The sequence below is a fragment of the Grampus griseus genome, assembly GCF_964374135.1.
Source record: "Grampus griseus genome assembly, chromosome: X".
In the NCBI taxonomy this organism is placed as follows: Eukaryota; Metazoa; Chordata; class Mammalia; order Artiodactyla; family Delphinidae; genus Grampus; species Grampus griseus.
This window is the reverse complement of record NC_138999.1, coordinates 115,062,803-115,181,197: the sequence shown is the minus strand read 5'-3', so window position 1 is coordinate 115,181,197 and position 118,395 is coordinate 115,062,803. Positions and strand designations below refer to the sequence as shown.

Below are 118,395 nucleotides of genomic sequence, written 5' to 3'. Positions count from 1 at the left end.
AGTGAGGCTGCTCAGGATGGTAGAGTGGAAAGAAGGAAGGAACCTGGGTCTCTGATGACATCCCTGAGCCACTGAATTAACCAGCCCTGGAACCTCCTTTCATAAGACTTCTTGTTGTTTGAGATAATAAATGTCCCTTATTGTTTAAGTCACTTCTAACTGAATTTTGTTACTTCTGCCCCAAACATTCTACTTACTATGTCATTTTCCTAGATAACTCAGCCTATCTATACTTAAGGCAACTATGTACCTCCATATGTCTTATAATTATAATGAGGTGATATTTGGAACAAAATAAAAGCATATGCATAATGCTGTTACAGCAAGCTAAACCAATAAGCCTTGAAATTCCCATCATCAAATAAGTTAAAATGACTTCAGTTCTGCCAAACCCAATCCATTGTACAAGATGGTTTATTTTAAATATGCATGATATTAAGCTGAACCTTACGGGAATTAAGAGCCTAGAAATCCTAAGGAAAATTATGCATTTTAAAAAATGTCAGGTACATAGTTTCTCTACGTATGTACTATTACTAGCAGAAACACATTTATTGAGCATTTAGTATGTACCAGTGCTGTGCTGAGTGCTTTACACCGATTAATATAATCACAACAAACTTATGAGGCAGATACTATTACATTCCCATTTTACAGATGAGGAAATTAAGGCATAGAAAGGGTTATCTGCCCCCCCCCAATAATCAAGCTCATATGTATGGTGCCATTTATAGGTCCTTTCCTCTCAGTCATTATTTAACCCAATCCAGTCTGGCTTCTCATCCTACCCTTTTCTCCACTGAACTTCCAAGTTCATTAATAAGCTCCATTTTGGTAACTCAGAAGGACACCTTTCAGTCTTTATCATGTTTCACCACTTAACATGATACTCTCTTCTGAGCCTCCTCCCACCTCTCTGACCATTCCATTGTAGTCTTCTTTTGTGGGGTCTCTTCTGAGATTGATTTTTAAATCTGGTGATTTTTAAAGCTTTTTCCTATAGCCTCTTCTCTTCTCCTTGTATACTCTCTCCATAGGTCATTTCATTCATTCCCATAGCTTTAAATAATAATCTATTGATGAGTCCTAAATGTATCTCTAGCCCAGATCTCTATCCCGAGCTTCAAACTAGTATACATAACATCTCCACTTAAAGATCTGAGAACCTCAAACTTAACATGTCCAAAACTAAACTCATCTTCCCTTCTAAATCCACGCTTCTTCCAATGTTCCCTTCTTCTGTGGTACCACTATCCCATCAGTTGCCCAAGCCAGAGAGCTAGTAGTCATCTTTGCCTCCACTGTTTCCCCCTCTCCATCGAATTTATCACCAATTGATTCTACCTTTCAAGTATCTCACGCATCTGCCACCGTTCTCCATGCCCACCGCCATCACATTAGTCCAAGTTACTATCAGCTGTTTGCCAGGGTTACTGCAGTTGCCTATCTGAGCTTCTTGTATCTACTTTTGTCCTCTTCCAATCTATCAATACTTTCCCCCTCTGCAGCCAGGGTAATCTTTTAAAAATGCAAATTTGGGACTTCCCTGGTGGCACAGTTGTTAAGAATCCACCTGCCAATGCAGGGGACACGGGTTTGAGCCCTGGTCCAGGAAGATCCCACATGCCGCGGAGCAGCTAAGCCCACGTGCCACAAATACTGAGCCCGCGTGCCACAACTACTGAAGCCTGTGCGCCTAGAGCCCATGCTCTGCAACAAGAGAAGCCACCACAATGAGAAGCCCGCGCACCACAATGAAGAGTAGCCCCCGCTCGCCACAACTAGAGAAAGCCCATGCGAAGCAACGAAGACCCAACACAGCCAAAAATAAGTAAGTTAATTAATTAATTAACTTAAAAAACAAAAATGCAAATTTGATCAGGTCAATCACAGACTTAGAATTCTTTAACGGCTTTCCACTGACCTTAGGATAAAGGGCAGAATCTTTTTTTTTTTTTTTGGCCACACTGTGTGGCTTGTGGGATCTTAGTTTCCTGACCAGGGATTGAACCCGGGGCCCCGGCAGTGAAAGTGCCGAGTCCTAACTATTGGACCACCAGGGAATTCCCAAAGTGCAAAATCTTTAAAATGACTTGGAGAGCCCCACAAGATTTTGCACTAGTTTATATCTTCAACCTCACTTCTCACCGCTTCATCTTCCACTCTAGCTAGAATGTACTTCTTTCAAATTCTCTACACACTCTGTTCTCTACACACCACACTCTAGGCCTTCTAACATGCCATTTTTTTAACCTGGAATATTGTCTGTTCCTGTAACCAATATCCCAAACTAGCGAACACCTACACAGCAGTAAGATCTCAACTAGTATGTCATTTCCTCTCTAAATCCCTCAAACTAGGTTAGATCTCCCTGGCAAGTAGATCAGGGCTTAATACATAGAAGGTTCCTAAAAATATTTGTTGACTTGGCTGAGTAGAAAAGAAGACTGGATAGGTATGGAGGGCTTTTTATTTTTAACATCTTTATTGGAGTATAATTGCTTTACAATGGTGTGTTAGTTTCTGCTTTATAACAAAGTGAATCAGTTATACATATACATATGTTCCCATATCTCTTCCCTCTTGCATCTCCCTCCCTCCCACCCTCCCTATCCCACCCCTCTGGGTGGTCACAAAGCACTGAGCTGATCTTGTATAGAGGGCTTTGATAGACAAGCAAGTGCTCAGTAAATGTTGAATGAAGGAGTAAATGAGCGGGTGGGTAGAGGAAGAAAGATTTGTTTAATGAACAGTTCTATTTTTTTCCCAATATACTATTAGTACATCTGTGGGAATAATACTGAATATCATTTTATAAAGATGAAAATGTCCAGTTTTAAGATTAGGAGGCAATATTTTAAAATAGGTTCCAAGCTATAACATTTCATTAAAATATGTTCTATAGCTTCCATCATATTAAATCATATAAGAGAAATCTATGAATAACTGTATATCAACAATTTTCTCAGATAATCTAGACAAAATGGACAAATTTCTAAAAACACACAAATTACCAAACTAACTCAAGAGGAACTATAAAATCTCAAAAGACCTGTAAACAAGTAAAGAGATAGAATCTGTTTCCACAACCTCCCAATAAAGAAAAGTCTAGGGCCAGATGGCTTCCCTGGTGAATTCTACCAAACATTTAAAGAATCAACACCAATCCTAATAAAACTCTGCCAAAAATATAAGAGGAGGAACATTTCCTAACACATTCTATGAGATCAGCATTACCCTGGTACCAAAGCCAGCAAAGATACTACAAGAAAAGAAAACTACGGCCCAATATCCCTTATGAATACAGGTGGAAAACTCCTCAACAAAATAATAACAAACCAAATCTAATAGTACATTAAAAGGATTATACACCAAGACCAAGTGGGGTCTATCCCAGGAATTCAAAGGTGGCTCAACATAAGAAAATCAAAGTAGTAATTCATATTAACAGAATAGAGAGGAAAAAACAAATGATCATCTCAATAGATGCAGAAAAAGCATTTGAAACAATTCAACACCCTTTCATGATAAAAATACTCAGCAAGCAGGAGTGGAAAGGAATTTCCCTAACACGATGAAGTGCATTTACCCAAACCTATAGCTAATATCATACTCAATGATGAAAGACTGAAAGCTTTCCACTTATGATCAGGAACAAGACAAGGATGTGTGCTTTTTGAAACAAGAGAGAGGTGGTGGTTGAACAACATTGTGAAAGCACCAAATGCCCCTGAATTGTATACTTTAAAATAGTTAACTATGTGCTGTATGAATTTCACCTCAAAAAAATGATTCATAGAGTGAATCATTTATTCACTTTGGCTTACTGATGTACAAGCGTATTTCCTATGTTTACAGGATAATTTGTAGATGAGTTCTAATTTAGAGATTGCATTATAACACCATGAAAAACAAACTATATTTTCGATTCAAGATAAATGCGAGATAAAGTCCAACTATAAGCCTGAAAACTACCCTTAGGAGAGCCTGCAAGTTTTCCGCTCAAAATTAGAATGTTCTTTTAAAAATTGAAAGCCAGATGGTTTTATATATAAAAGCAAATCTCAATGTTAAATCCATGTGGGATTTAAAAGTTAATTCTGCTGCAGCTGCAGCAGCTGTACCAATCATAACTGCAGCCAATGTGTTTATTTTTCCTTCAGTAATGTTTAGAGCAATGTTTCTCAAAGTGGGAACTTGTTAGAGATGCAAATTCTCAGGCCCTGCCTGAGACCTCCTGAATCAGAAACTCTGGGGTTGAGGGCCAGTAGTCTGTTCTAACAAGTTTTCCAGGTGCACACTCAAGTTTGAGAACCACTGACTAAGACCAATAGTGCAAGTCTATAAGCATTTTCTTACCAGACAGTGCTGTGCCATACACGATGTACTGTTTCTTCGAGTTCTTAATGTGTCAGATTGGAACACCGGTGTATTGCCACTAAGAAGAAGAGGAAAACATTTGTCATTTAAAATCCATTACAAACATTTTTTAAAGAAATAAGATTTCAAATCCTTAAACAACAATGCCATTGATGTAAATGGCTTCTTTGTGGAGACAGCTGTGCAGATGTAGGAAGTAGAACACACACACACACACACACACACACAAAGTCTTGGTTGGCTGAACATAAACAACTGTCCATGTAAGGTAAGGAATTCTCAAGCATGCCACGTTACCTCTAATCATGCTACCAAGAATAAATATAATTTATTGTGGCCTTGGAGAGACATCATTTTCTGTGTAAACTTGTAACCAATTTAAATCTATGACTGAAGCTATTACGTGCTAGTACCAACTCCCTATCGACTCCCAAACTTTCACATGAATGAGAGGGATAGCCAGTAGCAGGGGTCGACAGAACTGAGATTTTCAGATATGTTTCATTTGGCCTACTCAGTGTTAAAAATGTTTTTGAATTAGTTGTGCACACTTGGAACAACTATGGAGATTTCACATAAAGAATCCAGATTGCAGATTTCTGGATTCTACTGAAAATTTGCAAGATTTTGCCACACTGGGCCACATTCCCCCATGGCAACAACGTACTGAAGCTGAGCAGCTGCTGCATGCTGAAGATGGTCCTTGTTTGCCCAGCTTTGAAGGTGCTCACCTGGCGGGCCGCAGCCTGATTTGAGGTTGGGACCCTGAAGAAGTCCTCTTTTCCTTTTTATGTTTTGTTTTTGTTATAACTTAAAAAATTATTTTATATTGGACTATAGTTGATTTACAATGTTGCGTTAGTTTCAGGTGTACAACAAAGTGATTCAGTTATACATATGTGTGTGTGTATATATATATTCTTTTTCAAATTCTTTTCCCATTTAGGTTATTACAGAATACTGAGCAGAGTTCCCTGTGCTTTACAGTAGTAGGTCTTTGTTGGTTACCTATTTTAAATATAGTCGTGTGTTGTTACAACGTTTTATTTGGAAACTGTTTAAGACAAGAAATTGCAAAAAGAATATAGAGAGTTCTCATGTACCTTTCATCCAGGTTTCCCCAGTGATAATAAGAAAACATCTTTAACATGTTCTTTTCTGCCACCTATATCCAATCAGGTGCCAGGTCTTTTAGGTTTTACCTCTGTGATCTCTCACGTCCATCTTATTCTTTCCAGGCTCCTTGCCAAAAACCAATTCAAAGCATTTTTACTTTTCCACTGACTCTGCAATAGTCTAATTGGTCGGCTCACCTCTGTTCTTTCCCTACTGCAATCAGCTTGCTCTCCTGCTCACAACTTTCAATGACTCTCTTCATCGCCTGCTGAATTCAGTTACATTCTTTCCTATAACTTTCAAAGCCTTCCACAATTTAGCTCCACAGACTTTTGGATTTCATAGACTGGGAAAATTTCAAAACAAAATCTTGGCACAAACATACAGTTGCTACCATTTTCTCTTGCCAAGTAAGATCATTCTTTAAAAATCTCACCAACTATCAACACCATCATTTCATTTATAAAAGGATATTTTGTTATTTAAAAAAAGCAGGGCTATTATTAAAAATAATAATAATAAAGCAAGACTAACAATCTGAGTAAAATACAGTCCTGCCCAGGAAAGTATGCTGTAACTTTTTAAAATCATGGATTGGTAAAATGTCCCCTAGGATCAGCACTGGTCAGCAGATGAACATTTGGGAGCCAGAGATCCAGACAGAGTTGACCAGCATTCTGGAATACACCTATGCTTTCCTACTTCCAAGCCTGTTCCGTGTCGTTGGAATGCTGTCCAGCTATCTGGCCCCCTTTCTTCCCGTCTGCATCCTGTCAATCTGTTAGGGCCCATCTTAAATACCACCTGTCCAAGAATCTTTCCTGTATCCCTCACCAATTCTGCTGTCACTTCTCACTCCCTTCTCTTAATTACCCTAGCACTTTCTTTCCCTAAGCACATGTCATTCTACCATACGTTGAAGTCTTTTGAGTATTTATTTTCCCTATTAAAAGCTTATTGAGAGGTTCCCTGGTGGCACAGTGGTTAAGAATCCGCCTGCTGATGCAGGGGACACGGGTTCGAGCCCTGGTCCGGAGAGATCCCACATACTGCAGAGCAACTAAACCCGCGAGCCACAACTACTGAGCCCACATGCCACTACTGAAGCCCACACACCTAGAGCCTGTGCTCCGCAACAAGAGAAGACACCGCAATGAGAAGCCCGCACACCGCAACGAAGAGTAGCCCCCGCTGGCCACAACTAGAGAAAGCCTGCACACAGCAACGAGGACCCAACACAGCCAAAAATAAATACATTAAAAAAAATCTTATTGAGCCTAGATATACATCTTTGCAGAATAGTAACTTGCATATAACAGGCAGTAACTCAATATTTTTTGAGAGGATATACGTACAGGTCTAATTTTTACTTCCTTTCCCAGTCATTTTCCCCTATGAGAACAGGAATATATTTTAGCAGTCACTGCTAGGAAGTTGGAGGGAAACTAATGGGTTACATATTTCCACGGTCTTTTGTGTGTGTGGGTAATTCTTTTTTTTTTAAATTTTTATTGGGGTATAGTTGATTTACAGTGTTGTGTTAGTTTCACATGTACAGCAAAGTGTATCAGTTATACGTATACATATACCCACTCTTTAGATTCTTTTCCCATATAGGCCATTACAGAGTATTGAGTAGAGTTCCCTGTGCTCTACAGTAGGTCCTTATTAGTTATCTATTTTATATATAGTGGTGTGTATATGTCAACCCCAATCTTCCAATTTATCTCCCCCCCCACCCGGGCTAATTCTTAAGGCTGACAATTATATTCTCCCCTAAATTTTCATCTGCCAATTTTATTTAATAAGACTATAACTGAAAAAAAATCATTGAGGCAGCATATATTTCAACTGATATGAGTCACTCAACATGAATTCATAAAATCCTAGGTGATATCTAGAATTAAGTGCTACTTACAATTTGGAAAAAGTGAAAGTAATATAACTAGATAATGTTTAAGTGATCAGTAAGCAGTAATATAACTAGATAATGTTTAAGTGATCAGTAAGCAGCTCTGTCTAAACTACAGTATATTTATGCCAGTTATATTCCCAAAGCAATCACTCTTCATGGCCACTATTCTTCTTCCAGGTTTGCACAAGTTTAATAAACCCAATAGTTGGCAAACTTTTTCTGTAAAGGGCCGGGCAGTAAATGTTTTGGGCTTGGTGGGCCATACAATCTTGTTGCAACTACTCAACTCTGCCAGTGTAGTGGGAAAGTGGCCCAAGGACAATAAGTAAACAAATGGGTGTGGCTGTGTTCCAATAAAACTTTATTTACAAAACCAATCAGCAGGCTCAATTTGGCCCCCAGGCAGTAGTTTACCTTTCAAACAAAACTGAGGCAGTAACAGTTTAAATGCAGGGTCAGGCTAGCAGTATTTAAAGGGGGAAGGCACTGGCAGAAATCCGCGAATTTAATGTCTAATTCTAATAAGGGCCAGAGAAGTAGAAGAAAAAAAATACTACCTTTAAATAAAGTCACTGACACCGGTATCGAAGTCAGCCAACTAGAGGGGCTAAAGAGTATAAAGAACCAAGAGGTTTAAAACTTTTGACATTGGTATTTTTATTAATACAAGATGAACACAAAACTATGCAGGAACTTCTTAAAAAATAGTGATACTTGTGGGCTTCCCTGGTGGCGCAGTGTTTGAGAGTCCGCCTGCCGATGCAGGGGACACAGGTTCGTGCCCCGGTCTGGGAAGATCCCACGTGCCGCGGAGCGGCTGGGCCCGTGAGCCATGGCCGCTGGGCCTGCGCGTCCGGAGCCTGTGCTCCGCAACGGGAGAGGCCACAACAGTGAGAGGCCCGCGTACAGAAAAAAAAAAAAAAAAAGTGATACTTGTAGTAAAGAGTTGACATTTAAAGAACAAATTCTGCAAATTCTGCTGCAAGAGAGACTGAAAGTCTTTATATACAGGAAACATCAAGCAAAATTGGAAAATTGCTTGAAACAAGTGCAACAATATTTAGTGAGCTGTGATAGAGGCCAGGCAATGAGTATTAGAGGCCCACCTTAAGGAAAGTGGAAAAGTGAGCAGTGGACATATGCAACTGCAAAGAACTGGGGGGAAATGAATTCAACTAAGGCTCAGTGTAATTCTACTCTAAATTTTTTCTTGTTGATTACATGACCTCGGGCATGTGATATACCATTCCTGTGCTACTTCTTTTTGACAGACAAGAGTCCCTGGACTTGGTCTGCTTTGTGGGTTAACTCCTACTAGATAAATATGCAACTGCCCCTAAACTTTCTGTACAAAATTCACTTCCTGCATCAGGATCTTAAGCCATGGAATTCAACACTGTAACCACGCTCTAAGATGATAAAAGCAAAAATTTCACATCCTTTGCAGAACAAAGCAAAGTATGAAGGGATAACTGGGATCACTCTTTGCTTCCAGGACTTTGAGGATCGGGAAAAGGGGCCTGGTCACCCACCTCCCCCCGCCCCAGCACTTAATATATTAAACAGGATCCACACGTTCCTTCAAATATATATCCTCTGTCATCTACGTATTCGCAAATTGTTCTTCATTTCATAAAGCCTTTCAATAAAATGAACATTCTCAAGTGTTTTCTTCTACTAGCAGAGTGTGTCCATAACAGCTCATTTATTCACACAACAGGATTTAGAGTAGAATCCTGAATTTATAGAATATTCTTGTTCTCAGTACAACATGCAGAGCTGCCTCCACCCTTTATTTTTCTATCTGCCTGTTTAAAAAGGTAATGTATTATTTTCTGGTCACTTAGTTTGCTTTTCATTTTGTTACAGCATATTCTCCCTTAACTCAAATAACCAGAAAGCTGCATCTGTTTAGTTAATCAACTTAGATATTGATTAGTAGTGGACAAAGCACTAGCCTAGGAGTTTGGAGACACAGCTTCCTAGTACTGGCTCTACTACTGACTGACATTTTGGAGATTCATGGGCCTGTTTCCCCATACATTAAACAAGGAAGATAGATCTGGTCTCTTGAGTTCCCTTGTAACAGTGAATGCATTTTTCAGACATTTTTACAATACTGAGAAAACCTTATGATACTGGGATGTGAGATCCAAGATCTCACTTTAAAATTCTATTTTAAGAAATAATAAGCTTAAGTCATGCCAGATCTTTGGATATGTGCAGGAAATACAGTTAACCATCAGTGAGTTAAATCTTTTATATCTTTTTTCATCAGCAGAGCTCTAAAGAGCCTTTTAGACATTTCCTCCCCCCAACTCCTCCTCGAAAATCCCCACACCATTTAAAAAGCACAAATATACTGCATATCAGTCTATGTGCTGTACGTATACCTGTGCTTTATACATACGAGAAAAAATTTTTCACCCACCAAGAACTAACTAGGGGCAATATTGGCCATTGAGAATGCAAAATTTAGGAGATCAATTTTCGGTGATACCTAAACTTTTTGTTCAATAAAAGCTAGGTGTAAAAAAGGCCCAAGCTTATTTGCTTGACAACTAGTTCCATTCCAACTGTGCTGAAGGTGAAGGTCAGAAGTGACAAAGCAGCGGAGAGAATGACAAAAATCAGTCATTACAGAAGATCTGGAGGCGAGGGTGGGGAGTGCACAGTTTCTTCAAGAGCGGGTAAGAGATGGGGTGAAGCTAGAAAAAGTCGTGCTCCAAACCAAATGGTTGCTGCTTTCCGGTCGCGATGAACTGTCAGAAGAGGACGTTCAGGTTCCTGTGTGAGCTCGCCCTCCGGTCAGCCCGCCCCACCTCCCCCCACCCCCAGACTGAGGGTGGGATCTTCCGGACACCAGGAACACCGGAGATACCCGCAGAACCTCGATGAATAAAGGGGTGGGAATGCTATTGGAAGTCACTTTTTTGCAGCTCTTGCCACCCTCCACCGCCCCCGCTTGCCTCCTCCAGTATCTCAGTCCTGCTCACCCAAGCCCACTGATCAAAGGGACGCTGTTGGATCTTCTCAGAGTGTTGTCTTCTGTGGTGGTTGAACTCGGCAGCACCTCCAAGCCTAGTTCCATTTTCTCCTGTGCCATGTCCGTGCCGAAGCTTAGTTTGGAGCTCTCAAGGTTTTCTGGCTCCCGTTCATATAAGCACAAGTCAAAGTGAGGAGCTGATGTAGGGAGAGAGGAAAAAGGGGGGAAAGAGAAGAAAGGAGGAAGCTCTTAGACGAGTGCGTGCTCACTTTTGCAGCCCTACCATCCCCAACACCGGTGGGCACAAAGTGGGGCAGGACTGGCTCCGACCCGCCTAACTCCCAAGCTCGGGGCACCAACACTGAGATCCTCCACCTCCAAGCCTGTAATGAAAATGAGGAATTTATCTTAATCCGTGAATCCTTCTCCTTTATTTCTCTCAGCCAAGGCAACCCCGGGTAAGCCTCTCCGGCCAAAACAAAATCTACAACCTGCAGCCCTGGATAATCATTTGGGCACCGCCCCTCCGCGCATGCGTTCTGGGTCCGGCCCGCTGACGCCTGTTTACCACGCAAGCAATGAGCATTATCGCAGGCGCCTGTGTCATTCTTGCTGGGGGCGCACAGGCAGTGAGGGAGCCGCCTTTCCCCCCCAAACCCGGTTCTCCCTTCGCTCTCCCTAGTGCAGACTCACCTTCGTTGTTCTTCCGCTCCTGTGTTAACCCTGGCGTGGTTTCGTTAACCATTATTTAGGAAAGAAAGAATGGAATAAGGTGTATGGGAGCGCCATCCTTTCTGCCTTAAGTCTAATACCCTGTTTTCTCGGTTTTGGTTAGCCCAGTGTCCCCTTATGACTGAGGCCAACAAGCTTGTAATCTCCCAGGACGAATTTTTCCATCCTGTTAAGACACCCTACACCTTTGCAATTAAAAAAACACTGAAGCCTGGGGGTGTGGGCGGGGACACTTTTAAGTGCTTAGAGACCACCCACTCCCAAAGGGTCCTGGTAAGGCGCTAACACAATTGAACCAATCGCACAAACAAATCATTGTTTTCCGTGTGTGTGTGTTTTACCATAATCATACAGTATATTTTTACAATGAATAAAACCTAGCTGCTCGAAGCTATTCATCTAAGAAAAAAATTGGGGGTAAAGCAGGGAGGCTTATTTTCTTAAAGCAAATATCTCAGAATTTAGTATACATCCCAGTGTTTCCATTTAACAATGCTATCATGGCTCGAAACATTCTAAGAACTGCTCTTTTAGAATTTTTCACCACCAGTTAATGAGCCACACTGAGTAGTGAAATCTTAACTCCATGCTAATAATTTTGAAAAACCACACATTTTAGGAACCATATAGAGAACTGGGAGAGAAGGCAAGTGAAACGAGTGAAATGGGAGTTATTAAAATAGTCATAAGGTGGTATAGCACTTTACAGTTTTAAAAAAATGTTTTCACATACTTATCTCAATTGGTTCAATCATTAACCTTGCTCAGCTAATCAGTGGTGAATTTAAAATAATGGGATTATCTTGAGACAGTTCATGACAAGTTCATGTATAACATGAAGTATCATAATCATTCTTCATTCATTCTGAGAATAGACTAAGAAAAGTGTAGTTATATTGGGCAGAATTAGGTTACCTAAACCCCAGACATGAGGACGATTTGGAGTCTCCATTCCTGATATAAGACAGGTTAACAATAGCTACCATTTGGGGGGCACTTATTATGTGCCAGGTACTGTCCTAAGCACTTGAAATATGTGATCGCATTTAATGCTTACAGTAACTCTGTGAGTTAGGCGCCATCACAATGCCCATTTTTCAAAGGAGGAAACCGAAGCCGGGAGGGGTTACTCAAATTACAACTACTAAGTGGCAAAGCCAAGATTCCTCTGCCCTTCTATTTAAGTGAAAAGACAGACCAGGCGCCTCTGGATATTTCTCTGGATACTATTTTTATACCCATAAGTACTCGACAAATACTTATTAGATTATTTTATGAATAAATACAGGTTTAAATAACCTGTCCTTCACAGCTATCCTGTAAAGTAAGTAAATCATTTCTATTTTATAGTTGATAAAATTCCAGAGAGATTAATGGCACATAACTAGGTAGCAGTAGAATCTGGGCTGGTACCAAGATTCCTGAAAGCCACTGCTGAAGTTCCCAGGGTAAGCTGGAAAGTTTATGAAAGATGGCAGCTAAAGCTTAGTAAAGTCAGGGTGACTGCAGAAGGCAATGGTTAAATACAGAACAGAGGGTCAAAACCAAACTGTTTGAATAAGAGATAAATATGGAGTACATCAGAGAACAGGTAGCTCTTACCTCCACTCTACTGCTTATTTTACTTTTCAAAGAGTTTATTACTATTCTTGGCAGGTAATAAGGTTTAATGGATATATTCTGAATGAATAGACTAATCAAATCTCATCATGTCTAAACATTACTGATATCTAAACACAGAGCTTGTGTTTCTAATCCAGCTGGCAGGAAAATATAGGCAATTTAAAGGAAACTATCTAAAAGTGGTTTTAAAACTCTATTATGGTCAGAACACATAAATATTGAGGATTAAAATGACGATTAGGCTTGGCAAGTTTTAATATGGTACAACTGAGTTGAAGAAGCAGGTAAAATTATTTTTGCAAAAGATGAATTTTTTTATTTTAAATTTCCTGGTTATTAAGTTTCCTGTATTTTCTAGGTATGTATGATTAACACAACACAGAGGCCATCTCTCTCCCAGGGTCATTCAAGTGGTGAGGATTAAATGAGTTAATATTTCTAAAGCTCTCAGAATACTGCCTAGCACACAGTAACTGCTACGCAGGTGTTCAATAAAATAAGTAATTCCAGGGCTTCTCTGGTGGAGCAGTGGTTGGGAGTCCGCCTGCCGATGCAGGGAACGCGGGTTCGTGCCCCGAACAAACGCGGGTTCGTGCCCGTCCGGGAGGATCCCTCATGCCGCCAGCGGCTGGGCCCGTGAGCCATGGCCGCTGGGGCCTGCGCGTCCGGAGCCTGTGCTCCGCAACGGGAGAGGCCGCAGAGGTCAGAGGGCCGCGTACCACAAAAAAAAAAAAAAAAAGTAATTCCAGGTCTCACACAAGAATTCTGGTTCTGCTACTTGTTCGTCAGGACTTTACCTAATATCATTGAAGCGAAAGGTGCTTGTATAATGGAGACGAGTGTTTCTCACTAACTATATGAACTCTCACTAGATTCACTTTATTTTTACCCCATTGCTTTTGTTTATTCACTTCCCTTTGCAACCCTAGTGCATCCAAATGGATGATCTGAAAAAGAAATCTGCCCCTCCAGACAGAGACCAACAAAGTCGAGGGATTTAAGAAACGAGCGAGGATCACATAAGTCAGAGCATACGAATTGGGAGCGAAAAAACGTGGAAACCACGTGTTTCTTTTTCCCATGAATACTGGCCCAAAATCCTCCACAAAGATGATGCTCCAGTATCTCCAAACGATTGGTCCTTTTCAAAATCGGGCGCCAGGGTCCCCGGGCCAATGCACTCAAAAAAGGCTCCGGGCTCCCTGGAAACGCTCCTCCCCTTTGGAGGAAGTTTGCCGGGCGGGGCTCCCACGCATGCTCCGTGCCCGCGGGCCCATTGGCGCGGCCGCTGGGCGCGTGCGCAGGACCCGATGGGTCCCCGGACGCGGAAGACCTGGCACGGCGGAGGTTCCCGCTTCTGAGGCGTGAGAGGCGGCAGGTTGTAGAATTTGGTCTTGGCCCCGAGGGGTTCCCCTGGGCCATTAGAACCCAAGACAGGAGAAGGAGGCACCGCGGCGGCGGCTGGTCGAACCCCCCACCTGTCCTCCAGGCAGGGAGGGGGGGCGAGGAGAGGAGAAGCACCGATCGCAGGGCTGAGGAGCCTCCGGACCGGGTCCCGGAGCATGGGGGACTGGACCGGGTCCCCGAGCATGGGGAGCTGGAGTCTCCGAGGCTGCCCGGCCGGGCCCTGCCCGACTGTCAGCTCCTCGGTGCTAGTGCTGCCCGGGCAGCTGGGGTGTCTGTAGCCCGGCCCCGCTTGAGGTCGTTGGCCAAAAGATAGCAGCATGAGTGCCGCCGCTGCCTAGTTTCCCCCCCGTCCTTCTCTGCTCCCTCCTTTCTCTCTCCTCTTCCCCATACTTCGTCCTTCTTCTTTCACTCCCCCCGCTCCTCTTTTCCCTCCACCCTACCCTCCTCCTTTCCCCCGTCTTCTTTTCCCCCTTCTGTCCTCCTCCTTTTACCCTCTTTGTCTTCCTGCTTTTCCATCTACCTTTTTCCCTCCCTCTTGCTCTTTTACCTCCTCCTTCCATCCCTCTCCTTACTCGTTCCTCTTCCTTTATCCTGTCACCGTCCACCACGACCTCTCCGTCCTCCTCCCCTCCCTCATCCTCATCCTCCTTCCCTCCTCCTCCTCTCCTGCTTTTCTCCGCCCCCGCCCCCAAGCCTCCGCCCCTTAGCCCCCGCCCCCAACTGCCAGTCCCCAGCAGCTCAGTCCTGCAGTGAGAGTCTTGGGAGTCCATAGCTAAGCACCAGGAGCTGAGCACTGTCCGCCGTGCCTGCCTGCAAGTCTCCGACATGGCTCAGGAGAAAATGGAGCTGGACTTGGAGTCTGACACATCTGATGGGGTCACCCTGAGGAGAGCCAACAGCGCTCCCCTGATCCAAGGGCTCAGGTGAGCACGGTTGGGGAGGATGGAGTGCAGGGTTCAGGGGCTCCTCGACCCCCTGCAAGCAGTCTTCCTTCCCTCAAGTGAGAGTTGGAGCTCATTTGGGTCCTCCATGCTGAGGGGGTGGGGACTTGTTTGCTTGACAGTAACTTGGGTCCCAAGGTGGAGTGAAAGTTTGACCCCAAACTTGGGGGCCCTCTCTACCTGGGGCTCTGTTGGCCCACTGTAAAAGAAACTACAAGAAGCTTCTGGCTCTTCTAACAAGTTGCTTGCCCTGCCTAATTTACACCACTGAATGTCAGACTGAAGACCCTGGAACTAGGATTGCAACTTGACACCTGCGTCTAAGAGTTGCTATTTCTAAGCTTAGTTTAGGAACCCTGGCATTAACACAGGTTTACTTCAATAAATCACAGTTTATCTAATAACTTGTAATTAAATGGCATATTCATGTCCTATTAAGTGATTGGGATTTGTCATAATGTTTTCAGATCCTAGAACTGCCTGAAACGCATTCTGGTCAATAAAAAAAGAAGGGTGGCATGTCAGTGAAAGCACAGGTTTTGGAAAATAATCGAAAGAATTGACCCTTGAATTTTAGCGTAAGGTCTTGTGTTTTCATGTGAATTAAGTCACCAGAGGGTCTATTTTAAGGTAGACTCTTGTGATAGTAAAGGTTAGGTTGGCAGACGTCTTGAGCCTATTACATTTCACTTTTTGTAAGTGGGCAATTCATCTTAGAGCCAATTCGTGAGACCCTGTAGAAATGGAATGACTCCAAAAAAAGGGGATGGGAGTAGAATTAGCCAAAAACACTAATCAGGCACAGTGAAGGCGAAGGAAGAGGTAATCCTTGTCTGTCAAACTGATTATAATATCTTTATTTTAGGGAAAAAGCAGATTCACCTTTTTTTTATATTTCAAAACTGAGGGAATGGTGGAGTGACTCTTTGCTTTTCTAATGCTGTCCTCAGCTCTACATTTATTTTTGACACTATAGGAATAAACTGGTCTTTTCTGGTTGTCTTTTTGAATCTCATAAGCAATTGCTGGGGACTGGGGTGAGCCTGTTGACCTGCATTTAGACTGTTGTAGAAATAACATGCTGGGTTTTTTTGAATCATGATTTAAGTAATTATTTGAAAGGTAGCATGATGCCACAGAAGAAGGAGTGAGGCGACCAGGCCTAGTCCCAGTTTTCTCCCTAACTGGCTGTGATCAGGAATGAGTCACTTAGCCTTGTTGAGTCTCTGTTTTCTCATTTAAAATTTCAGAGAGCTGGATTAGGTGATCTCCACGGTCCCTTGAAGCCCAATCCAGTTCAGCCCTGAAAATCCTTCTTGACCTCTTGTCCTGGGCATGGCACTCTGCTAGGGACTGCAGGGATGACCAAAACACCTCTACCAAGGGGTTTAAACCACATGCACACTTTCCTTTAATAAAAAAGTCGGTGTCTCAAGAAACATCTGATTTCCCATTGTGCTCCCACCCAATGCAAAGGAGGGAATGATCGCATTAGGTTTGTGGAATGAAGAGGGGCTTTGTGGAGGGTCTGGCATTTTCGATGGGTGTTGAAGGAGAGGAAGGGTTTGGACAGATGGTGGTGGGAGGGAAGGCATTTGAGGCAGAAGGGGCAACAGTAGCAAGATTGCAGGTGTGCTGATGTAGTTGGACAGCAGGGTTCCAAAGTAGAACACATGTTTAGGGCAATAGTGGGAGATGTGCTGATAGGGCTCCCACTGGACATCAGGGCTCCCCAGCCCTTCGCAAGTCACAGCACATGTAGAAAGCAGTAACAATTGCGGGTAGGTCCTCTGGGGTAAACAGATGAGGCTGCCAGTGTCTGGTGGTAACCGGTCTGGGGGCGTGAGTTCTGCCCAGAAGGAGCTGGAGACAACCAGTCTGGAGCTCCGCCCCATACCTCTCCTAGCCGGCCCCCAAGCCGGAGGAGATCAGTATCAGCCAACCTGTAATCCACAGCACACCACTCCGGAAGCTCTGAAGAGGAGGAGGACGGTGAGAAAGTGCTACATTGTATGAAATGAGGAGCCCTTGTCGATTTCACTGTTAACCAGAGAGCTGGCGTTAATACAGTCGAAGGATATCTTATATGAGAAGACATTAATCATTTTATCTTTTATTTTTCAGTGACCTTTCCCAGGTTTTTCAACCTTACATGTTTAGAACTCGGAGGAATAGTACAACCATCATGAGCCGTCACAGCTTGGTAAGTATAGGAGTAAGTATCATCAGTAGTTGGGATCGGGGGAAGCACTTGCAAATGTAGTTCTTTCTTGAGATGATGTGCTCTGCACCATTGCTTACAAAAGAAACAAATGATATTACCTGTCTTGTTTACTGCTTATGCTATGGCTATTTTTAGCTTTTGGTGCAAAAAGGAAACCTGGTTAGAATTTTTTCTTGGCTGTGGGACTAGGTATTTTTAAACATTGTTCCTTGTTTTTTGTCACTACTTGCATATGGTAGTGAGGTAAGTCAGGATTAACTTCTAATTATAACTGAGAACAGTGGTCTTTATTTGTCCTAGGATGCAAAAATCATGTATATGGTAGCAGAGTGTTTATTTTTGTTGGACAGTGCTATCCATTCAAAGTAAAGTCTATTTGAAAATGCTTGGATTTGTATTCCAGTAGAGGTGCTGATGGTGACTGGTCTATATAGCCAGAGCCATCAGGGAACAATTTTTTAGTTGGTTGGTTGTGTTGGGAGAAATTATGTTGAGGTTTTTACATAGTAGCCCTTCACATGTGGAGCCCACTTATCCGGTAATTGCAGTGCCCTGGAAGATATGAGATGTAAGCAAATAGACCTCTAAATGGCTGAACCAGATTTCCATAGACTGTGCACAAAGGTTCATCAGTTTATTTATAGGAGGGGCTCTCTGACCTCTGAATCATCTAATATTTATGCACAATTATAATAAGCTTCCAACCCAGTAGTGTGTGAGAAGCAGCAAATCAGAAGAGGTACATTTGGGTTAAAGGTTTATTAGCAGCAAGGGAGGAGAGGGGAAAACTGAAAAGCGGACAGAGGTTCTTACAAAATCAGCCCGTGGGTTGGTCTTAGGGCTGAGAGCCTGTTAATAGACCCTGAGGGTGTCACTGGCGTTGAACTGTAAAATAATTGATGTTCCTACAGATACCTGGGTCATTAACCTTTCCTTAAATTATAGTAATACCTACACTCATATGGTATTTTACATGTTACAAAGTACTTTCACACATTTAATTCTCATAGCAACCCCTGTGAAGTAGGCAGGGGAAAAGATGTTTTTCCCAGTTAAAAGAGGCAACAGCTAAGACTCAGCCGATCTAAGTAACTTGCTCCGAATCACACAGTTAGTAAGTGGCAGAGCTGGGATTAGAATAGAGATCTTCCAGTGCCATTCTGTTTGGTCAAATCTGTTTAAGAAATGGGGGTGGGGAATATAACACTTTTAAGAAAGATTTCCAGCTGAAGTGGCTACAGATACTTCAAGGGGGAAATGGTAGCTCTCTGGAGATTTCGTTTACTGCCCCTTCTTCCCTGAGCATACTAGAACATAGAACTACTCGTTTTTGCTGTATATGTGAAAAATGTTTCTATATGTTCTACAACGTGTTCTGATCTCAACAGCATAGCAAAGAAGGGAAAATGATTTTGCCCCTCTGAACTTCACTTGGCTCTTTTCTAAGATGTGAAGATTCTTATCAACTCTGGCGGGGTGCATCTCTCATTAATAGCCTTTCTTCTGGCTCTACTAAAATGCATGCAGACTGAAATGGAAAGGGCTGGGGGGGAGGAGGGCGGGGCTGAAGAAAGAGATGTGCAGAACTAGGACCTTCATTATTAACTGATTAGATAGAAAGGCAGGGAGAAGAGGACTGCAGTGACTGAGATTTTGTTTCTTGGTGACCAGGGGGAAAAGTGTTGCCTTTATTCTGGGTAGAGAAATAAGAGGAATTGGTCGTTTGAAGGGAAAAAAGATAACATTCTTTCCAGGCATGTGGGTTCAAGATGCCAGTGGCCCCGTGCTGTTCTCCAAAGCAATATTTAGAAATCTTCTCAGAAACAACAATCATCCTGCCTCACCCCCTTTCACTTTCAGCAGATGACCCTTCTCACTTCTCAGAGAAGGCAGACACCTCTCTTCCAGAACCGGCAGCTTTCTTCTCCTGGAAGCGTCTTTCCCTTCACATGGGGTGCTTCCTGCTAATGATTGGGAATTTGTCGGACTCCCCTGTGCCTTTGCTTAGTCTGTCGTCTCTGCTCTATCTTGTGTCCTCACAGTCTCTTCCTTGCTGGCTCTTTCCCTCCCACCTTCTTCTCCCGGCTCACACATCTCATATCTGGAAGACAAGCTTCTCTTCTTTTTCATACGTCTGTCTTTCCCTTTTTCCCTTCCCCTCTCCGAGCTTTTTCAAAGTTTAATCCACACTCAACTGCCTCTGACTCCTTGCCAACAATTCAGCCAGTTTATAATCTCACTACATCTACCACAACTCCATTTAAAAACCGTGCTGCTAAAGTCCCCAGTGTCAGGGGCCTCTGTTCTGGTCCCATTTAAGCCCTTTGCTCTAATTTCACACCATTAACTGGCGCCTCCTTGAGGTTCTTGGCTTTTTGCTCAGCCCATCCATTGCTCTTGTTGCTGGTACTGGACACAGCTCTGCTGTTCTCTGTCCCTCTTGAGGGTCTACTCTCCAGTTCTGTCTCAAATCGACAAGTTGTGGGTGATATAGATGTACCATCTAAGCTTGTGGCTTTCTCCACAGTCAGCTTCTGGCAATCCGTACTTTGGCTTTCCTGATTATTTCGTTGCCTTTGGGGTTTCTTCTGTTCCCTGACTGACATGTTCATGCTCTCTGCCACAGTATCCTGATGGAGTCTTTCCTGCCTTATTTACTTGCCTAGTAGCTTAGCATTTTTCAAATGACCTTATCAAGAGTTCACCAGCAAACATATATTACTTTCATAATGGAAAAAAATACTTTTGGAAAGGAATTTACTGGTAAAGTTTTTCTTGTTTCAAAGCCTAGGAGAGGAAGAAGTAAAAGAAAAGGGTGGGAAATGAAGGGATATCTTTTGAGGTAAAATCTTATTTTAGTGGATAACTTTAAAAAAATTTCACCAGAATTAGCTTTTGCCTAAAAACCTTAGAGCAGTTTATCATCACCATTTTATACTGCTCACTACATGAGTATTTTTAAAAGTTTGAATAGGATAGGGTCTCTTGTAGCAGGATAATTGTCATATTTGGTTTTATAGTATTACAGATTCATTTTCATTTCATCATGGAATAAATAGCAGTTGTTTACATTATGGCTATAGACTCTCCCCCTCGCCAACCAGCAACTGAGTAAGATGTTGATATAAATTGTACCTTACATTTCATGATCAGATTATGATGATTTTGAAGGAACATAATTTGGCCCCCAAGTCATTTCATCTTTGCGTTATTAAAAAATGATCTAAGGGAAAGCAACAGTTATCTTAAAAATGCACCTTGCCTCTACATTGATTTTTTTCTGAACTAGTAAGCTTTGTGGTGATAGCATTAGTGATCGAATTTTAGAATTGACTTAGATCACGCAAGTAAAATCTCCTTATTGCAGTTTTAAAGTGTTTTCGATAAACATTAATCATAGACAATATATTATATTGGGCTTATTTGCTTGTCTTCCTCTGTCAGTGCATTGGTAATAAAAATGAATAGAATCAGTGTTTTTGCTTTCCCTTCGTATAGAGTTCCTTATTTTAGATAAGTGGGGTAATGGCTATTTCTAAGACCTGGAGTCTTTTTTTACATAAACGTACACGGCTCTGCATTCATTTTGGGAAAAATGTTAAAGTCAGTGCCTGTCTAGCGACAGATGGTGCTTTGAGGTTGGACACCTGGTGTACTTTCTAAAGACTGAATGTACTCATGGGTCATTTCAAATAGGATAAAATGTTGAAACGTTAGTTGCTGAATGGCTCTCAGTTTACTTACCTTTGCCTGCTTAGGAGAGGAAGACTAAAGCATTGTTTTCCAACCAGGAAATGCACAATTACTTGCTTCTTGGCTTTTGCCAGAGATGAAGGTTTTCAAGGGTTAAAATTATAATCAGTCATAATTCTTGTAACCAAATTTCTTTATCAATTACATTGTGATCAAAAAAAAACCCTGAATGTACTGCCTCTCTAGTGCATTAATGTTCAGTGATTTAAAGAGCTCGATTTCTAAGAAGAATATGAAAAATTATCTAGGAAGAGGTTGTACACTGGCACTGACAGCAGGCCGCTGCTTTGTGATTCAGAAAATAGTAAATGTTTACTTCTTCTTTCCAGTTGCTGTCACCCTCACCTAATCGGATTCCTAGCAGCAGACTGCTTCAAATCAAAAGGGTAAATTTTACTTACTGGCTCAGATCTGTAATTTTCTGCATTTTACATTTTGATTTTATTTTCATTTTGCAGATTTAGATATTAAAAATGAGTCAGGCTGCCACTCTGGTTAGTTGTGGACAGGTTCAAATTCTTCTGAGTGGGCAGATAAAATACAGATGTGGCACAGTTGACAGTCTTAAAATGTCAGTCCCGGTGTACTGTGATGATGTCAAATGAGGCAGAAAAGTCCTTTTCATTTTCTTTGAAATAGAGAACTGTGTGGTTAAATTTTATGTTTTCAGCACATGTTTGCCTTTGCAGGAGGAAGGCATGGATATGATGAACAGAGAAACTGCACATGAAAGGTTAGTGCCTCACAAGAACAGGGTGTGGCCAAAGGTATGTCTTGTTTATGAGCACTAATGGCCATTCATTTTTGTCTGTTTTAGAGAAGTGCAAACTGCAATGCAGATAAGCCAATCATGGGATGAGAGCTTGAGCCTGGTAAAGTTTTCACATATCTGCTTGTTTTTTATTTTCTAGAACCCGCTGTATCGTTCATTGACTTCATTCATTTTTTTCATTTACCTCTTGCCCTCCTGTTTCCACATTTGAATTCAGTGTTTTTGATCTCTGCTTTCCCACCAGAATATGAGGTTGCAACTTTTTAGAGTCTATACATTTCTGCTCTAAAAATGTAGGCCTATTTGTGTAGTAAAGAAGAACTGTGATGTGTTGAGTTGTGAATTATGAGGAAATAACACTTTCTATTTACAGAGTGATAGTGATTTTGACAAGCCAGAGAAATTATATTCTCCTAAAAGGATTGACTTCACTCCGGTTTCTCCAGCACCATCACCCACCAGAGGATTTGGAAAGGTAGGTTCATTGACAAGATATTAACTCTCTTTCACACACTGACCTGTTTACTCTCTAAAATACACACACACGCACACACACACACACACACACACATCACCTCAATTTTGATGAATTCAATGACTGGAAGGAAAATTAATAAAAGTCTATAGTAGTAATTTGAAAAAAATCTATCAATCTATCCATCTGTCTATCTATCTATGTATTCTCTCATAAACATGTATGAGAGACAGATAGGTAAGCAATTCTGAGGATGCTGTTGTTGTCATTTTGATAAGAACCTTTTGAAAACTGGAGCACTAGAAGTATTTTAATATGTTTTTCCCTAGCAGTGTTTTTCACCATCCTTACAAATGTTTGTGAGCAGCAGCGGGCTACCACCAAGTCCCGTTCCTAGTCCAAGACGCTTTTCCAGGTAAGTAAACCTCCTTTTTAAATGTGGTTGAAAGGCTGTTCATTAAATTTGTCTCTTTGGTGAACTTTTCCCCCAACATTTTATTATGGAAATTTTCAAACAGCAAAACTGAAAGAATTTCACAGTGAACATCCCTATACCTACCACCTATATATTCTGCCATTAACATTTTACCATATTTATTTTTTTGAGGCTTATGCCAGTTTATGTTCAGAGGGGACACACACACTTGAAAATATATTCTTTATAAGGATAAGGAAAAAAAATTTTTTAATTGTAGACCAGTCAAAATCCCAAACAACTTATTAATAAGGTTTATCCTTTTTTTTTTAAACTATTGTGGATATTTTGTCTTAGAAAACGAGTGTTTTGTTTTTTTTTTTCTGTACGTGGGCGTCTCACTGTTGTGGCCTCTCCCGTTGCGGAGCATAGGCTCCAGACGCGCAGGCTCAGCGGCCATGGCTCACGGGCCCAGCCGCTCCGTGGCACGTGGGATCTTCCCGGACCGGGGCACGAACCCGTATCCCCTGCATGGGCAGGTGGACTCTCAACCACTGCACCACCAGGGAAGCCCAGAAAACAAGTTTTTAAAATAGCTTGAAATGCCATGTTATTCCAGATTGTCATATGCCAGGTCAGATCACGTACTCAACCTACAACACAGACGTTGTCCATTTCTCCCTATGTATTCGTCAATTTTATTGATTTGCCAAAAGTACTTTAATGTCATCCTGTTTGTTTATTCTTTAAAGCAGGAGAAGCCAGAGTCCAGTCAAGTGCATTAGGCCCAGTGTTCTTGGTCCTCTTAAAAGAAAAGGTATGTGTCATCCCCTTCTGCTATTAAACATAGTCCAGCTTGAGTTACAAATTAGCATTTCTGTCTGAAATGAGTTCAAGGCATGACTCCTTTCTTCTAAAGAAATAGTGAAATATTCTTTCCAATGTATGCTTTACTGATTCTAAATTCTGGGAATTAGTTATTTGATACTGTCTATATTTTTTTATACTTCATAACTGAATCTTATTCAGATATTCATAATATCAATATATATTCCAGAAATTTTGCCTCTCAGTGATCTGAATATAAAAGAGATGTAAGTTGATACATTGCAGAAATATGTGTTAATGTCATAGCAAATAAGTCCATACACATGCTGTATGCTCAAATATAAGTCACCACCAAATGACGCCTCCCTTTTGAGTCTCTATAGGGTTTTTGATATGATAGGGTACTCTTTTTTGTGTGTGTGGTTTATAAGAAATACACTTTATTTTTTTTAAATTAATATTTTTATTGAAGTAGAGTTGATTTACAATGCTGTGCCAATCTCTGCTGTACAGCAAAGTGACTCAGTTATACACAGACAGACATTCTTTTTTTATATTCTTTTCCATTATGATTTATCCCAGGATAATGAATATAGTTCCCTGTGCTCTACAGTAGGACCTTGTTGTTTATCCATTCTATGTGTAATAGTTTGCATCTACTAACCCCAAACTCCCAAGGGGTGCTCTCTTAATTACCTTATTTTAAACCACAAAGCACTGAACGAAAATGATCTCACTCAGTGCTAGTTTTAGATGCTTATAGAGGGCACCCAATGGAGTCTATTAAAAAAAAAGGCAAAGAAATTTAACACGGGTTTAGTCATTATTCCTGGGGATATGACCACATGATTACAAGTGTTGGATGTCATTTTAAATGAGAGTTTTAATGATCATTTTAAAAAAGCAATTCAGTAAGTGGTTTTTTTTGTGCAGATCACCTCTGAAGCTAGTAAACAAATCAACTCTTCTAATGTTAGGTAAACAGATACTTGCAGCTTCGGCGAAGACTTTCCAGTGGTATAGCATCATACACAGATTCAAAAAGTGCTATATTTCAGACAACTTAAAATTAAAGCTGGTGTGCTGTGGGGAATAGATGCTGATACAGTGACAATATTTGTATTTAGTGAATAAATTTTATTTTATAAACTAATAGTCTTTTTCCTTAACGCTGCAAGGAATTATTTACAATCCGAAGAACCTTCTCAGGAGCTATTATGTGAAAATAAAACTTGGAAATTAAAGCTAGTATAGTTATTAGTATTAATTTTAAATATGTTGTAGGAAGTTGATGGAATGTAATATGGTTGTTCAGTTTCAAAGCTATTCCAAAATATACCAGCAGATGGAGGGATTCCTTGCTAAAAAGGGCTAAAGTCTTTTGCTAATGAGGTGTTGAAAGCCCGGCAGCAGCTTTGAAAAGCCGCATGTTAAAGCATGGAAAAAAGCAAATGAAAACATAACCTTTCTTGAATTGCAGTAATTTTCAGAATAGCTCCAGAGGAAAGATAATATGAATTAATTAATAATATGGGGAAAAATGAATGTTGCATTTGTTCTTCCTTGATCTTTTTCCATCATAAGAATCTTGTAGAGGTTTAAGTTCATGGTTGCTCATTTCTTAATGGAGTGTAGATAGGCCCATGAATTAAATTGTCTTTAACGTTCAGTTTTAAAGCTCAGATAAAGAGCTTTGAAACCAAGGTATGTGCATGTTTTAAATCATAGCTTATTTGGAAAGGGGCTTTTCTGTCTAATTTAGGGTTGTTAGTCTGTGCACTCCCAGTGGCAAAATGTTAAGCATTATTTCTTCTGATGCAAAGTTTTTCCATTCCCAGTTCTGAGAAAATCTGTAGGATTGAAGTAGCCAGTACAACATCAATTTTGTGAATTAATTAATAATTGCTTTCGGTTACAGATGTGCTTTCAAACTTATATTTTCTAATCTTCATTTTCACTAAGTAGCCTAAAGCAACCTTTGATTTATATGCTCTTTATCAGACTGCATGCCTTTGAATCCGTTTGACTTCAACTCAGGAAATGTTCTGACATTAAGATATATAAAATCAAGAGTCTTTACTAATCATCTAGTATAAATTATTATTCACCGTGAGCTTCAGCTCTTGGGGGATACTTTATTTCTGCTGTAGTTATTAGTCTTGATTCATTTTGCCTAATGCAATCAGTGTTCTACTTTTCTATTAAAGAACCTGACTATATGGGCAGCAGACTACATACAATAAATGAGAAGGTATTTTTAGGGCTGCTGACTTTTTTTTTTGCGGTACATGGGCCTCTCACTGTTGTGGCCTCTCCCGTTGCGGAGCACAGGCTCCGGACGCGCAGGCTCAGCGGCCATGGCTCACGGGCCCAGCCGCTCCGCGGCATGTGGGATCTTCCCGGACCGGGGCACGAACCCGTGTCCCCTGCATCGGCAGGCGGACTCTCAACCACTGCGCCACCAGGGAAGCCCCGGCTGCTGACTTTTTAGTTGAGTTTATGTGGCAGTATATTTCTTCTACATTAAAGCACATGGGAAAATAGCTTTCAAGTAACAGTTTGAAGTATTCCGATCTTTGGTTAAACAAAGATCACCCCATTTTAGCAGCAAGCCTGTATCTGTAAAATTGCTTTATGGTAGCATCATCTCTTTCTGTTTTAGGTGAAATGGAGACCGAAAGCCAGCCCAAGAGGCTCTTCCAAGGCACTACCACTATGCTGTCTCCGGAGGCTGCACAATTGTCTGATCTCAGTTCATGGTAAAAAATGAAATAAAATCCAAAGGATACTAGGGAATGATGTATTTGAAAAGAACCGCAGCAAAAGTATATTGGGATCATTTAAAACATATTCAACTTTTTATCCATGCTCCCTAGAGGTGAAATCTCCATGGAGATGGAGACAGTGTGAGAAACCAGATCGTTTGAAAGTCACCAGGACTTCCTTTGGAAGTGCGTGTATCTTTTTGGCACCTTCACCTTCATGCCTAGCTCCTGTTAGGTCAGCCTCTCAGTAGGTGCTAATAGTGTGGGAGAGTGTCAACAGCTGGATGGCATGAGAAGGAGCTTCTGGGTTGCCCTGGGTAATATGCCTTGATTGTAGCTGCTCTGCCTGCATTTTGTATTATATCCTTTTAACTTAGCAGAGAACACCAGCATTCTCTTAAGCATGGCATTTTCTAAATAGCACTATCTGTTGTTATAAAATCTTTTTGAAAATTTTGGGGTGTTTCGTCACAATAGTAACTAAGGTTTCGTTTAAATAGTAACACTTGCAGATTCCTGTGGTCTGTTCACATAACTTTTTTTTAGTCTTTTAGTCTTACTCATCCGAGTTTAGATGTCTGACTTAAGGCCCTTTCATGTTTTTGTGCGAAAGTTAACTTCTTTTCCTGTACCCAAATTTGAGTACTTGGATGAGTTGAGTACTTGGATGCCAACATACTTATAGGAAGGAAGAGAAAGGGATAATAGCAGTGGCCAGGTGATATTTTGAAATCTTTCAGTACGTTTCAGTCAACTTACTGAGCACCCATGTTCTGGATGCAATTGTGTAGTGCCTTGCAGAACTTTTTGTTCCCTGAATTTGATGGCTAAGGTTCTTTTTTTTTTTTTTTTAAGAACCCCAGAGGGCGTTCACTTTAAAATAAAAAAGATGGTGCTCTCTAAATGGAAGAATCCTGTAAGCCACTTATAAGTTATACAGACTGACGATTCCTTCTTTCCAAATCACTTATTCGTTGTTTTTCCAAGGTAACCTCTACTTCTAGTTGACCCAAGAAGTCACAGATTATTCTAGCTCATTAGACTCGTTGATCAGTACCATTCTAACCTTGGAACAGATGCCTTTTAGATGGTTCTGGCTATTTTCAGCCCCACAGTCTCTCTTCTCTCTCATCCCTGTCTGTCCTTGTTAGCTCAATGTGCTAAATTTGGTACAGAATGTCTTTCCAGGTATGTAGATGATTGCAAAGAGAAAACTTCTAAAGCTTGTCAAGAGGACTAGTGGGTGAAACTCTATACTGAGTGGAAACTGCATATCACTTTTATGGTAAAGTGTGTTTTAATATAGGCACATGACATTATAAATAGATTTCCTTACGCAGTTACTAACCAAGTAACCAAGTTCATGTTAAATGATACGAAAGCATTCGCCAAGCTAAAAACATACAGGGTGAGGTGATTTTTTTTTTTAAATATTGCTGTAGGCTGACTGTGCTTGACTCTATGAAACAGGTTCACACTAATAAGTAAGGAAGGACAGAGAATATATGGCATTTACCAAGGGCCCTCTCCCCTTGTTCAGACGTTTACTCCTCTGAGCAGCACAACCTAAGCTGTCTGTGATGGTAGCTGTTGTGAGGCTTCTATTTTTTTTTTTTTTTTTTTTTGGCCATGCCACATGGCTTGCAGAATCTCAGTTCCCTGACCAGGGGTTGAACCCAGGCCACGGCAGTGAAAGCCCAGAATTCTAACCACTAGGCCACCAGGGAACTCCCATGAGGCTTCTATTTCTATTGCCACCACCTCCATTCTCCGTAGACATGTGACTGGCTGTGGGAGCCCTGGGAACATCAACATTGGGGATGAAGGGCACTTCTGATCTGTAAACACAAAAAGTGTCGCCTCACACTGGAGAGATTGACTTTATTCGTGGCTGCTCATAGAGCGCTAACAAGCCAACATATGGCTCAAGTAATATATTAAAGAGAAACTTATTACTCAAAATTCACAAAACTCAGTATCAAAGATATTTAGGTGATTAAACTTTCAAGCGATGTTTTTAGTAAGTTTGGAGCATCTGGACTTCTGAGGCTGTTAAAGCTGACAATCGCAATAAGACTCTTGGAACACCTTGTGTACTAAGATTGCTGACATTTATGTCTTACAATGAACAGAATTTAAATATGAGTTATTCATGATACGTAAAATTGGATTCTGCTTTTGCAGAAACTTTTTTTCCTATCTTAAAAGCAGCTTCATTGATCAGAGATCCATATTCTTAGAAATGGGGACAGAGACAGGAGCTACCTGTTGCCAAGGATAACAATCTACTCGATAACTAAGGAAACCATTTTTATACATTTTAGGGAGAGAAAAGGTATCAGATCATCAGTAGGTATTATCTCATCATTTCAATCATTATAGTTTGTTCCCTGCCCCACTCCATAAAGAAGAGATGGGTTTTAAAACTTTAAACTTTATATACTAGATAATGATCTTTAAAAGCTTGCATCTTTGAAGTATAACTTATCAGTAAATGTGAAGTTTGAGTATTGACCCACATGGAGTTTGTGTCCGGTGTGCCAACTGCTATGCAAAGGAACAGTAGGCCTCCTTTTCATAAACCTATTTCTTTTTTTTTTTTAGTGATTGAATCTTTCTTTTTTGTTTGTTTATTTTATTTATTTATTTTTGGCTTTGTTGGGTCTTCATTGCTGTGCGCTGGCTTTCTCCAGTTGTGGCGAGCGGGGGCTACTCTTCATTGTGGTGCATGGGTTTCTCATCACGGCGACCTCTCTCGTTGCGGAGCACGGGCTCTAGGCACGCGGGCTCTAGAGCGCAGGCCCAGTAGTTTTGGCGCACGGGCTTAGTTGCTGCACGGCTTGTGGGATCCTCCTGGACCAGGGCTCGAACCCGTGCCACCAGGGAAGCCCTATAAACCTATTTTTTACTAAGAATTCTTTTTTTTGCCAAGCAAATCTGGGGACCTTTGTTAACCACAAGGTAGGAATTACGTCATTCTGCATTTAGTCCTTATGAACATCAGGAGTTTGACCATAGCTCGGAAGTACACCTTTACATGGTGCTTTCATTCTTTTCTTCATGCTGGGAACTCTTGTTCTGCTCCTCATTCTTTTAGGAGTAAGGCTATCTGTGGCATATAAAATAAAGGAGTTTTCAGGGCTGCTAGCCATGTAGTAAAAATTAAGTGATAGTCTATTTCTCCTACAGAAAAGGAAAAAGTCTTCCATGAAATTTCCTGCCCAGTGCCTTAGTGTTAACAGGACTGCTGACTTAACCTTTATGGTTTTATTTTAACATTTTACACTAGATTTATCTTAGTGATTTTTAACATTTTTTTAACGTATGTGTCACGGCAAGAAAATTTTATCATGAGTATGTTACATGTACAAAGAATAAGGTAATCATTATTTATTATGACAGAAATGTTCACATATACTTGAAGATGTTTGTGTGAGCAGCTTAGACCTCTGTGCTGATACTTTTTTTTCTGGTGATTAAAGAGTAGTATTTTTAATTAAAATTTTTTTCTTCCAGTTTTACTGAGTATAGTTGACATACAGCACTGTATAAGTTCAAGGTGTGCAGCATAATGATGTGACTCACGTACCTCATGAAATGACGGCCACAATAAGTTTAGTGAACGTCCATCATCTCATGTAGATACCAAATTAAAGAAATAGAAAAAGAATTTTTTCCTTGTGATGAGACCTCTTAGGATTTGACTTTCTTAACAACTTTCATTTATAACATATAGCCATGTTCATTATCTTGATCATGTTGTACGTTACATCCCTATGTGCTGATACTTTAAAACTCCTATCCCCAAAGTGACAGTGGAACTGGTCATATTTAACTATGTGATCTTAAAAACCTAGAGGTTATACAGCAAGATAATGCTGGGTCTTCGTAAGGTAAGATAGTAGAGAGTAGAGAACAAACCCTATGGACCAGTTTAACCCACACCAAGGGGTAGGGGGATGCCCTGTAGTCTTACCTTATACTAAAATCTGTGCTGGGACTGATAGGGCTGCGGCTGATTTCTAGCGCATTTACCTGCCTGGCATTTATCTGATAGAACCCAATTTACTGACTGGACAAGGCACAAGAGTGGCTCCACCAGATGCGTGATAGCGTGAGTCACACTGGACAACCTAATTTTGTTGTTACTTTATCACTGAATGTTTTAATGATTCCCTTATACTTTCTCCCTTAGTTTTTTTAGACAGAGGGCACTACTTTAGCTGTCATAAGTATTTTTGGTGGTGTGGTTCAAATACTGCCTCAATTGGTATAGTCAGTGGCTGAAATGAATTAGTTTACTTTTGTTTCACGTACTCCTGTGTCCAATTTGAATTGTCTAGGTCCTTTGCTTTCCTGCCATTGTTTGGCTTTGGGCCACTAGTCTAAGGCTCATTAGTACCTCCATCAGAGCTTAAACTAGGAAAGAAAAAAAGAGAGAAACTTAAATTGGACCACGCTTTGTTGCTTTTAGAAGCCCTGGTAGAAGGTTTAATAGCAGACACAGTGAAAATCACTTTTGTACAGTGATCTCTCTGGAATTACAAAATCACGTTAAGTCTTGCTTGTGGGTATATTAACAGTGGGTAATTTGTGACCTGTAGTCACTGCTTCCAGGACCAAGTATAGTAGTGCCAGATTAATTAGAACAGAAACTAGATTTTAGTTTAGTGAAAATACCTGGTTAAAGGTTTACCAGGCTCTGAATTTAAATTGCACTGGAGACTAAATGCAAGTATGCTATTTTTCTGTCAATGAAACACAATTATATATGTTTACAGTTAATAATTGAGAAGAAATTCTTGAAAAAATATATTCTTGAAAAAATACATGAAGTGAAATGTTCAACTCATTTTTTTTCTTGGTAACTTCCCCATTAGCTTATTTCTTTAAGGTAATCAACAGCATTAGACGACAGATTTCATGGCGAGTCACGTTCTATGTTTTTGAATGAATACAGGATTCACCTAAGCAAGCAGGTTTTATGGCAAATGGAATCTTTTAACCCAGGGCTCACCATAAGTCTGGTTGGAATAAGAAAGTATTTATATTCAGATTATCTGTTTGGTGGCCAAATTTTAATCTAAGCCTGTTTCTTCCTGCCAAGCAGCAGAGAGTGTGTCCTTCGGCTTCCCAGCCAATATGTGCTTTAGGAAAGTAAATTCATTTTAGTATTAGTCTAGGCAAAATGCTGCAGGAGGAAAATCACATATGTTCCAAAGGCAAATATAAAGGTCTTTTGATTTTCCAACGTCTTAGATAATCTGTGCAACTTTCTTTCAGTACTTTGAATAATTCATATTTTAGACCCATTTTGCCATTTGGTTGAAAAAATACCAGAGCCAGCTAAATTTTCCAAACTTCTTACTTAAAAGTGGTATTATTAATGATGCATTTGACAGCAGAAAGTATAGAGTAGGAGGATTGGGAAATATACTGTTTCCATTTTTATTGGGTTGGCCAAAATGTTCCTTCGGTTTTTAAGTAAAACTAAAAGACACATTTTTCATTTTCACCAAGAATACGTTGTTATTGAACAACGTATTCACTGTTTTGTTCCACTACCTTCTGCCATTTTTCAGGCAACTTCATAATTTCATTTACCCAAAACTTTTTATCTTTTTGTGCAAAGCACTGTTCCAGGAGCCTTTTACAGTCTTCCAGGAAATTGAAATTTTTTCCATTAAGAGAATTTTGTAAAGACAGAAATCAATGGAACTCCGAAGGTGCAATGTCTGGTGAATACGGCGGATGAATCAGAACTTCCCAGCCAAGCTGTAACAGTTTTTACCTGGTCGTCAAAGAAACATGCGGTCCTGCGTTATCCTGATGGAAGATGATGCGTTTTCTGTTGACTGATTCTGGACGCTTTTTGTCAAGTGCTGCTTTCAGTTGGTCTAATTAGGAGCGGTACTTGTTGGAATTAATCATTTGGTTTTCCAGAAGGAGCTGATGATAGAGGACTCCCTTCCAATCCCACCATATGCACACCATCACGTTCTTTGGATGGAGACTGGCCTTTGAAGTGGTTGGTGGTGGTTCATTTCGCTCGCCCCACGATCTCTTCTTCTGTTCCACATTATTGTACAGTACCCACTTTTCATTGCCCGACACAATTTGTTTTAAAAACAGAACATTTAAATAGAGAATTGCATGCAGAAATACTGGTTTTTTGGTGGTTTTTTTTTTTTTTTTTTTTTTTGCTTAACTTAAGTGGAACCCAAACATCAAAGTGATGAACGTAACCAAGCTGGTGCAAATGATTTTCAACGCTTGATTTGGATATTTTGAGTACGTCGGCTATCTCCCGTGTGGTATAACATTAATTGTTTACAGTTAATGTCTCGATTTGATCACTATCAACGTCAACTGGTCTACCCGACTGTGGAGTATCGGCCAGCAAGAAATCTCCAGCACAGAACTTTGCAAACCACTTTTGACACATTTGATCAGTCACAGCACCTTCTCTATACACTGCACAAATCTTTTTTTGTGTGTTTCAGTTGTGTTTTTAACCTTTCTTGACATAATAAAGCATAATATGCCGAAAATGTTGCTATTTTCTTCCATCTTCAATATTAAAATGGCTACACAAAAATTCACCAATTTTGATATTTTTTAAATGCACGCTGATACGACAGCTGTCACAACACAGTCTAACAAAATTGTTTCGAATGAAATTAAAGATGACTAAGCGCTACTAGAGCCATCTTGTGGGAAAAAACGAACGAACCTTTTGGCCAACCCGATATTTTTACTTTTCCAAAGCCTATTTGTATTCTGTTTCCATCTGAAAACAATCCACAGGCAAAAGAAAGAAATGACATTTTGAAGAAATATAAGAGTAGAGAAGCTGGGTTGGGGGAAGTTACATTTTATTAAGGGTGGTACAGAGCCCAGAAACTTCCAAATGTATCATAGGTTGCTTAACAGTGGAAATATATTAACTTGGAAATTCATAAAAACGATAATATTAAAGACATAATATTGAGTTTCAGGGCAGTTTAGACCAGGATGAGCTTTTGCAAAGGAGCTAGTGATCAAACTTAAACTAGAACCTATATTTGCTGATTCACAAGTCCTTCTCCAATTCTATGCTTTGTTTCCTTTTCAAAAATAAAAAAGTATGTCTGTGTAGATCCTAAAACTACCTGACTCCCTCGCCAGCTTTCTCTCATCATGTTCTCCTTGCTCCCTGTGCTATAGCCATACTAGCCTGGTTTTGGCTCCTAGAAATAACCTTGCTTCTTCCCCAGCTTTACCCAGTTAAGGCCTACTCATCTTTCAGACAACTGCTCAAATATCACTTTGGGGGAGCCTTGTTCCTCCGTATTCCTCCAAATTAGATCAGGTCACCCATGTTATATACTCTCAGAGTCCCTTATATCTTTACTGCTTTGATCACAAATTATAATTATATATTAATTAGCATGATTATATAACTGTCTCCTGTACTATACTGTAAATTAGATGAGGGCAGGGATCATGTCTGTCTTATATACCATTGTATTTCTAATAGCTGGCATACATTCTGCACTTGGCAGGTACTCAGTAAATATTAGAAGAAATGTAATGACTGAATGAGTGAATTCGGGCCAGATATACAGCACAGAGCTTACACGTTGTATTGATGGGTATCGTAGCCAGGAAGGCAGCCTCATGTCACATTGTGAAGGCTGGCAATTGTGAACGCTAAAGTCTGTAGCCAGATTCATGAGGCAGGCTGGCTTGATTGTTGGGAGCCCTGGGAGCCGGGGCTGGATGGGTCAGGTGTCCCCAGGCTGGGTTCTAGACGCTCTTGATGACCAGATCAGGAGTCTTAGTGGAAGAACAGGAGCACAAGCCAGTTGTCAGGATTCAAGAGGCAAATGGGCTGTGAGGGTATTGGGTCTGTGGATATAGAGCATTCCTATTAGAAGCTTGACTAGAAGTTAACTGAAGGGATCAAAGAAACAAGTCTTTTAGAAATAGGAGGGAGACCTTTGAGTTTTGAAAGCAATAGGAAAGGAAATAGTCTAAGAAATTCATAAAATGAGAAGAACGTAAAAGGCAAATAATGGAGGAAATTAGAAAAAAATGTGTATTTGAGTCGAAGGGCTCTTGGGAGTGGGGAAGTGATAAAATCTAGAGCAGTTGAAAGACTGTTCTGGAATGGAAGGACCATGAAGCAGTATACTTGCTAGAATACTTCCGACAGTCCAGGGTACCTCAACGAGTAACCACTCCTCTTACTCGAAGGCTGAAGGTAAGAAGAGAAGTATAAAAATAAAAACAATTTTTTAAAGAAGAGAAATATAAGGGTAGAAGTCGCTTGAGCGGAAGGTAGGGGAACTCCCTCACGGAAACCATGACATGTCAAGAGGAACACTTACTGGTATGTTGGACCTTCTGGTGCCTCTAGGAGAGCACCCAAATGATACAGAACCTTGCGTGTCTTAACTTGGGATTTCTCTGACGTTGTCCTCTCCCAGGTATCTGAATATAGTACATCCTCTAGTTTTGCTGTTGCTTTTATGCTTTTTATGATTTACCAATGCCGTACTGATCCGTGAGTTCTTGAAACCATGTCATTGCATGTTATGTTTGCCTTTACCCTGATAGATGCATCTGCTTATAATTCTTTTTGCTTTGTCCTCAGTTCAGATATTTTGGATGGCAGTAGTAGCCGCAGTGGCTTGTCCTCAGACTCACTGGCTAAAGGCAGCACAACCGCAGAGGCTCCAGTAGCATGCTCCAATTCATGCTCTCCGTTCATCTTGATGGATGATCTCTCACCCAAGTGACTTACCCATTTCTGATTCAGTGTTCTAACTGCTGTTTCCTGCAGAAAACATTCAGGGAGGAACACAGGGAACTTTGATCCGTAATGAGGATTAAAGTGTTACTGATCTAAACCATTTTGATGCCGTTCTTTTTTGGCACTTCTCTAAAGTTTGATTTTATGAGTGTAGTAACCTTACTTAGGTCTCTTTTTGCTGATCTCATTTTGAGCTAGTAATGTAATCTCAAATACTCATTTTTGATTGCTTAGAGTACATATATATATATTTTTTTTCTCAGTGCTTCAAAGAGCACGTATTTTAGAGTCTATACATTTAAGGAAAGCACTAATATGTATCTTCAACAATGGTTCTTTTTCCCAGCAGTGTCATGACAGCTAGAGTTGATCAGAAATTCTCTTGCTTGAGAGATTTTTGTTGTTGTTGTTCTCTGTTGACTACATAAGTCTCAAATCTCTTTATCTCACAATATTAGATGAGTTGCTTTTGATATAAATTTTTATTTTTCTGCATCAGCTTAAAGTACATTATTTTGTTTCCCTTTCCTGTTTGAGCCGCTTCCTTGCCATTTCTCACAAAGGGGAAAAAACATGTCGTTGCTTTCATTACTGTGCATATTGCTTCTTTGCTGTTGGAGTGTAGGATGCAAGGATTGATTTTAGTGCTGAGAATGTAAACGGACTTAACAGGATGCCGGGATTAGTCACCACAGCTTCTTATGACTAAGCTACCCCAGTTGATATTGTTCTCCTCAAACCTGTTGCCCTAAGGAATATATAAAATATTGTTAATGTTTCTAGGTGGTGTTATCAAGGAGAAGAAATTCCTGCCTTGACCAGATGTGTGGAGCATCTACAAATGAATGAATAATGTTATTTACACACAAACCACTGTGTAGAAAAGTGTACACGGAGCTTGACAGCTTGTCTTGGGTGGTGTAATGAGGCCTGAGGGGCCTTGGGGTTCAGTGTCATGCTGTAAAGATGTATATCATAAGGTAGGGTAGAAAACGGGCTTTATGTGTCTGATTGCCACATACCGTTTTGATTGCTGCTTCTTTCTGATTACTTTTTCGTCATTGGAGTTGTTTGTTTTGTTGTGTGGTGAGTGGTGTTGTCGACTGTATTTTGGTTATTGTGTTGCCCCCAGAATCAGAGTCCAGTTCTTATACATGCTGCCTTATGGGAAGCGCAGTTTAATATCTATGAGGAAGCTTTTAGGAGCTGCCAAAGTCAATGTCATTGTGCATTCTGCTTTTAAGAAGCTGTTTGAGCTGTCAACAGTGTACATGATAGTAAGTCTGCGGTACCATAAGTTATTTAACATTTAAAAGAGGAAAATCCCGATAGAGCTATTTTAAAAACCTGAGTGTAATCTATTGCCGTGTTATTTATTATTTAAAACTGTGTGCAAAATGTCTGTTGTGATAGATCTCTTTTAATGTTCAGACATCGTGGTTGGATTGTCTGTATTTAACATGCAAATTTGCCTGCTAGGACCATAATATTCCATTTTTAAATGAATGTAAGAAATGAAAACTACTGCATTTGTGTCTTTTGAAGGCAAAGGTCGTTGAATTTTAAAGGAAGATGATGTGCTTTGAGGGTACCCACAGACTAGTAATACTGTAGGGCTTGAAGGGAAACCTATTCTCTCTGAATTATAAGAGAGCATCACTTAGCTTGCAGTAAGTAGTTCTGTTGTAGCATCAGCTGTGTTGTTTATTTTAAATTGTGATAACTGCCATAATGGCCATTAGTGGCTTTATTTCTCATATTGGCTTTCACCTGTGCAAAGTCCATAATCCTTCAAACCTAACATGAATGTATATACTATGAAGGTTGTTCTCTAGTATGTCATTTCAAAGAAAAATTACATCAGTGGTATGCAGTGTATTTACTCTGTTTGTGAAAGAACCATGTTAAAAGTCTCTGCCTATATAATACTGAGAGATGGTTTTCTCCTGTAGGGTATTTATCCACCAGCTCTCTACTGTCTTCTTTGCCTTAAAGGGACACTTTTGGCCATCATTTTTTGGCTCTAATTTAGGACTCTTAAGACATAACCTTTAGAATGTAATGATATTTAAATTTATTTTTGAAATTCAGTGGTGGGGTAGAATTGGGACAGGAAAATGCAGTTGTTCCTCTGTTATGAGAACTAGGAGGCAAGGTAACTGACTTTACTGTTTAAGCCAAGGTTCATTTTTATTGTTTAAAGTGACTAGAAAATTAAGTTTGTGCAGGGGTTGTTTCGGATTACGTAAAAGATAGAGATGCTAACCTTCAGGTGAGCTTTGTTGACAGTACTCCTTTATTTTTATATAAAGTCTAATATTTGAAAAGTGATCATTATAAAGTAAAATTCTCTCTTCCTATTCTGATATGATATCATATTTCAGGCTTCTATTTGAAAACAAGTATAAGAGATGATATGATAAGAAAATTTACTAGATGCTCTTTTTGCTTGACTGACATATAATCACTGTGTTTCATGATAACTGCTTTTGGAATAATAATAAGTTTTGTGAACTGCTGACCTTGTGTATATCTTAGAATGCAAACTTAATAAAGTGTGTACACATGCATAAAATTCTGTAAAATTTTTAAGCCTATCCATATCCCAGTATTGCATTCTCTGTGTCTAATTGCAGTCAAGTTTTGAATAAAAGGATATGGGGAACACAAAAGAACTAATAGCTGTTTTGAAGTTTGGGTTGTTTCCCAAAACAAAGAGAAACCTCTCCACATAATCTGTCAAATTTTCAAGAGCATTTTGTAGAATTTGACAATTTACAAGGTTCTTGCCAAGGCTACACATATTTCTTACTTGTTTTGGATTTATTGTATCTTGTGTTTTTTTTTTTACATATTCATAAGACTCTAAATTGTTTTTGGAGCAAGGTGGGGGGGTGGGTAGACAGGCAAAAAATAAAAGCCTTTCATGCATGACTCAGGCTTTAAACACTCACTCTTCAGTATTTAAAAAATACATGAACTATCTTATTTCACACTTAGAGAAAAGTTGCAAGAATAGCCCAAAGAACTCCCATATATTTTTCACCCAGGTTCCTCAGTTGTTGATATTTAACCACATTAGTTTCACCATCCCTCCCACTCGCTTGTATGTATGTATGTGTCTGTGTATATTTGTATGTGTGTGTCACATTTTTTCTGAACCATCTGAGAATAAGATACAGACATGATACCCCATTACTCTTAAGTGCTTCATTGTAAATTTCCTAAAGACAAGGACATTTCTACATGACTACATTGCAGCTATCAAAATCAGGAAATTAACCTTGATACAAAACTATCCCACCTAGTGTACAGACCCCGTTCATATTTTGCCTGTGGTGCCAATAAGGCTCTTTTAGCAAGAGGGAAAAAAGTTTCCTTCCGGCCCAGGATTCCATCCAGGATTATGTGTTACACTTACTCATTATGTGTCTTTAGTCTCCCTCAACCTGGAAATCCCCCAGTCTTTCCTTGTCTTTTGTGATCCTCATAGTTTTGAGAAGTACTAGCCAGTTATTTTGAAAAATGTCCTTCAATTTAGATTTGACTGATATTTCCTCGTTACTAAATTCAGGTTATGCATTTTGGGCAGAAATACCACAGAAGTGGTGTTGTGTTCTCAACATCTCATTGCAGGAGGCACATGGTACCACTTCGTCCTATTACTGGTGACCCTTGATCCTTTGGTTAAGGAGGTGTCTGCTGTGTTTCTCCACTGCATAGTTAGCGTTTTCCCTCTGAAATGGGTAAAATATTTTGTGTGGAAGTACTTTGAGACTATAAATATCCTGGTTTTTCATCACTTTCCCCCAGTAATTTTAGTATCTTTTGCTCTTTCTTGCCTGCTAGTGTTATGATGACTACCCAATGGTGATTCTCTACTTCCCTTATTCCTTCTACACCTATCAATTGGCATTCTAGTGTAAAGAAGAACTTTCCCTCCTCCACCATTTATTTGATCCTTGTGGACTCGTGGACTCCTATTTTAGTCAGTGGGTTTTTATTCATAACCATGACTTTTTTTTTGATATTCACATCTCAGATATGGACAGTGAGAGTCCCTCCAAGCTGGCTGCTGTGTCCTTTTGGCAAATCTATCATTTTTTGAGCAGTGTTTTACTTTCTGGCATAAGATGTCCCGGATTCATACTTTCCTTGCCCCAAGCCCTGCGATCAGCTGTTTCTCTAAGGAGCCTTGATTCCTTTTAATAGAGAATGGTATTTGGTACAATTACCAAAATATAGGCACTAGGTATAATCACTGCTACTTGAGCATTATGGTTTAAAGTCCCTCTCGGGACTTCCCTGGTGGCCTAGTGGTTAGGATTCTGGGCTTTCACTGCCATGGCCTGGGTTCAATCCCTGTTCGGGGAACAGATCTTGCAAGCTGTGCGGCACAGCCGAAAAAATAATAATATTAATAAATAAAGGCCCTCTCAACACAGAAAATACATGTAAATGTATATTTATATATACACACATATGTATATCTGATCATCTATTAAAGACCATGAGTATCTCTGATTCCAGTTCAACACTACCGAGTTCATTCCAGCATCCGTCCTATCCATATTTGTAACTATTCTCGGATAGTGACAAGCCTGTTTCCCTTTATCCTCAATACAATTGCTCATTTCTCCTGTATGTAACCAATTTCTGACCCTGACACATCAATGCCCCCTCGGCCCCTCCAGCCCTGGCTGCCTCCATAGGAGGAAGGGAAAGGGAATAGTATTCTAAATACTCAAGTTTTAAATATCCCTTTCTCAGACGTACCCCAGCCATCCCCAAGCTTCTCTTCCTCCATGTTTACCTGTTCACAGCTCATGGATTTCTTATATTCATCAATTTAAAAGTATTTATTGAGCCCTGTGCTGGGAACTGTAAATGCAGATGCAGTCAGTACCTTCAAGGTGACCAGCCTAGTGAAATAAACAGAGGTACGCTGACCATTAGAAGCACCAATTCTAGTGTTTTGGGGAGCACAAAGGGAGAGCACCCAGGCTGTGCTTCTGGAGTCCTTCCCAGAACACTGGGAAGCTGAAGCTGAATCGAAGAACAAACCTCAGGTGGAGGGAGAAGTGAGAGGGAAATCGGATACAGGAAGAAGAGACCAAGGCACTCTCACAGTCATACAAGTAATTTGCTAACATGAGAAATGGGGTTGGAGAGAGAAATAGAGGCACCTCTGGTCTTTCAGGATTTGGGAGTCTTTAGCTTATGTAAGTGGGAGCTATGGGTGTAGACGTAAGAAGGGAGATTTATGGAGAAGAGGGTTAAGGACAAAATCCTGACAAGCATCAACATATAAGAGGCAGGTTGAAGGAGAGCTGGGGTGGCAAGAGGGATAGGAGAAAACCTTGGAGAAACCAGCTAACGCTGTCAGCAAAGCTAAGGAGGGAGTCGTGTCCAGGGTCACTTAAGATGAGGATGCAAAACTTCCCATTGGATCCGATCATTAGGAAGTCCCCTAGAGACTTTCATGAGCGTACTTTTGGTGAGGTGGAAGGAACAAAAGTCAGATTGCAATGGCTTGAATAAACAGGGGTTTAGGAAATAGAGACAGTACAGTCTGTGCCCAAATCTTCTAACTTCATCTTTCCCTTCTTTCCCTATCCGTGCTCAATTACGATACGAAATTGTTCCCATGTTCTCCCCTGTATCCTCAGTGCTGTATCTACAACATAGTAGTCACTCAATAAAATTTTGTTGAACAATAACCCTCCTCCCCCCACTCTAACCCACAGAGGGAGCTGAAAGATAATCACTCCAACCTGTAGAGGGAGCTGAAAGAAAGTCACGGGGGAGGGTTAACCTATAGAAGGAGCTGGAAGAAACTCCCAGAGCAGTGTTAACCACGCACTCTGACCTCTAGGAGGAGCACCAAGCTTCTTGCGTTCCAGGCATTCCTGAGGGAAACTTGCATGAGGAATCTTCATCAAGGAGTACTCCGTCTAGGTAATAGTTATTCATATGTACCTAATATGTACCTTCTGTTTGTGGCATGTGATACCAATTTTCCATTTATGAAAGTGATGGGAAGTGTTCTGTTAAAATAAACTTAGAAAATAATATTTTTAAAGATGTATTTTAAAGATAAATGTTTCAAAGAAAAAGTGAGTTCACTAAAAGAAACATCTTCAGTAAACAGGAGTCTGAGTAATAGCTAGCTAGGTATAGCCAAAATCTTCAAAGTAAAATATAAATCAGAACTTTGATCCAGGAGTGGATTGGATTGGGTCACAATGATGTGTGGAATTGTTGATATGAAGAGGTTAAAAGCTGTTGAATCTGTGTGAAATGCTCTTTGGGGTGCCTCTTTGGACCCTCTTTCTGGGATTCTGATTCTGCTAGCTCTTCTCCTATAAAGTGTGGTAAGAGAAGTCTGGCATCTCTCCTTTAGCTTCTGAGGAGAAGACACTCCCCCTCACCTTGCAGATCAAAGGGGAACTTGGTTGGGGCTCAGGGAGAAGAGGCCTAAAAAGCACTTGAGGCCTGATTTCCTAGGTCCTGGTTTGCTTGGAACTGAAGGGTTTTCTGGGGACTTTCAGTGCTAACACAAGGAAAATCCTGGGCAAACTGGGACTAGTCAGTCACCCTAAATGGTTTCTTGCCTTCCCTAGGTGTGGTTTTTCTTCAGTTTGTTTCCTTAACCATCTCTTCGGACTAAAGTAGTGGTGAGAGCTCCAAAGCTAAGGTCAGAATGTAGCCCTCAGAGAAAGAAGCTTGTCGTCTGGGTCACTGAGGCCTGCCTGGTTTGGGCAAAAGGAAGTTTTAGTCTAATCCCTTCGGTGACTACACTGAAGTCTGAGGTGAAAGACCGAGCTAGTCAAGTGTTTCTTTGTCTGAATCTATTCTTCAGACATTTATCTCCCTCCAGGACCTATGGGGTTGGATTGGGAGGACGGGGGACTGGCTGTTGTAGGTAGTGGTCACGAATTTTAGGATTTAAAACCCTGATGTTGTATATTTCCTCCTCTAAGACAAAACTAACATTTCATAGCAGTGTTTAAAATTATTTTCTTTTTAAAAAGTGTTTTTCTTCATTATTTTTCTTCATTTTAAAATTATAAATTGTGAAGGGAAAAATTCATTATAAAGTTTAAACCTTATAGAAGTATGCAAAGTAAATAAATGCCTCCCCCCGTAGCCTTTTCATCCATAGTTTGATTTGTATGCCTAATTACCTTTTTCTCTATATATGTGAACATATTTATAACAGACACACATGCATATTTTCACACTTTTTATTGAAGTATAACATACATACAAAGAAGTGTACAGCTTGATGAATTATTACAAACTGGATGGTCTGTGGAATGTTCTGTGTGATCTGGATGATGGTTACATGGGTTTATTCAGCTTGTGGTCATTCACAGGGGGCGAACGGCTAGAAGTGGGCATTGGGGGCGCCTCAAGTGTTCTGGAGTGTTCTGTGTGACCTGGGTGATGGTTACATGGGTTTATTCAGTTTGTAGTAACTTACAGGGTGGGAAAAGCTGGATGCAGGCATTAGGGAATGCTTCTGGATTTCTGGAATATTCTATGTCAGCCTGGGTGATGATTTATGGGTTCATTTTTAGCAATTGTATAGTATTCCCATGTATGAACATTCCATAATTTATTTAACTAATCCTTAACTGATGGTCATTTAGGTTCCTTATACTTTATTAGTATACACAAGTAAGATCTTTGTTTCTGTAAGTATTTCTGCAGGAGAGAATCTTAGAAGTGATAAATAGTTGAGTCAAAGGGTATGTGCATTTTATTTTATTATGCTCCTTTTGAAAAGGTAATACAAGTTCAGCATAAAAATTCAAAGAATAAAAAGGGCATAGAGGGAAAAGTCAGTCTTCCTTCTACCCTGGATTCCCAGTCCCATAAGGTCCTTCCTCAAAAGCAACCAGTGTTATCAGCTTCTGGTGGGTTCTTCTGGAGATAGTCTATGTATTGCATATGTATTTGCATATTTTATCGGCATTTCTTTTGTTTAACATCTTTATTGGAGTATAATTGCTTTACAATGGTGTGTTAGTTTCTGCTTTATAACAAAGTAAATCAGCTATACGTATACATATGTCCCCATATCCCCTCCTTCTTGCGTCTCCCTCCCACCCTCCCTATCCGACCCCTCTATGTGGTCACAAAGCACCGAACTGCTCTCCCTGTGCTATGCGGCTGCTTCCCACTAGCTATCTATTTTACATTTGGTAGTGTAGATATGTCCATGCCACTCTCTCACTTTGTCCCAGCTTACCCTTCCCACTCCCCGTGTCCTCAAGTCCATTCTCTACATCTGAGTCTTTATTCCTGTCCTGCCCCTGGGTTCTTCAGAACCATTTTATTTTTTTAGATTCCATATATATGTGTGTTAGCATATGGTATTTCTGTTTCTCTTTCTGACTTACTTCACTCTGTATGACAGACTCTAGGTGCATCCACCTCACTACAAATAACTTGATTTCGTTTCTTTTTATGGCTGAGTAATATTCCATTGTATCTTCTTTATCCATTCTTCTGTCAATGGACACTTAGGTTGCTTCCATGTCCTGGCTATTGTAAATAGAGTTGCAATGAACATTGTGGTACATGACTCTTTTTGAATTATGGTTTTCTCAGGGTATATGCCCAGTAGTGGGATTGCTGGGTCCTATGGTAGTTCCATTTTTAACTTTTAAGGAACCTCCATACTGTTCTCCATAGTGGCTGTATCAATTTACATTCCCACCAACAGTGCAAGAGGGTTCCCTTTCCTCCACACCCTCTCCAGCATTTATTATTTCTAGATTTTTTTGATGATGGCCATTCTGACTGGTGTGAGGTGATACCTCATTGTAGTTTTGATTTGCATTTCTCTGATGATTAGTGATGTTGAGCATCCTTTCATATGCCTCTTGGCCATCTGTATATCTTCTTTGGAGAAATGTCTATTTAGGTCTTCTGCCCATTTTTGGATTGGGTTGTTTGTTTTTTTGATATTGAGCTGCATGAGTTGCTTGTATGTTTTGGAGATTAATCCTTTGTCAGTTGCTTCATTTGCAAATATTTTCTCCCATTCTGAGGGTTGTCTTTTCGTCTTGTTTACGGTTTCCTTTGCTGTGCAAAAGCTTTTAAGTTTCATTAGGCCCCATTTGTTTATTTTTGTTTTTATTTCCATTTCTCTAGGAGGTGGGTCAGAAAGGATCTTGCTGTGATTTATGTCATAGAGCGTTCTGCCTATGTTTTCCTTGAAGAGTTTTATAGTGTCTGACCTTACGTTATAGGCATTTCTTAAAGCCACACCTCCACCCCACCAAGATTGTACCAATTTATACTCTCATCAGTAGGGTATGAGAGTTCCCATTACCACTAGAGATGATTCAAGGGTCCTGGAAAGACATGAGTAAAAGAAACAGATTTCATTCATTCACTCATTCATTCATTGGAAATACATTCATGTGTTTAAAATTCTACAGGTACAATAGGGCAGAAAATGAAGTGTCTCCCTCCTGTCTTCATCCCCCAGCCACCATAGCTCCTCTTCCCCACAGCAATTGTGGTTTTATGTTCCTGTGTATCCTTACAGAGAAAGTTTGCATATATGTAAACAAATTCATCAATATATTCTTTTTTCCCAAATTTCACACAGATGGTAGCATATTTATATAAGCTATTACTGTGTAATCTCCCTCTCCTTCCCCCTGAAACCTTAGTGACTTAAAACTAAACAGTTCATTTTTTCTCATGAGTCTGTGGTTGAGCTGGGTGGTCCTGATCTAAAAGAGATTATTGGGACAATTTGGGAAATCTGAATATGGACTGTGAATTAAATAATATTATTTTATCAATTTTTTTCAATTGAGGATTCAAAATTTAGGCTCAAAGGTCATGCAAATTCATTTAGTTTTCATGTTTCTTTAGTTTTCTTTAATGTAGAACAGTCCCCTCACTTTCTTTCATCTTTCATGAAATACTCATTTTGAAGAGTCTGGGCCAATTGTCTTGTATGAGGTCCTGTTGTTCGGATTTGTTGGATTGTTTCCTCATGATTAGATTCAATTAAACATTAGATTAGTTAAATCTTTTTGGCAAGAATACCACATAGGTGATTCCCATTGCATCATATCAGGAGGTACATGATGTCAGTTGTTCCACTGGTGATGCCAAGTTCAGTCACTTAGTCAAGGTAGTGTTCTCCAGATTTCTCCACTGTAAAGGTACTTTTCCCCCTTTGTAGTTAATATTAAATTAGTATTTTAAAAGTATTAAATGTGACCATGTAAATGTCCTGTTCCCCAACAACTTTCACCCAATAGTTTTAGCATCCATTAGTGATGCCTCCCTGGGTCAGTTTTTAAGATGGTGGCTGCAAAATATTTTACTAATTCTGTCATTCCTTCCACATTTATTAGGTAGCATTCTTCTGTAAAGAAAGCTGCCCCCCTTTTTGCATACCAACGTGTTATAACCTGTTACCTTTATTATATTATACTGGTGCGTGAACAGACAGATCATTGGAGCAAAGCGGAAAGTCCAGACATAGACCAAGTGTAAAATTTAACATATAGTAAAGGTGGTATACCCAGATCACTGGGGCAAAAATGGACTTTTTTTTTTTTTTTTTTTTTTTTTGCGGTACGCGGGCCTCTCACTGTAGCGGCCTCTCCCGTTGCGGAGCACAGGCTCTGGATGCACAGGCTCAGCGGCCATGGCTCATGGGGCCAGCCACTCCGCGGCATGTAGGATCTTCCTGGACCGGGGCACGAACCCGTGTCCCCTGCATCGGCAGGCGGAGTCTCAACCCCTGCGCCACCAGGGAAGCCCTGGACTTTTTAATAAATGCTGTTGGGATAATGGATTGCTGTAAAAATAGATAATTTGGTTCCATACCTCACACTGTACACTGGAATAAACTCCAAGTGGATCTAAATGTTAAAAAATGAAACCATGTAAGTAATATAAGAAAACATGGATGAAATCCTTTATAACCTGGGTATAGGGAAAGCCTTTCGAAGTATGACTCCAAATCCAGATACAATGAAAAAGATGGATAATTTCAACTACATAAAAGTAAAGGCTACATAAAAATAGAAACCTGTTGCGTGGCAAAAGACCCCCAACAAAAACAAACAAACAGACAGACAAAAACACCACATAAGCACAGTCGAAAGAAACACAACAAAACTGGGAGAAATACTTATCTAAATGGCTAATATCCCAAATACATATATAAAGAACTCAAATTTCAGAGCGGGGGGTAGGCTAAAACTCACAAGAGGAAAATGGGCAAAAATATGAAAACACAGTTCACAGAAGAAATGAGCCTTAAATATATGAAAAGCTACTCAACTTCACACACAGTATGAAAGATGCAAATATGTTTTTTCAAAATATGCAGTCAACTTGACTATCTGGGTCACTTGGGGAGGAGGGCGAATGGTTGAATGAATGATGAACTACTCGGTCCTTATACTTACCAATGGGGCCTGCCACTTAACAGTCAAACGAATGAATGAATGAATGAAGTGGAGGCAACCCCTATGTTTTCTTTAGTTCCCTCTCCCCCCTTCTGCTTCAGTTCTTGCCCAGTTTCCATATCAAAATCCCTCTCCTAATTTTTCTCCCTAATTTCCATCTTGTGTCCATTTGTTAACTAAAGTAAAACTTCAAGTATGGCCAAGAAGCATAAATTTTAAAAAGTTGCAAGTTTTAAAGGGAACTTAAATGTTAATATCTAAAGTGCTTGAAAAGGTCCGCCTTTCTTATCTTTCTATAATTATTCTCTCATGTACCAAAACAGGAAAACTGAAAAATAATTTATTGTTGAAATCATTCCAGCATTTGTTTGACCTTATTACTAAAACTACTTCTTAGAATTTCGTTGCAAACCTTCAGTACTTTAGCTTTACTTTTGTGAATTAACTTGGGACTCTAACTACCATGACTTTGTTTCCTCAAGAAGACGCTTTGCAGGCACCAAAAAATAAATATACCAATAAACGTTTGAAATGTAGCACACTTGTAAGCTGAGGGCCTGCAGGTTTATGAGTGCCTATCGATTGAATTTGTTAATAAACCCTTAAGCAATTGTCTTTTTTCTCCCTACCACCAGAAACCCTAGGTGTATTTTTCTATTACACTTAATTTTTAACATGTAGAATAAGGCTTTCTTCAAATGTTGATTTTTTACCTCAGAAATTTAATGAGTCACTTGATTTCACAAGCCCAGAAAAACAGGCTTTCCCCCAGACAGTCATTGTAAAAGGAGCCTCTTGGTAATAGATCCTGTTTTCTCTAATACAGTAATTATAGATTGATCCAATAAACGTTACTTTGAAATTTCACTCAGTTGAAAGGCACTATAGAAAAATCACGTATGTTAGACTCTACAAATCTGCTTTCTCCTTATCTTTGTGTGTCTTTAGGAGTTTTGATGGCCTATATAAATAAGCATGCTGCTTAGTAGCAGTTTACCACAGAAAAACATTTTGCAGGATTTTTTTTAAAGGCTTTGATGAATGTGAATACAAATTGACCTGGGACAACTAGGGGTTTGAGGTTAAAATTGAGGTAGCGGTCGCACTAGAGAGGCTATTAAAAGATACGGTAGGGGCTTCCCTGGTGGCGCAGTGGTTGAGAATCTGCCTGCTAATGCAGGGGGCATGGGTTCGAGCCCTGGTCTGGGAGGATCCCACATGCCGTGGAGCAACTAGGCCCGTGAGCCACAACTACTGAGCCTGCGCGTCTGGAGCCTGTGCTATGCAACAAAAGAGGCCACAATAGTGAGAGGCCCGCACACCGCGATGAAGAGTGGTCCCTGCTTGCCACAACTAGACAAAGCCCTTGCACAGAAACAAAGACCCAACACAGCAAAAATAAATAAATTAATTAAAAAAAAAAGATACAGTAGTATCCAGAGGTGTGTGGAAAATGAATTATCAACAAAGTTGTACTGGAGATATGCCATATCTATCATTTATTCCTTTGGTTAGAGAATTTTTTTGGTAACAGAATATTTTTTGACGATTGTGTGAGAATTGTTATTTTTCTTCATTCACTGACGTATGGGAAGAAGAAAATTTAGATTAATATTAATTTCTGCAATAGGAACCATATTTTAGGAGAAGAATAAACATGAACATTAAAAATCCCATAGACATTGTCATGTTAGTACAAACACTAACATGCATCAATTTTGGAAGAATGTGTGTAAACTATTTTCAAATGATTTTTTGTTTGGGTGTTTGTTGCTTTGTTTTTTATAGTGTGTCCTCCTGATTCAACTCGTTTGGCATGTTTTTCCTTAGTACACTATTTTTCAATTGCCATAATGTATCCTTTGTGTTTTTCTTTACCTCATTAACTTTACTTATCCTTTAAAAATCTTCCTCTTCACTCATATATATAACATATTTAGTGCTTATTAGCTAGGACATATGAAAATCCTTTTTTAAATGAGACCATCGCTTTTTGTACCTTATTTTCCCTAGATTTTCTTTCAAACGCATATTTAAAAAACAATTTATTGTCTTGACTATTTATCCGTATCTTTAAAAAAAAATGCCTTCATCTTACAGCTTCCTTTATATATTTATGTTACATATAATTGTAACCTTTGCCTGTTGAGGATATTATGCATGATTTTATTTTTAATAACTCATTAAAATGCTGATATTGACAATTAAAAAAATAAAATCGAGGTAGCAGCCTTTCAATAACTAATTGTAAAAGGACTATACACTCATTGGAGAATATCTGAAAAGTAATGGAAAATTGAAGGCAAAGTTTAAAGTGAAAATTAAAATCACCATAATTACACCAGGTGGAAATAACTATATGTTTGTGGGGTTTTTTCTAGATAATGGAGTTCATACTCTATATACAATATTTTAGTCTATGAAAGCACTTAAAGATAGAGAGTATTTTTTAAAGAAATAGTCATCCAGGGTATTTAGGTTTTATGGGTTCGCACACTACTGTGGTGAATGGTTTGAGAATCTGCGTCTAGAAATCAATTCATAGAAGTCCTGTTTTGATTACCTGCAGATGTCAGTGTGGATCTGAGTGTGGTTCAACAGTTTGTTCCAGGATGTGGGGAGACAGTTTAAGTCCAGTTGTGAACCAGTTGCTTATTGAACAAACACTAGTTTAGTTTGGATGAGAAATGTGAGCTGCAAGGGCCTTAACTCGATGAAATTTCTTTTGACACAATCTTAATAAGCGTGGTATATTCTCTAGTTACAGATGTTCACAGAAGATTACACCCTCTTGTTCTTGCTTCTGATTGCTTGACCAGACTTTCTGAAATTTTTCATAGTGCTAGAGAAGCGGAGTTGATGTTCTTGGGCTTATTCAATTTGACTTCAACCCAGATGGCAAGTCTGGGGGTTATATTACAAGCTGTGTTGGTTTACTTTCTACTGATATCTCATATTTAAACACAAAGTTTAAAACCCATAATTCCTTCTCTCAAAGAGCATTGTCTTTGCCATTCCTTCCAACTTTTCCTTTCTTTTCTACATGATTCCACTCTCATCCAACTTCATAACATACAAAGTCAGAGTGTTTATTAGGCTAGGAAATTGTCAGAGAGACTAGCAGGGGCTCATCATGGCAAAACCCTGTTCTCTCCCGAGCCACAACAAATCACCATCTGTTTCATAAGCTAGCAAGCTTCCTCTCAGCTATAATTTGCTATATATATTGGTACATAAATTGTTGGTAGCTTCTGTTTACCTAGCAACAGAATCTGTTTGGCAGAAGGCTGTGGGAAAGGAGGCTTTTCTTTCTTTTTTTTTTTTTTTAAGGCAGTTTCTTCATCTACAAATTTTCTTCAAGTGCAAGAGAGGCAGATGTACTAGCCCAAACAGTCTGCCTTTTATAACATTTTAACCCAAATTGCCTAGTAAATGCTGACTTTGGAGATTATTTTTGCTACTTTGATTACCTCGGATATAACTGAATGCCCTCTTAAAAAATGTTTTTTCTTTTACAAGCAAACTTTGTACAAATCACTTTGAAAAACTGCCTTGACCTTGTAGCTGTCAAAGATCACTGAGTTTGGGGACTGCCCACATCTGTCCAGCGTAAATTTCTCCTGTTTCCCAGTGTTTTGGATTCACTTGTGGGTTTTGGATAGTGAATTTACATTTCAAGAGCACTGGTCAGGAGACAGAGAATCATTGTATGGCATCCCTTATATGTGGAATCTAAAAAAAAAGTCAAACTCATAGAAACAGAGAATGGTGGTTGTGAGGGGCTGGGGGTGGAGGAAATGGCGAGATGTTGGTCAAAGGGGACAAACTTCCAGTTAAAAGATGAGTAAGTTCTGAGGATCTAATGTACCGCATGGTGACTATAGTTAATGATACTGTGTTGTGGACTTAAAATTTGCCAAGAGAGTAGATGGTAAGCATTCTCACACAAAAAAAGGAATTACGGGGCTTCCCTGGTGGTGCAGTGGTTGAGAGTCCGCCTGCTGATGCAGGGGACACGGGTTCATGCTCCGGTCCGGGAAGATCCCACATGCCGCGGAGCGGCTGGGCCCGTGAGCCATGGCCCTGAGCCTGCACGTCCGGAGCCTGTGCTCCGCAACGGGAGAGGCCACAACAGTGAGAGGCCCGCGTACCGCAAAAAAAAAAAAAAAAAAAAAAAGAATTATGTTTATTGTTCCTTAACTTGATTGTGGTAATCATTTCCCTGCATATACATATATCAAATCATCATGTTGTACACTTTAAATATATTACAATTTTATTTGTCAACTATATTTCAATAAAGCTTGGGGGGAAAGAGCATTGGTCAGGACCTGGTGGTCTTTAAATTAAGTGTAACCAAATCAGGCACTATGCAATGTGTTGTCTGCATTACTTTAACTTTCCTTTGGCTGAATAAGCTATATATTTCTACCTATCCACTTTCTTAGCTTTCTAATCAGCAGAGCAACGTGTCTGCTGAAAGAAAAAAAAAAGCCAAAGGGAAAAAAAAGTTCTGATGTTCTCTTCATGTTAGTTATAGACATCGGATGCTGTTAAAGGCTAGAGCGTATTTTTATGCATTCATTTTGAGAAGGGAAGAAGGTGTTGTCCTGTCAACTTCCTTCACAAAACACCAGGCTGTAATTTGCTGTGGGCTTACTGCAGGCTAGTGCCTTGGTGCAAGTGACTGGTTTTCCATTTTGATCTACAACTGTTGTGGAGTTTGCTATGAAAAGGCAAGGCGGAGGTTACTAACCCACTCCTCCCTCCAAAAGAAAAAAAGAAAAGAAAGAGGAAGGAGTCAAAAGGAAAAAGAACTTCTATATTATCCTGAGGTTTTGACACTGGTTATAAGAAAAGACTATGGCAGAATTATTATATAGACAAAGTTCTTTTGGCCAGAGCGTTCCCATGTCTTCCTTTTGTAGTCTTTGTTTCTGCCCCCTTCCATCCCTGACTCTTCACTTGCCCACAGGGTTTCAAGGGACATGGAAATTAATTGGGATAGGAGATAGCTTTCTCTGCCTTCATTGATAATACCAACACTTATTCTTGGCACTCTCCTGTAATGCCAGGCAGGTAGGTGAGGAATTAGCATCTCGAGCCATGAGATTGAGACCCGTTTTCATAGAGCAGATAGTGGAAGGCAAATAAGGGAAGATGAGTTCATCAGAGAAGGGCTGGCAGAAGAAAAGCAGAGGACTGGACTTTCAGGACAGGGGAGAGCGAATGATCAAGGAGGGAAGCTCGTTGTCTCATCTACGCAACATTTCTTCAGCAATGGGATGTGCCAGGGACAAGAGGTGTGAGAAACAGGTTAGAGAGGAGAAATTTTAGAGGGTGATGACTAGGAAAAAATGGTGGAGGATGCCCCAAATGTCTTTGGTGGCTTCTTAGCAGGTACAGAAGTCAGATTGCAGAGGACCAAGAAAGGAATGCAAGCATGAAGGCAAGTATCTATTCTAAAAGTTTGGCAGCATTTAGATACTGGTAGCAACAAGGGTATGACGGTCACTTGTAGGGTAGTTGTTACTGTTGTTGATGATGAGATTGAATAGCCCACGGGATAGGTAAGAAATCAGAGGACCCTACTGAGCACTGCTATCCAGTAGGATTTTCCACAATGATGGAAATGTTCCGTATCTGCACTGTCCCTTCAGGTAATCCCGTGTGGCTATTGAGCGCTTGAAATGCGGCTAGTGTGATTGTGGAACTGAATGTTTAATTTTATTTGATTCTAATTCATTTACATTTAAATAGCCATATGTGGCTAGCGGCTACCATACAGGACAGTGCAAGTCTGGAGGGAGAGGATAAGTGTGGGAGTAGAAAAGTATGAAAGGGTGAATTCTACAGCAGAGACGGAGGGGATAACTTAGAGAGTACTCAGAAAAAAAAATCATCTGACGTGAGAGATATTCTCACATCTCCATAGCTTCAATTTTTTTCAGCAAACTTTGTCAAGCTCATCTACTAAGAATGGGGGTGTTGGAATAAATAGGACTTGGGAACCTGAAGATAAAGACTGGAATATTCACGGTATAAGGTATATAAGGAACAATTGGGCAGTGGTGAGAACCAAGCTGTAGTTGACAGTATGAATTAGTGGTGGGCCAAGTCTAAGGGGCTCAATATGGTGAAATTTGTACTGGGCCAAGTGTGTGCAATTCCATACAAGGTTCATTTCGGAATAAGAAACTAGCTAAAAGGATCTGGAAAAGATTATTATGCGGTTTAAGTTTAGGAAGTTATGTTTAAGTGTATCTCAGCAGCTCTATTACTCTACCTGAAACGTTTCCTGGTAAATTTCATTGTTTTTTTTTTTTTCCTGGTGAGTTTAAGCGTTGATAGTATAAAATATATTTGAAAGAATTTCACTAGACAGGTTGGGTTCCTTCTGCCTGGGTGGTATTTGGTTAGGGTGATCTGCCAGATTCCGTTGCTTGTTGTCCTTGTGAAAGAGTTTGGGGGTAGCTCACCCATCGCTGGTGTAGGGGTGAAGGCGGAGGGAGGCTTCTTTATATCTATAAAAATTATAGCACTGTGCAAATCCATGGCTATTTAACTAACACCCTTTCCAGATGTCCTTGGGGGGCAGGAGCAGGAGATGCTTATTGCAACATATATCCTATTTTGGAAGCTAGCGTTCTTCTGTATGTTAACAGCATCAAAAGAATTATGAACCAAAAAGTTTTTTTTAAGTCCAGGCATAGACCAGTATAGACAGCAGTTTAAAACCTTGATTTTTAAATGGAAATCACCAAGCATAAATTTTTAACTTCAGAAAAAAGTGTGCACTTTGGCTAACTAGTCAATCCTGTGGCTATTTCCATGTAAGTCTTTGATTCTTCTTTTCATTGCACCTTAACCTTCTTGGGAAAGGCTAGTTTATGTCAAAAGCCAATGACGAATAACCCTGGTCAGAACTCTTCCTCTAACCCTAAGATTTAAAATGAGCACAGTGTGTCTCATTTAATACATTCCAATGGCCAGAAAGGGGCAACGTGACTTCTCCATTCTATAGAATTCCAGCCAAGACTTTAAAGAGAAATAAAATACATATAGAATCCTCAACTTGCCAATATCAGACCTAGGTCATTAACTTGCCGGTTGTTTTATCCTTCGAGAAAGGGGATCTGCTGTAAGATATCAAGACATTCCCCCATATAACCCCTGATACCAGAGTATTTCAGCCTGCCCAAGTAACCCCAGTAGCTCCAAGCAAATGAAGTTTCCAAAGATGAGGACGAAATCATGGAAAGTAGAACCTGGCACGCCTCTAAGGTATAAGGAGTAACTCAGAAATTTTAGAATTTCAATTCGTTCATTCAGGCATTTGTTAAGTATCTTCCAAGAACCCGTAACACTGGTGGTGACGTGGGGAGAGGATGGAGATTCAAGGCAGTATGAGGTCTGGCCTGAAAAGATCTTGTACTCTAACTGACGTATCAGATCTGAAGCTTCTAAAGCAATTTGAGAATGGTTAGGTGCTAAATTACTTAGTAAGGGCCAGAAGGGTGAGTAGAACCTATCCTCTTAAATATAAAAGAGATATGTGATAGCATGGAAAGAACCCCGGACTAGCGTGTTTAAGGCCAGTTTTGTCATGATTGACTGCATCATCTTGGCCTGAAACTAACTCCTTAGTTGGTCTTCCTATAAAATGAAGATGATGCTACTTGCTAAGCTGGCTTCTGCAAAGGGCTTCTTGGAATATCAAACGAGAGGGATAGTGGAGGTGAGAGTCTTGCCTGGGTTGGGGGGCCATGCTGGGTAATTCCTAAAGTCCTTTCCCACTCGTAAGATTCTAGGATTTTGTGGTAGTAGATGCAAAAGTGCTTTAAAAACTGTAAAGCGGTATAAAATGTGACATTTGTGTCATCCTCATCATTATAAATGCTCCTTGTGGGCTCCCGGTGGCTGACGTTCTCCCTCCCGCTGCCGATGGGCCCACTGCACAGCACACTTCCTGACTTCCAGGCCAGGGTTCTCTTTATGACCCCTTAACGTCTCTTAAAAATTAATAAGCTGACTGACCAGCAGAGAGTTTCCCAAGGAGGTCCCTACTATTTCCTCACTCCCACAGACATTTATTTTCTCTTCCCTGGCAGAGTGCAAACTTCACTACAGGCCACTGAACAAAATAATGTCTTCTTTTAAAATCATTAAGCTGAGTGACCAGGCAACTCGAAATATAGGAGGGCGTTTCCCGGGGAGGTCAGGTCACCACCATCTCCACATCCTTAAGCATATATCTTCCTTTCCCCATCAGAATGCAAGCTGCCGTATAAACCACTGGGCAGACGTTCCTCGGGCCTCCGGATAGGCCAAATTTAGCCACAGGAAGCAAGCAACTGAACAGGGCACTCTTGGTGCAGGTTGGCAATGGGTTAATGAGAGGTTTCATTTAACTCTAGGTGGTCAGTGGTGTTCCACCCCACCTCTCCCAGAGTCTGTCATTGTCCTGAATGAAAAGGCCCAAGGGCAATGCTTAGAAATGAGTTTAAGCTGTTATACATCAACTAAGGACAAAGTCCCCTGTGCTTCTGTCCTTACAGCCTTGCTCTATACCATTCCTTCTGACCTAGCATATACTACCTTGGATTGTTTATAATTTTTCCAAAGCATATGGCATGTATCCCTTACTAAAATCCTTGTAGCCCGTTTAAGATTGAGCACAATGTTCTGTACATAATATTCACTTGATTTGAAAAACAAATTCCTAGTAATGTAGAAAATACAATCTTTCTCAGTACTTACAGTCCAAAAGAAATTATACTGATACTAATCCAAGAAACTTGGAAGTCTGTTTGCTTCCACCCTTTCACCTCAAATAATGCAGATTGGTTTAACAGCCCACCACGTCTCATTAATGTGAATGTCTGGTTACCTCTGGCAGTCGGTGCTGGGATCTGGGAGTGGAGTTTGGGCATTAGTTAGCTTTGCCAATGACTGTGATATATCATCTATAATATATGATACGTGATATAGCAAGCAGAGCCAAACAAGTCACTCCGAGAGTGAGTTATTGGCTTTCTGGACAGAAAAGGTATTGGGTCAAGTCCAAAAACAGCACTGAATTTTCCTACTCTGTGAGCAGCAAGAAAAATGAGGGCCAAGGTGACCACAATCCTATCTAGCCTCCACATCTGCATTTACCGAGATGTTTTTAAAGTCCTTGATGTTAACTCCAGAGAAGCAGTAAAAACGGACCCAAACCGGAGAGATGTAAAGGGTGCCTTCCTGTCTCTTGGGACAATTAGGCAGCCAGCCAGCCTGGCCAGCTGAGGGAGAACAAGGAGGGCAACCTGCCCAGGGAGACCAAGCAGAGGTCAGGCAAAGAACCGAAACCGTTCTGCAAGAGGGGTGGGAGTTTTGAAAAATTAAAAACAGGTCAAGGAGGAAGCCAGGGGTGGGAACTGGACCCTGAGGCACAGGCCTGTGGTTGTCCACCGTCCAGAACTGGATGTCACCCTGAGCTCTGCAAGTTCACCCTCGCCTGTGTCAGTGTCTGGAGTCCTCAATCGCAGCTTGAATGAATCTTGGTTTCTCAGGTTGATTCATTTTAAATTCAAGACAAACTGTAGAGGGCTGAGGAGGGGCACAGATTTTCGGGCCTCCTTACCTCCCTCCAAAGCTGCAGCTAGCATTTTTTCACCCAGCACCTTCAAACAAAGGGAGAGCCATGTTAGCTTCCTTCTGGGAAAGGAAGGAACCGGGCTTGCTGGGGTTTGGGTCGTGTTTGCTAGTGAGGCATTAATCAGGGTCTTGACATAGCTGGAAAGGGCTGGTTTCCTCTTCACATATAGAATCATAAAGGGGGCACAACATTCAAACAAAAGGCCAAGGAAACCTCTCCCAAAGATCCTATCAACTGCAGTTATGGACCAAGGAGTTTGGCCAGAAGGGAAAGCCCATTTTAGAAAAGGACCCTGTTTTTCCAGGCAGTGACATTCCTGTTACTCCGGATATGACTATAGTTCCAAAGAGGTCACTGGGGTAGACCTTAACTTCAGCTGGCTTTTAGGGAGTGGCCAGTTGCTCGGGGGTAAGGTTATTTTTCATTATCTCTAGCATTAAGGAGTGCGGATATCCTACAGTTGAGGAGGTGACCATTGCAGTTTGATATCCTACCGTCACATTGTTTAGCACAAGTGTAGTTTAGAGGATTGCTTCCAGCTTCAGTGGGTGGAGACTAATCTGTCTAAAGCAATCTTGGTAATGCTGTTGCCCCTGGATATTTCAGATATACCTGGCTACAAGGATTCGTTTGGAAATGGGCCTGTGACCCAGTTCACAGTAATGAGAGATGAAGGCAAGTTTGCTGTGAGGAAGGTTTCCTCATTGTTAAGAAAGAGGTCTCTTTCCCTCTGATATGTTGTCGTGTACGAACGTGAGGTCTGAAACTGCCGCAGACATCTCACTCGAGCTTGAGGATCAACTCAACTCAGGGAGGAGATCAGGACACAGAGAAGAGCAGGCAAAAGGAACTGGGGTTACAGTATTATGTTAGCCCTGAAGCCACCTGCCTCTGGACTTCCAGTTTGGTGAGCCAAAAACTGTCTTGTTTGGGGGGGTAGATGGTGACCAAGAGAGGCTGGCTGTTCACTGAGACCGGAACTCCCAGTGGGGACTCTGAGGGTCTGATACACACTCATTAGACTCAGAGGAGATTATAATTCAGGAGGTCAGTTTATTCATTAACGATGGAATGTATTCCTTTCCAATGCCTGGAAGACTTACGTCCTCTAATTTTCTTTCCCAGTATCAAGATAGCTGGGAGACCAAGTTGGTAGTAACAGTAGCCACAACAGCAAATAATAATAACAAACAGCCTAATTTGCCCAAAGTTACATAGCTAGTAAATAGATTTAGACTCTATTTTATCTGAGTCCAAAGCCCAAACTCTTAACTACTAATTTATCTAGCCTTTAGTGGCAATCAGGATGTTTTTATGACTAATGAAAACAATAGCAACCTTTTACTGAGCTCCTGCCTTACGGCAGGCCCTGTGCTAAGCACTCCACACGTATTACCTAATTGAATCCTCATCATAATCCAGTGAGGGTAGGTATTATTATTATTCTTCCCATTTTAGGAAACTGAGGCTTGGAGAGATGAAATAAGTCCCCAAGTCCACATGGGGTGATAAGTGGTAGGGTCACCCAGCATGACTCTAAAGGAACCACTGTGTTTTAGGCACTCATAACCAAGGGAGGGAGAGAAGGATAGCACCTGGGTAGTGTCCTCTGTTCTGATCCAAAATATACCTTTCTAATGGCCCAAAGAACTTAGGTTCACTTTTGTAAACAGTGCTGCACACTAACTGACAACTTCTTACGATCCAGGTCTCCTTATTCAGCACAGGTAGACCTTGTTTTATTGTGTTTTTCAGATTTTTCTTTTTTCTTTTTTTTTAACAAATTGAAGTTTTGAGCAGGTGTATTGGCTCCAGTTTCCACCAGCGTTTGCTCTCTTTGTGTCTGTGTGTCACATTTTGGTAATTCTCACATTTCAAACTTTTTCATTGTTATTATATTTGTTATGTGATCAGTGATCTTTGACGTTACCGTTGCAAAAAAATTACCAATCGCTGAAGGCTCAGATGATGGTTAGCATTTTTTAGCAATAAAGTATTTTTAACTAAGGTATGCACATTGCTTTTTTAGACATAAATGCGCTATTGTACACTTAATAGACAGTATAGTGTAAACACGACTTTTATACACACTGGGAAGCCAAAAACAAAATTTGTGTGACTTGCTTTATTGCGTGCAATATTTGCTTTATTGCGGTGGTCTCAAGGCAAACCAGCAGTATCTCTGAGGTGTGCCTATAGTCACACTCCAAAAACTTTTGTCACAAACACATTAGATAACTGATTTGGTATGTTAGCCTTTTAAACCGATTCCTTACAGTTGAGATTTTAGAAGCTGTTCTCACAGTCCCTTGTTGATTTTGAGACAATACCCTCATCTTAATAGCACCAATGGTTAGAGTTTTTCTTGTTAATGTCAGATTCAGAATGTGACGTGGGCTTGCCTTCTTCCTACAGCCTGGGAGTCTTCCTTATTTGTATCCCGTAGCCCTCTCCTTACTAACTTCAGCTTTTTTGTGGTGTTGAATTGTCCATTCTTACCTGAACCATACATCTTGGCACTAAAGTCTGTTTCTTTTGGTTCTTTACTATGTCTTTATTTTCTAACTTAATTGTTTTAATTGTTCTATGTTTAGAAATCGTCTCTCTCCCAACTAAATGGCAAACTTCTTGCAGGCATTGACTGTTTTCTACTTCCTACACATTCCCCACAGCACCAAACAGAATGTTGAGCACGTAGTAAGCATTCAGTGAATGCTGATGGAATTGAATTATGAACTATTGTCTCATGTTCAGTCTTTCCTCAAGGGCTTTTGGTTAGAACATTTGGCTGGAATGCCATACAGACCAAACTGAATTAGGAAAAAAAAAACATGCAATATATGTTACAGTCAAGGCTCAGAATTTCACATTACCTAATGTTTTGACTTCTTTTCAAATCAGTTAGTTATTATCTGGTCTCACAAACATTGCCTATTTTTTCATATCTCCTAGGAGGGTATTTTCTTATCTTTGCCCCCTAATTTCACATTTTTCCCTCTCGAACAAATCCTTGAGTGAGGTTTCTCTTCTTGCTGAAGAAGTCACTGTTGTGACCATCCCTGAGTGGCCTAATTTGGAACATGTGTCATTTCACTTCTGTCTTCGCTTTTCTTTTTTCTTTCTTTTTCTTTTCTTTTTTTTTTTTTTACATTAACAGCTATGTGTAGATGACAGCAGCTCGAAGGTGACAACAGAAATGAAGGACCCAGCCCTTGCTGTCCTTGTAACTTGCACTTTCAAAGGGGCAAGACAGAGCATTCACTCAAAACAAAGCACACACATTTGAGGATTCCAATGCAGGAGGAAACTTACAGGAGAGTCATCCATCAATTTTAACCTAATTTGGCCCCTTAAGGAAGTCGGCACCCCAATCACTGCCAAAACTTTGCTTATTCTTACTGAAAACTTCAAAACCCCTCTCGGAGTTGCAAGACCACTGTGATCTTCTTTACTTTGTCCTCCATGCTCCTGACAATGTGGCCACAGTCCTGTATTCTTGGTGCCTGGGCAGGGCTAACGGGGGACAGTCTGCTCCGTCAAGGAGGAAACAGCAGGCCTGTCTGCCACCTCCAGTGATGGGGTCTCCTTGAACCGACAAGTTCAGTAACTGGATTTAGGCAGCAGTGGCCCCCTTTAAGCAAATATGTATGAGAGCTGACGTATATGAAGGTGGAAAAAGACCCTTCCCCGGCGCCCCATCCCTTGCCCTGTGCCTCTCTGCACCTGTGACTGTTTGCAATCCCCACCCTGCCAGCTTTGTTCCTCAGTAATCCCTGCTGAGGGAATTTGGGCCTGCTCTCCACAGCCACTTCCATCTGTGCTTGGCTTTAGTCTTGAGTCCACAGTTCTGGCAAGTCTTGACTTCTTCAAAGCCAGTGTGAGGAGAGTGCACGTTCAAAATCATCTGCCTGGGGTTGGAGAGAGTGGAAAATGGAAAACATGCTCATTTTGGAGTCATCTCATTCTTTTGGAAAAAATCTGAAGCCTCTACTGGTTTATTGTTTGTAGGCTGCCAAATGTGTCCTTTTTTTTTTTTCCAAGACAGAGGAAACCATCTTTGAATCTCATTCTTAACAACACACAAACAATATGTAATGCTTCTCCCACCCACTGCAAAATTGCCAGATAAGGTGGAGTTAGGGTTTGGCTTCTTTTTTGTGTGTGTGGTATGCGGGCCCCTCACTGCTGTGGCCTCTCCCGCTGCGGAGCACAGGCTCCGGACGTGCAGGCTCAGCGGCCATGGCTCACGGGCCCAGCCGCTCCGCGGCATGTGGGATCCTCCCGGACCGGGGCAGGAACCCGTGTCCCCTGCATCGGCAGGCGGACTCTCAACCACTGCGCCACCAAGGAAGCCCTGGCTTCTTCTTCTTGTTGATCACAAAGAATTCCCAACTGATCCACCTTGAGCAAAAGCAAGGTGTTGGTCATTCTATCATTACCCCAAACTTCCAGACAGTTCCTGTCCTGGAGACTTGTTACCCCTTACCCACCCTGCTGCCTACTTCAACAAAAAGAAATATATGAAAAGTGGATGTTGGCTACTTGCTTCTGATATTTTGTCTTCCAAAGTTCCCCTCACCGTACTGCAGTGGAGGGAAAGACTATGAGTATACATTTGTTAGGGGCATAGTTTTTTGACTTGGTGAAAGGCTTTCCTTGTTGTTGTAAAGCACAGCTTAAACATAAACAATGAGACCTCATAAAGCCAGGCTCTGTTTACTCCAAATGGTGGGTATTTGGAAACTAGAATATAGAATCATAGATTTTTAAAATAAATTTTTATTGAAGTATAATATACATGTAAAAAATACACAAACTATTAGTGTACAACTTGATCAATTTTTACAAAATGAACATACCCATGTAAGCAGTACCCAGATCAAGAAACAGAGCACCTTCCCTGCATGAGTTTCCTAGGGTTTCTGTAAATTGCCACAGATTTAGTGGCTTACAACAGAAATGTATTCTTTCATAGTTCTGGAGGCCAGAAGTCTGAAATCAAGATGTCAGCAGGGCCGTCTCCCTCTCGGGGCTCTAGGGGAGGAGCCTTCCTTGTTTCCTCCTGCTCTGGGGGCTCCAGGCGTTCCTTGGCTTGTGTACGCATTGCTGTAAATCTCTGCCCCCTTCTTCACAAGGCCCTTCTCCTTCTTCTCCCTCTTCTGTGTCTTCTCCTCTTCCGTCTCTTATAAGGACACCTTGTCATTGGATTTAAGGCCAAATAATCCAGATGATCTCATTTTGAGATCCTTGACTGAATAACATCTGCAAAGACCCTTTTTCCAAATAAGGTCACGTTCACAGGTTCTGGAGCGTGGATATATCTTTTGTGAGGCCACCATTCAACCTACCACACCCCTCATTTCCTCTTCCAGCCACTCCCCTGTCATAGCTAACCACTGTCCTGACCTCTAACAGCATAGATTAGCTTTGCCTGCATTCGAACTTTATATAAATGGATTCATACAGGATGTGCTTTTCTGTGTCTGGCTTCTTTCGCTCAACATCACACTTGTGATGTTTATGTACATGTTTGCTTAAAGCTGTAGACCAGTCATTCTCATTGCTGGATAGTACTCCATTGAAGGACTTTGTCACAATTTACCCATTTCACTCTTGACGGACCTTGGAATTGCCGTCAGTGTTAGCTATTATAAATAATTCTGTTATGAGTACTTCTGTACATGTGTCTTAGAGCACGTGTGCATGCATTACTGTTGAGTACCCCTAGGAATAGAATTACTGAGTCCCAGATTATTTGCATGTTCAGCTTTGGCACATAATGTCGAAGAATGATAAGAGTATGAAAGTTAGAATGAATTTTTGAGATCAAGACCAGATGCCTCACTTAAATAAAACTCAAGTAATCCCAAATCCGCTGAATTCAAAGTCTACTCTTTCTCCTGCCCCGAGACCTTTTTTTTTTTTTTAACATCTTTATTGGAGTATAATTGCCTTACAATGGTGTGTTAGTTTCTGCTTTATAACAAAGTGAATCAGTTATACATATACATATGTTCCCATATCTCTTCCCTCTTGCGTCTCCCTCCCTCCCAGCCTCCCTACCCCACCTCTCCAGGCGGTCACAAAGCACCGAGCTGATCTCCCTGTGCTATGCGGCTGCTTCCCACTAGCCGTCTATTTTACATTTGGTAGTGTATGTATAAGTCCATGCCACTCTCTCGCTTCGTCACAGCTTACCCTTCCCCCTCCCCATATCCTCAAGTCCATTCTCTAGTAGGTCTGCGTCTTTATTCCCATCTTGCCCCTCGGTTCTTCATGACCTTTTCTTTTTTTTTTTCCCCCGAGACCTTTTGAATTGGGCAAATTTTATTGTACGTTTTCATTCTGGCTTAGTACCCCGTCAAGGTGCTGGGCCAAAATCACACCACATTGCCTTTGTCAGATCACACAAGTGAAAGGGAGCTTGGTTGCACTGGCCATGGGGGGAGGCAACAAGCAAACCATGTGACCAAGGGTGTTAGCTGGAGCTAACTGGCTTCCTCCCTGCATTTAAGCCTCCTGTTTGCTCCAGGACTCAGCCGGCTCAGGATCAAGTGTCTCAGGCAGGCTGTTTCATCCTGACTTGTGTAGGTAGAGGAGTGATGTGTGCTTTGTAAAGAGCATTGCCCATGAAGCTTTCACTGAAAGAAGTATATGTTTCAGAAAAGAGTCCCATCTTTTGGACCCTGAGCTGAGGAAAGCCAAAGGCAGCTCAAAGTCAAACAAACAATTTAACAAGATAGATACTACCCCCACTCCCACCCTGCTGTGTTATTTTTTAAAAACCATTTAGTGTAATTAAGCCATTCCCTCATAAAGTTGTTTCACCAGGAACTTCAGTTTCCCCAGGAAGAGATGAAAATAAACTGAATGTTTCATGTCACTGTTCCCACGATTCTTAAAAAATCATGTTTGCCTTTAACAGCATGATATGAAACATCTCTTGTTGATAAAGAGTTGTTTTACCTCAAGAGAACAAGGCAACAAAATTTACAATGACAATTTTTATGCACATTTAAAACATGAATTCTTCATCTAGATTACCAGGCATTTTTGACTCCGACTCTATTTTCCCACATAATTATTTCTTTTAAATCCCCTAATTATTCCATTCTGTTGAATACCATCTGTCCTGCTGAGGGACAATTGTGTCTAAACAAATCAACAGGTTTTACATCATTGTCTAAATATGAGGGAGAAACGGCCCCCAAACTATACTCTGGCACTTCGGTGGAAATTAACAGAGTTCGAAATCCCACATTGGGAATGCCTCATCTCTGGCTCTCCTGGAAGCTAACTTTCATAACTTGTGGAGCCCCAAACAAAGCCAAATGAATTTTGGAAAGGTCAGTGGGAAAGGGATTGGGGTGGGACTTTCCCAGAGAATGTTTGAGCCTTTGCTCTCTGAGCTGTCTGGTCACCTGCACAGTTTGTACTTCTCAGGGGGTGTGGAGGAGAGGACAAAAGCCATCCTCTCTTGGTACCTGGGGCCAGGGGGGCTGAACACGGGGATTTGCCCACTTTGCTTGGAGGCAGCCATCTCACCCTGGGAACCCCAGGAACAGTGTAGTTACGTCAGGAAACTTGGAGGATGAGCACAGCATCTGTGGGAAGAAAATTGCCAAGGATTGTCTGCTTTGTGTCTTGTTATCTAGAGAACCGCTGATGTGTTTCAAATAATCAAACAGTGTGCAGTGGGAAAGCGCTTCTCCCTGAAGCCTGTTCCAGGCACCCCAGAGCTCCAATGCTTCTGCTCCACGCCTGCAGACGTTGCTCTTAGCACTCTACCTTCCAACAATAATTGACCTTTCTCCTTTTTGATTTTTTTCTCACCGTCTGTGTCTTGCTCTCACTACTTGCCCCTACCCCCAACTTAGTTTTCTTTTTATATGTTTATTTCTTTCCTCAAAGATGTGGCCAAGAAGCCCTGATGGCTCTCAGGGTTAGAAAGGAGGTTAAATCCACCGGTCTGTGCTAGTCAGTGGTTCTGAGTGATCAGTAAGTCCCAGGAGATTCTTTTCCTACCTCTATGATCGTATCAGCCTCCCTCTCCCCTACTGGCCTATGTTATCATAGTCTCTCTCTCTCTTTTTTAAAAATTTATTTATTTTATTTTTGGCTGCATTGGGTCTTCGTTGCTGCACGCGAGCTTTCTCTAGTTGTGGCGAGCGGGGGCTGCTCTTCGGTGCGGTGCGCGGGCTTCTCATTGTAGTGGCTTCTCTTGTTGTGGAGCACGGGCTCTAGGCGCGTGGGCTTCAGTAGTTGTGGCTCGCAGGCTCAGTAGTTGAGGCTTGCGGGCTCTAGAGCGTAGGCTCAGTAGTTGTGGCGCATGGGCTTAGTTGCTCCGGGGCCTGTGGGATCTTCCCAGACCAGGGATCGAACCCGTGTCCCCTGCGTTGGCAGGTGGATTCTTAACCGCTGTGCCACCAGGGAAGCCCCACAGTCTCTTTTTATAAATGCTCACTTCTAAATCAGTTGATTCAAAGACTGTGAGCATCTGCCTTCAGCTAATTAACTCTGATTTGGTTCGAAGCCCAATCAAAAGGGACCAAAATGAAGGAGTAGACAGTCCTTCAGCATCTCCACCTAATTTCCCATAGACCCGATTGGTTCCTTCACAGGCCTTGGTGCGGTTAGGGATTCTGTGTCTCCTGTGCGCAGGGCCCCGCGCAACATCAGGGGAAGGGCAGAGGAGTTCACCGTTACCACGCTGGGACTGGGCAGTGCCCCCAGTCAGGTGGCGGGCATGTCAGCACACACGCACTTCCCGGACTCTCCCCTGGCGCCTGCCCAGAACCCCAGCAAGCTAATCACAAGGAAACTGTCTGTGCATGAACTTCAGAAGTGAACGGGCAGGTGGCTTGCTTTAGAATTAGCCTGCAGCACCTCTTTTTCTAGCTGCCATCCAGTATCGGACATGGTAACCACACCAGTTAACACCCCGGATTGGCGTGGGATTATGAATGGAGGGAAGGGAGATCCCCGTGCAAGCAAGCAGCTGTCCCTTTGGTTAATTATTGGGATCCACAAGCCCATCCCTACTGCCGGGGCTCCAGTGTCGAGATGATGAAATAGGTGATTAAAGGACTTGGAGATCAGTCCACACTGCAGCTTTGTCTGGAGTGTTCCAACGACAAGTGTTATTAGTCCACTAATCATAACATTGCCTGCAGTGGAATTTCCTTGGGAAGGAATGGGGCAGCGCCTCCATGCCAGAGGGCTGCACTGCATGAAATTACTAACACATCACAATTGGCTGTTCTGTGGGAAGGCGATTCCAACATCCAATTCAGGAAATAGGTCACCAGGCTGCTAGATGCACGGTTATTTTGATTTACTTCTTTAGACTCTTGCACTTTTTATACACTTCTCTCTGGGTAGAATGAAACTCCTCCGAGTTATTTGGCTTCTGGAGTGCCACACGGGGAAAGATTCGAGCAGCTTCTGAAAAGAGGCAGGGGTTTTCCGTGGTCAGGCCTGCGGGGTCCACTTGCTTCTAAGAATCAGGCCCGATGCCCTTCAGGTTGATACTCCTCACCTTGCCCCCTTTCGGTGGGGTCTCCCGGAGGTCTGAGGCCATGGCTTTCAGGAGCCTGCAGCTGTGCCTGCCAGACAATAAATGTTTAGAGAGAGGATGAAGAGATACAAATGGGTTGGAGGGCGCCAGACCCTTCTCAGTAATGAGCATAGCAAAGCTTCCATTTCCAAGGATCTTGAGAGAACGAGCTGTACTCATTTGGAGTACTGCACTGCCAGAGCCGTTAGTACCAGCTGTTGGATTCTGGGACCACCCTGTTGTTGGGGTTAGAGGCCCAGCCAACCCTCTGGTCACTTGGGCCTTAAGAAGCAGGAGTCAGGGGGAGCTCTGGGGCTCTGTCACCGAGCAGCTGCCTTCTCTTTCCTGGATCAGTCTAGAGTTCCCCTGATTTTTCCTAAACCCAAGCAGTTGTCTACTGCCTTGCAGCGTCAGCAGAGGGTATTTGTGGGTCCGTTGGTATTTACAGATTTCACATCAGGCAAAAGCTTATGTTTCTTTTTTTTTTTTTAAGGTAGACAGATGGTCTGACACTACAGGCTCTGAACTTAGCCCCCTGCTCTCTTTTTGTTTTTAACCTTTCAACTGCTGGGTATTTGTGGATTCATGACATCTTTCTTGGTGCTCAGAGACGTACTGTTTTTTATTGGGGCATGAAGTCTGGGCTTTAGCTCACCTGCCCAGAGGTGCCATCCCAATGCAGTCTTTTAGGAGATGGAGACTTGTGCCAGTGATTCACTGGGGCACTGAAATGCCATGGGAGGGTTTAAAGAGGTCTCTTGGAGAGTAAGACCTTGCTCAGACCCACTGCTCCTCCCCCCACCCCGCCCCCGCCTTATCCGGCCACGCAGACCTGTCTAGGCAAATAGGAGAGGGGAATCTTTATGAGAAACTCCCCTAGCATTATATTTCTTTGGGCTCTGGACTTGAGAAGAGTTTCACTGCCTTTTCAAATTCTCAGTGGCCCGTTAAACACAATCTCCGCCCTGCAGTTTTGTTTGTTTGTTTGTTGTATAAATCTATAGAGCAGAGGTTGTCACACTTAAGTAGCTGGAGTCGAATGTACAGTCACCCCAGAACCACCACGTGGCTTCTGCATATGCTTCAGAGACAAGGAGAAGCATCGTGAGCGCAGGCGCGGCGCAGTGGAGCACAGTGTAGGACGCTCACGGACACACCGACGGCCGCTGGCCGGCTCTGATTCCCGGCTGGGCTCCTTCCCAGCCGCGGGGCGAGGCAAGTTCCTGAGCCCCTGCTTCCTACGCACAGATGAAAACGAGAGTTCTTAGCACAAATGGGTTGGGAAGGTGAAATAAGAAAATGTAGGTGACGTGCTTTGTTAGGTCAGTCCTGGAAATTAGCAAAGTGGCCGCTAATAGTGGCTTTTCTCATTATGAAAATCACCTCCTGGGCTCTGGAGTCCTGTTTCCTGTTTAATAGCAACCGTGGGAGTCACAGGAGCCACCCCGCATCTGAGTCTGGCTATTTTCGAGGCTCCCTTTGGAATGGGCCGGCCCCAGTGTCCAGGGGGTGGGAGGCGGGGAGGGAGCAGGCATTATTCTCTGGGTTGCAGCTGTGGCAGCCAGTACAGTAACCTCCACATGCCAGATGAATCAAGCCGAGGGCCAGATCTGGGCTGTGGGCCAGAGGCTCCCCACGCTGATTTATAGTGTGGACAGAGATGTGGGTGTTTTGTGAATATATTTTGATGATGATAAAAAAGAGAGAGAGAGAGGCAAAAAAAACACCCTTCCTAAAAAATGTGCTGAAGGAGGGAGGTTCAGGGCTATCTGCAAGATTAGAGCGGCCTGCGTGTGGGCAGCAGCAACTCGTTAGCAGGAGGCCCATGGAAGAGCAGCCTGGGATACGCAGTGCCCCTTGGAACGCAGTGAATTGTGAATGAGGCCCCTGTCTGCCAGCCATTGGGGCAGAGCAAGCCTGCCGTCCCTCTGCAGGTGTGCAGTAGGGGACTAAGCCTGCATTTTAACTCCTGCGGGCCCCGCCGCTGGACCTGCTGGGCTCTGCGGAGGCTCCCGACTCCCATGCTTGCCCGGTGCTAACATTTCTCCAGAAACCAGCCAGCCGTTGCCTTTGGGGTCAGGCCTAGGTCATGGCCAATGAGCCGGAGACAATAGGCTAAGTGTGGGAAGGCCGCCCTGGATGGAGTTTGGAAAGAAACAATATCCAGGATTTATTCTTCAGCACAACACATTTGAGAGGGCTCCCAACTCTGGGGCCGAGGGAGGGAGCAGAGTGGAAGCAGGGAGGTTGAGTCGGGGCTGGGGGTCAGGGCTCCCTGCGGAGTGTTTTCCCTCCCAGACAAGGCAGAGTCAGGCACGGCCCTCCTTGCTTTACTCATGAAACGTCAGGCACAGCTGTCCTGGCTTCCTGTATTTCATCCGAGAAAGAACCTCAACCAGGTTTCCTAGGACCCATACAGATCTTTGAAGACAGCAGATTTATTCCTCAAAGGTGAGGCCGCTAGGCAGACATCAATCCGGCTGGAGCTTGTAGTGCGCAAACTCACATTGTTCTGCAAACATTTTTCCCCTGAGGGAAGGGCAGTGAGCACTCTTATGCCAATAACCTGTAGTATGTGACAAGTATAATCTGGTGGGTTTTTTTGTTTTTTTGTTTTTTCATTTCCTTACCTCTCAATGCTCCCGGTCTGGGGCTTTCTCTGAAAGCCAGGCCTCACTCCAGGCCTCTAGCACCCCTGCCACTCTACCATGCTCATTTTTGCCTTTACACTTTTGCTTCACCCGGAGCCCTCTTGCCCTTTGATGATTCAAAGCCTCCTTATCCTTCCACATCGCCAGTTCTCTGAGGAAACAGCCCCAGGCACCCTTAGTCCCCCCATTATTGCCTGGCCCAGGGCTTTGGGGCACATACTGCCTGCATGTACAAGCTCATGAACTCCCTGTTTGCCCACCAGTCCAGAGGGCAAAGAAGTCGAGAAAAGGAAAGCGAGCCTCTCTCTATTTGGCCGCCCCTTCAGACCCAGCTCAAGTGGGTTTCTGGAGCTTTTCCTGCAATTTTTTTTTTTGCATATATTCACCTCTTTTATGCATTCACTTCACCGAAACACAAATCCACCACGCCCATGAGGCCAACCCTGGGTTACAAAATTTCAGAGCCTACGGCGGTTTCCCCCGTCAGGCGAAGCCTCTCCTGCCCTGAGCCCTGGGAGTTCTCTGCTTTCTATCCAGGATGAGAGATAAGACTCCATGAGAAGGGCCCTGGTCTGTGTCACTCGGGGCTGGCTCCTTTGCAGGATGGTGAGAAGCCCCCTGAAAATGAAATGAAATGGCTTCTCAGGCTCTTCTATTTGAATTTCCCATTTCCTGCCTTGGAGCTCAACAAAGGACTTGTGTATCGAGTGTGTGTGTGTGTGTGTACCATGGCAGGAGAATGCACACAGGATCCTTGTTGTCCATTCACTTTTCTTGGGAGGAAACAGAAGTGGGTGTCTATTCCCAGCGGTATTAGGGAACAGCGGTGGAGGCCTCCACCATCCCCCCTTCCAGCTTGCTAGGGATGTCTTTCACTCACAGTTTGGTTGGATGAAACCAAAAAGTTGCATCTCTGGCTTCTGACTATGTCCCACTCCCCACTCGATGCCCACCAAAAAATCGTGTTCAGTGAATGTTGAGGGAGACTGTACGTATTCTCAGCAGATAAGGGAGGCTGGGGCCACTCCTGTCTGGTGCTGGCGTTGCCTTCTAACAGACATCAGGGTTTCTCCACCCCTACAGTAGCACTTTTTTTTTTAATGTTATCTTTTTTGGAAATTAAATTTATTTATTTATTTTTTGGCTGCGTTGGGTCTTCGTTGCTGTGTGCGGGCTTTCTCTAGTTGCAGCGAGCGGGGGCTACTCTTCATTGCGGTGTGCGGGCTTCTCACTGCGGTGGCTTCTCTTGTTGTGGAGCACGACCTCTAGGCACGCGGGCTTCAGTAGTTGTGGCACGTGGACTCAGTAGTTGTGGTTCACGGGCTTAGTTGCCCCGCGGCACGTGGGGTCTTCCCGGACCAGGGCTCGAACCCGTGTCCCCTGCATTAGCAGGTGGATTCTTAACCACTGCGCCACCAGGGAAGACCCTACAGTAGTGCTTTTTGACGATCTGGCAGCAGCCTAACTTGAGTCACTGCTTTGGATGGCCCGACCTCAGCATTTGAGAGCGTCTGTGGGGGCTGGGCTTCATAAAACTTGGGTTTTCTTTGAGATTCTGGTAAAAATGGAGTAGGCATTGTGGGTACACGCTCATCACAACCCTGGGAACAAACCCTTGGCTAGGAGTGTAGCGGGGCCCATTTACAGACCAAATGTGCTAATTATAAATGGTTCTTATCTTGTCATTAAAGCAGATCTGGCAGGCCTGGGACTTGGCAGCCCTCGGTGAGCTATTAGTTCCATGCTACTGTACTGGCTGGGCAGTCATAAAACTGTATCTCTTTGAAAAATGGTCCATAATTTGGACCAGCCTCCTCTGCACCCACTAGCCCAAATTGGTGTGACTTGATGGCCCAGTCTTGGGCTGCTCAGATGCTGGATTTAATTTCTGTCTGGAGTTTTAGGTAGACTGGAGGGAGGGATGCAAGGGCCCTGTGCAGTGAGGTCAGGTCAGAGGCTCTGGCCCCCAGCCTCCCACCTCCTTCAGCACCAATTGGCTTCCTGCTGTGAGGCAGCCCTCTAGTTCACATCCTCATTCTGTGCCCGACTCTGTCAAGCCCTGCTAAGGAATTAACTGCAAGTTGGGAGTTAGCTGGTAAGAGCCCGGGGCGTAACAGGCATACTTGCATATTAACAGGAGTCCCAAGGAGGCTAAAAGTCTCCATGGATGGAGGCCATAGTGCTGGGATGGGAGCTAATAGGGTAGATATTTCTGGATCGAGTTCCTTAGAAGATGTTGTGGGCATTTCAGGTATTAGGACGGAATGATTGGGAAAATGGGGTGGAGGGAGTTGCTTCCCAGTGCCCCAGAAATCCCACCAAATAGACCACACCATCTCCAGTCAGACGGTGCCAATCTCTCTGCCCCACCCTGGCAGTGTGGTGGAGAGCGTTTATGAAGTATCAGGTGGCACACGTGCCTTTGTGAGTTTAGGGCAGGCCCCCAGCGTAGCTTATAGTCTAGATAAGAAGGCTGAAGGCTTTATCCAATGTTTCTCAAACTTGAATTGGCTTTCATTCGATTCAAATGTCTCAAAACAGAGAAAGGACTCAATCTTCTATTGACACACAAAACATGAATTTGGGAATCAAATCCAACCATTGCTCATTTCTTCACTTTTAAAAGCACATATTTAAATATTTGCTTCATTGGATGAGATAAGTAACATACAGGTGCATCTTGCCTCTGAGAGTAATTTCCATTATCCTACAAAGGAAAAGATACCTGCCCTGGATATTGAGAAACCACTATTAAACCTAATTCCATATAACAAATAAAGTACTATTTAAAAAATAACACTTAATATGTTCCAGGCACAGTGCTTCATATGTGACAGGCAAGTACGATTACATCCCCATTTTATACACCAGGAAACTGAGGCTCAGGCACATTCATCGAGGTCACACAGCTCTGAAGTGGTGGCACTGGAATTAAAACACGGTAGCCTCCATACTGTTCCACATGTACACTACCAAATGTAAAGTAGATAGCTAGTGGGAAGCAGCCCCATAGCACAGGGAGATCAGCTCGGTGCTTTGTGACCGCCTGGAGGGGTGGGATAGGGAGGATGGGAGGGAGACACAAGAGGGAGGAGATATGGGGATATATGTGTACGTATAGCTGATTCACTTTGTTATAAAGCAGAAACTAACACACCATTGTAAAGCAATTATACTCCAATAAAGATGTTAAAAAAAAAAAAAACCAAAACACGGTGTAGCAGAGAGCACAGGTTCTAAAATCAGGCTGTAAGGAACATTCTTTGTCTTATAGACAGATGTGTAAAATTAAGTGATGTTTCTTTTTGTGAGTGTTCTCTGGACCTCGGCCCTCCTAGGACAACAGCTCTAGCTCAGTGGGGAGGTTCAGTATAAGGATATAGATGTGGGAGCCATCAGCATATAGAAGGCAAGTGAAGTCCGGTGGACAGGAGAGCACCAGCCGGAATGATTTGCTCAAGGTCATACAGCCATCAAGGGCAGAGCCCAGCCCAGGCGAGAGCACTTCCCCCATCGCTGCTCCTGTCAGCTGGGTGGAAAGCGCAGCTCTCCAGCTGCAACCTCCACACCGGGAGGCTGCTCCCCCCTCCCCCCATCCTGTTCCTCAGCCCCCTTCCTCTTGCTTTAACAGACAGGAGTTGTTTCCCAGATGGCAGTAACAGTACTGACAATCAGAAAAATTTGTGCTGAGTAATATTTCAGACCTAATGGAGGGAATTCCAGGATAAACAGATGACTCTGGGGTTTTTACCACCACTGCCCCAGAAGACCCATCCTCCAAGGCTCCCACATGAAAGACTGTCCTTCTCAGGAACTCAGTGCTTCTGTCTGTGAGGATGTTTCCAGAGCAATGACTGCCGTTTGACAAAGGCTCTCCAAAACGGTGGCTTTTGTCTCTTGACACTCTTCACCATGTTGCTTTCTCTTCCATGGAGCCCTCAGGCCGTCATGCTCTTGTGTTTTCTCCTTTCTCCAAATATGATAGCATCTGGCCTTGACTTGTCTGCATGTGCACAATAAAGACATCTCTCTGGAAAAAGTATCATAATACTGTTTCCTAGATCTTTGTTTCAGGGGACAGAAACTTAAGCCAAAGGAATAAATCTCTAAATGTGAAATTTCAGATATCGGCCAGCAAGTGGGAGGGTTAATAAAGGGATATTGAGAAAAGGCACCTTTCTTGTACTTCTGAAATCATACTAGTGGCTCTGAATGTCAGCTCCTTATATGGGAACTAATATCTATAGCTGGAAAAATCTCAGACACTCCTGACATGGTTGAGCGGAAAGGGCATGGGCTCTGGAGCCAGACTGTGTAAGGTCACATTCCAGCTCTGCCACTTCCCAGCTGAGGTACCTCGCATAAGTTGCTTAAACACTTGCTGCATCAGTTTCCTTTTTCTATAAAACAGGATAGTTATAGAACCTAATTCACAGGGTTCTTATATGGGTGAAACTAGATAACTTGAATATCTATAAACACCTAGCATGGTGCCTGGCACAGGGGGAAGCAGTTAATGAATGCTATCTAGTCTTGGCATTTCCTCATTAAAGCTGGCTTTTCCTTAGGTCCTTGAACTATGTAGGTCACTTTAGGGGAACTCAATTCAGCTGGAATTATTGAGTATCTGCTGTGTGCCCAGCCCCGTGCTTGGGACACTGTGAGGAAGACAATAGAAATCTACAAAGGAGGAGCTAATCTCAGGGATCTGCTTTGGTGTAATGTTTTGAGCTTCTTCCAAAGAGCCCCATCTGACAGCTAGGTGAAGAGGCCCAGGGCCCTTCCTTACACAGAATAACAAGGGATTTAAATTCACGGGCTCCGCAATCAGGCAGGCGTGTGTTCACTTCTTGCCTCTGCCTCTTGACCGTGGTGTGACCTTGGCAAGGCACACTACCTCCCCATGCCTCAGCGCTTCATCTGTAAAATGTGTGTCATAATTTCATCCTTACCCATGCTGTACCCATCAACATAGATTCGTAATTATTGCTTTATGCAGTTCTCTTTTCAATCAGATGGAAAAAATGGAGTTACAAAAATATATTAGTATGTTTAATGTTTTTAGATAAATAATACATTTACTGGTGTTCTTTACTTATTTGTGTGGATTTGAGTTACTGTCTAGTGTCCTTCCATTTCAGCCTGAAGGACTCCCTTTGTCATTTCTTTTTTTTACCTTCTTTTTAAAAGTTGAGGTATAATTGACATATAACATTGTATTAGTTTCAGGTGTACAACATAATGATTCAATATTTGTATACATTATGAAATTATCACCACAGTAGTTAACATCCATCAAAAGACATAGTTACAAAATTTTTTTTTCTTGTGGTGAGAACTTTTAAGATCTACTGTCTTAGCAACTTTTAAATATACAGTACAGTATTATTACCTAGTCACCATGCTGTACATTACCTCCCCATGACTTATTTATTTTATAACTAGAAGTTTGTATCTTTTGACCCACTTCACCCATTTTGCCCAACTCCCACCCCCTACTTCTGGCTACCACCAATTTGTTCTCTGTATCTATGAGCTTGTGTTTGTTTGTTTGTTTTTTAACATTCCACATATAAGTCGGATCATGTGGTATTTGTCTTTCTCTGTTTGACTTATTTCTTAGCATAATGCCCTCAAGGTCCATCCATGTTATCTCAAACGGCAAGATTTCATTCTTTTTTTATGGCTGAATAATATTCTCCTTCATTCTTAAGGGTAGTTTTGCTGGATATAGAATTCCTGGTTGACAGCTTTTGCCATTCAGCACTTTGAATATGTCATCCCACTGCCTTCCTATCTCCTTGGTTTCTGATGAGAAATCAACTGTTAATCTTTTTTTAAAAAATTTTTATTTATTTATTTATTTATTTATGGCTGCATTGGGTCTTTGTTGCTGTGCGCGGGCTTTCATTGCGGCAGCTTCTCTTGTCACAGACCACAGGCCCTAGGTGCGTGGGCTTCAGTAGTTGTGGCTCACAGGCTCTAGAGCGCAGGCTCAGTAGTTGTGGCACACGGGCTTAGGTGCTCCGCAGCATGTGGGATCTTCCCAGACCAGGGCTCAAACCCATGTCCCCTGCATTGGCAGGCGGATTCTTAACCACTGCACCACCAGGGAAGCCCTCAACTGTTAATCTTATTGAGGACCTTTTGTATGTGATGAGTCACTTCTCTCTTGCTGCTTTTAGGATTTTTTCCTTGCCTTTGGACAGTTTGCTTATGATGTGTCTAGGTGCAGATTTTTTTGAATTTATCCTGCTTGGAGTTGGTTGATCTTTTCAGATGTGTGGATTAATGTTTTTCATCAAATTTGGAAAGTTTTCAGCTATTATTTCTTCAGATACTCTTTCTGTTTCTTCCTCTGTCTCCTGTCCTTCTGAGAGTCCCATTATATGCATGTTGGTATACCTGAAGGTGTCTCACAGGTCTCTGAAGCTCAGGTCATTTTTCTTCATTCTGTTTTCTATTTCTCACATTGAATATCAATATTTTCAAGTTTGCTTATTTTTTCTTCTGCCTGTTCAAATCTGCTGTTGAACCTCCCTAGTGAATTTTTCATATCAGTTATTGTACTTTTCAACTTCAGAATTTCTATTTGTTTCTTTTAAAAATAATTTCTATTTCTTTATGGATATCTGCTATTTATTAAGACATCATTCTCATACTTTAGTTCTTTAGACATGGTTTCTTTTAGCTCTTTGAACATATTTAAAATAGCTGATTTAAATCTTTATCTAAAAAGTCCAATATCTGGGCTTCCTCAGGGACAGTTTTTATTGGTTGTTTTGTTTTTTCATGGGTATGGGCTACTTCTCTGCAGGTCTCATAATTTTTTGTTGAAAATTGGACATTTTGAATATTATAACGTGTTAAATCTGGAAATCAGATCCTTCCTCCTCCCCAGGGTTTTTTGTTGCTGCTTGTTGTAGTTGTTGTTGTTTGTTAAGTGACTTTTTCTATCTGAACTTCCACGAGAGCTGGTTGGTCCTATCTCATAGTTACAGTTTACAAGGTATAACTCCCTCTACTGTTTGCTTTGGTGGCCCCGCAGCTCTTTTGATGATATTTGAGGCTAGTCATTGGGAGAAGCTAGTTATAAATATTAAACTTGTCTTATGCTTCTTAGATCTCTGCTGAGCAACTTCTATTCAAGGAACCTTGTAAGTCAGAAGGCCAGTCAGCCTTCATTATCTGCCTTCATGTGAGAAAGAGAAAAAAAATAATGAGAGATTTATATGGCATGAGAGAAGAGCCCATTCCACTCTTCTAAGAGGCCTGAAAAGACTCCCCTAAAGAGAATAAGCCACACTCCAGAAAGAGAGTTGAAATCCATGTCATCCAGGATAGATGCCCCTAGCCCTTTCCTTCCATTCCCCATCTTCCCTACTTTTGAGGGGAGGGAAGTACACCCTTGCAAACTGGAGTTGGCTGAATCCTGCAGTGTTGCCAGAGACAGGGGTGCCTATGTGAGGTTCTCCCTACAGAAAAAGGGGCAGCTTTAATGGTGAACTAGAGTCAATCAGAGACTGGGGCAGAAGGACTGGAAAGAAAGCCTGAGGAGCACAGGTAGAGTGTCTCCAGCACTGGATTGGGAGTGGGCGAGGGAAGGAAAGGGGAAAGGGAGACAGGCAATGGCAGAAAGAACAGTCGATAAATTCTGTGCCATTGGGGCAGGCTTAGAGCAAGAGGCAGTTTGCTTTTTCCTTTTTTTTTTTTAAGTAATTTTTATTGCAGTATAGTTGCTTTATTTATTTATTTGTGGTACGCAGGCCTCTCACTGCTATGGCCTCTCCTGTTGCGGAGCACAGGCTCCGGACGCGCAGGCCCAACGGCCATGGCTCACCGGCCCAGCTGCTCCGCGGCATGTGGGATCCTCCTGGACCGGGGCACGAACCCGTGTCCCCTGCATCGGCAGGCGGACTCCCAACCACTGTGCCACCGGGAAGCCCACAGTATAGTTGCTTTAAAATGTTGTGTTGGGCTTCCCTGGTGGCTCAGTGGTTGGGAATCTGCCTGCCAATGCAGGGGACATGGGTTCGAGCCCTGGTCTGGGAAGATCCTACATGCCGCAGAGCAACTAAGCCCATGAGCCACAACTACTGAGCCTGCATGTCTGGAGCCTGTGCTCTGCAACGGGAGAGGCTGCGACAGTGAGAGGCCCGTGTACCACGATGAAGAGTGGCCCCTGCTCGCTGCAACTGGAGAAAGCCCTTGCACAAAAATGAAGACCCAACACAGCCAAAAATAATTAAATAAGTAAATAAATAAATTTATATATACAAAAAAAAAGCTAACTAGGCTGTACATAGGATTTAAAAAAATATGTTGTGTTAGTTTCTGCTGTAGAGCAAAGTGAATCAGCCACTCGTATACATATATCCCCTCTTTCTTGGATTTCCTTCCCATTTAGGTCACCACAGAGCACCGAGTAGAGTTCCCTGTGCTCTACAGTAGGTTCTCATTAGTTATCTATTTTATACGTAGTACTATATATATATGTCAATCCCAATCCCCCTATTCATCCCACCCACCTTCCCCTCTTCGTATCCTTAAGTTTGTTCTCTGCATCTGTGTCTCTATTTCTGCTTTGCAAATAAGTTCATCTGTATCATTTTTCTAGATTCCACGTATAAATGATATTATACAATAATCGTTTTTCTCTTTCTGACTTACTTCACTTTGTATGACAGTCTCTAGGTCCATCCACACCTCTGCACATGGCACAATTTCATTCCTTTTTATGGCTGAGTAATATTGCATAATTCAAAAAGATACATGCACCCCAATGTTCATTGCAGCACTATTTACAATAGCCAGGACATGGAAGCAACCTCAGTGTCCATCGACAGAGGAATGGATAAAGAAGATGTGGGGCAGTTTGCTTTTTCTGATTCCATATTTTCACCAAGCAGTTTTTAATAGTTATTTGGGTTCTTGAGATGTTCGTCAACCATCCACCTTATACCTTCATTCAACAAACATTTACCAGGTGTCAGGCACTGGGCATAAGGATATGAATAAAACAGGTCTCTCATGGTTATAGGAGAAAATAATGTATGGAATATAATGGCATAATGAAAGAAGGGCTATAACTGAGGGAAGGCCAGAGACCTGGAAGCCGCAAGGAAGCCTCTCACTCCAGCTTGGAGTGGGGGGTAGGACGTAGGAATCTGTAAGTCCTCTATAAGGAGGTCGTGCTTGAGCTGAATCTCTAATCTTGACGCACAAGAAGTTTGTCAAGTGTTGGTGGGAGGAGTGTGTGGGGATGCAGGCATCCTAGAGAGAAGGAACGGCAAATGCAGACAGAAGCCAGAGAGAGCTTGTGGCACATTTGGAATGAAAAAATAGCTTTGGAGGGTGGACATGGGGTTTATGAAGGGTACCAGAAGGAGGTGAGATTAGAAAGCTAAACAAGGCCAGACCATGAAGTGCCCTGCGTGTTTCAAGGAGGCACGTGTGCTTTATCTTAAAGGTTGTGGGGCAGTCAGTGAAGGCTTTCACAGGAGAGTGACCTGGGTGGTGTAGTAAGATGGTTCAGAGTGTAAGATCTGTACACTATTGATGTTCAGAGTGTGGTCCCTCTACCAGCAGCATCAGCATCACCTGGGAACTTGTTACAAATGCAAATTCTTTGGGGTTTTTTTTGGTTAAATTTATTTGTTTGTTTGTTTATTTTTGGCTGCGTTGGGTCTTTGTTGCTGCACGTGGGCTTTCTCTAGTGGCGGCGAGCGGGGGCTACTCTTTGTTGCGATGCGCAGGCTTCTCATTTTGCTGGCTTCTCTTGTTGCAGAGCATGGGCTCTAGGCACATGGGCTTCAGTAGTTGTGGTGTGTGGGCTCAGTAGTTGTGGCTTGTGGGCTCTAGAGCACAGGCTCAGTAGTTGTGGTGCGTGGGCTTAGTTGCTCCGCACCATGTGGGATCTTCCTGGACAAGGGATCGAACCTGTGTCCCCTGCACTGACAGGCGGATTCTTAACCACTGTGCTGCCAGGGAAGTCCCACAGATGCAAATTCTTGGGCTCAATCCCAGACCTACTGAATCAGAAACTCTGGAGGTGGGGCCAGTCATCTGTGTTTTCACAAGCTCTCAGGTGATTCTGATGCATGCTTAAGTTGGAGAACCACTGCCCTAGGCAGACCACCTAGGTTGGAATCCCAGCTCTCCCCCTGTGTAACTTTGGGCAAGTTTGAAATCTTTCGGAGCCCCAGTTTCCTCAGCTATAAAATGTGGATTATAAAGTTGTTGTGAGGATGAACTACGTTAATATATAAAAAGCACTTAGAGTAATACCCTGTCCATATAGTATGTGAGCCATTATTAAGAATGTTATTGTCACCCAAATTCCTTCTGGATGGCTGAACATTTTTATCTGACCTGGGGGCCTTAGTTAGTGTCATGGCTTTTCCCTTCCCTTCCCTGCCCTGCTCTGCCCTTCTCTTTCCTCATATGTAGAAAAATATCTATCAAATGTCTATCACAAGCAAAGTGGTGTTTAAGGGGAATTCACTTGGAGATAGTGGTAACACCCTAATGATAATCCAGGTCTGCTAACTGTATAGAAGAGATGGAACTCAGGGGTGGCCTTGGACATGCCCCCTTCCCCAGATCTTGTCCTCAGTATGCTCATTTGTGGGGCCAGGGTGTTAGAACAGATGATTTTGGAGGACTCTGACAAAAAGGTAATTTTGCTTACCTTTATTTATTTTTTTTAATTTATTTATTTTGTATTTATTTTATTTTTGGCTGCGTTGGGTTTTCATTGCTGCGCGAGGGCTTTCTCTAGTTGTGGTGAGCGGGGGCTACTCTTCGTTGCGGTGTGCGTGGGCTTCTCACTGCGGTGGCTTCTCTTGTTGTGGAGCACGGGCTCTAGGCACGTGGGCTTCAGTAGTTGTGGCACATGGGCTCAGTAGTTGTCGCTCACAGGCTCTAGAGTGCAGGCTCAGTAGTTGTGGCGCATGGGCTTAGTTGCTCTGCAGCATGTGGGATCTTCCCAGACCAGGGCTCGAACCCGTGTCCCCTGCATTGGCAGGCAGATTCTTAACCACTGTGCCACCAGGGAAGCCCCTTTGCTTACCTTTAAATGAGTCAGATTTAGCACACATTTACTGAGTACTATCTTAGTAACTTTCACAAAATTTCACAAGCCTGTGAGATACGTATTATTATTATCCTCCCCAATTAAAAATGAGAACATGGAGGCCAACAGAAGATCAGCTGGCCCCAAACTGCATGGAACCCAAGAGGCAGAGCTGAGATTTGAGCCAGGTCTGCCTGATTCTAGGACTTGTCTCTTCTACATGGTGACACTGCCTCCTGTGGCTCACTGTGACTTCCTTCAGAGAGATAAATTGGCTTGGCCAAGGTCACACAACTAAGCAAGGAGCAGAGGAAGGACTAAAACCCATGTGTTCTGACTCCAGGGCCAGTGTTTGGTCTACAAATCACAGTGGCCTGTAACAATGAAAGCTAACAGCATGCTAAGTGCTGGACTGATTAATGACCCGCCTCTTGCCTACCAGCTCCAACAATCTAAAGTCAATAGACAACACACCAGCCATGTAACCAAGAGCCATGTGGCACCAAGATCAGCAGACCTCTGCAGGAGTCAATCTGAAATGCCTGGAGGGGTCCAAGAGGGTTTGAGATGGACTTCCTGACTGCAGACTCTGTCAGAAGCTATTTGAAGGTGTTATGAAAAGTGACTTGCTGCCTCTCTTTCCAAAGAAATGGATTAAGTTGAAGATCTCCCCGTTCACTGATCTCCAGAGTAGGGTATGCACATTGAGGTGTGGGAAGAAAATGTTAGAACTTCTAATTCCATTGTCTGTTTTTTAATCACTTTTAAATTTCTTTTTTTTTTCGGCCACACCAGCCTGTGGGGTCTTAGTGCAGGATGTGGGATCTTAGTTCCCCAACCAGGGATTGAACTCACACCCACTGCATTGGAAGCGTGAAGTTTAACCACTGGACTGCCAGGAAATTCCCTAAATTTCTATTTTCTATGTATGCTTTATGATGTAGAACATACACACTAAGCTTAGTTTATAATTTACAAATTATTAATATACCCATAATTTATAAATAATTTTCTATTTTTGTATAGGTTATAGAATGTCCTTAATTATTATATTAGTTTATAGTACATTAATATAATTTGGAAACTAGAAATATACTTACAAAGTATAAATGCATTGATAAAATATATAATGCATTGATAAATATATATAAATGCATTATATTATATATAAATGCATTGATAAAATATATAAATAAATATATTAAAATTATACATATTTTACACATATTATACATGGTATTTGGAGATATACTTGAAAACTTTTTTCTAAACAGAAGTGCAAGGAGATAATACACAGCCCACCACCATCCACTAGAAACAGCAATATTCTGAGGCCTGCTTATGTTTTGGTAAAGCAGAAACCCCATCTTCTTTTGCATTTAATAGCCATAAATCATGTGTTGGTCCACCTGTCCTGGTCTAAGTGTCTACCCCGAGTGCAGAGACTCTGTCAGGGACAGAGTCCCTACCTTTGTATGGTTGACAAGCACATGGTCCAGTAATGGGGGACCAGTAACATCAATTTTGGACCATCCACACAACAGAATTTTATCTCATGATTTTAAATGATGTTGGAGACAACATATATAAACAGTTGATACAACTCAACATCAAAAAAATAACCCAATTAAAAAATGGGCAGAAGAACTGAATAGACATTTACATTTTTCCAGGAAATGCAGATGGCCAACAGGCACATAAAAAGATGCTCAACATCGCTAATCATCAGGGAAATGCAAATTAAAAACACAATGAGATATCACCTCACACCTGTCAGAATGGCTGTCATCAAAAAGACCACAAATAACAAATGTTGGCGAGGATGTGGAGAAACTGGAACCCCCATATATTGTTGGTGGGAATGTAAATTGGTGCAGCCACTGTGGAAAATAGTATGGAGTTTTCTCAAATACTGAAAATAGAACTACCATATGACCCAGCAATTCAACTCCTGGGTATATATCTGAAAAAAACAAAAACACTACTACTTGGAAGAGATTCACGCATCTGAGTGTTCATAGCAGCATTATTTACAATTGCCAAGATATGGAAGCAACCTAAGTGTCCATCAACAGATGACTGGATAAAGAAGATGTGGTATATATATATATATATATATACACACATATACATACAATGGAATACTACTCAGCCATGAAAAAGAATGAAATAATGCCATTTGCAGCAACGTGGATGATCTTGGAGGGCATGATGCTAAGTGAAATGTCAGACAGAGAAAGACAAATACTGTATGATATAACTTATATATGGACTCTAAAATATAAAACAAAGGAATGTATATAACAAAACAGAAACAGACTCATAGATATAGAGAACAAACTAGTGGTTACCAGTGGGGAGAGCGAAGGGAGACAGAGCAATATAGGGGTAGAGGATTAAGAGGTACACACTATTATGTATAAAATAAGCTACAAGGATATATTGTACAACATGGGAAATATAGCAAATATTTCATGATAACTCTAAGTGGTGTATAACCTTTAATACATACATACATACACACATAAATAAATAATGTTAGAAAAAATATATCATGATTTGGAGAGATGGTCTTATATTGTAATCATAAACAAAAGTAGTTTACAATAACAACAGGATGATCAGTATTTTAATTTTTTTAAGAAAACAACAAATTGTGTATACATGCATGGAAAAAGACAAGGAGGAAATAGCCCAACATACTCATCATGGTGTGCAATTGTAGGCATTTTAATTTTCTTCTTTGTAGTTATCTTTGCTTTCTAAAATTTCTATTAGAAGTTTATATTGCTTTTGTAATCAGGAAAAACACTTTTTTGAAAAGAAAATAAATTGAGCACATTGCACTTGAGAAGGATGTACGTATCCTTTCAGTACACAATGCAGTCCTACAGAAAGAAAAATGAGGCTGACTTGTCACAGTTTCCTGCAAGAGGATGCTGAGGACCTTATCATATCAGTGCGTGGGCACTGGGGGAGAAGTTTCTCTCAGGTCTCAGAACCAGGAAAAGCTACACTGGTTTGCTTTTATCTTATGGACACTGTGACTCATGTAACTCAATAATCTTCAAACGCTTTTGCCTGAGAATCCCCTGAGATTTTTAAATTTTTATTTCGAAGTAATTTTAGATTTACATGAAAGTTGACAAAAAAAATAGTACAGAGAGTTCCCGTGTACCCTTCATCCAGTTTTCCTTAATGTCAACTGACTTAACCATAATACAGTGATCAAAACCAGGAAATTAACTTTGGTACAATAATACTAACTAAATGTTTTAGTCCACTCAGGTTGCTGTAATAAAGTACTGTAGACTGGGTGGCTTATAAACAACAGAAATTTATTTTTCACAGTTCTGGAGGCTGGAGACCTGATAAATGGGTGCCCGCATGGTTGGGTTCTGGTGAGTCCTCCTCTGGGTTGCAAACTGCCATCTTCTCTCTGTGTTCTCCCATGGTGGAAGGGGCAAGGGAGCTCTCTGGGGACTCTTTTATAAGGGCACTAATCCCATTCATGAGGGCTCCACCCCCATGACCTAATCACCTCCCAAAGGCCCCACCTCCAAATACCATCATATTGAGGATTAGGATTTCAACATATGAATTTGGGGGAGGGGGGACACAGACATTCAGTCCATTACACTAAACATCAGAGTTTGTTCTGATTTCCCCAGTCTTTCCACTGATTTTTTTTTCTGTTTCAGGATCCCACATAGCATTCAGAAGTCATGTCTCCTTAGTCTCCTCCAATCTGTAACAGTTCTGTCTTTCATGACCTTGATGCTTTTTAAGATACTGGCCAGCTACTTTGTAGAACGCCCCTCGATTTGGGGTTGTCTGATTTTTTTCTCATGATTAGATCGAGGTTATATATTTTCGACAAGAATACCACATAAATGATTTGTGCCATTCTCAGTGTTTCCTGACCTTTAATAACAGTGTCCCCTTGCACATTTTTATCACATAATTTTAAAATCATAAGTGTAAATAATTGCAAACATGTTATTTCCAATCTATTATAAATATCAGCATTTTAAATAATACTGTTACTTCACTCTTTTAAATGTATTCTAAATACCAAATACTGAAGTGATTTTTACCCACCATCATTTTATTTTAAAACATATAAATATTTTAAACATTTAACATTTTATTCCTTGAATCTGTATTTTTAGTTCATTTCCCTCAGAGAATTTTATCTTAAGGTAATACACTTTTATATGTGAAATATAATGCTTCCACATCAGACTTCTCTGTAACAAAAATATACTTATAAAGTGAAATTAATTTTTACTTCCTGTATCCATAAAACACTACTAAAATTATTATAACTACTGTACATAAATGATCAAAACAAAATAAATATATTAAAAGGTTTTGAAAATAATTACAGTTACAAAAAGCATTTTTTTTTAATTTTTATTTTTGGATGCACTGAGTCTTTGTTGCTGCACGTGGGCTTTCTCTAGTTACGGCGAGCGGGGGCTACTCTTTGTTGCAGTGTACAGGCTTCTCATTGTGGTGGCTTCTCTTGCTGCGGAGCACAGGCTCTAGGCTCGTGGGCTCAGTAGTTGTGGCTCATGGGCTCTAGAGTGCAGGCTCAGTAGTTGTAGCGCACGGGCTTAGTTGCTCCGTGACATGTGGGATCCTCCCAGACCAGGGCTTGAACCCGTGTCCTCTGCATTGGCAGGTGGATTCTTAACCACTGCGCCAGCAGGGAAGCCCAAAAAGCATATCTTTATTTAAATGCATCTCAGTGAAATGGATGGGACTTTTTTTCAGGTATCCATGGACAAATATTACTATATTGCTAGAAAGAGACAGTTATTCAGCATCAATTCTATTTCTAATTTTCTTTATATACATAAGGACTGAGAAATCTTGTTCATATAAATAAGAAGATGAGACTTCAAAAATTTTATTATAACACTGTCGTATAATTCTATGAGTTCCTTTGAGTTCCATACCAAATATCAGAGTGATCTCCCAGCAAAAACAACTTTTTTCCATTTTTTATTGCAATATAATTCACGTACATAAAATGCACCCTTTTAAACTATAAAATTCAGTGGTTTTAGTATATTTTAAACATGGCGCAACCATTACCACTATCCAATTCCAGAAGAGTTTCATCACACCAAAAAGAAATTCCTTACACATTAGCAGTCACTTCCCATTTCCCTTCCCCCCAGCCCTTGGCAACCACTAATCTTTCTGTTTCTATGGATTTTCCTATTCTGGGCATTTCATATAAATGCAATAGTGTAATATGTGGCCTTTTGGGGGGTCTTTTTTTTTCGCTTTTTCTCAGTGTTTTCAAGGTTCATTGTTTTTATGGCTGAATACTATTCCATAGTATGGATGTACCTCATTTTCTTTATCCATTCATCAGTTGATGAACATTTGAGTTGTTTCCACTTTTGGTCATTGTGAATAGTGCTGTTATGAACATTTGTATGCAAGTTTTTGAGTGGACATATGTTTTCATTTCTCTTGGGTATATATACCTAGGAGTGGAATTTTGGGGTCTTATGATAACTCTATGTTTAACCTTTTAAGGAAGTGCCAGACTGTTTTCCAAAGTGGCTGCACCATTTTCCATTCCCACCAAGAGCGTATGAGCATTCCAATTTCTCCACATCCTTGCCAATACTTGTTGGCAAAATCTGTCTTTTTGATTATAGCCATCCTAGTGGATGTAAAGTGGTATCTCTTCATGGTTTTGATTTGGATTTCCTTGATGGCTAAATGATTTTGAGCATTTTTCATGGACTTATTGGCCATTTGTATATCCTCTTTAGAGAAATATGTCTATTCAGATCTTTGCCCACTTTTAATTGGATTATATGTCCTTTTATTATTAAGTTGTAAGAGGTCTATATATATTCTAGATACAAGTCCCTTATCAAATATATGATTTGCAAATATTTTCTCCCATTCTGCATGTTGTCTTTTCACTTTCTGAATGGTATAATTTGCAGTACAAAAGTTTTAAATTTTCGTGTAGTCCACGAAAATTTTGTGTCTCTAGTTTTTTTTTCTTTTGTCACTTGTGCTTTTGGTGTCCTATTTAGAGATCCATTACCTAATTCAACATCATGAAGATTTATAACTATGTTTTCTTCTAAGAGTTTTAGTTTTAGTTTTTATAGTTTTAGCTCTGGGTCTCTTGCCATTTCCATATGAATTTTAGGATCATCATGTCAATTTCTGCAAGAAAAGCCAGCTGGGACTTTTTTTTAGGGATTTCATTGAATCTGTAGACTGTTTTGGGGGGTATTGCCATTGTAACAATATTATGTCTTCTAATCCATGAACAAGGAATGTCTTTTCATTTATTTATTGCTTCTTTTATTTCATTCAGTGATGTTTTATAGTTTTCAGTACACAACTCTTACACTTCCTTTGTTAAATTTATTCCTAATTATTTTTTTATTGCAAATGGAATTGTTGTTTGATTTTCAATTTGTCTATTGTTAGTAATAATAGTATTGTATAGTAGTACAATTGATTTTTGTATATTGATCTTGTATCCTGCAACTTTGTTGAACATGTTACTAGCTCTAATATGGTTGTTTTTGTAGATTCTTTAGGATTTTCTGCATACAAAATTATATTATCTGTGAATAGGGATATTTTTACTTCTTCCTTTCCAATATGTATGCCGTTTATTTCTTTCTCTTGCCTAACTGGCCTGACTAGAATCTCTAGTACAATGTTGAATAGAAGTGGTAAGAGTAGATATCCTTGTCTTGTTCCTGATCTTAGGGAGAAGGCTTTCAGTTTTACACCATTAAATCTGATGTTAGCTGTGGGTTTTTCATAGATGTCCTTTGTCAGATTGAGGAAATTACTTTCTATTTCTAGTTTTATGAATGTTTTTATCATGAAAGGACATTGGATTGTGTGAAATGCTTGTCCTGCATCTACTGAGATGTGGATTTTGTCCTTTGTTCTATTAATATGGTGTATTACATCGATTGATTTTCATATTTTGAACCAACCTTGAATTCATGGGAAAAATCCCACATGGTCATTGTATGTAATCCTTTTTATATGTTGTTGAATTCATGTAATTCATATACCAATAATTGCTGGTATTTTGTTAAGGATTTTTCATTATTGTGGTAAAACACACCTTTACATAAAATTCACCATTTCAACCATTTCAAAGTGTCCAACTCACTGGCATTTAGTACATTCACAGTATTGTGCAGTCATCATCACTATTTAGTTTCAGAGCATTTTCATCACCTCAAAAGGAAACCCCATACACATTAAGCAGTCACTCCTCATTCTCCCCTCTCCCTAGCCCTTGTCAACCACTTATGTAATTTCTGTCTCTATGGATCTACCTGTTCTGAATTTTGTTGAGGGTTTTTTTTTTTATCTATATTCGTAATGGATATTGTCTGCAGTTTTTGCCCAGGTGTGAAGTGCAAATAACTTGGGTGAAATCCTTTCTATTTAGAGAATGACTAATTCAAATTCTTTATCAGTAAAAAAGGGGTCCTAGCCTTTCTGTAAAACACAGTTATTCACAGGCCCCTTTGTACCCCCTTCATTTGGCAAGAGAGGGAGGTGAGCAGAGGAAAGGAAGAGAGCATTTTTTCAGCTTTGTCTCTCTTCTGTCTGATGGAGAAGGAGGACTTTGGAAGGAAGCCTTTCCATTTATCTTCCTTGCCCTCTAGTCTCCCCTTTCTGTTGCTGTGCTCAGCCCCAAGTTGCCTCAAGTAGCCAGATCCCAGGACAATATCTCTGAGGTCTCTTCTCCTCAGCTGGGGCCTTCGCCCTCAGACTACTCTCAAAACTGCTTCCCTTTTGGGTGTCCCTTGCCTATAACCCTTGCTAACTGGCCAGATGGCATCCATTTGCTTGAACCACATGTTCTTGTTTGCTAAGGTCTCCCTAAAGTCTGTCCAAATTCCCTGAGCATGAGGAATGTCAAGCCCCAAAGTTGTAAAAAAGGGGACTTGCTGGAGGCCAACAAGGAGGTATTTCTGGAGATCACGGTGCTGTTTATGTAATTTTCAAGTAATGCACACAGGCAAGTTCATCATTTGGTGAAGCAGGCTCAGGGAGTGGGAGTAAAAGTTTACTCCCACCCTTACAGTGCCCCTCATAGCCCAGCCCACCCTACAGCTTTGTTGAGAGCTAAAAGTCCCTGGAGAGACTTGGAGGTGGGGAAGATTTTTTTCTCCAGGGAGGCTTCCTGGCTTACACTTCTCCAGACCCCAAGGATACTCCCAGACTCAAGTTGATGTCATTTGAGTGTTTTCAGATAGAGAATTTAAGACTTACTCTGACCTCATGTGCTTTGTGTTTCCAGCTGAACTCAAACTTTCCAAGACTTGGGTTCATTTACCTTTAGTCAAAAATTCCCTTTCTAATTACACGTGGGCCTCTAAGTCTTCTTGGCCATCAGGTACCAGTTGATCAAAAGTACCACACATTTAGGTGGGGCCAATGAGGCTGACATCTCCTTTGAAGTTCAAATAGGGTTGGAAATGAGTGCAATATGGCTCACATGATGTCAACTCACATGTTTGAAATATAGTGTGTGACATTTGACAAACTCAAGCACATGGTAAGGCAGCCATTCTGCTTATAGAGCCAAAGATTCCACTCAGGAATAGGGAAATGACTTCCCATTGAGGGTCTGCTTCTCTGTTGATGGCGGACTCCGAATAGGGAGCTCTTTGATGAAGAGTCTGAATGCTATTTCCAGCTCTTGGGCAAGTAATGAGCTATTTGAATGATTTCAGAATTTTAGTAGGCAGACCTACCCTCATCCCTTGCCCTCACTCTGGGGGAGAGCCCCCACTGAAGGCATAAATGTTTTTCCTGCATGGTTGATAAAAGCTACCTGTCGTATGTATGTAATATACTTCTCCCTGAAGACTACTCCAGATAGCTGGGGCTTGGCCAGCCAAACCAGAGAAGGCAAATTTCCTGCAAGTAAGCTCTCACTTCCCTCATCTTCACCATAGCAGGCTTTAGAGCACTCTCTTCTATCGAATCAGGATGAGACCATAGAACCTTCAATTCAGCACCCCTGGTAATCTGGACCAGTTGCCTGCAGTTGGTATACAAAATAATAATAGTAGTGAATAGTCTTGTTACAATACTGTTACTATCTTACAGACAAGGAAACCAAGGCCAAGGGAGGGTACGTTATCTTTCCCAAGGTCAAACTGGAGAACCTGGGCTGGAATTCTGGTCTGTCTGACTCCAGAGACTACCTCTTAACCATTACACTATGTCAATTCATTCATTCACTCAACAAGTATTTAATCAGCACCAATTATGTGTTAGCACTATTTTAGGCACTAGAGATACAGCAGTCAGAAGGTCATCCAGCGGATCATGACACTGTGGGCCTCCAGAAGGAAGAAGTCTTCTGGGGATCAATGACATACAATGGAGGGTATATCTATTTGCTAGCAGGATGAGGGATCTCAAAAAGGTGAGCACTCCAAACTCGAGCACGGGCAGCGTATAAAAACCTCAAGCTGTGAGGCAAAGGAAGGTAGAGTTTGAGCTCAGCTCGGGTCCTTAGCAGCATCCTATGGGCTTAGTGTAGGCAGGCTGTGGCCCACGTGCCAGTGCTTGAAGTGGAGAACATGCCCCATTAGTCTCCACAACTCTGTGAAGGTCAACCACCCAGGGCCCCCTAACCGTAGGCCAACCTTATGTTTCCATGTCTGCTCACCCTTTTTTGCTATTAGCAGCTGAATGTGTGATGCTTGTGGCTCCTTGCAAGGAACTCTGGCAGTGGGTCACAGGTGGGGCTGAGCTCACCCCTCCTATAGATACATTTCTCCCTTGTAAAGGGAAAGGAGATAGATCAAAGGACACCAGGGCCCATGTGCTTCATATGGAGACCCGGGTGAGCTGAAAAGGAAGGGGGAGGAGGGGACTAGGGTAGGCTACAGCCAGGCCATGATTTATTGACTTGTTTTGCTCCTGCACTTCTGTTTACCCAGCTGGGCCTGCTGCTGCCCAGGGTCCCGGCATGTGCACAGCCACTCTGGCCAGTCCTTGTGGTAGTGTCAGAGAGAGCGTGGACTGTGTCAGCTCCTGGCAAAAGTGAGGCAGTGGAGTTCGTGTTTGATGGTTGCAACACTCCTACCCCACTGGGCCTTTTCTCACCCCCATGGGGTACCCCCTCCCCACACACGTATCCCAGTCTCAGCCACAAAATCCCTGGGGCCTTTTTCTCCTTAGAGGAGCCTGGTGTCACTCAGGTATCTAAGACATACCTACACTAACAGGTAAGCATCTGCCAACAGCCTCAAGCCTAATTCCTCTAGCATTTAAAAATGCTGGGCACCTCTTTACTTAATCCATTCAAGGTAGATAAGGACAGAGCGCCTCAGGAGAAGAAATGAAACAGATAGCTTGTGGAAGAGTTGTAGGTCCAAGAACATGAATCGAGTTCCTAGTCTTCTAGGCCAGTCCTCTAAATCCTGGCATCTCCATAAAGCTCGCTGACTGGTTTAAACAGCAATAGAGAAGTCTTGGCAGCCCCACATCAGAATGATTTCAGAACTGTGTGTGTGCACGTGCCGAGACAGAGAGAGAGACAGATAGGGTGGTAGCGGTGGTGGTCAGGATTTGAGGACTCAAAAGGCCCTTCCAGGTACATGTGGTCAATGGTCTGTTAGTGCGTAGAATCAGCTCTACTCCTCTCAAAAATCAACACAATAAATTAGGAGTTTGGGATTAGCAGATACGAACTACTATATATAAAACAGGCAAACAACAAGGTCCTACTGGATAGCGCAGGGAACTATATTCAATAATCCTTTAATAGACCGTGATGGAAAAGAATATGAGAAAGAAAATATACGTACACACACACACATATATGTGTATAACACTGCTGTACACCAGAAACTAACAAAACATTGTAAATCAACTATACTTCAATTAAAAAAAAAAGAAAGAAAAACTCTCTGGGGGAAAAAAAAACAACAAACCAACACGACCCCAAACCAAACAGAAGGGAGTAGCAACTGGTGGCAGAGGGCCCCTGGGCCTTGAGTAAGCACCAGAGGGGGCGGTTCTGAGTGGGGCTTTCAGATCCTAGCTCTGCTACTTATTAACTCTTTGACCTGAGCCAAGTTGCTAGCTTAGCTTAGCTTAGCTTCTCTTAGTCTCAGAATCACCCTCTAAAATGGGAGCAACACCTGCCTCACTTCATCGTTGTGGATATTGAACATGATAAAGTCTGTCAGGCACTTAGGAACCCATCTGCATGATCAATAGGAGAGGGCTGTGATGATCAAGATGAAGATTCCGGAGAACAGAGGATGGGACATCTGAAAGCTTCAGCACTTTTGATGTTCATTCCTAGTGTTTCCACAGTTCAGAGGAATGTTTGGAAGGGTGGAAACAACCCAAGTGTTCATTGACGGATGAGTGGATAAACAAAATGTATCAATAGTATACACATACAATAGAACACTACTTAGCCTTAAAAAGGAAGGAAATTCTGACACACGCTAGAACATGGATGGACCTTGAAAACATTATGCTAAGTGAAATGAGCCAGTCACAAAAAGACAAATACTCTATGATTCCACTTACAGGAGGGACCTGCAGTAATCAAATTCACTGAAACAGAAAGTAAGATGGTAGTTGCTAGGGACTTGAGGTAGGGGGAGAAGGGAAGTTGTTTAATGTGTAAAGAGTTTCGGTCTGGAAGATGAAAAGAGTTCTGGAGATGGATGGTTGCACAACAATGTGAATGTACATGATGCCACTGAACTGTACACTTAAAATGGTAAACTTTATGTTAGGGTTCTGTTACCACAATTTGTTTTGAAATTAAAGTTGGAGAATTGATGGGGTTATGGGTGTATGCGTGAGGAATGAGAGCGGGGAAGAGCCCTGGTAAATAGATGAGTGCTCCAGTGAAAGCCTTGCTGGGATTCTACTATGTTCTACCCTACTATGAGAGGGCGGCTGATTTCCATAAAGGGGCAGAGACAGAGAAAACAGAAGTAGGAGAGGACGATGGCCTGGGGCTGTCAGTGTAAAACAAAAGATACAAGAGAATAGAGGTTTCTGAGCTCTGAAAATGCAGCAAACTAGGAAAGAAGGCTCCATCCCAAGGCTATGGTCATCTATGGTGAGCACCAAAGCCCCTTTGGACCACAGCTGCAACCAGAAGGGGAGACCTTAGAAGGGAAGGAGGAGGTGCCTTGGGCTGGCCTGAGGTAAAAATGGCAGAGATTCACGAATGCAATCAGCTCAACTGCCCATCATTTCCAAGGCAGAGTGGCTGGGACCAGCCTCTCCTCTTCCTGCAATCCCGCTCCCTCCAGCTCCACAGGGCACCGTAAGGATGCCCTTCTCCTTCAGTTGGGCTGCCTGGTTTCCCTGGAGGGGAGGATCTGGAGGCAGGCCTTCCAGTCCTCACATCCCTAGCAGACCTACCTCCTGGCTGGACCATACTGGCCCCTGCACCCATGGCCCCTGTCCATGTGGACACACCTAAGTCCAGGACCGGCACAAGCTGAAGAGATCCCAGCCCAGGCACGGAGGGAATTAGGCACGTCTTCTCTGCTCCTGAAGTAATGTTTGTCTTTCAAATTCTGCCAACCAAAATGGCTTGGGCTGTGATTCACCATCACACCGTTATGTCATACTTCCTTACTGCTTTTATGACCAAGGAAGACTCCAGGCACAGTAGCCATATTATGTCCCAGCAAACTCCTGCCCAAATTAAGTCACTCTTTCTGGTCCCTGTCGCTGTTCAAAAATGACATCCAAGGATAATTGCTGTTTTAGGGGCACATTTTAAGGCAAATGCAAGAAATAATGAATGTACCTATTTTCTGACTGAAATTTGCATCTGTCTTTTTACCCTCTCCTGGCAAACATGTTTTATGTTTATTTAAACAGCCCTTAATAAAAATGTACAGCTGCAAAGCATCTTACTACTCAATGCTTTCTGGTTAAGAAAATTGCCCATAATCACAGTTGACTTTCCTATTTGTAACAGAATATTATTTTTCATTGATGCATGGCTGCGGCCCAATGTGTGAACATTATAAACGCAGTGGGAGGCTTATCTGAGGTTGCAAGCACTTCATTCATTCATTCCTTCAGTCAATCAACAAACTTGTTTTGTGGATTTACCATGTGGGGTTTAGGACCGTTTACAGCAGAGGGAAAAGCATCTGCAGAGACATGAGAGAGCGTGGCAGTCACCGATATGATAAGGATAGCCACTGTCAACCACAGTTGATGTGTCATGATTGGCTGTAAAGTGTGACATCAATAATTTGTTACTGATAATAGTGAACGTACCAAAATTTACTTTAGTTATAAGTTGGAATGGATTCAAGGTTCTCCTTATAATAGCAGCGTCACTCTCACTTGCTTGCATTTCAGTATGTTTTAAAATGAGAGGTAGAGAAAAGGGTCTAATTACCAGCCAGCATGCCGAGAATCATATATTCCCCGAGTTCACCCACGGGAGTGTGTCACGCTTATGAACATCATCTGTCAGTTGTATCACAGTTTAGAATTGTTGGAGTGGCCCACAAGGTGTGTGTTACGTGGGGGAGTAGAGAGAGATGAACCTGGGGAGGTCCGATGGGTAGGTGCAGCTTTTCAGAGCTTGAATAAACACATTTTCGACTGGATTGCTCCCAAATTTTGCAGAGCTAATTGTCGTTGACATCACAGAGCTACTGCTCATTTATCAAGCTCCAGTCTTTCCCCAGATACAGAGATGGGATCTTAGTTAACGTAGGGACTGTCAGCCCATACTTGTGACTTTAGCCTGTCTTGGAGAAGCCATAATTATACTTCTCACAATCAACTGCTCCTAATACTGGCTGCATTGCATGTTGAGCGCCTTAGAAATGAGAATGTGACCCAAGAGGCAGTTTCCAGGCTAGGTTTCATGGAGTGATTGTATTGTGCACCTCATATATCTGTCTTGGAAAACAGATGGAAATTCTCAGTAAAGAGTCAAACTAGAAAAGGAACTTACTAATAATGAACTTGATATGCTATCTCTACTGGGCGTGTGGCAGGCTGCGGGGGGTACAGAAAAGGGATGCCTGTGTTGCCTTACCTTTCCAATATAAACTGGATTTCTGGAATTAACCAAAAGATAGATGGAATAATACCTCACATGCAAATAGAATAAGTGATTGGCTTGGCGTTCTGATTTGAAGGGTACCCAAAATGTTTCCCTGCCCCTGAAACTACTCTCCCACTGGTGCTTGATTTTCTAATATTAGAAATTGTGGTAGAATTACTTTATTTGTTTAAAATCTATGCTTTGTTCTTTTAACTGTTTTTCTTTTTCTTTTCTTTTTTTTCAAATGTATGCTTTAGGAAAGGAGGATACTTTAAAAAAATAAGAAGCACATTCAGGAATGAACTGGAAGCCTGCTAGAATTGTTAAGAAGACCAGTTGTGTGGAGATGCAACCTCAGTAATTAATCAGTGAGCAGCTAGCAGCCAAATATCTGATAAGAGGGAGGAGGCCCTCTCCTTTGAGGGGGAAAATGACTCCCTTCTGATTGAAAAAGCACCATCCCAGACCTTCTTGCTGCTGACATGCAGATGTACATCTGGCTGTAATCTCTCACTCCCTGCTAGCCTTTGCCAAGCTGTGTGGAACAGAAATCCCCGTTTCTCCCCCATGTAAGGACACAGAGAGAAATTGAATAGTTACATAGTTAAAATTCTGAGCACTGGCGAGGAGAAGGAACATGCCCAAAGCAATAAAAAGACTCTCACTTCAAAACTGTGGCTGAAGAAAGATTCGAGCAGTTTAAACAACTGGTTGAGTTGATTGGGGTGAAGGGAGTAGGCGTCTCAGAGCCACGGACAGGTCTTGATACTCTGCAGACAAGCCAAGAAATCTTTAAATTGTGTTCAATCTACTCAAGGTTGGTGAACAAGACAGAACAAATGCTTAATAAAAGTTGACGGGATTTATTTGCACCTAGGTGTCTGTGTTTCAATAAATCCTACTCTAAATTTTATTTTCTGTGGAGTTGTTTTAAATGAAGGTTTATTGATAAAGAGTGAAAGCATAATTAAGTGGGGAAATGTGCTCTGTTCCCTCTCTCTGAGCTGTCCAACTTAAGGGAAACCTATCATTCTGTCAAAGTGGTGGCAACTCATCCAAATTGCAGGACTAGCACATAGGAGGAAAATCATACCCTTTGAAGTTTTGCCTGCAAAACTTAGTAACCCACAATTCAGAAGTGACAGCAAACACCACAGTGCCTCTGCCTTTGGATTAAACACTGCAGCCTTCTTTAAAAGTGAAAATGTCCCTGGGAAGGTTAACGTATAAAGTTACTGGGTCCTTAATAGGGTGGTTCCTCAAACTATTTATCAGAACCATCTGACACCACATCTTTCATTTATCTTGAGAACTTTAAAAATGCAGGACAGTATAGAGAGGAATATAGCAAACACTTGTGTACTTGCCACGCAGAGTGGAAATACAGTACTATATTTACTTTGTCTTCCATTAAAAAAAATAGAATAGTTTAATAGAACAGATTTTTAAAATAGCTTATTTTTTAAAATAAACTACAGGCGAAGTTGAAGTTCCCTTAATCTCCCACTTCTAGTCCATCCATTTTCCTTAATTTGATACATTTTCTTCCAGGATGTAAATAATACACTATATGGTTTTGTATGTACTTTGAAAATTCAGCATTATGTTCTTGAGATCAATCCACGTGGGTGCATAATGATCTAGTTTGTTTTCACTGCTGAACCGTAACCTATAGTACAACCCTGACACATTTCATTTATTCATTCCCCAATTGATGGATATTTATGTTGTTTCCTTTTTTTTTTTTTACTATTAAAAACAACTTGCAGTGAACACAGGTGTCCATGTGTCTTTGTACACTAGGTGGCAAATTCTCCAGAGTATGTACATTTTAGATAGTAGAGTGAGATTGCCGAGTTAAAGAGTACACACACTTTTAGTTTTTCTGGGTCTTGGCAGATTACTTTCCAAAGTGTCTGTACCAAATAACAGACACCAGTCTATGTGGTCCCACGACACCATACCATTGACAATTCTTGAGTTTTAATTTTTGCCAATCCGACAAGTAAAAATCATGTCTCCTTTTTCTTAATTTCCATGAATACTAGTGAGGTTGAGCATCTTTTCATATATTTATAGATCACTCTAGTTTCTTGGGTCTATTGCCTGTTTGTAATCTTTGCCCGTTTTTCTTTTGGGCTGGTTGCCTTTTAAAAATTGATTTGTTTTATGTCTTTTAGATGCTGTTTCTTTTTCAATTTTTGCATGCCAAATATCTCCTCCCACTATATGGCTTGTTTTCACTTTATAGTGTTGTTTTTTTCTATAGACATTTTCATATTTAACGCAGCCTCACTTATCCATCTTTTCTTTTAAACTTTTTGAGGTTTTTGGGTGTGATTAATGATTCTTCCTTACTCTTAGACCATAAAGATATTCTATATTTGCATCAAAATGTTATGAAATTCTGCTTTTAACATTTAGATTTTTAACTCATTTTGAACTGATTCTCAGGTAGGATTTGAAGAAAGTTAATCTAATTTTTATCTTTTCTCACATGGATCATTTTAATACCATTTATTGAATAGTCTGTATCATATCCTCCATGATTTATAATCAGCCTCTGTCATATATCCAGTTCTCATAGATTTATATGAGTTGTTTTTAGGCTCTTTTAGATCCCACTGGTCTATTTGTTTATCCATCTGCCAATCCCACAGCACTCTTTTAATTGCTATAACATAATAAGTGTTGAGAATCTGCCCCCCATTGATCTTCTTCAAAATTGTGTTGTCTATTCTTGGTGCATGACTCTTCTATATAAATTTTAGGATCAGCTTGTCAGGATCCATTAAAAATCCTGTTGTGATTTTGATTGAACTTGAATTAAGTTTATAGATCAATTTGAAGAGAATTGCCATTTGATGTTGAGTCTTCTCATACATCATCATGGTATATCTCTCTTTTTGAGGTTACCCTTTTCTAAACTTAATTTTTTAAGATATTTGCCTAATTAGATTTTTTAATAATTTATTACAGATTTTGGAATATTTACTGTGGTTATTTATTTATTTATTTTTGGCCGCGTTGGGTCTTCATTGCTTGCACGTGGGGCTTTCTCTAGTTGCGTCGAGCTGGGGCTACTCTTCGTTGCAGTGCACAGGCTTCTCATTGCGGTGGCTTCTCTTTTTCTTTCTTTCTTTTTTTCGCAGTACACGGGCCTCTCACTGTTGTGGCCTCTCCCGTTGCAGAGCACAGGCTCCGGACGCGCAGGCTCAGCAGCCATGGCTCACGGGCCCAGCCGCTCTGCGGCATGTGGGATCTTCCCGGACTGAGTCACGAACCCGTGTCCCCTGCATCGGCAGGCGGACTTTCAACCACTACAACACCAGGGAAGCCCACGGTGGGCTTGTTGCGGAGCATGGGCTCTAGGCACGCAGGCTTCAGTAGTTGTGGCATGCAGGCTCAGTAGTTGTGGCTCGCAGGCTTAGTTGCTCCGTGGCATGTGGGATCTTCCTGGACCAGGGCTCGAACCCATGTCCCCTGCATTGGCAGGCAGATTCTTAACCACTGTGCCACCAGGGAAGAGCCTAAACTTTTAATTTTGATATAATTATGGATTCATAGGATGATGGAAATGTAGTATAGAGACGTCTCCTGTACTGTTCACCCATTTTCTCACAGTGGTTACATCTTGGTTTTTCAAACAGCTTTATTGAGGTACAACTGATATAAAAAACCCTGGACATATTTAATGTGTATAATTTAATTGGATAATTTGATGAGTTTGAAGATATGCATATATCCATGAAACCATCACCACAATCAGGTAATAAGCTATACAACACCTCTAAAAGTTTCCTCCTGCCCCTTTTTTTGGTTGTTGTTGTTCTTCTTTTGTCATTAGAAACTTAACATGAGATCTACCCTCTTAACAAGTTTTTAAGTGTACAATGCTGAATTGTTGACTCTAAGCACAATGTTGTACAGCAGATCTCTAGAACTTATTCATCTTACATAACTGAAACTTTATGTCAGTGATTACATTTTACATAACTAGAGTACAGTTCCAAACCCAGGGATTCAACATTGGTTCAATGTTCGTGTATACTTCTAAGCCATTTTACCCTGTGTAGATTTGTATAACCTCCACTGCAACCAAGATACAGAACTATTCCATCACCACAAAGATAGCCCTCATGCTACCCTTTTATAGTTACATCCACCCCATTTCTGACTCTCAGAAACCACTAATCTGTTCATCTCTACAGTTTTGTCATTTCAAGAATGTTATATAAATGGAATCATACACTATGCGACCTTTTGAGATTGTCTTTTTTATTCAGCATAATTCCTTAGATATTCATCCAAGTTGTTGTGTGTATCAATGGTTTTCTCCTTTTTATTGCTGAGTAATAGTCCATGGTATGGATGTACTACACTTTGTTGAACCATTCACCTATTGAGGGACATTTTAGTTGTCTCTGTTTTGGGCGTTTTCTGTTTGTTCTGCCTTTTGTCTTCATTTTCTTGTTTTCCTGTGGGTTACTTAAACATTTTTTAGAATTTCATTTTGATTTATCTACAGATGTTTTGGTGTATCTCTTCATATAGCTATATACATAACTTATCACAGTCCACTGGTGTCATTTACCTATTAGAGCAAAGTATAAAATTTTTGCTTCTCTTTATGTCCCTTTACCTCCCGCCACACACACAGTTTATAATGTAATTGTCTTAAGTATTTCCTTTACATACATTGAGAAACAGACAGTGTTTTACTTTTTGCTTCAATCATCAAACATAATTTAGAAAACTCAAGAGAAGGAAAGCCTATTGTATGTACCCATTTTTTTGTTCTTTCTTTGTTCTTCCTTCCTTCCTGATGTTCTATGATTCCTTCTTTTATTATTTCTTTCTGTCTGAAGAACTTCTGTTAGCCATTCTTTAAGGGTTGGCTTACTAGTGACAAATTCTTTTAATTTTCCTTCATCTGAGAATGTCTTGATTTCCCCTTCATTCCTGAAGGATACTTTTGCTGGATGTAGAATTCCGTGTTAGCAGTTCTTTTCTTTCAGCACTTGAAAAACATTGTGCCACTTCCTTGTGACCTCCATAGGTTCTGAAGAGAAATCCACTAACATTGGAATTGTTTTTTCCTTCTACTTAAGGTATCATTTCTCTCTGGCTGCTTTCAAGATTTTTTCTTTTTATTTAGCTTTCAGAGGTTTGACTATGTATCTCTGCCTGGATTTCTTTGGGTTTATCCTTTGGGGGATGAGTTTTTATTTGATCTTGAGTTTGATTTGAAACCATTAGAGGGTTTTGAGCATGGAGGCAACAAGATCTCATTTTTATCTTTAAAAGATAACTTTGGCTACTGTGTAAAGAAAGGATGGTAGAGGGGCAACAGGGGAAACAGAAAGACCAGTTAGGAGGTTAATGCAGTAGCCTGGATGACAGGCTATAGTGGCTTGGATTAAGATGGTAGCAAGTGAATGTAGCAGTAAATAGGGGCAGATTTTTTTTAACATAACAAAATGATATACACTTCATTCAATAGAGTTGATACATATGTGTTGATTTTTTTTGTATTTAAAAGCATCATTGATGTGGACAAACTGAAAACACAAGATAGTACTTTAACAATTTGCTAAATATAAAGAGGATTTATGGAGAAAAGGGATTAGGCAAAGCACTTGCTTGTGGAATATCCCTATTCTTTAAGAGAGACCAGACAAGAATACAGATAGACTGGGTCTAGGACTGGCTACACCAGTGGGTGGGTCTTTGGATTAGCAATATCAGTATCACTTGAGAACTTGTTGGAAATACATTATTAGACCTCCACCTAAATTTACTGAATCAGAAACTCTGACCCAGAAGACAGCTTTAACAAGACCTGCAGGGGATTACCATGCACTCTGAAGGTTGAAGACAAAGGTTTGAATCCTGCCTCTGTCATCAGCAAGCTGAGTAACTTATACACATCCCAAATTTATGGAATTTCAAGCCCATCATCTCTAAAACGAAAGAAACATCATCTACATTGCAAGCAGGGCTGTCAAGAGAATTCACAGAGATAATGAACATGAAAACACTTTGTAAACCTAAAACACTGAAGAAACATGAGCAACCTATTATCTATTATGTGGAAAAATTTTAAAAGCTTTTGAAACTCATAACGATATTCATTCAATATATGATAAAGCATGCTTGTCTGTTCTTTTTTTTAACATCAGAAAGGGGCAGATTTGAACTCTGTTTTGGAGAGAGACTTGAAAAGACTTGAAAGATTCATTATATGGGGACTGAGGGTAAAGAGAAAAGGAGAAATTAGGATGACGCCTTGTTTGAGGCTGGAGTTAACTATGTGGATGGTGACGCCATTTTCTAAAGTATGGAAGGCCAAGGTAGGAGTATATTTTGGGGTAAAATTAAGAGTTCTCTTTTGGTCACATTACATTTAAGATTCTGTGACAGATAAACTGGATATTACAAGAAAGTAGATGGATATATGAGTCTAGAGCTCAAGAGGAGATGTCAAGATTGTAGAGATAAATTTGGAAGTCATCAGCATATAGATACTGTTTAAAGTCATGGGAATGTATGAGATAATCTAGGCCATAGTGAAACTAGAAAAGAGGGCTAAGGCTTTAGCCTTGGGATACTTTAACATTTAGAGGTGAAACAGATGGGAAAGACAGCAGAAAAGACTGAGAAGAAACAGCAAGTAAGCAGGAGTAAAACCAGGAATTTATCCTAATAAGATGATTGGACAAACACGCAGAGATATACATGTACAAGTATGCTCATCACAGAATTTTTATAATAGCAGAAATTGGAAATAAATTTCTTTAGGGAGATGATTAAATAAGTCATGGTGCATATATACTATAGAATATGCCAGGCAGACATTAAAAGGATGGCATAAATCAACATTTATTGACATATAAAGAGGGCCACAACACATTCTTACATGAAAGAGCAGGTTACAAAATTGCATATACAGTATGATGTAAAATTATATGTAAATTTAATGTAAAATTATATGTATTTATGTGTATGTATGTAAATGCTGTCATGAAGGTAAGAGTTTTGTTTTTCTACTTTGTTTATTGATGTATCCCTTGAATCTAAAACAGTGTTTAGCACTTAGTAGGCACTAATAAATTTTTTTGAAGGAATGAATGAATGTTGAAAAACGCTCACCGAAAGGTTCAGAGTGGTTATCTCTGGGTCTTGTGATTAAGTATTAATTTTCCTTTCTTTTATATATGTTTTGAATTTATAAACAATGAGCATACCTTCTTTTTATCAGGAAGAAAATTCTTTTAATTTTTGAAACCACCATCACCATATCAGTTACCTATGACCTCCAAGTACCCCTGTTTGGCTGAATTCTGAGCAAAGCAGTTGCTTTGCCATTGTAAATCCATATTTGGGCAGGAAGATCAGAATGATAGCAAAGAGATATGTTGGCTCTTGGAGAGCTGCAGGCAGGAAAAATGAACTAGGAGGTAAAGACTGATAGGAGCTGCAAGGAAGAAAGACCCATGCCTTTGGGGAAAGAAAGGAGTTGAGCTGGGTTTTTCGAAACAGGGCAGCATAGCATAAGCTGAGAGCCCCTCGCAAAACCTGACCTGCAGGGAGAGGAGCCTGTGGAATCCAGAGAGCACAGTGATTTCTGCAATCTAAATTCTTGACTCACGATTGTGGATGGATAGAGGAGTTAATAGAAGAGTCAAGCTGTGGTTCCAAAGATTGTGCTCTTTGGTACAGAAATGCCTCATTCCCTTTGGTGGTGGCAGTAGAAAATGATGGAAGCCTCTGTTTGAAGAAGTCCTTGGCTCTCTTTTTTTTTTGTTTTCCAGTGGCTATGTAAAAAGCAAGTCGGATTATGATCTTTGAATAACTGATTGAACACTCTTTGGGATTTCATATATGTGTTTGCCAATCACTCTCTGGCCTCCCCTCCACTCTCCCACGTTAGCCTCCTACTCCCCTCACCAGAAGGTACCTACGTTGCTCCAATGTGGAAGGTTAATCTCCTGCTCGCGTTCCTCCTGTACTGTATTATGCTAAATGAGTGCTCATTTTCTTCCTGGCCTTGATTTACAAGATACTCTCTTCTGTTGCCCAAGTCGTGGAAAGCACAGGCTCCAGGAAAAGGGTGGTGGTAGAGATGGGGTTGCCAGATAAAATACAGGATGCCCAGTTATATCTGAATTTCAGATAACCAATGACTTTTTAGTATAAGTATATCCCAAATATTGCATGAGACATACTTATGCCAAAAAAGTCATTGTTTATCTGAAATTCAAATTTAACTAGGCATCTTTTTTTTTTCCCTCTAAATCTGGAAACCCTAGGTAGAGAAAAAAAAGCCATCTTGTGACACAAGAATTTTCTCAGTGTTTTTCATCCAAAACTTACCAGATGTTTCTTAGATGGACTTTCAATTTACAAAAGGGGAACATAACTAACTGATTAAGTCAAGATTAGACTGCAAATCAGTACTAGGGTTGGAAATGTAAGTTTTGAAGTTCTCCAACACATGATCTAAGTCAGTGGTCTCTTTATCAATAATATATTGACTAGAAGGAAGCAGGATTAGAATTATCACAAAGGCACATATCCCCATGAAAAGTAAAATTTAAAAAGAATCTAAAGGCAATGACTCTTAAGGTTTTAATTTTATTTAGACTATGCGCATGACTATGTTTAGTCTCTGAAATAGTATTTCTCAAAGTGGGGTCCCTGGACTACCTGCATCAGAATCATCTGGAAAGCAGTCTGTAACAAACACAGACAGTGAAGATAATAGATCCTTTCAAGGATTGGGCCCATGGTCTTTGTCTCACCGGCACCACAGTCACTTCCTCCTTCATCTCCAGAGCCTTTAGTTCCACTAATAGCTTTTATCCAAAGGATCTCGATGACAGAGGGTTTGTTGGTTATTTTTAGGTTTTGTTTTTGCCATTACACATTACAAAAACAAAACTGTTAAAAGGTATTGATAACATTGTTAAAAGGCAAAATTGAAGAGGAATTTGACACTTCCCCCAACACACCCAAATACAAGAATCCGAAATAACTGTTAAATGTAAGAGAATAGATGATTGATCTGGCCAATATTAAATCACTAAATTTAATTTGATCTTGGAAGCTGAAGAAGTCTCCATCACCTTCATCTTGCCTTGGTGCCTAGCCATTCCATAAAATTTACTCTCTACTTTTCCTTTCACTCTCTACTCTTCCTCCAAGAGAACTAATCATATCTTAATAATTTGGTTCAGAGCCACAGTATAATTGCTCCAGGTCAATACTGTACCTTATCAGATTGGAGAGCAGAAGTTATTATCAAAAATTAAAAAGAATGAGGTCAAGAGGTACAACTTGACTTTCAAAGTATCCCTAGGACATGTGTATAACCAGAATGACTTTTTAAATTGAGGGACTATGATTGCTGTCTATTAGAGCAAAGCAAATATGTTCAGTCAGTCATTTCACATTTATAGCAAACGGTCTCACATTTGGTCAATTCCTTAATCACACACTAATAAAAATAACATAAATAGTTTGGTAACTCACCCCATGCTACTAAAATGCAAGTAACCCAAGATGGCCTGGCTGTGTTGTTCTCATCTCGTTTTATCACCGGGGACTCGAGTCTTCTTAGTTAGCTTTATGGGCTGCCAGTTGATACTTGCCTAAATATTTCCTTCATACTCAGAACATTATAGTTACTTTTTCAGGCTTCAAATATTTCCAACTAATTCTAGAAATACGTGAGGTACGCCTGAAACGCCGACAGCTGTAGCTTAGACCCAAAATAGTCAGGTCTGCTCTAGGAGACGCATTGAGCAAACAGAACCAGGAGTTTGAAGGTGACAGCTGAACAGGCATCAATAGGAAACTGCCAGGTGCTCAGTTGATCCAGCTAAGGATGGGAACAGACAGATTCCATTTCTAGAAATAGCACAGAGGATGCCAACAAGTTGTGGGATATATGTGATAACGTGAATCTTCCCTTCCATTTTCTGGGGAGCTTAGAGGTGTCTCATGAACCTTAAACTTTAAAATGTGAAAATGTGTCTAATGAATAACCTTCGACATTGACTAGTTCAGCTCCTATTATTTTCAAGTCACTTTGCTAGGCACTTTGGGGGAATACCAAGAAGAAGTTTATGACACAGGCTCTACTCACACAGAGTTTTCACACCAGTTGAAGAAACAACACAAGTGTGGAGAAGTCCTATCTTATGAGGAGTTAGGATCCTGGTGAGCAATAATAATAATAATTTATAGACAAAATACCCCTCAGAAGTTTCTCTGAAAGGTGCTATATTGGAGACAGACATACTATTTTCCAGTAAGTCAAACACGGGCTTGTTTTCATTTTTCCCTCTAACTTTGTACCAGATCACTCTTTCTTTAGTCAAGAACTAAGCTAATTAGCTTGCATTTAGGGGCCATGTTAAATTTATACAGCATATATATTTAAACATGAGAATCACACAGTGAGCGGCCCACAGGAACCAACACCATCTGAGGGATTCACATTTTCCAGTTCACATTGACTCCAGGGCAAAGCTTATTGAGCGGGATGGTGAATAGAATGGCCCACTTGATGTAAATTATTCTCTCTCTCACTCTCTCTCTATTTCTCTTTTTGTACATTGACAAATTCGTATGTTTGCTTATGATGTACCTCTCCATACCCATGTACCAAGATAGGTGAGGCCACGAGAAGGCAAGCTTCATTACTTACTGACTATATGGCCTTGGCCAAGTGAACCCCACCGAGCGTCCATTCCATCATCTGTAAAACGAGGATAATAATTGCACCTTCCTGACAGGATTGTTCTGCAGATCAAATGCAATGATGCTTACAAAAATGCTTAGCCTAGTGCTTAGTAACATAAAAGCCTCAATAATGGTGAACTATTCTAAATATATATATATATATATATATATATATATAGAGAGAGAGAGAGAGAGAGAGAGAGAGAGAGATGTAAAATTGTAAGAGATTTAAAGTATACATCATGGGGATTTGATATATGTATACATTGTGAAAGGATTCCTAGCATCTAGTTAATTAACATATTCATCACCTCAGATATTTATCTTTTTTTCTGGGGGTAGAACATTTAAGTTCTACTCTCTTAGCAAATTTCAATTATATAATGCAGTGTTATCAACCAAAGTCACTGTGTTTTACCTTAGATGCTCAGACTTTATTTATCTTATAGTTGAACGTTGGTACCGTTTTACCAACCTCTCTCTATTTCCTCCGCTTCTCAGCCTCAGGCAACCACTTTTCTACTCTCTGTCTCTAAGAGTCTGACCTTTTTTTTGGATCCCACATGTAAGTGATACCATGCAGTATTTGTCTTTCTCTACTGGCTTATTTCGCTTGGCATAATGGCCTCAAGGTCCATCCATGTTGTCACAATGGCAGGATTTCCTTCTTTCTCATGACTGAATAGTATTCCATTGTGTATATATGCCACAGTTTCTTTATCCACTCATCCATCAATGGACAATTAGGTTATTTCCATGTCTTGGCTATTGTGAATAATACTGCAGTGAACATGGGTGTGCATATATCTCTTTGATATCCTGTTTTCATTTCTTTTGGATGTATACCCAGAAGTGGAATTGCTGGATCATATGGTAGTTCTATTTATACTTTTTTGAGGAAGCTCCATACTGTTTTTCATAGTGGCTGCACCAATTTACATTCCCAGCCTCAGTGCACAAGGGTTTCCTTTTCTCCACATCCTCTCCAGTACTTGTTGTCTCTTGTCTTCTTGATGACAGCTTTTCTAAGAGGTGTGAGGTGATACCTCACGTTGGTTTTGATTTGCATTTCCATGATGCTTGGTGATGTCGAGCACTTTTTCATATACCTGTTGGCCACCTGTATGTCTTCTTTGGAAAAATGTCTATTCAGTTCCTCTGCCCATTTTTTAAATCAGTTTTTTGTTTTTTGCTATAGAGTTGTAGGAGTTTAAATATTTTGGCTATTAACCCTTTATGAGATATATGATTTGCAAATACTTTTACCATTCCGTAGGTTGCCTTTTATTTTGTTGATGGTTTCCTTTGCTGTGCAGAAGCTTTTTAGTTTGATGCAGGCCCGCTTGATTGTTTTTGCTTTTCTTGCCTGTGCTTTTGGTGTCATATCCAAAACATTATTGCCAAGACAAGTGTCAAGGAACTTTTTCTATGTTTTCTTCTAGGAGTTTTAGGGTTTCAAGTCTTACATTCAAGTCTTTAATCCGTTTTGAGTTGATTTTTGTGTATGGTGTAAGATAGGGGTCCAGCTTCATTCTTTTGCATGTGGCCATCCAGTTTGAAAAACACCACTTATTGAAGAGACTATCCATTCCTTATTGTGTGTTCTTGGCTCCTTTGTCATGAATTAATGGACCGTGTATGCATGGGTTTACTTCTGAGTTCTCTATTCTGTTTCATTGATCTATGTGTCTGTTTTTAGGCTAATACCATACTGTTTTTATTACTATAACTTTAGTGTAGTTTAGTTTAGTTTAGTATAGTATAGTTTAGTTTAGTATAGTTTAGTTTAGTATGATGCCTCCAGCTTTATTCTTCTTTTCTCAATCTTGCTTTGGCTATTTAGGGTCTTTTGTGGCTTCACACAAATTTTAGGATTGTCTTTTCTATTTTTGTGAAATATGTCGTTAGAATTTTGATAGCGATTGCATTGAATCTGTGGATTGCTTTAGGTAGTATGGAATTCTAGCAGTATTAGTTCTTCCAATCTATGAGCATGGGATATCTTTCCAGATTTTACACCTCTTTTTTTTTTTTTTTTTTTTTGCTGTACGCGGGCCTCTCACTGTTGTGGCCTCCCCCATTGTGGAGCACAGGCTCCGGACGCGCAGGCTCAGCGGCCATGGCTCATGGGCCCAGCCGCTCCGCGGCATGTGGGATCTTCCCGGACCGGGGCACGAACCCGTGTCCCCTGCATCGGCAGGCGGACTCTCAACCACTGCGCCACCAGGGAAGCCCTCACCTCTTTGATTAAATTTATTCCTAGGTATTTTTTTCTTTTTTATGCAATTGTAAATTGGATTTTTTCTCAATTTCTCTTTCTTGTAGTTCATTATTAGTGTATAGACATGCAACTGATTTTTGTATATTGATTTCGTATCCTACAAATTTACTGAATTTGTTTATTCTAACAATTTCTTGATGGAGTCTATGAGGTTTTCTATGTATAATATCATGTCATCTGCAAATAGAAAATTTTACTTCCTCTTTCCTGTTGTGGTTGCCTTTTATTTCTTTTTCTTGCTTAATTACTCTGGCTAGGACTTCCAGTATTATGTTGAATAAAAGTGGACTCCACACTTTCATTGCCAGGGGTGCAGGTTCGATCCCTGGTCGGGGAACTAAGATTCTGCAAGCCACATGGCAGAGCCAAAAAAAAAAAAAAAAAGTGGTGAAAGTGGACATCCTTATGGTGTTCCTGATCTTAAAGGAAAAGCTTTCAGCTTTTCACCATTGAGTATGATGTTAGCTGTGGGCTTGTCATATATGGCCTTTATTATGTTGTAGTACATTCCCTCTACACCCAGTGATTTGAAAGTTTTTATCATGAAAGGATGTTGAATTTTGTCAAATACTTTTTCTGCATCTATTGAGATGATCATGTAATTTTTATCCTTCATTTTGTTAATGTGGTGTATCACATTGATTGACTTGCAGAAGTTGAACTAGCCTTGCATCCCTGGGATAAACCTCACTTGATCATAGTGTATGATCCTTTTAATGTTGTTGAATTCAGTTTGGTAATATCTTGTTGAGAATTTTTGCATCTATGTTCATTAGGGATGTTGACCTATGTTTTTCTTCTCTTGTAGTGTCTTTGGTTTTGGTATCAAAGTAATGCTGGCCTCATAAAATGAGTTTAGAAGTGTTCCCTTCTCTTCTGTTTTTTGGAAGAGTTTGAGAAGAATTGGTATTAATTCTTTTTTAAATGTTTGGTAGAATTCACCCGTGATACCATCTGGTTCCAGACTTTATTGGGAGGTTTTTGATTATTGATTCAATGTCCTTACTAGTAATTGGTCTGTTCAGATTTTCTATTTCTTCATGATTCAGTCATGGTAAGTGTAGCTAAAGGTTTTGTTGCTTTGTTTATGTTTTCAAAAAACCAACTTTTAGTTTCATAGATCCTTCCTATTGTCTTTTTAGTCTCCATTTTATTTATTTCTGCTCTTTGTTATTTCCTTTCTTCTACTAACTTTGCACTTAGTTTGTTCTTTTCCTAGTTCCTTGAGGTGAGGTGTAAAGTTAGTTGTTTATTTGAGCTTTTTCTTTTTTCTTAATTTAGGCATTTATTGTCATGACCTTCCCTGTTAGAACTGCTTTTGTTGCATTCTGTAACATCCCATCGCTAACTAACTATTGTAGCAAGTGATTTATATGTGGTGTATCAAATGAGAGAGACATGCCTTATCTGTTGAAGAAGTGCAGAGGAAGGAGAAATAACTGGATGTGGGGAGGGGTCAAGGGTGAAGTGATCTTGAACTTGGTGAGGAATGGATAACAGTGGAGAATTGGAGGGGTAGAAAGGAGGGAAGGAGGAGCATAAAGAAAGCCAAGGCATGGATGAGAAGGGATGCTCAAGAGACCAGAAGTAAATGGGGGTGGGTGAGGAAGCCTATGTGGCAGAACTTTAGGAATTACTGTTGCAGGGGAAAGGTGGAGCCGTATGATTGAAGACCTTAAATGCCAGGCTATGATTCTGAAGGAACTGTTTGAGATTTTTCACTCAAGGGTGATAGGATGATGAAATTTATCTAAATGTACTTTCCAAATGCAGCTCTTCTGTCATAGTCCAGCTCAGAGCCACTTTCTACTGGAAGCCTTGCTGGACCATTTCCCACTCCTGGATCTCACTCTTCCTTTTCCAAATTGTGCTGATACTAATTGCTCCTCCCCCACAGTAATTTTGACCTTAAGCTTCTACCACCTCATCTTGGGAACTCAATGTTCTCTCTTTGTGTGTAGGGTTATGGGGGGTGGGTGGAGAGAGATCTTTTCTCCAAAGATACAATCCCACATTCTACTTCTTTTCTGCCATACAAAACTTAGCACAATGTGGGTTCTGAAGGAATAATCTGTGAATTAACTCAGTGATTGATTATGGACATGCCTAATTAGAGCAGGAAAAACAAATTGTCCCATAGACAGGGTGAGTGCTGGCTCTGTGAGGAAAGCAGTAAAATAAAAGTGGACAGGCTTCCCTGTCATAGGCTCATTCCTGAAGGTCTAGAGTCAAGTTTTTTTGAACATTTTCCTAAATATCTTTGCCTAAGTGAGCCGGGGACCTGCCAAGCCAAACAAAGGCTAGCTGGCTGGCTCGGCCAACTGGTGTAATGGCTGCAGGGAATGGGGGGCTGGCCAGGAAGAGATGCCCCAAGTGTGGCCCAGACCAGCTTCCTCAGAGCCCAGAGGAGGAAGAGAAACAACCTCTATCTTTAATCATGGCTCTTCAAAAAACGAGCTCTGCTGAGAGCAGCAGACTCTGGGGAAAAAAAAAATTGCCTTTGCAAAGGAAACTTTTATCTAACCTGAGGTCAAGCCCAGGAGTCAAACTGTAAAGGGACTGGAAGGGAGAACCTGGGTATGAAGTGAAAGAAGAGAGCCTGTTACACCCCTGGTTCCAAAGAACCACATCTCCATGCCTGTCACTGTCCATCTTCCCAAATACTCATCAAATGAAATAACCCATCTGTGACAAATCTTCACTTGCCCAATGTGGAAGTTCAGTGCTTTTCTAATATAAACTGCAAGTTATCCCGGTTTGCAAAAGCCTCCAAGCACATCAAGAGAAGAAGCCATCTGAAACAGATTCTGGTTGGAGCTTGTCCCCTTCCTCATGTTCAAGATGATATCATCGCTGACAGTTCAGAGCCCTGATACCTGCCGCCCTCCCCGGGTCCCCACACTGCTTTCTGGATTCCCAGCTGAAACTGTTTCTGGGACCCCAAACTGACCCTTTCTTGGGCCTCCACCAATCAGAATTCCATCCATCAGCCTACCCATCTCATCCAGATGTCGGGGAGAAAGCATTCTGATTTAACTAATGTACACTAAGGTGTAAGTGAGATCATACAGAAACTAGCCCAGGTGTGTTTGCATTTCCAGAAGGGCCATTCTAAGGAACAGAATTCTAAACAGTCAAATTTCCAGAGTTATTTTGGCGCGTTGTGTGATGAGACAAGCCATATTGGGCCAACTCAAATATACCGCATGGGTAACCGCCTTAGCCACGTCTGATGCCGTTCCCCTCACTTGGAATGTTCTGACCTCTCCTGTCTCTCTCTCACTAAGTCCTATTTTTCCTTCAGGGCTCAGCTCGAGTCTTACCCATGAAGCCTGCCCAGAGTGCACCTGGCTTGAATTTCTTGGAAGTCATTGCTCCTCACTTGTTCCATCTGGTTTCCTTGAGTAGATCCTGAGCTCTGTGAGAGAAGGAATAATGTTTTAAACTTCTTGTCTATCTTCCACAGCTCTTGGCATGATGCTGGGCTCATAGGAAGTGAGAGTGACATGGACATAGATACACTACCAAACGTAAAATAGATAGCTAGTGGGAAGCAGCCGCATAGCACAGGGAGATCAGCTCCGTGCTTTGTGACCACCTAGAGGGGTGGGATAGGGAGGGTGGGAGGGAGGGAGACACAAGAGGGAAGAGATATGGGAACATATGTATATGTATAACTGATTCACTTTCTTATAAAGCAGAAACTAACACATCATTGTAAAGCAATTATACTCCAATTAAGATGTTAATAAATAAATAATAAAATAAAATCTCTTCTCCCTTCTATTTATGGAATTCTCAATTATTCAGTCAATATGTTACTTTTGACTTTGACCTCCATGACCAACACTGTGCTATCGGAAATGTAAAGGAGGCCTAGATCTGGAGCCCTGCCCTCAAGTTAGTCATGGAGGAGTGGCTCCAAACCTGGTTGATCATCATGAACACTTCAGGAACTTAACAAGCCGTCTCCAGAGATTCTAATTCAGTAGGTCTGTGATAGGGTCCAGGTCTTTCCTCAAAGCCACTTGAGGAATTCTGGCAATCAGCCATGTTTGAAAACCACTGCTCCAGCAATCCATATATTTTTAGGACTCGATGGGCCTATGGAGATGATCAAGTCAAATGTTTCCTGAAGAGTAAGGGGCATACCACAGATGGGACTGAGGCACACAAACTTTATTTTTAACTGTTATATATTTATCTCAATGTATATTAGAAAAAATATAGCTGTTCCATAAAACTATTATTTCACAGATATGATAATTTCATTTTATTAAAAATGTATTTAATTCTGGCATGTGCTGTGGCATAGAGGAACCTTGAAGACATTATGCTAAGTGAAATAAGCCAGACACAAAAGAACAAATACTATATGACTCCATTTAAATGAGAGAGACAGAAAGTAGAAGGGTGGGTGGTTGCCAGGGACTGGGAAGAGGGGGAACTCGGGAGTTAGTGTTTGAGAGATGTGGGCTTCCAGTTTTGCAACAAGTAAAGCATTCTGGAAGTGACTGATGGTGATGATTGCACAACATTGTGAATGTACTTAATGTCATTGAACTGTACACTTTAAAATGTTTAAAATGGCAAATTTTATGTTATGTGTGTTTCGCCACAGTAAAAAAAATGTGTTTAGGTTAAAAAACAAGATAGAAAATTTTTAAGTAAGTGAAAGTAGAGACAATTTGCAAATACAGCAAACATGAAGGTGCTGTGCAAATGATTGGTGTTTAAGAAACATTGTTGTCATTTCACTTTCTAATCTTACTTAGGAGGAAAGGAAGGCCCAGAGAAGGAGAGGGACTTGCCCAATGTCGCAAGGCCAGGACTAGCACCCAGGTCTCCCGACTCTGTCAGTATTTTCTCATTCGTATCATCTGACTAGTTGCTAAAATATCATGGTGTAGGCAACAGACACGGAAGGTACACCATGTCTGCCAGAGAAGTCAGGAAGAGCTTGATAGAGGAAGTGGAACTTGACATAGGGCCTAAAATTGGAAGGATTTGTAAATCAGAGGAGATGGAAGGGGGCATGAACACAAACAAAGACCCAGAAGCAAGAATGTGGGTGGTTTGTGGTTTATACTGACACAGTGAAGCCGGAACCCTGGCTGGAGCAGTGGGTTTATACTCTGAAATAATAGAAGGCTCTTGAACGATAGGTTAATTTAGACTTGATACAATAAGCAAAAGGCAACTCTTGTAGAATTTTGAGCAGAGGTGTGACATGCTGAAAGCAGGCTTATAGGAAGATTCATCTGGCAGTAGCCAACAGGATGGATAGAATGAAATCAGACCACTGAGTGGTTCTTCTAGGAATCCAGCCATGATGTGATAAAAACCAGAAATGAGATGGTGGCATTGGGAATACAGAGGCAGAGCAAATCAAAGGCTAATTCAAAGGCAAAACAGTCAGAACTTAGTCATCTATGAAAGGGCAGATGAAGGAAAGAAAGGAATGTAGGATGACTCCAAGGTTTCTAGGCCTGGATGATGGGGTTGTGGTTGGAAGCAGAGGTGAAACATTTGGTTTTGGACATAGGGCGTTTGAGATGATGGTGGAACATCCAGGTAGAGATGGTCTCCAAGCAGGTTGAAATATGAGATTGGAGCTTGGATTAGAGGTTAGAGGTCATTGAACTCATTTTAATTCTGGATACTTTGCACAAGGATGGTCTTCCAGTGACATATTCATTTTTATTTAGCATTAATTTAAAAGACATATTGTTTTCATAAAGAAATTGTGGTGTAAGACTTTGAACACAAGGGAGCAAGCATTTAAGTGTCTTCAAAGCCAGAAAACATCAAGGAAAGGGTGGGAATGGCCCATGTGAGTAATTATAAATTTTCTCTTCTGGAAAGAAAAGAGAGAAAAACCATGGTGTAATTTCCAGTTGTCCTTTCTTGGAGCTCTAACGCATAGAAGGATTTAGTGTCCTTGTCACCCAATGCAACCTTTCAAAAAACTGCTGGACGAGTATTTAGCAATGAACCTTTGGGAACACCTTGTATGGAATCCAGCTCCTCTGCAATTAATGCAGTATAGCAGCTGCCTGAATGATTCACATCAGGGCATCACATAACACCATGTAATGTGACAAAATGAGAAAGGAGGGATTGACGATATTTGCGGTGTTGTCTGTTACATACTTGCTCAGTGTATGAAAGGCTATACCCCCTGAAGCATGACTGACAAAGCTCTTGGACTTGCTAACCCCCCAAAATGTCATCTCTGATTTCTATGAGTCAAACTAATGGAAAATGGCTGAGTTGGGGAAAACAGCAGGTTTGGCAGATGTTCCGGTGTGCTCTGAGAGCGAGAGGGAAGATGGTTTGCTCTGGACACATTTACAGAGAGGACTATGGGAGCCTTTTCTTCTAAACCTGTTTCCTGGGCTCAGGGCTGGTCATCGGGGGAACGTGAAGTTTCTCTTTAGCCCTTTCACCTCTCTTCTGTCTTTTGTTTCTCTCCACACAGCTAGTTTCAATAGTCTTACCTCCCAATGCCCAGTGCTATCACACAGCTCCCGGCCCCTGATGCGAGGCCTCGCTACCACTAATAATAACTACTGTGTATTGAGAATTGACAGTATGCCAGACATTGTGCTAGGTGCTTTATATATGCATTATCTCATTTCGTCCTCAAACAAACTTATGAGGTAAGTACTGTTATTCCCTTCATTGCACAGATTAAGGAAAGTGAAGCTTAAAGAGGTCAAGTAGATTTCACTAAAGCACAAACCCAAATCCGGCACTCTTCCCACCCCATCACTCTTTGTCACAGAGTGATAGGAAAGAGAGTAGAACCTAGCCAGCCTAAGCAGCCAGTTCAACGCCAGCAACTAGGAGACCCTCTCATCATATTTTTGAGCAATGAACTTCCCAGAAGCCCTTAAATCTAACCCCTAAGACAGACTCCACTTACAATCTACAGGAACTAGAAAGACGTTTTATACACTTGACATGGGTAAGGGGAGAGTTTGGGTCCAGCAAAAAGTTTACAGTCACTCTTTAGACGCTTTCAGATGAGAAAACTATAGTACATATTTTCTTTGGGCTTTTCAAAGGATTTTGAATTTGCACTTTCTATCTAGCCCCTCCCATGGCTGATCTGTGACAGAGCCTTAGTGCCAACATCCCTTTCTTTTTGTTTTTTTAATTTTTATTGGAGTATAGTTGCTTTCAAATGTTGTGTTAGTTTCTGCTGTACAGCAAAGTGAATCAGCTATACGTACACATATATTCCCTATTTTTTGGATTTCCTTCCCATTTAGGTCACCACAGAGCACTGAGTAGAGTTCCCTGTGCTATACAGTAGGTTCTCATTAGTTATCTATTTTATACATAGTAGCGTATACATGTCAATCCCAATCTCCCAATTCATCCCACCCCCCCTTTCCACCCTTGGCATCCATAAGTTTGTTCTCTACATCTGTGTCTCTATTTCTGCTTTGTGAATAAGTTCACCTGTACCATTTTTCTAGATTCCACCTATAAGGGATATTATGTGATATTTGTTTTTCTCTTTCTGACTTACCTCACTTCGTATGACAGTCTCTAGGTCTATCCACGTCTCTGCAAATGGCACTATTTCGTTTCTTTTTATGGCTGAGTAATATTCCATTGCATATATGTGCCACATCTTCTTTATCCGTTCCTCTGCTGACGAACATTTAGGTTGCTTCCATGTCCTGGCTATTGTAAATAGTGCTGCAATGAACATTGGAGTGCATGTATCTTTTTGAATTATGGTTTTCTCCAGGTATATGCCCAAGAGTGGGATTGCTGAGTCATATGGTAGTTGTATTTTCAGTGTTTTTAAAAAATATTTATTGGAGTGTAGTTGCTTTACAATGTTGTGTTAGTTTCTACAGTACAGCAAAGTGAACCAACCACACGTATACATATGTCCCCTCTTTTTTAGATTTCCTTCCCATTTAGGTCACCGCAGAGCATTAAGTAGAGTTCCCTGTGCCATACAGTAGGTTCTCAGTAGTTATCTATTTTATATATAGTATCAATAGTGTATATATGTCAATCCCAATCTCCCAATTCACCCCACCCCCCTTCCCCCTTGGTATGCATACATTTGTTCTCTATGTCTGTGTCTCTATTTCTGCTTTGTAAATAAGATCGTCTATACCAATTTTTTCAGATTCCACATATATGATATTTGTTTTTCTCTTTCTGACTTACTTCACTCTGTATGACAGTCTCTAGGTCTATCCACATCTCTACAAATGACCCGGTTTCATTCCTTCTTATGGCTGAGTAATATTCCATTGTATGTATATACTTCATCTTCTTTATCCATTCCTCTGTTGATGGACATTTAGTTTGTTTCTATGTCCTGACTATTGTAAATAGTGCTGCAATAAACATTGTGGTACATGTCTCTTTTTGAATTATGGTTTTCTCTGGGTATATGCCCAGAAGTGGGATTTCTGGGTCACATGGTAGTTCTATTTTTAGTTTTTTAAGGAACCTCCATACTGTTCTCCGTAGTGGTTGTATCAATTTACATTCCCACCAACAGTGTAGGAGGGCTCCCTTTTCTCCACATCCTCTCCAGCATTTACTGTTTGTAGATTTTTGGATGATGGCCATTCTGACCGGTGTGAGGTGACACCTTATTGTGGTCTTGATTTGCACTTCTCTAATAATTACTGATGTTGAGCATCTTTTCATGTGTTGCCAACATCCCTTTCTTAATCTCTTTCTACTAATACATCAGTCTTAAGAGTGGCACATGATTGAGGGGCACTGGGAAAGCTTTATAATTTGCACTTATTCCCTGTGAAATTATACGTCCTCCGAAAGGGTAGGCTATCATCCCTTCTTGAATTATCACCTAATTCCTTATTGGGATTAGTTCATCTCATTGTTTTCCAAGATGAAGGCTAAGAACCATGATTCTTGGTCATGTTGGAAGAAGAAAAGGGGCAAGGGCCAAGCTGCAATTGGGGCTCTGGAAGTGGGCAACCAAGAGAAACCTAAGCTCCTTCCTGAATTCATCAAGGGTCAGCACTGGCCCTGAGCACATTGCTGTCTGTATAGCTGACCAATGCAGAGCTCAAACTAAGACCCATTGTCTTCTGCCTATGATTCACAGGAGGTTGAAAGAGGATCTTAACAAAATTATTATAATAATGCAAGTGCTGTCCTACCTTGAGGAAGCTGACCACTGCTGACCTACCCTGAATAGGGCTGGGTTTCAAAGTATTCGTCCAGCAGTATTCAGGGCTCATACGAAGTGCTTCACCCTCTCACCTAGTCCTCCTGTGCCAAACAAGATGGCTGGCTGGGATGAAGGGAGAGGTCTAGCCAGAGAAAGGCATTTTTCTTTATTTACTTTTCAATAAAAACTAACCAGCCCACATAAAAGTCAAACCAGCAATTCTGACCGCCTCGTTATACCCTGGGTTTGGCACTTTACCCTGCAAGAGATACTCTCGGCCACCAACTTTCCCATCTTCAAACCATAGAATTACACAGCTGGACAGGAACTCCTAACTCATCTAGTTCCACCCTTAGTTGCACAGATTGGAGACAGAGAGGCTCAGAGAAGGAGATGGATTTGATCAAGGTCATGCAGTGAGTTCGTTGTGGGCTGTAACCCAGAGGTCCTGATTCCCAGATGAGCCCTCTTCCACTTCACCACATTGTAACCTCATCAACAGCAGACCTCCGATTAAGGGCCCCTTGGCTTACATCCATTTCAGGTTCCAAAGCATTCTCCTAGCTGGCTTCTGGGACTCGTTTGGTAATCCAAGGCCGTTTGGACAGTGCCTAAGTGTCATCCTGGATTGTTCTCCCCAGATCAACTGCAATCCAGGCCAGGATGGAACACTGCCACAAAGTCAGTCCTCCCTGGCCTCTGCACTATGAGTAAAGGAAAATGAATGTCTCTGTCTTCTGTCTGGGGCTCTCAGATTGCTGAACAGATGTCTGTCTCAAAATGACTCCTTAGATACTGGGCAGGGGAGAATATCGGTTACACACCCTGATAAGGGAACACAACCTTTCAGAGTGCAAGAGAGCTGCTGTTGCCTGCCTTGCTCTCCCCAACAGGGCCAAATAGACAAAATGTTGTATTCTCCTTGTCAAAGAAGATGTATACAGAGTCTCCTGACTTGAAGCATCCCAGTGAGCCCTGTGTTTTTGGAAAATTGGCTTTTAAGCCCAATCTTGAGCTCCTCTCAGAAGACCTTACCTGTTCTTTCACCAGGTACTAGACTCCACACAGTTTTTTCCATTCACATGAAATATCCAATATATTCCCATTCATGACCCCTAAAAAGAAAAGATGCCATTTAATCCAGGCTGCTGTATTCCATCTATTTGCATGTTTCACTTCCTGTGCCCACCAGCCGGTGGCCCAGCATGGGCACGAGTTTTGGAGCTCACCTAAGCAAAAGGACAGTGGCACCTGAGTGAGGAATTTGAGAAGGGATGCCTATGTTTCTGGTGCTGGGCTCAGCTCTTGTTTCACTCTGAGCCTCAGACCAGTCAAAGTAATGATCTGGTGTTGCCACTAAATGCTGTACATGCTTAGTTCCTGCTGGGTCTACTTTCAACAGTTCAAATATAGCAGAGGATGCAAGTCGGTGCATGTTCCTCAGGAAGGACACATGACACATGGCCACCCACTCAGCAGGTCCAAAGCTACTCCTCTGTAGAGGCCGACAGCTGCTCTGCTGAGGCCCTCTGGAGGGGCCAGGCAGCCTTCCAAGATGGGAAAAGCCATTTATTCTCCACCATCCCCTTCTGCCATCAATAGAGAAGCTTGGGCAAGGCGGGCCTACATAGTCCAAGCCAGGGATGGCCCTGTATATACGCTACGGAATTTGAGGGCTTTGCCTAGGGCCAGCTTTAGGCAAAGCTGAAATAGATGACCATCTACACATTCCGATGTAAGGGCTGTCCGGTAGGCCTCTAATTATCTCTCCTCTGCAGCCATTATGCTGTCATAAATCTTAGACCAGACACGTAAGTTATGGCGTCTGCCATCTCCACCACTGCCTTCTAAGGGAAACTACGCAGCCCACAGTCCCTTGCTGAAGAAAATGGCCCTAGACTATTCCTTGAAAATAGAATGGTGACTTCTTAGGTCATGGATGGGCAGCTGACCCAAGAATAGTCAGTCTATTAGCTGGTGGATGACCTTTTTTTTTTTAACATCTTTATTGGAGTATAATTGCTTCACAATGGCGTGTTAGTTTCTGCTTTATAACAAAGTGAATCAGCTATACATATACATATATCCCCTCCCTCTTGCGTCTCCCTCCCACCCTCCCTATCCCACCCCTCTAGGTGGTCACAGAGCACCAAGCTGATCGCCCTGTGCTATGCAGCTGCTTCCCACTAGCTATCTATTTTACATTTGGTAGTGTATATATGTCAATGCTACTCTCTCACTTCGTCCCAGCTTACCCTTCCCCCTCCCCACGTCCTCAAGTCCATTCTCTGCGTATACGTCTTTATTCCTGTCCTGCCCCTAGGTTCATCAGAACATTTTTCTTTAGATTCCATATATATGTGTTAGCATACAGTATTTGTGTTTCTCCTTCTGACTTACTTCACTCTGTATGACAGACTCTAGGTCCACCCACCTCACTACAAATAACTTAATTCCGTTCCTTTTTATGGATGAGTAATATTCCATCGTATACATGTGCCACATCTTCTTTATCCATTCATCTGTCGATGGACACTTAGGTTGCTTCCATGTCCTAGCTATTGTAAATAGAGCTGC

General features: G+C 41.2%; 1 protein-coding gene across 6 annotated transcripts; it reads left to right on the top strand.

Annotated features, from left to right (window-relative positions):
* Nucleotides 1-14,068: 14,068 nt before the first annotated feature.
* PABIR2 (PABIR family member 2) lies at nt 14,069-94,462 on the top strand. 6 transcript variants are annotated; one of them, XM_082681631.1, is made up of 11 exons: nt 14,069-15,082; nt 17,225-17,303; nt 21,407-21,463; nt 21,767-21,810; nt 21,895-21,949; nt 22,223-22,324; nt 22,654-22,739; nt 23,492-23,556; nt 26,230-26,326; nt 41,005-41,087; nt 93,865-94,462. In XM_082681631.1, the coding sequence occupies exons 1-11, from the start codon at nt 14,985-14,987 to the stop codon at nt 93,888-93,890; spliced, it is 792 nt and encodes a 263-aa protein (XP_082537757.1). In that variant the 5' UTR covers nt 14,069-14,984; the 3' UTR covers nt 93,891-94,462. The 6 variants fall into 6 exon arrangements, with proteins under 6 accessions (XP_082537757.1, XP_082537760.1, XP_082537759.1 ...); XM_082681634.1 differs by lacking the exon at nt 41,005-41,087; XM_082681633.1 differs by lacking the exons at nt 41,005-41,087; nt 93,865-94,462 and adding an exon at nt 35,913-37,718 and having other exon boundaries at nt 23,495-23,556.
* The last annotated feature ends 23,933 nt before the right edge of the window (nt 94,463-118,395 follow it).

Bases quoted from the DNA above. Each gene is read 5' to 3' on its own strand.
- PABIR2 (XM_082681629.1), top strand. From the start codon at position 14,985: ATGGCTCAGGAGAAAATGGAGCTGGACTTGGAGTCTGACACATCTGAT. The intron at 22,325-22,653 runs GTAGGTTCATTG...GTTTTTCCCTAG, and splicing joins CCACCAGAGGATTTGGAAAG to CAGTGTTTTTCACCATCCTT. The intron at 23,557-26,229 runs GTATGTGTCATC...TTTCTGTTTTAG, and splicing joins TGGTCCTCTTAAAAGAAAAG to GTGAAATGGAGACCGAAAGC.